At 44.1% G+C, this 121896-nt stretch overlaps 1 protein-coding gene and 1 pseudogene across 1 annotated transcript; one reads left to right on the top strand and one right to left on the bottom strand.

Moving 5' to 3' along the window:
* The first annotated feature begins 3323 nt into the window (after window positions 1-3323).
* On the top strand, window positions 3324-76362 carry SCAMP4 (secretory carrier membrane protein 4). Its single transcript, XM_088452981.1, has 7 exons — window positions 3324-3400; window positions 20003-20045; window positions 34725-34853; window positions 46669-46825; window positions 51909-52010; window positions 53663-53780; window positions 74648-76362. The coding sequence occupies exons 2-7, from the start codon at window positions 20039-20041 to the stop codon at window positions 74822-74824; spliced, it is 690 nt and encodes a 229-aa protein (XP_088309107.1). The 5' UTR covers window positions 3324-3400; window positions 20003-20038; the 3' UTR covers window positions 74825-76362.
* On the bottom strand, window positions 20611-20728 carry LOC148481802 (5S ribosomal RNA; annotated as a pseudogene).
* Window positions 76363-121896: the final 45534 nt, after the last annotated feature.

Here is a 121896-nt window from a genome sequence, read left to right as displayed (position 1 = left end):
CCGCAAGAACAGAAGGATGGTTGTTCCTATTGGAGAACGCACCACTTTCAAGGGTTATGAAGAAGACATGCCTGGAAAGGTGGTTCTGAAAGCTGTATAATCTTGGCTGTCGCAAAAGGAAAAGTGCGCTTCCCTAAGCTTGGAAAAGCGAAAGGGGGGGGGATATGTGGTGAGAGGGGTGGTCTCTCACCTGAATCGCCCACATTCTGGGGGGATCAGCTGCCTCCAAGGGAGAGGAAAACAAGATTGGCACATTGTGCACCTACAATAGAAGTTTGGAATTCCGGGTTTTTTGGGCTGCACAGCTCAAACTGGAAATATAGAATTCTGGGTTTTCCAGGTCGCCCAGAGCCAGCAGGAAGTCATCAGCACAAGAAGAGTTTAAAACTCTCACACACCTGTTGCTCATGACTCTTGATGCTGGACAAACCGGCCAGTCGTTAGGCTGGGGGTGGTGGTTAGCATTAGGGTGCCAGGACCTGGAGGCTCCAGGGGCTATGCTGGGAGAGCATGCTTAAATTGTGGCTGCAAGCCACTGCTGATTAGCACAAGGAGTGCTGAGACTTTTATGTTTGTTTGTTTAATTTATGTTATGTGCCTGTATGTGTGCAGGCCTAACCGTATGTTAAGGTGCAGTGTTTGCTGCTTGCTATTAAAAGGCCGCTGCTTTACCAAAATCTCCTGCCTGTCTGGAATCCTCATTTCTATACCCCGTGTTAATATATATATATATATACATATATATATATATATATTATCCCCCACCCCTTGCAAATCCAGAATTTGCTGCTGGGTTATATATACAATTCTTAGAAATCAGTATATATGTAGGCAGTATTTGCCGTTATACCTCTTATTGTTCCAGTTTTGATACCCAGAACCAGTTTGGCCTAGTCTAGCTCCAAAAAATTGTATGAAAAATACCTTTAGCCAGGGCCGGATTAAGAGACACATGGACCTAAGGCTGAAAGGTCTATTGTGAAAAGTGGAAGAGAGATGTGACAAGTCCTGTGTGGGTGTGGCTATGCCATTTCGGTGTGTACACCAACCTACACTATCAGCCCCAATTCACTTGCAGACTTTGATTCCGATTCAATTGTTTTGGGCGCCCAATGTAGCATTCAATTGTTTTGGGTGCCCATTAATTGTCACATCCACTTAGGCAGGGTTTAGCTGCGTATAGCACTAAACCCGTCTAAAGTCCTGGTTGGGGCACCCAAACAGCCAAACCATTGATTTTTCACACATGTCTGCTCATCTCCTCACGAGGGGGCGAGCAGAAAAGCAGGTGTCGGTGGCTGTTCGAGCTTGAATGGAGCAACAATTGAAATATTCCGTTGGGCGCCCAGCACTGACAGACACCAGCGCTAACAATTAAATCATCCCCTTTATGTTTCTCCTCTCCGGGAAAATCCCATAGAGGAGATGCAGCTAACCACTTTGGGTGCAGTGAAGGGCTCTTCATGTCATTTGACCCTGCCCCCATTGTGGCAAAATGCGGACCCACGATTTCCGGTATTATCTCCCAATTCTGCCTACTCCACTAGAAACAGGTGATCTGTCCACTTTTCCCGGAGGTCCGTGAACTACCCGAAAAATCAGGAGTCTCCCGCACCTTCCAGGAGAGTAGGTAAGTATGCCCCAATTGCTCCCTAGATATATAAAAGTAGAAGAATTGCATAATTCTGTGAGGAAAATAGAATTAACATTTTAATACTTATGATTTATTGCCAACCTTGGTGCCAACTACAATCATTGTGCTGTCGTAATTGAAGCCGTAGTCTCTTCCGCCTCATTGTTAATCTGGCCCTGCCTTTAGCTACAGTGCAGAATAAATTTTCCAAACAGCTTTTACACTGTACCTATTCAGAAATATGAAAATGGAACCAATTTCTAATGCTATGATCTCATCTAGATCTTATAGTCTCACTTTCACTGTTCCTGAACCTCTCATTAACTATGACGTAATGTCCTGGGCCAAAATATATTTTACATAAGATAAGTTTTATTTTAATGTTCCTTTTGAGTGCCTTCTTTTCTAAATACTATATATATGTACAGTGCTCAAACTGTGCCAGTATGAAACGGCACTTCACTGCGGCAACTGACTGGCGATGGGATTATTACTGTCCCATCTCCGGTCAACACGCTGCTAAAATTTGGCTCCGGCTGCGAGCCAATCACAGCTCGCGGGCCGTCAGATAATCAGGGGCAACCACGTAGCCGCCTCTAATTGGCTGGGCTGGAAGTCTGCGAGCTGTCATTGGCTCAAAGCCAGAGCCAAATTGAATATGCCGCCGAGGAGTGAGGGGAAGCAGGGTGCCTGGGCCCGCCGCGGTCACTGCCGGAGCAAAGTGCAGTACAGCCAGGTGTGGAATAGTTGTGTGCTGTGCTGTTACGTGGTGTGAGGTGTAGTATGCTGTGTGGTGTGCTGTGCTTTGAGGTTTGCTGTGAGGTGTGGTATATGTACTGCGAGGGGAGGAAGTGGGGATATGTAAATATCAGGGGAGCTAAGGATTTGGGCCTGCCTAGTAAATCCCCGATATTTCCATACCCCCACTTTAACATTTCCACATCAACCACTATGTTGTTGCATACCTCCCAACATAGTAGATCCTGGAAGAGGGACTACTCACACGCTGAAAAGGGGCTGTTGCCTAATTGGGAGGGTGTGTGGCCTTGCCGCACACCCGTTCCGTCGTCCTGGGTGTGTGCTCAGCAGTCCTAGAGATACTGGGTTGTCCCCAAAAACTCTCCCTGCACATTATACATGCTGCATCTACTGTACTTACCTGCTGCTCTGCTTACCCCAACACCGTGGGACACTGTGGCCCGCAGCTTGGACGGCGGGACAGTCCCAGAAAAACAGGACTGTCCTGCCCAAAGTGGGACAGTTGGAAGGTATGTCATGTTGTTATAAGTAAAGCAGTTTAACAAAAAAAATTTGAGTTTATACATTTTAAGCACGGTGTCCTACAATAATAATCTATTGACTTCTCCTAAGTGGTATGGACTGAAAAACTCCAGGCAGTTGGTCTAGTGCAGACTCAGAACAGCCCTGCTTTATTTATCCTCCACGAACAACAAAACACTTATTTGATTCTGCACTTATAATGACATCATAGCACAACCTCCCTGAGTACATCATTCTGCAGCAAGTAAATCATCTGCATCCTCCTCCCTGACAGTGTCACGTATCTAGGCAACCCCGGATGCTCCGGAGCCCAGCGCCTTACATGTCACGTAATGGCCGCCGCAGGGCTTGCCGGGACCTGTAGTTCTGTGTGCTGGGATCCCTGTTATGTCTGCTCTGCACTACAGATCCCACCATACATTGCCCGAAGGGCGGAGAAGAGTGGTCCTGCTGCTTGCTTGGGCTGTGCTGGAACTTGAGAAATCGGTGAGCTCAGCAATTATAGAAATGTTAATGACCATGGCACAGAAACGCTTTGCATTTCCGAAGTAGTGTACAAAGTGTGCAGTGTCATATTATTTTTTACCGTTGTCTCATTTACGATTAACCATTCACTTACATAGATATAAACGTACAGGGGCAGCGCAGCGATGGCGCTTCATGGGTAGATGATAATCGCCATATCCCTATTTACAATGGTTTAGGGAACATGCCAGATGTGTTTTACTTTACATCCGAGCACGTCCCTGGATACAGGCATGCAAGGTCCACATAGTGCTTAACTCCCACATGAGAAAATGCACATTGCTGAGACATCAGTCAGTCAGTGTTACTTGCTTCATGCAGGAGCTCAGCACTGGAGTTAACAACTTACTTCATGCCTCGTCTTAATCATTCATATACAACTGTCCTTTTACACCAGCTCATCAATTAGGTTTACGTTAGCCTAGCCAGGAGGCTAGTGCCAAATTCTTGAAGATATATATTCCTCCTGGTTAAATCAGGTAGTTTCTATTATTATTACTATTATGATCAGTGCTATATTTCAGCAGGAACCCAGTACCTGAACACACACATATATATATATATATATATATATATATATATATATATATATAATTTGTTTTCCTATAGCTCGAACACCAGTATCGCCACCCACAGTTACTGAACCTATTTTACCAGTGATGCTGTTTGGCATAAGGAAGGAAGTGGGGAGGTATTTATTTTTTACATTTTGATCAATTCAATGACATGCCTGGTGGATGCCAGTGTGCACGCGTGCATCAACACTCAGTGGGCTGAAGGTGAGGAAAGTGGCTTGTTTTAGGCAGTGTGTTACTGTATTAACAATGGTATAACCCAGTGGTTTCCAAACCTTTTTGAACCACTGCGCCCTAGAGTACCCTCATTGTTTTCACGGCACCACTAAGCCAAAAATTTGTTATTGAGAAATTCAGGAAAAAAATGTAAAGTGATGCAAATTGTGCTTACCTGTCATCCTTCTGTTCAGTTATGTGGTGGACATGTTTGTGCTTCTGGTTGTCCACATATTTACATAATTTGATTTGGTGCTGGACCACCAATCTGGGAACCAATGGTATAACGAGAGGGGGATATTTTTTTTTGTTTATTTAAATTCTGTGGGCATGTGCGTAAGACGTGCACGTTAGGCACAGCATGCACGCGTGTGTAAACATGTACTTTCTATCAGCGGTTAGTTTTATTATATGGATGTAATACTGAAAGCATTAAAAAAAAACAATAAGTTGGGAATAATAATAATAAATTATTATTAATAAGATGTTTGCTTCTATAATATTAAATGAACTCTGTCAGATCCATCTATGTATGTGCATGGTAAAATCCGTCATGATGCAGCAAACCAAAGATTAAGCCAGTTTAAGAGGAGTATAATTTGTATTTTGCTCCTAATAATTGTATGACGTAATAAATTCCCCTTCACAGGTTAACAGTTCAACTACAATTTAGTTAAGATCACAAAATGTAAATTATGGCCCATCTCCATTTAGATTTATTAATGAATACAACATTTTACGGGCTAATTACAAACTTTCATTACCAATTTAAGTACAGGTTGAGTCTCCATTATCCAAATATTCCAAAATACGGAATATGCCTAAATACGGAATTATTTTGGCATGACTGAGATAATGAAACCTTTGATTTTTGATGGTTCAATGTACATAAACTTTGTCTAAGGCACAAATTATTTAAAATATTGTATAAAATCACCTTCAGGCTGCGTGTATAAGGTGTAGGGGTGTGCATCGGACACTTTTCGTGTTTTGGATCTGGATCTTCGTGTTTTAGATCTGGATTGGTTTTGCTAAAACCACATTTCCGTGTTTTGGGTTCTAGGTTTTTGTGTTTTGGATCTGTATTTTTTTGAAAAAAAAGCATAAAAACAGCTAAAATCACAGAATTTGTGGGTTTTTTGCTCCTATGCTATTATTAACCTCAATAACATTAATTTCCACTCATTTCCAGTCTATTCTGAACACCTCACAATATTGTTTTTATGTCCAAAAGGTTGCACCGAGGTAGCTGGATGACTATGCTAAGCGCCACGAGTGGGCGGCACAAACACGTGGCCCATCTAGGAGTGACACTGCAGTGGCAGACAGGATGGCTGTTTGAAAAACTAGGCCCCAAACAGTACATAATGCAAAGAAAAAAAGAGGTGCAAGATGGAATTGTCCTTGGGCCCTCCCACCCACCCTTATGTTGTATAAACAGGACATGCACACTTTAACAAACCAATCATTTCAGCGCCAGGGTCTGCCACACGACTGTGGCTGAAATGATTGGTTCGTTTGGGCCCCCACAAAACAAGCTGGCAATTAATCTGTCCCTGCACAAACTTGCTCTACCGAGGCAAGATGTCGTCCTCATCCACCGATTCCTCACCCTCTTCAGTGTTGTGTACATCCTCATCCTCACAGAGTATTAATTCGTCCCCGCTGGAATCCACCACCACAGGTCCCTATGTACGTTCTGGAGGCTGGTCTCCCTGGAAGAGTTGATAATTCATTTTGATGAACATCATCTTCTCCACATTTTGTGGAAGCAACCTCCTACGCCTTTCGCTGACAAGGTTCCCAGCTGCACTAAACACTCTTTCGGAGTACACACTGGAGGGGGGGCAACTCAGGTAAAATAGAGCCAGTTTGTACAGGGGCCTCCAAATTGCCTCTTTTTCCTGCCAGTACAGGTATGAACTGTCTGACATGCCTACTTGGATGCTGTCACCGATGTAATCCTCCACCATTCTGTCATATGCAGTGACAGTAGACATGTCAGAAATTGTTGCCAGGTCCTTCAGTCTGGACCAGCTGTCCAAACTTGGTCCTGCCTGCTCTGCGTCACCGCCAGCGTGTTGCTTAGGATACCTAAGTTGTTTCCTGGCACCCCCAGTTGCGGGAGAAAATGAAGAAGGAGCTGTTGACGTGTTACGTTCCGCTTCAGCTGACAGTGTTTTCACCAGCAGGTATTTGCACCTCTACAGGCTTGTGTTGGCCGGAAAGAGAGACAGCACATAGGCTTTAAACCTAGGATCGAGCACGGTGGCCAAAATGTAGTGGTCTGATTTCAACAGATTGACAATCCTGGCAAAGCGAATGAAGGGCTTCATCCACAAGTCCCACCTGCCGAGCGGAATCGCTCCGTCTTAGCGCCTCCTTCACTTTCTCCAGCTGCTTCTGCAAAAGCCAGATGAGGGGAATGACTCAAGCTGGCAGTGTCTGAACTGACTTCACGTGTGGCAAGTTCGAAGTGCTGGAGAACCTTGCACAACACGGAAATCATTCTCCACTTCGCTTGAGTCAGGTGCATACCCCCTCCTTTGCCTATGTCATAGGTGGATGTATAGGCTTGAATGGCCTTTTGCTGCTCCTCCATCCTCTGAAGCATATAGAGGGTTGAGTTCCAACGCGTCACAACCTCTTGCTTCAGGTGATGGCAGGGCAGGTTCAAGAGTGTTTGCTGGCGCTCCAGTCTTCGGCACGCAGTCGCTGAATGGCGAAAGTGGGCAGAAGTTTTTCGGGCCACCCAAAGCGTCTCCTGCACGCCCCTGTCGTTTTTCAGAAAATTCTGCACCACCAAATTTATTGTGTGAGCAAAACATAGGACGTGCTGGAATTTGCCCAGATGTAATGCCCGCACAATATTGGTGGCTTTTTCAGATATCACAAATCCCCAGGAGAGTCTAAGTGGGGTAAGCCACTGGGCGATGATTTCCCTCAGTTTCTCTAAGAGGTTGTTGGCAGTGTGCCTCTTACTGAAACCGGTGATACACACCAGTGATGCCTGCCTTGGAACGAGCTGGCGTTTCTGAGATGCTGCTGGTGACGCTGCTGTTGTTGCTGCATAAGGTGATACATCTACCCAGTGGGCTGTCACAGTCATATAGTCCTTAGTCTGCCCTGTTCCACTTGTCCGTGTTTAAGTGGACATTGGGTACAACCGCATTTTTTAGGGCACTGAGGACACTTTTTCTGACGTTTCTGTACAGTCTCGGTATCGCCTGCCTAGTGAAGTGGAATCTAGACGGGATTTGGTACCGGGGACACACTACCTCCATCAATTGTCTAAATCCCACTGCACTAATGGCGGATACCGAACGCACGTCTAACACCAACATAGCAGTTAAGGCCTCAGTTATCCGTTTTGCTTCAGGATGACTGCTGTCGTACTTCATCCTCCTCGCTAAGTATTGTTGGAGGGTCAATTGTTTAGTAAAAGTAGTGGTGTTCCTACTTCCTCTCTGGGATGATGAACGACTCCCAGCAGCAGCAGCGGTAGCAGTAGGCGTAGCAATGCAGGATCCTCCGGGGGAATCCCGGATAGGAGAGTCAGTCATGCCAGTGACATGGCCTGCAGGACTACTTCCGATCCTGACTAAGGAGGAAATTGACGAGGAGGGAGTTGACGGTGTGGTTTGCAGGTGCTTGGATACAACAGGGCAAAGGGATTTAGGTGTCCCTGGACTGCTTACGGTCTTAGCCAAAGTTTCTGAACTTGACAGTAACTTTTTATGAATGCGCTGCAGGTGACGTATAAGGGAGGATGTTCCTAGGTGGTTAACGTCCCTACCCCTACTTATTTCACCTTTACATATGGTACATATGGCAAGACAGTTGTTGTCCGGATTTGGATAGAAATATTGCCAGAGGTGGAATGTTTGGTCTTCTGCCCAGGCATGACCGTGATGGGCTTTTTGATCCCACGGACAACAACTGTCTCCCCCGGAGCCTGATTTAAACAAACCACATCACCATGAGAATCCTGCTCGCCAGCTACACCAGTTTCTACTTCAGGGTCCATAGGGTATCCACAGGATACCTTGGGGTATAGGTGTGACGTCAGTCGCAGGGCACCAAAGAGTTAAGCTTTCAGCCTCCCAGGATGCACTAGGTCCCCCTCCTATACCCCGCCCCCGAGCCAAGGCACCTCAGTTTAGTTTGGTGCCCGGCCGGAGTCGGGTGCACCTGTTGGAGTGGGGGCTAGAAGAGCCCCTGAAGCTTATTCTTCATGCAGCTGTGGCTGCACAACTGGATGAACAGCATGGACAGTCAGTCCTGACGTCCATGCTGTCTTCCCTACACCCCGCCGGTACCAGAACGCCGGTACTGATCCGGGGATGCTGGTGGGCGTCTGGGGTCACAGCTAGCGGTGACCCCAGATGCTCCGGACCATGGCCGGATTCAAGGGGGACAGAGGTAAGCAGCGGGGTCCCGCGGTGGGTCCCCGCTGATCACATGGTCCTAAGTCCCCAGGCAGGGGGCTCCCTGGGGACTGGCTGCAGCGTGGAGCCAGGCGACCAACCTGCGCTTCCACTACCCCCTGGGACAGCGGACCGCAGCAGAGCGGTAGCGCTGCGGCGTCCCAGGGGTTAAATGCATGCCAGGGGAGCGCGCCTTCCCTGTCTCACAGCCGGCGCCTCCCCCGCTGCACACAGCCCTCTCTGCATGCTGCCGACTGGTCCTGTGGCAGCGCTCCTCCCCCAGGCCAGCCTCCTCTCTGCTCCTCGGCGGCCATCTTCTCCAGAACGCATGGTGAACGCTGCTGGAAGCGCTGGAAGGAAGCATCGTGGTCTGGGTCCCCCCGCATACCTCTCCTCCGCTGTGGTCAGGTCTGTGTATGCAGCGCTGTGTCCTACCAGGCCCTGTGTCTGTGTAGTTGAGTGATCAGCGCTGTTAGTGCAGGAATTGTTATTTTTCTGCATTGTATGTGACTGTGCTAGCGCTGCTGCCTGTAATCTTTTCTCTCTAAACTGTCAGCTTTATTACTGTCCCTGTTCTTTCTGCTAAAGCCCTTGCGGTGCGGTGCTGCAGGGTGGTCTCTCGCCTATTTAATACTTAATTGGTGAGAGAGGTCACATACGTGGTGCCATCATGTCTGAAAGTGATTTTCCCCTCCGGCTACAGTGTACCACGTGCAAAGTACCGTTAGCGGAGGGGGAGGGTAGCGCGGAGGGCCTTTGCCGGCAGTGTTTGTCCATGGCGCGGCCTATTACGGTTACAGCACCGGTACAGGAGCCGCCCTGGGCTTGTTTCGCTCAGGTGTTAACAGCTTTAGTGGGCCAGTTAGCTCCGCAGCCCGCGTTTACTCCGATGGGTTTGTCCCAGCAGTCTGTGGTGTCGTCACCCATGCAGGGGTTCCCACGACAATTGGTGGTACCCCACAGTCTCCCTATTTCCCCGCTCCCGGGTTCTCAGGAGCCAGCGTGGGTTAACTCCCTGACGAGTTCTGTACAGCACTTGTCGGATGTGTTGCAAGGGGAGTCTGTGATGCGGTCTCATAAAAGGCCGGTGGCGTCTCTGTCCGCTCCTTATGAGGATGACGAAGGGACGTCTGATGATGGGGAGATTCTAGATCCTTACGATCAGGAACCTCTCCATACTAAGGACGCTGATGCTAAGTCCAAAGTATATATTCCTGGACTTATTCGGGCGGTCCGCACAGCCTTGGTGATTGAGGACGAAGTTCCCCCAGCGGCTAAATCTAAGTATGCCTTTTTCAAAGATGTGAAGGGCGATGCCACAGTCTTTCCTCTTTCGGGTCAGTTGGTGGACCATTTAGAGGAGGCGTGGAAACAACCTGGCAAAAGATACCAGCCGCAGAGACGCCTGGCGGTGGCTTATCCGTTCGCGGATAATTATTTTGCGAAGTGGGAATCCCCTCCACAGGTGGATTCTCACGTGACCCGTCTTGTCCGTAGTGCCACATTGCCGATGCCATCCATGTCCTCCCTTAAGGATGCTACGGACCGCAAGGTAGAAATCTGCCTGAAGTCCGCTTATTCCCTTGCAGGGGGGGCAGCACGGCCGGCTATGGCCATTTGCTGGGTTGCCAGAGCGATGGAGCGCTGGGCGGATTCATTAGAGGCTTCTTTTGAATCCGACTGTCCGGCCGATCAGGCGGAGTTGATTGGCAATCTCCGTGATTCGGCCACCTACATCAACGAGGTGGCTCTAGACATTAGTACTCTGGTGTCTAGAATTTCTTCAGCAGCGGTAGCTGCTCGTCGCACCTTGTGGCTGCGATCCTGGAAGGCGGACGCAGATTCCAAGAAAGGTCTGGAAGCGTTGCCGTTTACCGGAGAAGTTCTCTTCGGTCCGGATCTGGATAAGATTGTGGCCACGCTGGCGGCAGCCAAATCTGCCTGTCTCCCGTCGGCCGCTGCTCCTTCTGGTTCGGGACCATCGTCCTTTCGGTCATCTAGGGCCCAGGGCAGGCCCAAACCACAGTCGTTTCCTCGACAGGCTGGCCCTAAGAAATCGGTCAAGCCCCGGAAGCAGGCATGGAGTACCAGACGTCCGGCCCCCAAGCCAGATGGCAAGCCTGCGGCCTGACGGTCTGGGCCTCCCTTTGGGGGATCCCAGGGTGGGAGGCCGCCTGCTACAGTTCGCCCAGTGTTGGTCGACTACTACGACAGACACTTGGGTTCTGGAGGTGGTTTCCCACGGATACGCCCTCTCCTTCCGGCACAGACCCCCGGCTCGCTTCTTCACCACGGGTCTCCCATCAGACCGGAACAAGGCTACGGAGCTGCGGAAGGTATTGCACACTATGCTCCAGGCTGGAGTTATAGTGGCGGTTCCATTCTCCCAGAGGGGCCAGGGTTTCTATTCAAATCTATTTTTGGTACAGAAACCCAATGGGTCATATCGTCCGATTCTCAACCTCAAAGCACTCAACAAGTCTTTGCGGGTCCCGAAGTTTCGGATGGAGACCCTACGGTCCATCATTCTGGCGCTGGAACCTGGGGACTACTTGGTGTCATTGGACATACAGGACGCTTACCTGCATGTCCCTATTCTTTGGCGCCATCAACAGTTCCTCAGGTTTGCAATCAGCAGCGACCACTTCCAGTTTCGGGCGTTACCTTTTGGCCTGGCAACAGCACCACGTGTTTTCACCAAGGTGATGGCGGTCATGGCGGCTTCTCTGCGGCTGCAGGGAGTCCGCATGTTGCCGTATTTGGACGACCTGTTATTGGTGGCAGGATCTCCAGAGCTCCTGTTACGCCACTTGGACCTGACCATTGCACTGCTGCAACGGCACGGCTGGCTAATCAACTGGCAGAAGTCCACTCTAATCCCGTCTCGGAGGATTCTGCATCTTGGAGCCTTATTGGACTCGGGACAGCAAAGGATCTTCGTGACGGAGGACAAGATCTCTGCTTTACAGTCAAGGGTGCGCAGTTGTCTGCACAGCAGCCGGGTGTCCTTACACTCGGCGATGAGGTTACTGGGCTCCATGGTGTCGGTGTTCGACATGGTGGAATACGCCCAGTTTCACTCCAGACCTCTGCAGCACCTGATCCTGTCCAAGTGGAACGGGCTGACTCAGTCTCTGAAGTCCCAGACGATTGTGCTCACCCAGGAGGTTCGCCTGTCCCTTACGTGGTGGTTACAGACGACCCACCTCAACAAGGGACGTCCGTTCTGGGTTCCAAATTGGGTCCTGTTGACAACGGACGCCAGTCTTCGGGGCTGGGGAGCAGTTTCGGGTCCACACTTGTTCCAGGGCAGGTGGACGCCGACAGAAGCGGAGCTTCCAATAAATATCTTGGAACTCCGTGCGGTCTTCAATGCTCTCCAGCAGGCACAGCGGTTTCTCCAGGGTCGCCCGGTGCAGGTCCAGTCGGACAACGCTACCACCGTGGCCTACATAAACAGGCAAGGAGGAACTCGCAGTCGGGCGGCTCTCGTAGAGGTCTCTCGGATCCTGGTTTGGGCGGAGCGCAATCTTCCGGCCATATCAGCGGTTTTCATCCCGGGAGTGCTCAATTGGGAGGCGGACTTTCTAAGTCGCCAGGACGTTCATCCGGGGGAATGGTCCCTGCACCCGGACGTTTTTCAACTACTGGTGGACAGGTGGGGTCTTCCAGAAATCGACCTCATGGCGTCCCGGCACAACAACAAGTTGCCGGTGTACGGGTCTCGCACAAGAGACGAAGGGGCGTCTCTGGTGGATGCTCTGTCCGTCCGGTGGACGTTCCGGTTCGCATACCTGTTCCCTCCGGTCTCCCTTCTTCCACGGGTAATCCGGAAATTCAAACAGGAAGGAGGGACGCTCCTGTTGATAGCTCCCGCGTGGCCCAGACGGCACTGGTTCTCAGACCTTCAGGGTCTGTCCGTGGACATTCCTCTGCGGTTGCCGCTACGACCGGACCTTCTGTCTCAGGGTCCTTGCCTTCACCCGGACCTAACTCGGCTGTCTTTGACGGCGTGGCTGTTGAGACGGCCATGCTGAGGTCCCGGGGGTTTTCCAGTTCTGTGGTGCGTACCATGTTACGAGCTCGGAAACCGTCTTCCGCGAGGATATACCATCGCGTGTGGCATACGTTCTTCCAGTGGTGTCGACCGAGAGGTTATGCACCGCGGGAGTTTCGTCTGTCTCGGATTCTCGCCTTCCTGCAAGCGGGACTAGATCATGGGCTTCGCCTTGCTTCTTTGAAGGTACAGGTTTCGGCCCTATCTGTCTGGTTTCACCGTAGGATTGCTACAATCCCGGATGTGCGCACCTTTATGCAGGGTGTTCTCCGCATTCAGCCGCCCTTTGTTCCACCTGTGGCGCCTTGGGATTTGGCTGTGGTCCTGAGGGCTCTCCAAGGACCGCCGTTTGAACCACTGGGCTCAGTGGATCTTAAATGGCTAACAGCTAAGACTGTTTTCCTTCTGGCCATTGCTTCGGCCAGACGTGTTTCTGAGTTAGGGGCTCTTTCTTGTAGACCCCCTTTCTTGGTTTTTTATGGGAACAGGGCAGTGCTCCGCACTCGGCCCGAGTTTCTTCCCAAAGTTGTTTCCCAGTTTCATATTAACGAGGAAATAGTTGTTCCGGCCTTTAACTCACCGGGTCTTTCCGTGGGTGAGGCCTCTTTGGATGTTGTGCGGGCCTTAAGGACTTATGTTGACCGCACTTCTTCGTTTAGGAAGTCGGACGCTTTGTTTGTCCTCTTTGGCTTCCGTAAAAAGGGTTGGCCTGCTTCAAAGCAAACTTTGGCAGCCTGGATCCGTATGGCTATTTCTGAAGCTTATCTTCATGAAGGCCTACCGGTCCCTCCTTCTCTGAAGGCTCATTCCACTAGGTCTGTGGGTCCTTCGTGGGCAGCTCGACGTGGTGCCTCGGCAGTTCAGATCTGCAAGGCTGCTACGTGGTCTTCTGTCCATACCTTCGTGAGGTATTACAGGTTTGACACCTTCGCCTCTCAGGATGCTTCCTTCGGGCGGCGGATTCTCCTTTCTGCACAGGAGCGTCCCCACCCTTAAAGGATACTGCTTTGGGACATCCCCAAGGTATCCTGTGGATACCCTATGGACCCTGAAGTAGAAAATATGAGATATGGTAAGAACTTACCCTTGTTATCTCTATTTCTACGAAGTCCATAGGGTTCCACAGGACTCCCGCCCTGTCGCACCTGTGCTGCAGATGGGCTTTGCTCTGGTCACCGGTTTTCCGTCTCCCTCTGGTGAGAATGTGATTCTTGTATGTGTCCAGATCTTTGTTCTCTCTCTTCCTTCTCCTCCTCCGGCCTATGGCTTGGTAACTAACTGAGGTGCCTTGGCTCGGGGGCGGGGTATAGGAGGGGGACCTAGTGCATCCTGGGAGGCTGAAAGCTTAACTCCTTGGTGCCATGCGACTGACGTCACACCTATACCCCAAGGTATCCTGTGGAACCCTATGGACTTCGTAGAAATAGAGATAACAAGGGTAAGTTCTTACCATATCTCATATTATCCTCATCCTGTTGTACTTCAACAGTGACATCTTCAATTTGCATATAAGCAAGTGGACTGTGGGTGCTCCTTCCAGCACTTGCAGAGGGCGTGCCAATGGTGGAAAGAGCCACCTCTTCCTGTCCAGTGTTGGGAAGGTCAGGCATCGCAACCGCCACCACACTTGGACTCTCCTTGGGGATTTGTGATATCTTCTTAGAACGCACAGTTCTTCGCTGTGCTTTGCCTGCTTAACCCGTTTGATTTTTGTAGCGGGAGGAGGGCTTCCATCGTCATGTGAAGCTGAACCACTAGTCATGAACATAGGGAAAGACCTTAGCCGTTCCTTGCCACTCCGTATCGTAAATGGCATATTGGCAAGTTTACGTTTCTCCTCAGATGATTTAAATGTTTTTTTTTAAGGTAATTTTCCTGAACTTTGTCATTTGGGATTTTATATGCCCTCTACTATGACATTGGGCATCGACCTTGGCAGACGACGTTGATGGCATTTTATCGTCTATGTCATGACTAGTGGCAGCAGCTTCAGCATAAGGAGGAAGTGGTTCTTGATCTTTCCCTATTTTATTTTTATCAGACAAAGGCCCTCATTCAGAGCCGTACGCTCTGAGCAGAGCGCACGCTCTGCATGAGGGCCGGGCTCCTTTTTCATGGAGCGTCCTCCTGGACGCTCGTATAGCTGTGGGTCACCACCCACAGGCTATACGAGCGTGCATTTTGATGGCCGCGATGGTCGTGACCATCGCGACCATCGAAATTGCGAGCCGGAGCCTGCGGTTGAGGTTTTCAACCGCAAGCTCCGGAGTGATTTTGGCTCTATCAGAGCCAAAATCACTCCCACTGACATCACTAGTGATGTCAGTGGGCCGGCTTCTGACGGGAGGCGTTCCCGTTGGAACGCCCCCGTCAGGGAGGCACGCCCCCGGCACGCCCACCAAAGGGGGCGTGCTGTCAATCAACATTGACAGCACGCCCCCTTTGATCGGACACAACGAGCGAAGGAAAGTCCTTCGCTCGTCGTGTCTGGCGCATGCGCACGACGGAGCTCCCTCCGTCGTGCGCATGCTCAGTGCAGACCATCGACCCACTTGCGAGCGTACAGCCGCTCGCGAGTGGGTCTGAATCAGGCCCAAAGTTTTGTCCTCCATTTATGTTATATTGATATATACGTGCGGCTAAGGCGCACACAAACACAGAAAAGAAGAATTTTTCTTTTTTTTTGGAGTGCACTTTGGGGGTTACACCACCCTTTAAGTGATGGGCCAGCCGGCCCTTTACTTATGACACAGATGCATGCTTGGCGCTTCTCCTTTGTTGATGCACGTGCAGCTACAGTGCACACAATTAACAAACACAGAAATAAATGTTTTTTTTGCACTGGGGTGGAGCATCCCTGATGGACAGATCACCCCCTGGACAACACTACAGCACCCCTTTAGGACTACAGCCTTTATGGAACACTGCACAACACAGCCCAGCCAGCCCCTATAGACTTTTGGAGTGGACACAGCCCCTATGGACAACTGACTGCACAACACAGCCCAGCCAGCCCCTATGGACAACAGCAGCACAACACAGCCCAGCCAGCCCCTATGGACTTTGGAGGAGTGGACAAAGGACCTCATTCAGAGCCGGACGCTATTTGCGCTCGCTCGTTCAGAAAAAGGGGCTGGCTATTTAAATTGAGCGCTCGCTCTTTGCGGTCTGTTGAAGCCTCTATGTCTGAGCGAGCGTCTGAAACGTGCTCGCTATTTTGTAAAGACGCCCCTTGGCCGCTCGCATCATACGTCATCTCCGCTATTTATTAGATTAATCGAGTACATCGAAAGGCGTATGAACTGCTCGCAATTCTTGTGGTAGGATTTTCAGGCTAAAAGACAACCAAGTGACGTGGTCGATGACGCTGCTTTGTTAATTATGCACACCCTTAAAACGCCCGTCATGACCGTTTGGCACGCCTGCGTTCGGATCTCCACTCCCCGTTTTCAAGCACCTTCCCCTGTTACCACCCACAAACGCCTCATTCTGTCACTCATATTACCAGCCCCTCGCTATTTTGCGAGCACACGATTTCCGACCGCACTGACTGGTTGGCGCATGCGCATTACGACTGACTGGTTGGCGCATGCGCATTACGACCCATACGCATGCGCAGATGTGCGAACATCGCTCGGAGCGAGCGGCCGCTTACGAGCGGCTCTGAATCAGGCCCACAGCCCCTATGGACAACAGCAGCACAAAAGTGAGAAATGGCGCAGACGCGGGGACCTTTTATGGAATCCAAAACCCGCAAGATCCGGAAGGTGGGATGATGACGTTTTGCCTCGATTTTAGTTTCGAGTCAGGTGGGTAAACCCGAGCCGGACATGGGGGGTTTGGATTTCAGAAATCTGAACCTGCTCATCCCTAATAAGGTGTTTATGAAACATAAATGAATTTCATGTATATACACAAACTTTGCTTGAGCCACAAAATTATTGAAAATATTGTATAAAATTACCTGCAGGATATGTTTATATAACACATAAATGCTTCCTGTGTGTATATTTGGGTCCCATTCCCAAGATATTTCATTATGATATGCAAATATTCCATAATACAGACTATTCCGTTATCCAAAATACCCCTGGTCCCAAGCATTTTGGATATGGGAGACTCATCTTGTATAGTCATGGCCTATCAGGGTTTCTGATGTGAACAATCATTGTAGTTGGGAAGAAAAACCTCTATAGCAGTGGTTCTCAATTCCAATGCTCACGTACCCTCAACAGGCCATGTTTTGTGGATTTCTTTATTCATGCACAGGTGAGTTAATCTAATTTGCTGGGTCGGTAATTATCCCACCTGCTTCCACAGACAGAAATCTCCAAAATATGACCTTTTGGGATGCTTTAGATGTGTGGTAGAGAACCACTGATTTATAGTGAATGTCTTGAAAACCTGAACATTAAGGTCACCGCTTCTATTACTGTTAAATCAAACTCTATTGTTAATTTAAGAGTTTTTAAAATTTCCACCAATATTCTACTGGTATTGCACTTAAGCGAAACGGTTGCCTTTATTTTCCGTAATAAGTTATTTTATCTCCTTATTGTGAAAGAAAAATTCTACCTAAAAAATACTTTAGCTAAGCTTTCAACTAGCGACTAACTTTGTGGAACTCGGGGGCCAATTCAGAACCGGACGCTAAGCCACGATTGCTCGCTATGGGCAATTGTCGTCAGTCTGCGTGTGCGTCGCAGTGCGCGTATGCGCAAGCCAGTCACTGCGATCGGGGATTGTACGCTACTTTGAGTGACAGTGCCATTTGTGGGTGGTAAAAGGGGAAGGTGCTTGTGAACGGGGGAGTAGTGGTGCGAACGCAGTAGTGTCTGGGCGTCAAAACAGTGTTTAATTGGCATCCATAATTAGCATGGAAGCGTCATTGTACACGTCACTTGGTTGTATTTCAACCTGCAGTGATCTCAGTGCTTGCGGCATGGTAGGGTCTACCTCAAGCGCTGCGTACTGCTCCGATGGCTCTCGATGTTACTGATTAATCAGACACTTCCTTGAGATGACGTGTACTAAGAGAGAAAATTGTGCATCTTTACACCAGCGTGCGCTCACTCTGCCGTCGCTCTCTAAGACATAGAGGGCGTCCTTACGCCAGACAGTGCGATCGCTGAATTTGCATGCCCGGCCCCTTTTGGATGCGAGCGATCGTGGCTTAGCGTCCGGGTCAGATAGGCTAACTATCTGGGATCAATTGTCCAGTCAGTGGTATGTTATACATCTTTTAAACCAAAGTTATGTGTCTGACCCGGTGTTGGAACAGGGTTCCAAACCGGATAAGACCCGGAACTTACCCCTTTCATACTGCGGCGCTGACCCAGGATATTCCCCAGTCGGCGCTGTTCACACTGGAGCCAGGTCTGCAGTAACCCGTCTCTTCCGGCGTTTACACTGCAGGGTGCCATGGGAACGACATGTGACCAACCCTGCTGTTTTCTGCCCTTAGCGCCGGGAAAACAGCATCGCGCAGGGAAATTTAGTCGGAGAATGCCCGTTCTCGCACCTAAACACCCTGTTTAAGGCGCGAGAATGAGCCTTCCCCGACCTAAAATCACGATGGATTGAATAGCTCCGGGAGCTCATTCATTCCCGGCGGTATTCACTTCACGTTTAATTGAATCGTGCCCATTGTTTGCATTTGAATTGTTCTTGGGGAGGCATTTAGTCCTTCTTTACTTATAGGTCCCTGGCAAGGAATCCCCGCAGGGACATCATAACTGTTTTTATCGTTTGGAGTATACCATAAATTGTTTGCGTTGCCAAAAGTTCCTTTGCAGGCATACGCAAAGTAATGTCATACACTTCATTCACAGTCCAAGTTTCCAATAGAAATATGAAGTCCTTCTACCAGGGACGGACATCAGTTTAGCTCTGACAGTCCGCCCTGTGCATGCGCCTTAGGTGCGCTCGCTTGCGAAGGGGCATGGTTGTTTCAAGGGGACGTGCTGTGAGTCACAGGGGCCTGGCCTCGCGACATGCCCCTCTCTTCCTGGCAGAGCACAGCGTACCTGCCCATCACTGCCACCCCCCGTTCCGTTTCCCTGAGATCATAGTGAATCTGGAGGTGGAGGACACTTCTGCCCTCCTTGAGCCCTTCTGGTATTTGTTAGAAGTGCCCGATGGCCAGTCTGGCCCTGCCACCTACCACAGTCATAATTAGTGCAGGACTGGCTCCTATTTGGATGGGTGATCTACAAAAACTGTGTGAACCACTCCAAGAGGCTGTTAGCTTTGGTGCTGTAGAGGCCAGGGTAATAACAAAAGATTGGAACCTCTGGAGTGGCAAATCTACCATCTCTGTGTTCTCTATATGTCTGCTTGCAAAAGGTGCATGCTCCGAAAATGGGCACTCTGAAGTACCAGTGACACAGATTTGTACGCATTTAAGTCACTTCTATACTTACAACCAAAGAAGCGGAACCCAGTTTAAAGTGGTATTTATATTTTTTTTCTTCATTCTCCCCTAACTTGTCTTAACTACGTCTAAAAGCAGTGAGTATAAGAGAGGATGTTCCTGGTATCCCATGCCATGCTACTCGGCATCCTCTTCAGACCTCTGGTATTGTAATGGTTGATCCTTATCTATCACGTGACCGTGAGGGGAAATTGGAACTGGCTTTATTCATTTGTTACTTTTATATGTTTGATGTTTTATTGTATTGGTTCAAGTAAACCTAGAAATGTGTTATTCCGCATTGGTGCAACTGAAAGATGCAAAAATGCATCCCAATAAAAGTATAGGATAAATCCTGATCTCTACAGTAGTACATTGAAAGTGTCTCAGCTGGGAGAAAGGGCTGTCTGTGCTCCCTTTCTGAAATGCTATGATCTCATCCTGCAAAATAATACTTTTATACTAACATAATAAAAACGTAAGTGTATTCAACAAGAAATACCCCTGATCTACCAAACTACTCCCAGTGTACAGTGGAAATGCTGGCATCCCCCACAGACACTGTCATCTTGGCACGCAAATACATGCAATTCCAACAAAAGCAGTGACAGTTGTGCTAAGATAGGCACATGATGTCACAAAAAAACTATTTAAGTTGCATTTTAGTACTTTTCCAGTGTGGAAATAACCATTTTGTGAGAGAATTATTTTCTAACCCCATGTTTGTGACTGTTCTCACTATTAGGTCTTTGTATATTAAAAAATAAGTACATTTAAAAAAAAAAAAAAAAAAAAAAAGAAAGAAATCGCCTTACCTGGATATAATTCCTAACTCCATTGATTAAGGTATAACTATCATTTTCTGTATGTTTGTAGGTGTTCCAGCTCTTCTTACACGGCATAGTCAGCAAAATGGCAGGTAAGATTCGTCCACTTCAAATGTACTATCTTTCACTATTATCTATATTAATATTACAAGAATGTTTTGTCTATCTGTTTCAAGATGGCGCAAAAACTATTGAATTGTTTTTCATGAAAATTACATAATTTGTAGTGAAAACTGCCAGAAATAACCTGCACTTTATTTTATCTCGATCCGTCAAGTTAAAGCTGAGCAAAAATAAGTTTATTGATATAGGTGTGGCAACATGCGTGCGGCCGGTAATGGGTAGGGACAGAGGTGCTTTGGGCCCGCATTCACTTGAGTAGTATAGAAGTAAATAGTAAGGTACTATCTGCGCCACAAGAGAGGGAAGATTCTGCACAGAGCGGGTTTTCTTGAATTCGATCAATAGTATCCACAAAGGACCAACCATACGTGATCATTGCTTTCAAATAAGATAATTCAGAAAATTGTTGGTGGTGCTCCCATAGCCCAAAAGACAATACATACAAAATGAAAGAGGAAAGTAGGGCTAGTTGCTGGGGCACATGGTTCGTGGTGCTCTGACTGACATCCTTGGGGTCCCCAAATATTCCTCTTTAATCTACGGCACCTGGTATTCCCTGGGGGTCTCCCTTCCAAGTACTAACCAGGCCTATCACCTTTTAGCTTCCAAGATCAGACGAGATTGGGCATTTTGGTGATGTATGGCTGTAGTAATAGTCATATGAGGAAGGGTAGAATGCCCCCACCTAGGTCAGAGCAGAGACACAACCAAATGATGGATGTAGGACTAGTACAGTGAGAAGTCCATTTTTATTATAAAAATCGTGTACCAAAAAAGTTTACGCATGAGCATAATTTCATTGTTACACTTATAATTTGTGCGTCAGCATTGTCGAAATAGACCGTACTGACAAAATAGGTATTTTCTTGATATATAATTAATGTAACAAGAAAGTGTAACAAATCGCCTTTTAATCCTAGTAGGATATCTGCAATAATTAGATGTAACGCATATGTACAAATGACATCTCCTATGTAGCTCACTCTGAGTAATAATAGAGTATCGCAAAATAAACACTCTCAGTTGGTCAAAGATGTCATAAAAATATCACAGTAATAAAGTTATTTGGTATGTATGGATCACAGATAATCTGTTATTAATCTTATCAATGAGCTGATAAATTAGGGTTCACAAACATTTGCACAAAAAGGCATAAAATTAGCTCCAGGGTAATTCCGAAGCACAAGTATCTTGGAGGGAACCTTTTAGTCTCAATGTTACAGTTTCCTCATGTACTTCTATGGCAGAATAATCCGCTGTTAGAATGTACAATGAGTTAATAGAATGGGATTCACATACAATACACAAAAAACATAGAACATAAAGTAAGCTCCAAAAGAAATTTCGGGAGCAGATATATATCTTGAAAAAATGAACCCTTTTATCTCAATGTTTCAGTTTCCTCATGTACATCCATACTATGTGGTCCATTCATTTAGTAAGGTACACAGGAGGGAGAGTGAGGTTACAAAGCAGCAATTAGTATACTACTCATTAAGGAAAATATGTATCATATGCGATCACAAATGTCATAATATTCATATAGATGTTATGCATACAGCTTAATCTGCAAGTAAGGGGAACGATTTGTGAGACTGCCAATCTCAGTACATATGCATAGTACTATGCCCCCCCTAAATAGAGTATAGCTCCTGCAGTGAAAAGACGTCCCAACAATTTGGAATGAAGATCTATGCAGCAGGAAATAGTTTACCTGCTCCAATATTAGAGCCCATGTAAAATTTGAAATAGATATAAAGCCTTCTTGGCTAATACAATACCATCCCCATCGTGGTGGGAGCCCAAAGTCCTAATCCATATGTCGGCTATGCCGCGGCTGTTGGGTTCCCCCACTATGCGGCATGTGAGGACGCGCGTTTCGCCCGACTGAGGGCTTGTTCACCTCGTGTGTACTGAGTCACACGTGGCCGCTACTTAAGTGCAGTGAATATTCATATGTCCCGTCTTCTGGGAGATATCATTGGATACTGAACGGTTGCCCGGGCAATAAGCCACGCCCACTGGTTACGTGCCTAAGTAATCATGTGGCTTATCCAGGCAGCCTATCTCATTAAGGTACACAGCAAAGCCTGCTGGTATCTGTAGTTTTGTGCCAGTAAGATGAAACCAAAGCATAAATCGCTGCTGAAATAAATCAGAACTGGTTAAGTGTAGAGTAAGACGTGTTTGGTTAGTCAAAACCTAGTATCGGGCATAACAAAGAATGGATCATGTTAATAAAGGATGAATACAGTCATTCCCAAGATTATTAATCAAAATATGGTATTAATTGTTAAAAGTATATCTATGTATATATAAAAACCCAGTTTTTAGCAGTTTTAACAGATTTTTAAAGCATTAGAGTGGTGGGATGATGTTCAATAAAATGAAGCATGCTGGTATTTGTAGTTTTTAACCCTATAATAAGTGATTCCAATAGTGTAATAAGGCATTAACGGCATAAATCATGCATAAAGTATGTAGGTATACAAGGGATGAATAAAATTATCTAATTGGCCAAAAGTATAGAAGTATATGATGCATTTAGTTGCAGACACCAACTGATTTTGATATAAATATACAAATACACATAACCCGGTCTGCCTTGTATGGGCAGATGATAACACAGTGTGTTTTAGCTTAGTGGCAAGTAACTCAGGTCTTATTTAGTTCTTATTAATTTTTGTTGGTCCTAATGTATCAGAGTCATGTCAAAGATACATTAATTAATCAGACAGACCATATATTGATAATAATGACACTAATGTGTAAAAAACCTATTCTCTTTCTTCAAGACATATTATGGTGTTGAGACATATTAGAGTGTACAATCCTCAAAAAGGTGTTATAGATACAGAGAAGTGTATGTGATAAAAAAATTATAATAGAATAATAGAGTATTATTAAGACATGTGACGAGTGAATATGTATAATTTTATATAATTAATTATGAAAAAGAAATTAACGGATAAGTGTGTGAAATAATTCATACAAAAGTGACGCTTAATAGGATATAAATGGATAAGTATATCCAAAAATTAAGGTGATGAACACACACACAAAAACACCACACAGTGAAACAAAGAAAAAAAGGGTGAAAGAGAAGCGGGAAAGGTTAAATAGTTATAAATATATATATATATAAATTATCCTAAATAAGTAATACATAATACAAGTGTGATCATTTTAATAATATAATTCACACTGTGATTTCATCAAGTGTGATCTATGTTTAATCAATTATTCACACAGTCCTTAATAATATTCTAGAGCATCTACCTATGTGTCTGGCCTCTAATAGGGTAAATCTCATATGACTCTTGTAGTCAGATGATCCTGAGAACCATATATGTAGCCATGTGTTTAAAAACTTATATCAAATATATGGCTCTAGGAGGTATTTTAAAAAATTGAGTATTAAGTCTAGCTGCTCGCCAATAGTATATTCAAACCCTAATAAAAAAATCTCATGTGGTTCTTATGTTCAAGAGGTCCTGGAGAATAATGGGATCATATATTTCCAGGGTGATTGCCGAGTATATAAGATTTATAGAAATACACTATAATTTATGTATTCATTCATCCCATATGGGTTGAGAGCTCCCAATTTAAAAGTCCACATGCTTTCTCGTTTAATTAATTCTTGTGTTAGGTCACCACCTCGAATGCCCATATTGATCTTCTCCAACCCGAATGCCTGAAGTTCTTTATAGTTATTATTATGGCATGCATAAAAGTGGTGTGCAACTGATGTAAGTTTCCTAAGTTTAGCTTTGTCTGAGACAGCGTTTCTTATTGTCCCTACGTGTTCAAGGATACGTAGTTTCAGATTTCTCGACGTCATTCCAACATACCTAAAATTACAGCTACAGGTCAGGCAGTATATCACGCCTGAAGTATTGCAATAGATAAAATCTCTGATTTTTATCTCAGTTCCATATTTGTCAATCACTTTTTCTTGTCTAATCATATGTGGACATGCCTTGCAGGTCCCACAGGCATAGGATCCTTGTGTTTTGTTGACACTCTTAGGGTGTTTCACATAGTGACTGCATACAAGTTGATCTCTAAGGTTTTTAGATCGTCGCCAGCCCATTGTTACCTTTTTGTCCAAGAGTGATGACAAATCCTTGTCTAAATGCAGGACTGACCAGTGTCGTTGGATAATGTCCTGAATAGTTCTCCATTCTTTGCAAAAATTGCCGATAAATCTTAGTCCATCCTTGTTCTTTTTGGGCTTTTGATTATGCAGATGTTGTTCACGGTCGTTGAATATTAGTTCTTCTCTTGGTTTTTCAGAGATGCATGCTTGTGCTCGTTTTATGCATCTCTTGCTGTATCCTCTTTCTCTCAGCCTATTCACAAGTTCCTGGCTTTTGGTTTTATATACATGTGCCTCAGAGCAATTACGTTTCAGTCTTAAAAATTCCCCCTTGGGGAGGTTTTCAACCGTGGGTGGAAAATGTGCACTGGTTTGGTATAATAGGCTGTTTGTTGCTGTTTCCTTCCTGTATAATTCCGTTTGTATGATTCCATCACTGGTTTTATAAATTTTCAAGTCCAAGAAAGTGACAGATTCTTGACTATAGAAATGGGTAAGTTTGATGTTGCTGTTGTTATTATTTAATTCTTGTATGAATTCGATGAGTTGATCTTCTTCTCCCTCCCATATCATGAGGATGTCATCTATATACTATTATGCATGCCATAATAATAACTATAAAGAACTTCAGGCATTCGGGTTGGAGAAGATCAATATGGGCATTCGAGGTGGTGACCTAACACAAGAATTAATTAAACGAGAAAGCATGTGGACTTTTAAATTGGGAGCTCTCAACCCATATGGGATGAATGAATACATAAATTATAGTGTATTTCTATAAATCTTATATACTCGGCAATCACCCTGGAAATATATGATCCCATTATTCTCCAGGACCTCTTGAACATAAGAACCACATGAGATTTTTTTATTAGGGTTTGAATATACTATTGGCGAGCAGCTAGACTTAATACTCAATTTTTTAAAATACCTCCTAGAGCCATATATTTGATATAAGTTTTTAAACACATGGCTACATATATGGTTCTCAGGATCATCTGACTACAAGAGTCATATGAGATTTACCCTATTAGAGGCCAGACACATAGGTAGATGCTCTAGAATATTATTAAGGACTGTGTGAATAATTGATTAAACATAGATCACACTTGATGAAATCACAGTATGAATTGCATTATTAAAATTATCACACTTGTATTATGTATTACTTATTTAGGATCATATATATATATATATATATATATATTTATAACTATTTAACCTTTCCCGCTTCTCTTTCACCCTTTTTTTCTTTGATTCACTGTGTGGTGTTTTTGTGTGTGTGTTTATCACCTTAATTTTTGGATATACTTATCCATTTATATCCTATTAAGCGTCACTTTTTGTATGAATAATTTCACACACTTATCCGTTAATTTCTTTTTCATAATTAATTATATAAAATTATACATATTCACTCGTCACATGTCTTAATAAAACTCTATTATTCTATTATAATTTTTTTATCACATACACTTCTCTGTATCTATAACACCTTTTTGAGGATTGTACACTCTAATATGTCTCAACACTGTTGTTCACCATAATATGTCTTGAAGAAAGAGAATAGGTTTTTTACACATTAGTGTCATTATTATCAATATATGGTCTGTCTGATTAATTAATGTATCTTTGACATGACTCTGATACATTAGGACCAACAAAAATTAATAAGAACTAAATAAGACCTGAGTTACTTGCCACTAAGCTAAAACACACTGTGTTATCATCTGCCCATACAAGGCAGACCGGGTTATGTGTATTTGTATATTTATATCAAAATCAGTTGGTGTCTGCAACTAAATGCATTATATACTTCTATACTTTTGGCCAATTAGATAATTTTATTCATCCCTTGTATACCTACATACTTTATGCATGATTTATGCCGTTAATGCCTTATTACACTATTGGAATCACTTATTATAGGGTTAAAAACTACAAATACCAGCATGCTTCATTTTATTGAACATCATCCCACCACTCTAATGCTTTAAAAATCTGTTAAAACTGCTAAAAACTGGGTTTTTATATATACATAGATATACTTTTAACAATTAATACCATATTTTGATTAATAATCTTGGGAATGACTGTATTCATCCTTTATTAACATGATCCATTCTTTGTTATGCCCGATACTAGGTTTTGACTAACCAAACACGTCTTACTCTACACTTAACCAGTTCTGATTTATTTCAGCAGCGATTTATGCTTTGGTTTCAGCTTACTGGCACAAAACTACAGATACCAGCAGGCTTTGCTGTGTACCTTAATGAGATAGGCTGCCTGGATAAGCCACATGATTACTTAGGCACGTAACCAGTGGGCGTGGCTTATTGCCCGGGCAACCGTTCAGTATCCAATGATATCTCCCAGAAGACGGGACATATGAATATTCACTGCACTTAAGTAGCGGCCACGTGTGACTTAGTACACACGAGGTGAACAAGCCCTCAGTCGGGCGAAACGCGCGTCCTCACATGCCGCATAGTGGGGGAACCCAACAGCCGCCGCATAGCCGACGTATGGATTAGGACTTTGGGCTCCCACCACGATGGGGATGGTATTGTATTAGCCAAGAAGGCTTTATATCTATTTCAAATTTTACATGGGCTCTAATATTGGAGCAGGTAAACTATTTCCTGCTGCATAGATCTTCATTCCCAAATTGTTGGGACGTCTTTTCACTGCAGGAGCTATACTCTATTTAGGGGGGGCATAGTACTATGCATATGTACTGAGATTGGCAGTCTCACAAATCGTTCCCCTTACTTGCAGATTAAGCTGTATGCATAACATCTATATGAATATTATGACATTTGTGATCGCATATGATACATATTTTCCTTAATGAGTAGTATACTAATTGCTGCTTTGTAACCTCACTCTCCCTCCTGTGTACCTTACTAAATGAATGGACCACATAGTATGGATGTACATGAGGAAACTGAAACATTGAGATAAAAGGGTTCATTTTTTCAAGATATATATCTGCTCCCGAAATTTCTTTTGGAGCTTACTTTATGTACTATGTTTTTTGTGTATTGTATGTGAATCCCATTCTATTAACTCATTGTACATTCTAACAGCGGATTATTCTGCCATAGAAGTACATGAGGAAACTGTAACATTGAGACTAAAAGGTTCCCTCCAAGATACTTGTGCTTCAGAATTACCCTGGAGCTAATTTTATGCCTTTTTGTGCAAATGTATGTGAACCCTAATTTATCAGCTCATTGATAAGATTAATAACAGATTATCTGTGATCCATACATACCAAATAACTTTATTACTGTGATATTTTTATGACATCTTTGACCAACTGAGAGTGTTTATTTTGCGATACTCTATTATTACTCAGAGTGAGCTACATAGGAGATGTCATTTGTACATATGCGTTACATCTAATTATTGCAGATATCCTACTAGGATTAAAAGGCGATTTGTTACACTTTCTTGTTACATTAATTATATATCAAGAAAATACCTATTTTGTCAGTACGGTCTATTTCGACAATGCTGACGCACAAATTATAAGTGTAACAATGAAATTATGCTCATGCGTAAACTTTTTTGGTACACGATTTTTATAATAAAAATGGACTTCTCACTGTACTAGTCCTACATCCATCATTTGGTTGTGTCTCTGCTCTGACCTAGGTGGGGGCATTCTACCCTTCCTCATATGACTATTACTACAGCCATACATCACCAAAATGCCCAATCTCGTCTGATTTTGGAAGCTAAAAGGTGATAGGCCTGGTTAGTACTTGGAAGGGAGACCCCCAGGGAATACCAGGTGCCGTAGATTAAAGAGGAATATTTGGGGACCCCAAGGATGTCAGTCAGAGCACCACGAACCATATTCTTATTCGTATATCCAATGTATGGTTAAACATCTTTACCTTTCTTGACCAAAAATATCATACCCATTGGAATGATTATTAATTGTTAAGTATTTCGCCAGAGGATCACCTCAGGATCTCATTAGATCCATTTATATTTTCATACTTGTGTTTTTTCTTGAGGGATTCTGGTACCTTATATTTTATCTATTTATATTTAATAAAAGTTACATTTTATTATATTTTTCTAAGTGTGCCCCAGCAACTAGCCCTACTTTCCTCTTACTATCTGCGCACCAATAAGAAAAAGTATTAAAAGATGTGGTAAATAACACAGGTTGCAGCCCCAAAACTGTCCAGCTTCCCCTGCTGGTAATGCCTTCTAAAAATAAATTATGTAGTTTCAGCGCAAACCTGGCTAGGATGGTCAGAAAAAAATTAGTTTAGAGAATAAATTGAGAGAAAAGAACAAAGGGTGTTTGTGAACCTTTGTGAACCATTGTACAACAATCTATCAGAGCCAAGGATCAGCTATATCTGGGACCTCTCAACTAGTGCAAGGTTATCCCTGACGAAGCCCCAAGGGGGAGAAACGCATTGGAGGAACCTTGCATTTGGAGTACGGTGTTACCCCAGGAGCCGGAAGTCGGCACACTGAGAACTAGAAGCTATGGCCGTACGTTCCGGACTACAGTCCAGTGGCCAGAATCAAGCAGCGAACTCCGGTAAGCTAAAAGATCCTAATACAGGAGAGCATTGTGCCACTCGGGAACCAGAACACGCTAAGTGGACAACGGGAGTGTGATGTGGATAAGCACCAGCAGAAACCCAAAGGATTGGGGTGAGTGCCACACTTACACACAAACAGAACGAGCACGGAGGACTTAAACCACATATAGCATACAGTGGATTACCATGTTAGGATCTCATTGGTAACCTACTTGAAGTAAAGACTGTTTTGCCTGTTTGTCCACATTGTAAATCATTGAGGGAAACGGACAACATACTTTCATTTTTACAAAAGGAATTAGGCTGCGACTTTTGAAAGCCATACGACACTTTTTGAGCCGTTTAGGTAGGATTCACAGGTTTCTGGGCTATTTATATACACCGATCAGGTGAAAGCTATTTTATAGAGTGTATACTCATTTGCCAATTTTTTATCTTTTATGAGATAACAGCATATGTTGTATTTATATATTGCTATCATCTTAATTGATAATTATATTAGAAAGGGGAATCTGGCCCTGATTCAGAGCCGGACGCTCTGACAGAGCGCTCGCTCTGAATCAGGGCCGTCCCTGCTCCTTTTTGGAGAGGCCTCCTGGCCGCTTGCATAGCTGTGAGTGACCACCCACAGCTATAGCGAGCGGCCAAAATAATGGTCGTGATGGTCAAGACCATCGCGACCATCGGGCTTGCGACGAGACCCTGCGCTAGGGTCTCGCTGCTGCAAGCCCAGGAGTGCTTTTGGCTCTATCAGAGCCAAAAGCACTCCCACTGATATCACTAGTGATGTCAGTGTGGCCGGACCCAGACGGTAGGCTTTCCCATGGGAACGCCTCCGTCTGGGCAGCCACGCCCACCAAAGGGGGCGTGCTGTCAATCACCATCGACAGCACGCCTCCTTTGGTGCAAGACCCTTAACGACGGCTTGGTCGTCGTTATTCGGGTCTCGCGCATGCGCACGACGGAGCCGCCTCCGTCGTGCACATGCGCACTTGGGCACCATCGACCCGCTTGCGAGCGGGTCTGAATCAGGCCCTCTCCCTTATTTTACATATAAGAAATAAAACAAATATTTTTTATTGCTGCAGCAGTGGATGATTCTACTTTAATTTTTTATTGTTCTTTTTCTTTCTCTTTATTCTCTACCATTTCTCTAAACTCATATTTTTTTTCTGACCGTCCTAGCCAGGTTTGCGCCGAAAACGACATAATTTATTACTTGAATAGTATAGGTTACATGGCAGTCTGTTCACAGGGCACACAGTGACATTGGGGTGAGTGATGGCGCTGCTGCCATTACTCTGTATAGTGCTGCTGGTCACATGGGCCACTCCTGCGACAGCACCCCTATGGAAAGCAATACTAGAACACCTCAAATGAAAAAATGTTGGTAGAAGCGATTTCAATGTGGGCAAAGAATCGGGCAACAGCTAGTATTTAATTAGCGCTAGCTCCAGTACATTAGCATAGCAGAATGAGCATGCCCTACAATGGGTTTGCAAACCATGGCACTCAAGCTGCTTTAGAACTACACATCCCAAAATGCTCTGCCATAGTTTGACCTAACAGCAAAACTGTGGCAGGGCATACTGGGAGGTGTAGTTCACAGTAGCTGGAGTGCTACAGGTTGCCTACCACTGTCCTTCGGACTTGTATATAGTGATCTTAATTTCATAAATATGTGGGTCCCAGGGACCCATCATTTAAAAATTGGGTTCCAGCCTCCACTATTTCTGGGTACTCTCAGAATTTACTCCCCACATGCCCCTTAAGTGCTCTTCAGGCCTCCCCCACATGTCCTTTATATGACCATCAGCCCAACCCACATGGACCCTGCCCCCAGTGGTTACCCTCTGCCCCCCATATTTCCATCAATTACTCAAGAGAAAGTCATGAAAAATGACTTCTCCTTCTCCCACACCCACCTGGGGTCCTTTGCCCCACAATAGAAAATGTTTAATACAGAATGTTTTAATCCAAGTTCATGATCTTTAGAATTGCTCATACAGCACCTGAAAGTATGTTATAGACCAGTGTTTCTCAAATCCAGCAGTTAGGACACACTAATACCTCTTTCACATCGCAATGCCGGGTTGCACCCGGGATTTTGTACACTGGTCCATCCCAGGTGTGACCTGGCTGAGACCCCTTTCAGACTGGCGGCCTGGCTTGGCTTATTGTCGGGTCGATGATGTGCTGAGCCGGCGCTTGGAGATAAGATCATATCCAAGTGCCAGCTCTTCCTATGCTGTGAACGGGACCCAGGTCACATCAACCCGGGTTACCCGTACACACTGCATCGTGAGCTGGGTTGAAATGCTGGCCCTTTCACACTGCACAGTAACTCAGGTTGTTGCACGTTCACATGCAATAACCCGGGGCATTGCTGGCAGTGTGAAAGGGGTATAACAGTGCATGGTTTCCAGGTCTCCTAATAGAATCACAATTTAAATAATTAGAATTGCCTGTGGATCTTTTGAAATGTTTATTTCAGTAATAAATACACCTGTGCTCCAGCAAGGAGATGTGGAAAACATGTACTGATAAGCAGGCCATACATGAAACAACAATAGCCAATTAGATTCCTGCAGCAGAGGAGTCCCCCCACCATAATTTAATTTGTATAGGCCTGATTTCCCTAGGAAAGCTAGCCCTGGTTCCAACTGGTCTGTGGCTGTCTTTATTATGATGAGGAGAACGCCTTCCATGATTCCAGTACTGAGCTGAATTATTTATTTATTTTTTCTCTATATTTAACAAGAAGAATTAGGCAGACCGTGTCTGTGTACTTCTGTGACATCACAAAATCGTTCAGTTGGATAGTAGGATGACTGGTCTGCTGAGAAAATTGGGTTCAGTATGTGGAGCACAATTTTAGTTGGACATACAAGTACGTTGGGTGAAAATCTTTCAGTGTATGGCCAATTTTAAGACATGTACACATATACAATGTATTGTCCCATATATCGCTCCGACCCGGATTGGAACGATATATCGTATAGTGGGCTCGCCCGATTCGCCGTTCTTCGCATCGTTCCATCTCCTGTTCCAGGGACTGACAATTTTTTAAAAAATCTAGAAGCCAGCTTAAAAGTTTAGGAGCCACACTGTTGTCTGCAACTAAAATATATAAGAATACTTCTATAGAACATCACTAGTGCCTTATCAATGCCCCTCAGGCTTCCCACATGCTATCAGCCCCTGATACATGCCTATCTTCAGTTTCCAATTCCTAGTATGTCCCGAGTTCATAGTATGCCACACCCCAGTGCCACCAATACATAGTATGTCACACAGTAGTGCCCCAATACATAGCATGTCACCCCGTAGTGCCCCCAATACATAGTATGTCACACCGTAGTGCCCCCAATACATAGTATGCCACGCCACAGTGCATCCAATACATGTGTCAATGTGTATAATTTAAATTAATGTGCACAGGGAGGCAGGGATGCTGTCCCTGCATCTCCTGTCTTTGCTGGCATCTGAGACACCAGCAGAATCACCTGGCTGGGTCTCATTGAGTCTTTACAGGTGGGCAAGTACCTGACTTACTTGTAGCTAGGCAGCTGCTGCAGGAGCACTGAGGAGTAGATGATGTGGAGCTCATCTTCGTGAAACTGGCATGGTCTATCAAGGAGTCCTGGGAGCTAGTCTCATTCAGCAGCCCTGGCTCGTTCTGCCCCCTCTGTTGCTGGCAAGTGTACATTTGCAGAGCTTCCTGACAAAAGGGCAGCAGCATTTGGTATGAGTGACAGTCACACAGCAGCCCTCCTCACCGCACAGCAGGTCTCCTTGGCTCCTGCCTGCCTGGGACTTTGCATGGCTGTGATAATCTCAGACCCTTCTAGGAAGCCCAGTGCCATCCTCTCCACTCAGCCACCCGGGAACTAGCTTGGCTTGCGGCGGCAGAATTGAGGGCGGAGGCAGCTGAAGGACAGCATCAAAGCGACGCTAAAACTTGGAAGAGAGGGGCTAGGGTCAGGCGCAATTACTCTTACCAACCCTGCAGTGTGTCCTGACTCCTGCAGGACCTGCGCAAATTTAAAACCGCGCCTTCAATCACAAAACGGGGTTGGGCCCTCATTTGCATGACTACCAGTGGATGCGATAGTCATGCATTGTTAAGTGGACGAAGCGGAGTTTAATTTCTAAACAAAAACTTGCTGTCATCACTGATGGGCTAGGGGTTTCTGCAAATCAAGACGTCAGGTGTAAAATTTTAGTCGCCATGGCAACCGGGCTCCCGGGATTTGTCGAGCACAGCAGATGGGGCAATGCACTGGATTGTGCAGTTGGTACGGCACGTGCAATATATCATCGCATTGTTCCATCGCTGGGTCGCACCGTGTATACCCAGCTTTAGTGTGTCCCAAGGATTGGATTTGAGAAGCACTGATATAGACTACATTGCAAAAAAAAAAAGTAAAGCATATTGTGTACAGTAATTTCCTGGAAGGAATATAGTTTGCAAATAAATGTTAAATGTATATTTTACTTTATCTTTTTTTCTGACATTAGTGATACTAGTATTTGTTCAATGTTTGTTTAATGTATGCATCTTTTGGATTATACAATGTTGTGTGATATATCCACTGTTTACTTTATAAATTGTCTGAGCCTAGAATAGTTATAGTTAATGAGGTTGTATTTTAATTGACTAACATTGATTATTCTAATGCTGGATTTTAGGATTTTGTTATCTAAAAGTATTATAGGCTCCATAGAATCTCTTATTTATATAAAATAGCCCATGTAGGTTTTTTGGACTGTTCTTTTATAAATGGCTCCCAACACATTAATTATGCCTTTTAACTTCTGCTGAATTACACCATTTATATCTCAAATGTCCTAATGTTGGGTGAAGTGGTATCTGTGTCACTACTGGCCTGGTAATGGTGATAGATCCTCTTTAGCCAAGACAATTGTTACAGCAACCAACAGTAGAATTGTAAATATAAACTGGAATGCCAGTATCCTCCCCTGGGGCCCCTTAATTATCATTCAAAATCTCCTGAACAAGGTGCCTTCAATGAATACCAAGGGGACCATATCTTATGATATTATGAGGATTATGATGGTGTAGAGTGTTTTTGCACATTTATTAATGAGTTCTATTTTCTATGTGCATGTGATGATTGCATCTTTGAAAAAGCACAATGTATTCGGATGACATGGTTGAATCGAGGTAGAATTTTTAAGTTTGATCAATAAGATTTCAGTGGGCACTCCTATTGCATATTTTCCACTTCTGCACACTCAACAGCAGTGCAAGTAACTATTACATTCCATTCTTACATATGTACACATACGCCCTATACTACCTTAGGCTAGGTACACACTAGACGATGTGTAGCCAACCCAACATCGGCAGCGACGGGACCCAGCTTCTGCAAGTGCATACACACTTACCGATGCGGGCAGCGACGGCGGGGGCCATGCTGCATGGCCCTAACTAAATGACATCCTCCGTCGGCCCTGCATGTAGGGCCGACAGAGGATGTTGTTGATGACCCGCGGGAGTGCGCATCGTCAGCGACATAGCGGGTACACACTAGACAATGTGCCTGATATGATGTCAATGTGCACACTAGACAATGTGCCTGATATGATGTCAATGTGCACACTAGACAATGTGCCTGATATGATGTGTGATTCGCCGGATTGGATGACATATTGTGTAGTGTGTACCCAGCATTACTCACCAGTTTTTTTTATGGTAGCAATAGATCCAAAATGAGTGTGAGTAGTACTAATAAAATGCTGTTTTAGAGCAGTAGGGGAAAGTTTATTGCACCCAAACTGCTTACACATAGGTTCTGAGCTTTTGTATTGGCTATTTTAAGATTTAGAAAACCTTAAAGAGTTAACAGGATGTATTTCAGTTTTCCAGGATTTCAGGAAAACAGCACATTGTTTCCCAAGATACACAGATATGTTTTGAGTGTTTTTCTTTTCATTACCCTTAGATAATGCCAATAATTTCCCTCCATTGCCAAAGTTCATCCCCCTGCGTCCCTGTTTCTATCAGAATTTTGAGGATGAGATCCCTGCAGAGCGCAGAACCTTGGTGCGGAGGATCTACCATCTGTGGTTATGTAAGTACTGCAAGTGGATAGTGGCATGAGGGAGACTTTTACGTTTAAATTCATTCCACTTTATTCTTTAGATTATTGTATGTGACATTTCCCTAGTTACACAGGTATAACTTTTTTAAATTTTGGAAAATACATTTTCAGAAATGTTTCTTTTTATATAACTATGTATACATGTGAGTTCTGTTCTACTATATTCAGTCTATTTTCTGCTTTCATCCAGAAGCACTAGAAAACTGCCATTTGTAAGTTATGTATTCGTGAACATGTCCTTTGGTAGTAAACTTTTTTTGTATACAAGGAGCGTTATTTACTAACATTTCTCAAAAGTACAAATAATATAAATAAAGTTGGACTTTTAGTACCCTCTGTAATCTCCCCTGTCATTCTCTGCCAAATTACTGACCCTCTACTCATTGGGATATCATTCTTGTTTTCTCCTGATGTTTGTTCAGCTTCTTTAACACTTTTTTTGTTATCTCTTGGGTCACCTCAAAATCAATCATCCATTTTAACCTCATTTACACTGTAATACATCTAAACCTCTTCATGCCCACAGAAATTGAAATGATAATTTTTAGCTACTTTACACATCTCCTACATTTTCTGTCCACAAATTCTACTTTGCCCTATCTTAATCTGGTAGTCCAAAGGGAAAAGTATGGTTGTGGAGTCTTCCAGTCAAAACCTCCCTTCAGAAGGGGCGGTGCACTTACATATCATATCTCCTCAAATCCAAGTATAATCTATTAATCCAGAAAAAAGTCAGGCTAAATGGCATTAGATTATTCAATCCAAGCATATTTATCAGAGCATTTATTTTATTGAAGCAGAACAGACTTACAGGGGGCATCTTAAAGAAGCCGATGTTTCAGGGCGAAAAAAAAAAGGATCTCCTTGTGCTCTTTTGCACTTGAAGGGTATGTTTTAGCCCTAAATCGCCTGTTTCTTTTAAGATGAGACCTTGTAAGTCTGCTCTACTTCAATAAAATAGCTCTAATGAACATGTTTAGGTTGAATAATTTTTGGCATGTAACCTTACTTTTTTTTCCAGATTTACACAATAATCTGATAGTACAGCATGTTAATTACCCTAACAAAAACCCCTGATCAAGTGGCTGGTACTGCTCTTTCTTCTCAGCACTGACCACAATCATCGCTGGCAAATGTCTTCTCATGGCTTTTCCAAATATGCTGCGATTTACTTACTAATACTTCGTAAATGCTCTGAATTTTGTCAAACATATATACTTTCACTTTTAATTTCCATTTAGGCTTCCAACTCCTAATGCTTCCTTATATTATAGAGACATTTTCTCTCAATCCTTTCACACCTTCAACCATCATCTTTCTTCCTACTTCAAGCTGAAGGTTGACAAGATTAAATATGAAATATTATCTTCTCCTTCTCAATTAATTTCTCTTACCCTCTGGCCCCTTCTCTTTATTGGACCCTACAAGTGAAGATGATGTTTCTACCCTCTTCATCCCTCTCTATAATGCCTGTTTAGTAGAATGTGTTACCTCACAGTTCTACAGATGTATCCGCATATATTTATCCTCCGCGTGCTACAAGTCGCGCCACACATAACGCGGGAGCTCAGTGTGACTCGCTGAGTGTATTGTCATGTGTCTCTTTACCTTCAAATACGTCTTATTCGCACAGTGATGTGAATAAATGGCACAAGCAGCTTCTGCTGATTAATATGATATGCAGCATGCCCATGTTCTGTGGGCGAGTGCGGGTGTATCTGCTTGCGAAATGCTACATTACAGTGTTACAGCCGCTGACACTGTAACATAGCATTTCGCATGCAGATACACCCGCACTCGCTCACAGAACATAGGCATGCTGCATACCATATTAATCAGCAGAAGCTGCTTGTGCTATCTCATCGCATTGTTGTGCTAATAAGATTCATTTGAAGGTATGGCGCAACTAGAAGGGCTGTTTAACGTGCAAGGAAGGTAGATGTATGTGGACTCATCTGTATAATTCATTGTCTCCTGTGCTCATGCCAGCTTCAATGAATATCCTCAATCTATTCATGCATGCAGTTAGATAGTAGATGTAATAAATCTTCTCTCAGCTTACAGTCCCATCCATCAACTGCTATGTTCCACCAAGCTTCTTGAGGAGCTTTCCTACATTGGCGTCACATGCTTTTCTAAACACTCTACACACATTCTAAACACAATTTATTAAGCACTATTCACTCAGGCTTTTGTTCCGAAACAAGAGAAACGTTGCACCAACTAAGGTGGTCAATACTAACCTGAAAACCTTTGTATGTACTGCTTCTCTTTGCAACAACTAAGGGATTGCCACCTCTAAAAATACACCATTACATAAGCTGGGAGACAGACCATGCTAGAAGCCTATAATACTGACAACCACTTGCTTCTCATGAAAAATCTGCATTGCGTAGGTCTTCAAGGCACTGTCATATACTTAGTCGAAATTTACATATCAAAATGCTTTTTCAGGGTTTCTCTGGACTCCTCATCATTCTGCTTTCAGTTGGAGCAAATAATTTGGTACTCCAACACCCTCTGCAAATATCAAGGACAATGCTGATCCTACATTTCATATTACACTATTATAGTATGACCATAGTAAACAAGCCAGTGCAGGGTACCAGTAATAGCTTATGTGGCAGAAGGCTCCCACACCAAGGCATATTGAGATCCTGCTAGAGGGATTAAATTCTATCAAATTTAAGGGGCATATCCAATAACCCCACGGCTAATTGATAGATCGGGCCTATTCAATTAGGTCCTGGATCCCCGTGCGTAACGCTAATTTTTCCTCACAACCTCAGCAGCTGTGAGGAAAAATCTGCATTAAATGCAGCCTCTGGGGTTTCATGTAATGGGAACCCATAGATGCCAGAATTTTGTGCAGAATCTATCAGTTAACAAGCATTACTCCAGAGTTTACCACTCAGGGAAAACAGATTAATTAATTGAATAGCTTAAGGCGTGAATTCCAGAGCTTAACTCGTAATTGAATACACCCCTAATTGTCCAATTTCCTTTAAGATACATACCCTTAATTGCCCCATTTCTTATAAGATAGATAAAATGTTAATGAGAGATTGTGGAATTGACAAAACAGTTATGAAAAGGAGGAGCGTAGGGAGCAATCCAACACAGAGCTATGCCAACTCATGACATCATCATGAGGTTACCAACATATAACTGTAAATATTGGTTAAGAGAATTTGTAAGGCCAAGACCAAATCTACAGATCCTAGACTCTCTGAAGGAGACACAAATCCCTGTTTCACCTATGCATCATGACACTTTGGACCAGAATGAGAAAAACATCTGGCAAGACCACAGCATATCCCAAAAATCAGCATCAGGGACCCCACATTTCAGACAGGAGGTAGAAGCCAACCGACCCAGCCTACTTAGACGTAATGGATTCCAGTATACAACAGTCTGTCAAACCTTAAGAGCCTGCACCAGAATAGGGGCACACTGCGGAAGTGGGGTCTCGGTAAGCCAAAATTGAAGTGGCGTAAACTGCAAACTGGCTTGTACAAGCAGAGTTCAGTGCTAGTCTCCATGCTCTGGTATACAGATCCAACCCTTAAGTGTGTAAGCTAAGCAGCCCCCACCAGTGCACCTACACAAAGTTTTCAAGGCAATGCAAGCACATTTATTATGCCAAATAAAGGAGCTTATACATCTGGCAATGGAGAAAAAGGGAACATAAATTGGAGAATGATACAGTACATAAAATAAATTGGGCTGTATAATCCTATTCACCATGTTCACCGAAAAATAACAGAAAGATGAAGATTCAGCAGAGCATGCAATTTAAGTTTACAATAATTCAGGTGGGGTTGCACATTAAGGGGGTGATTCAATTGTTTTTATTGCGTGATTTCTTTTGGGTGCTGGACGGAGCAATTGAATTGTTGTCCGTTCAGGTGTGAATAGCTGCGGCTGCACACAATTCTGCTCGCAGCCTCCCGAGGTGGTGAGCAGAAATGTACAATAAATTCGTCACTTTGGGCGTTCAAAGCAGTACTTTAGAAGGGTTTAGCCAATTTGCCCGGCTAAACTCGGTGATTCTGGGTACGCACACATGGCATTCGTGTGCAACCACAGCTATTCGCACCCACACTGAGCAACAATTAAATTGTTCCGTTGTGCGCACAAAAGTAATAGCAGCGGTAAAAACTATTAAATTGAGTAATATACATATGTGTCCTTATACACTTAGCCGCCATATGGTGCAAAACGCCTGGCACGACTGAGCTGCACCAAGCAGTGTAGTGTAGTCACTTATTCTTTAAATTTTGCATTTTATTGGCATCGCAGATGCAGCGAAACACCACTCAAAGTGCACTAGAAACGATGGACTGCGACTTTAACTGCACAGAATTAATTTTAAGGTCATACAGAGTCGCAAATGAAGCACAACAGAACTTATCGTGAGAAAAAGCAGCGGCCGAGGCATCGTTGCACTTCGTTTACAGACACACAGCTATACAAATGTTGCACATCAGATTGATCATTGCAGTCTAGCAAAGTAGTTTTGTTGCTTCCAGTCGTTTTTTTTAGCAAATAAGATGCACAGTTTGAGCAAATAACTCTTAGCCAGCTGAGCCATTCGGGACCTGGCACGTCCATAGGGGCTGTTTGGTGTGACTGAAGCCACAGTGTAAGAGGACACTTCTGTATTCTGACAACTTTTGCATGATCTGAATATCTAAATCAGTGTTTCCCATTCTCATTGACCCCTAACAGTGCATATTTTGCAGATCTCCTAACAGTGCATATTTTGCAGTATCACAAGTGAAATAATTAGCTCCACCTGTGGATCTTTTAAAATGTAACTAGTAGATCTGTAAAACATACACTGTTACGGCTCCCTGAGGACTGGTGTTGGGAAACACTGACCTAAAAATGTAAATAGAGTGGTCCACTTGCATGTACCGTATATACTCGAGTATAAGTCGACCCGAATATAAGCCGAGGTACCTAATTTTACCACAAAAAAACTGGGAAAACTTATTGACTCGAGTATAAGCCTAGGGTGGGAAATGCAGCAGCTACTGGTAGTAATCCCCCCTCTGGTACTGTCCCCAGTAGTAAACCCCCCCTGCTAGTGCCCCCAGTAGTAATCCCCCCTCTGGTACTGCCCCCAGTAGTAATATCCCCCCCTGGTAGTGCCCCCAGTAGTAATACCCCCCCTGGTAGTGCCTCCAGTAGCAATATCCCCCCCTGGTAGTGCCCCCAGTATTAATCCCCCCCCTGGTAGTGCCCCCAGTAGCAACATCCCCCCTGGTAGTGCCCCCAATATTAATCCCCCCCCTGGTAGTGCCCCCAGTAGCAATATCCCCCCCTGGTAGTGCCTCCAGTATTAACCCCCCTTGGTAGTGCCCCCAGTAGCAACATCCCCCCTGGTAGTGCCCCCAGTATTCCCCCCCACCCTGGTAGTGCCCCCAGTAGCAACATCCCCCCCTGGTAGTTCCCCCATTATTAATCCCCCCCCCCTCTGGTAGTGCCCCCAGTAGCGATATCCCCCCCTGGTAGTACCCCCCGGTAGTAGCCCCCCCCAGTAGAAAGAAATGTTAAAAAAAAAAACACTTACCTGTAACCCCGCTCCTGGTCCCGACGCTGCTACAGGCTCCTCCGCCGCTTTGCATAATGGGAGAGACGTCGTCATGACGACGTCTCTCCCATTACCCACTGCGGGAGCCGGAAGATGGCTCCCGCAGTGGGAGCAGCAGTAGCCGCTGAGAGTCTCAGCGGCTGCTGATTACACCAAACACATAGCTGCCGGCTCCGGCGACTGTGTGTTTGGCAGTGTGTAGCGCTGACTGAACTCCGTCCGGTCAGCGCTACACACGCGGTGCAGGCTGTGTCACAGTGACACAGTCTGCACCGCGGCCCGCATGGTACGCTACTCAGCAGCGTACCATGCGGGCATGACTCGAGTATAAGCCGAGGGGGTGCTTTTTCAGCACAAAAAATGTGCTGAAAAACTCGGCTTATACTCGAGTATATACGGTAATTTATGTTAGCACCAGCCTTAAATGTAGCCATGTGGGTTTGTTGGGCACTGTTATATTGCATATTTGTTTCTCCGAAAGTGTTACCTTTTCGTGGCCACACTGTGGTCCTTTGTTGACCAACAGTATACAGACTCTGTGCAATTAGCTTTTTATCCTAGCAGGCTCATTGCCTATGTGCTAGACATATTGGTGTTGGACTCTGTAATAAGATGGCACCAATGCAGATGAGGGTTGTTAACTAGCACCCACAGTTCTTCTAGCAACGCCATCGTGTGAAGCTGAGAGTTTTCATAAACTCAGTAAACTGTCATTAATCCTCAATGGATCTTTTATCATCTGTGTTGGCTGAATTTCTTTCAGCCATTCCATATTGGATGTCCTCTTGCCACCTCATCTCAATCCTTCAAAAATAGGCCTAATAATTCCACCAGTCAACCAAATCTACTTACAGACATCTCTGTTTCCATTGATCATAAACAATACTGGATCAAGTTCACGGAACCATCTGTAGAATCATCTCACACAAAACACTGCAAATTCATAATCTCTCAAATCCACTGTTTGCTGATGCTCTGCCCCTCCCTTGGTTGCCTTTATAGTAACCACCCCAATACAAAATACTTTTATTAACATAGAAAGGAATTAACAAAAGCATCATCATAAATCTCGTCTTTATCTCAAAAGATTTCCCACTATTACCACTCTGCTCTCTGTGCCTCTTATCTAGATTTATTTCTTGCACCATTTCTGGTTACAAGGCTATTTTCATGCTGCACCCATTCTGTGGACTTCCCTTCCTCTTATAACAATCCTTAATGCATTCTTTGAAAATTACCCTTGTTAGGAAAGCTTATGACATTCAATAACCACACTTTCAGCCTCCATGGGATTTAGAACTGATTACTACCGCACTGCATTGTTAATGTCAAAGTTACATTTTTTCTCCTTCTACTTTCACAACCAACTAATTCCCAAACCAGAATAGTTATGTGACTGGACTAAGCTCTTTTTCACATTGCAATTTGGCTAGACTAATATGCAGTCTGTAACACTTAGCCTCATTTAGCAAACCTCCTATTTTCCCACAGGTTGTAAACTTGTGTACAAGGCCCATTTAAACCCAAAATTGTTTTTTCTTCTTCAGGGTCCATAGGCTCCACAGGCAGACCTTGGGGTGTAGGTGGTGGATCAGGAATCCGGGCACCATGCAGTTAAAGCTTTAGCTCACCGGATGCATTGTTCCATCCCCCCTATACCCCGCCCCCGAGTTAGAGGCACCTTCTGTACCCCCACCATGGGTAGACGTACTCTCTAACTCTGTGCAGAGTCTAATGGCTACAGGTAATGGATTTCAAACCATGTTGTAAGGTGAGAAGCCCTTACCCAGTAAGCTCTCTAAGCGTCCTGTGTTATTGTCACAGTCCACGCAGCTCTCAGATTCTGAATGACCATCTGAGGAGGCAGTAGATGCTGATCTCTCTAACACTAACTCCTCTCTGGAGGAGGATGAGAGTTGGTCAAAAATTAATCTTCCTGCCTTGGTATGAGCTGTAAAATCCATCTTATTAATAGAAGATGAAGAGCCAGCCCCTAAATCCAAGCACCCTCTGTTTAAATGGCAGAAAGTGGCTTCAGCAGAATTCCATCTATCGGATCAACTAACTGAACACATGGCTGCAGCCTGGCAATTGCCTGGTATGAGGTTTCAACCACAAAAACGTCTGACCTCATGTGGCTCATTGTGCAAAATGGGAAACTCCCCCTGCAGTGGATTCACATGTTACGCGTTTAATTAAAAGCGCTACGTTGCCTATTCCTTGAAGGATCCTACGGGTAGGAAAATGGAAGCTTGCCTGAAATCGATATACTCTCTTTCCGGGGATGTTGCCATCCAACCATGGGTGGCTAAAGCTATAGAGTGCTGGGCTGACGCACTTGAAGACTCTTTTACCTTAGATGCTTCTAGGGATCAGATGTCTTTTGTTGCTCACATTCGAGATGTAGCTTCCTATATTGTAGAAGCGACAATGGATGCCAATCTCCTAACCTCCAGACTCTCAGCTGTGTCTGCTCGCCGTACCCTGTGGCTATTCTCATGGAAGGAAGATTCGGATTGCGAGAAAGGCCTAGAAGGGTTACCCTACAATGGGGGGATCTTGTTTGGCCCAGACCTTGACAAGTTTGTAAACACATTGGCAGCATCAAAAACTGCATTTCTGCCTTCAGCAACTACTACTAGGCCTAAGGGAAAGCCTAAAGATCAGTCCTTTCCGAGGCAGTCGGCTTCCACTAGGGCCGCCAAACCCAGGACCAAGCAGATCTGGAACACCAGATGTCCTGCTTCAAAACCCGAGTATAAACCCTCAGCGTGACGGGACGAACCTCCCTTTGGGACATGCCAGAGTGGGAGGCTGACTTCTTCAGTTCGCCAAGTGCTGGTATCAAACCACCACGACTAATGCTTGGGTAAGAGAAGTGGTCTCTCACCGGAACGCCCTCTCATTTCTAAGACGGCCTCCCCACCATTTTTTTACACAGGCCCTCCTTCAGACCTATACAAGGCCTTACAATACAGTCTTTGCTGCAAGCAGGGGGAATTGTGCCAGTCCCACTATCTCAGCAAGGGACTGGTTATTATTCTACTCTTTCTAGTTCAAAAGCCGAATAGGTCTCATCGGCCTATCCTCAAATCCTTGAACAAATTCTTCAGGGTACCCAGGTTCAGGATGGAAACCCTACGCTCCATCATCTTAACTATGGAGTATGGGGACTTCATGGTATCTATGGATATTCAGGACGCATACCTACAGGTACCTATAGCACCCTCACATCAGCGATATCTCCGGTTTGCTATACAGCAACACTTCCAATTTCAGGCTCTGCCCTTTTGGACTATCCACAGCTCCATGGGTGTTTACCAATATTATGGCTATCATGGCAGCCCACCTACGTGGTCAGGGTGTCCGGGATGACCTCCTGCTCCTAGCAGGATCCCCAGAAGTTCTTCACTGCCATCTGCAGTCAAACATTGCTTTCCTGCAAAGCACGGATGGTTAATCAACGGGAAAAAGTCCTCCCTGAATCCCTCACAGAGCGGGATTCATCTGGGAGCCCTGCTGGATTCTCAGGATCAGAGAATCTTTCTGACATAAGACAAGATCTCCACAGTTCAACTACGAGTGCGCAGATGTCTCCACAGTCGCCGAGTGTTGATCCACTCAGCACTGCAGGTTCTGGGATCCATGGTGTCCACCTTCGACATGGTGGAATATGCTCAGTTCCATTCCAGGCCTCTTGCAAAGGCTGATCCTCTCCAGGTGGAACGGGTTACCCCATTGGATCAAAGCTCAGACGATGGTGCTCTTTCCAGTGGTGCGTCTGTTCCTATCTTGGTGGCTACAGACATCTCATCTAACCAAGGGTCGCCCCTTTTGGATCCCGAACTGGGTAAACCTAACAACGGACGCCAGTCTCCGGGGCTGGGGCGCAGTGACCTGTCCGCACTCCTTTTAGGACCGTTGGACATCGTTCAAATCAACCCTGCCAATCAACATATTGGAACCTCGAGCTGTCTACAGGGTCCTCAACCTGGCCCAGCACATACTTCACGGAAAACCTGTACAGGTTCAGTCCAACAATGCCACAACAGTGGCTTACATCAACTATCAAGGAGGTACTCTAAGTCAGGCAGCAATGACGGGTGTCCCACATTCTGACATTGGCCGAGGGTCACATCCCGGCCATTTCGGCAGCATTCATACCGGGAGGTCTCAATTGGGAAGCAGACTTCCTCAGCCGTCACGACGTGCATCCCGGGAAATTGTCGCTTCACCAAGAGGTGTTTCAACTCCTAGTGTACAGATGGGGTCTCCCAGAGGTGGACCTCATGGCCTACCGACACAATCACAAACTGCCGGTGTTCGGGTCTAGAACAAGAGATACAGAGGCAACCTTTGAAGACGCATTTTCAGTGAAGTGGACCTTCCAGTTTGCGTACCTCTTCCCTCCAGTCTTCCTTCTTCCTCGAGTTCTTCGGAAGTTCAAATAAGACGGAGGCACTGTCCTGCTGGTGGCACCAGCTTGGCCCAGACGTCATTGGTACTCAGATCTTCGGAGTCTCTCCATCGACACTCCGTTCCAGCTGCCTCAATGACTGGACCTGTTGTCTCAGGGTCCTTGCCTTTACCCGGTTCTGGGTTGTCTGTCCTTGACGGCATGGCTCTTGAGACATCCCTCCTGAGGTCCAAAGGTTTCTCTAGCGCTGTAGGCAAAACTATGCTCAGAGCGCATAAGCCAGCCTCTGCTCTGATCTACCACAGTGTGTGGGATACATTTCTCCAATGGTGTAGTACCAGAAGCTACAACCAACAGGTGTTTAGGATTTCCAGAGTCCTGGCCTTCTTTCAAGCTGGATTGGACCTAGGACTCCGCTTGGCCTCACTGAAAGTGCATGTCTCTGCGCTGTCCATTTGGTTCCAGCGTAGACTTGCTCCAACGGATATCCACACCTTCCTCCAGGGTGTCCTCCGGATTCAACCTCCCTTTGTCCATCCAGTGGCTCCTTGGGATTTGTCAGTAGTTCTTCGCGCCCTCCATTTGAACCCCTGAATTCTGTGGAAGTCAAGTGGTTAACAGCGAAGACTTTTTCTTCTGGCTATACGTCAGCCAGAAGAGTGTCAGATTTAGAGGCACTCTCCTGTCGCTCCCCATTTCTACTTTTCCACCAGGACAGGGCAGTACTTAGGACTCGCCCTGGGTTTCTTCCAAAAGTTGTTACTAGTTTCCACATTAATGAGGAAACTGTAGTCCCGGCCTTTCAATCACCAGACCTCTCGGCAGGTGAGGCCTCCTTGGATGTGGTCCGTGCCCTCAGGATATATGTGGTACATACCAGTTCCCTTCGGAAATCAGATTCCTTATTTGTGCGCTATGGATTTCAAGAAGGGATGGCCAGCTAACAAACAAACGTGGGCTAGGTGGCTTTGTATGACTATCTCACAGGCCTTCCTGTACCGGCTACTGTTGCTGCTCATTCTACTTGTTCTGTGGGTCCTTCGTGGACAGCTCGCCATGGCGCCTCAGCTAAGCAGCTTTGTAACCAGCCATGTGGTCCTCTGTCCATACCTTTCTGAGGTTCTAGGCCTTTGATACCTTCACCTCTCAGGATGATTCCTTTGGGTGCCGTATTCTTCTCTCAGCGCAGGAGCGTCCTCACCTTTTAAAAGGACTGCTTTGGGACATCCCCAAGGTTTCCCTGTGGAGCCTATTGACCCTGAAGAAGAAAATGTGTTATGGTAATAACTTACCTTTGTTAACTCTTTCTTCGAAGTCCATAGGGTCCACAGGGCACCCACCCTGACGCATCTGGCTTCATATGGGCAATGTTTCTGGTCACCGGTTTCCCGTCTCCTTCTCCGTGAGAGTGTGATTCTTGTGTGTATCAGTCTTCCTTCTCTCTTCTCCTCACGAACTGAGGTGCCTCTGGCTCGGGGGTGGGGTATAGGGGGAAGGACCAATGCATTCTGGGTGCTAAAGCTTTAACTGTGTGGTGCCCGGATTCCTGATCCACCATCTACACCCGAAGGTCTTCCTGTGGACCCTATGGACTTCAAAGAAAGAGAGTTAGCAAAGGTAAGTTCTTACCATAACTCTCTTTATTACTTTGGATGATCCAATATATAAAGTGCTGGGGATTATAAATGTAAGGTTCCCCATAAGTATATAATAATTCATATGGTCACCTATGGTTTATTTCAATTAATCTGATTTTTTTCTTTCCTTAGTTTATTGCCTGACACTTGCTGTGAATCTGGTTGCATGCCTTGCTTGGTGGATTGCTGGAGGCTCTGGGGTAAATTTTGGATTGGCTATATTGTGGCTGGTTATGTTCAGCCCATGTGGGTATGTATGCTGGTTCCGTCCAGTGTACAAAGCTTTCAGGTGAGCTCTAGTTGTCAATTTAGGGGCAATTGAGGAATGCAGGTCATTTAATACAGATGTTTCCTCATACATCTAGCTTCAATACGCCACGCAGCGTGACTTGCCTGGCACGAATGAGCCACCAGGTCCCGTGCTGCTCTGCTAGCTTTGGGCATTTTTATTTTTTTGCAACAGCAGACTGTTCTGATTGATTTAATATGTGACACTTGTATATCTGTGTGCACCTGAGTCTGTATATGAAGCACAACAGAACTTGGAATGAGAGCTGCTGCTGCTACATTGAACACTTCGTATATAGATCCAGAGACTCAGTCGCACACAGATATACAAGTGTCGCATATGAAATTAATTAGCACAGACTGCTGGTGCATCCTAGTTGCAGCACATTGTGACTGAGACACATTTTGGGGCAAAAAAGACATCAGGCGCTAGCAGAGTCTCACAGGACCTGGCGCGCCGAGGGGCTTTTTACCGCATCTGCAGCAAAGATATATAAGGACACATCAGTATTTCCTATATGTGTAGTGATTAGAAATTGTATTATTATATTTTACACTTAGCTATTCATTTTTTCTATTTTGTAAATTTTTATCATTTGCATGTTTTTCTAACCCTGTCTATTCTTCGCTGTATACCTTATTATTTTATTGCTTCTCTTCTCTACAGTATCTATAGATAATGATAAAAACTGTACTTCTTTTCTCCAAATGGACAGAATTCAATACATGGTGTGACGAAATGAGGGGCTTACCACTGCTCCATATTTCAAACCTTGTGTCTCCCAGGGCTATAAAAGTATTTGAATATGTCGGACGCTGCCATTTTGGCTTATAGTAAACTGTTCTCTGCTTCCTGACGATTTCTCACCATGGCTGTTTACATCGGGCGTCCCGGTCATAGGTTTTAAACTTTTCTGTCTCTAATTCCTCTACATAGGACACAACATCGTCCTCATCGTCATAAAGATACTCTTGCTCCAAGCAAATTGGTTGCTGGGGCGGTATCTTCTTGGGGTCTTTGCGGCCAAATACAACTCCCTGGTTGTGACACAATGTCCCTTGATCCATTCTGAATAACAGCATACTATTCATTTTACTCCACTGACTCCATCCTGTCTGTCTCAGTGGACTGCTCACATAGCAGTGCCTTATATGGACCTTAAGATACCTGGCTACTGTGTCTCAGCTTGGCTTATTGACGATGCCACCAAAAGTGATGGCACAGGGCTCCTTAGATCCCTTAAGGGGGTATCCACTACGCGACCTGAAAGTCTGAACGTCTAGCGTTCAGACCTTCGGGTGGTCGAGCTGCGGTGCCCGCACTGAACGGCGTTCACTGAACGTCATTCGGTGAAGGGGCCCGACCTCCTATGCCAGAACATGCCGAACCTGACGAGCGTCATCAGGTTGACGGGCATGTTCAGTAGACAGTCGGGGACGGCAAGGACCCAGCATGCACACACATCGCTGGTCCTTGCGGGCTATCCATTACCCGACTTTGTGAACAATGCTTTTGGTCGGATTGTTCACAAAGTCGGATAATGGGTAGGCCCCTTTAGATTGACACCAGGAAGATACTGTCACGTTTGGGGGTTTTGAGATCCGAATTGGGACCTGTGGACTAGGCTGATGAGTCATAGTGGTGGTTGAATCGGGTGAGACCCATGTGGTAAATGCCTGTTACCTTCAGAGAGGTCAGTGACACCTGGAAGGCTCCCAGTCTATCCCTGGAACCAATTGAGTGGAACTAAACTTACCTTGAATAAAGGAATAAGGGGCCAGAACCAGTGTTTGAGAACTCGGGGAACAGAGCAGTGAATAATACAGGTAATCGGTAGCCCGTCTGGAATCTGCTAACAGATGCTGAAAACCAATAACCAGAGCCGGGTCACTGGAGCCAAAACTAAAAGAGGGATCCAGATCCTGTACCCAGTCCCCAGCAAATGGAGTGAACAGTGGAGCAGAGACTCAACACTCTAAGAAAGGACCTTCAGGGCAACAACCAACATCGATAGTGGTACCGATAGTATAGTGAGTAGAGGGACTCCAAGTATGTCAGGAGCTGCGAAGCTGAGAGTAAGTGATATAACTGCAGAGCAGAAAGGTAATCTGAAGTACAGCAATGTACGGTCCACTTTAATCAGCAATGAACAGGAGAGTTGTACTCAGGGGACTTGCTTGTAGTCCGGATCACTGTAGACAGAAGACTTGGCACTTAGGAGCACTAGGAAAGTCTGTATGATGCCCAGGAGACTTCAGACTACAATGCAGACTGGAAACAGGGATAAGTCACAGGGTTGGACCTTACTTGACCCGGATTGGGACCAGAGGTAGCAGACTTAATACCAGACTTGAACCAGACTGGGACCAGAGACTTAAACTGGAGGTAACAGCCGCAGAGCCATAGTGGAACTGGAGGCTTGAACTGGAATGGGCCAGAGAGAACAGCAGCTTAGCTGGAGTGTAACCGCATGCTTGAACCGGAGAGAGCGGAAGCCCGCCAGAGTGGATCAGAGGTTGTACTCACTCACTAGTGAGTGAGATCACAGAGAAGTAAAAAAAAAAAAAACACATTGTCCAACAATGTACTAAATAGAATGCTCTTGTCAGGGATAGGAGCAGCTGGTCATGAGAGTGAAGGTGACCAGTAAATACTGGATAATAGTGCTCACCTGATCAGAGCCAACATGACTGCGCCCACCACCCCCCAGGAATGAAGTGACAGTGTTCTGGGACAGAGTGACCCACCTTAATAAAGCCCCTCCAGGCAGGGTAAGCATGACTAAGTCACGGTTTTATGCCGATGCAGTGCAGTTTTATTTAGTATAGCCAGAATACTTCAGTGATATGAAATCTCAGCACCATAACAGACACAATAAACAGTCATCAAGTGGACACACAGTCCAGCAAATGGCAGGTCCAGTGGACCTCATTCAGAGCCACTCGCAAAATGCGGGCGCTCGCTCTGAATGAGGGCAGCCGCTTCTTTAAAAGCCGGCCTCCTGGCCGCTCGCTAAGCTGTGGGTGACCACCCACAGCTTTAGCAAGTGACCAGGTGATGGTCGAGATCATCGCGACCATCGGGGCTTGCGACGAGACCCTTGGGGTCGGGTCTCGTCTCCCGCAACCCCCAGGAAAACAAAACCTGTTTGGGGTCCTGAGAACAGAGTTTGAGAACCTGTGCTTTAGATCAATCTCTCTCTCACTCTCTCACTCCCTCCAACAAAGTCGTGCATTTGAGATGCAAGTGTTTACTATAAGCCAAAATGGCGAAGATTGTAAAAAGAACGAGGCTGTGAATTTGTGACAGGGGGTGCGGGGTATAGGGTGGTGGTTAGCCCTGTGTTTCGTCACACATGGCAACACAGTGATTTTATGCAGACATTAGAAAATGTATTGCTATTCAGTGTTCTCCCCAGAAATTTTTTCCAGCCGGGTGGCATCCAAAAGTAGCCGGGTGGGGGCCTTCGCAATTATGTGCATGCTGGGAAAAGGGGTATCTCTCTTACCAATCCAGCCCGACAGGTCTCAGGCTGCTCCCCTACTGGCTCTCAGTACAAAGTGCCCATAATGCAGTGCCCCCCTGTATTTGTGCCCTTTATACAGTGCCCCCTGTAGTTTTCCCCTTTATGCATTGCCCCCTGTAGTTTAGCTATGCCCTTATGCAGTGCCCTCTGGCTGAAGTAGTGTCCCTATGTAGTGCCCCCAGACTGGTCCCTTATGTAGTGCCCCCAGGCTTAAACAGTGCCCCCAGACTGGCCCCTTATGTAGTGCCCCCAGGCTTAAATAGTGTCCGATATCTATATAATAGATAACGACATCTGATGTGTTTGCAGTCAGATTTTGACGATTTCATTCATTTTAATACAGTCTGAAATCGTTCAAATCGTTGGTAAAATCGTTCATCTGAAAGTTCTGATCGTGTGTATGCACCATTAGTATTTGCTTTCAGTTACATCAATTCTGAAGATGTTGACCTATCATAGAGCCTCTTGTGTTATACATGTGGGATGGGTATGGGATGCCAGCGTTCGGGATCCTGGCGTTCAAAATCCCGACGCCGGGCGTGCCTAACCTTAAACCTCCCCTAACCCCGCTACTTACCTTCGGGATTCCGGCGTTTGAATCACACATGATAGTTCCATCTACTGAAATCTTTAATACATACATGAGAATCCACAAAATCCACATAAATTAAATATTAACAGCAATAACGTGCATTACAGTATATAACATAGCTAATATATACTCACACAGACTTAAATCTGTATGTCACAAGCACTACCTCTAAAATACTGTATATACAAAATTACATTTAAAATGACTCACCCTGCTCTTGGCATCCTCCCTTTCCCCTGTGATTAGGTTGTTTCTTAATACAGTGACTGTAAGAGGAGACATCTGTTGATTATGGGGTTTATATATCAAGCAGTTAAAAGCATGGAGAAGCGGACCAGTGGAGAAGTTGCCCATAGCAACCAATCAGACTGTACTTGATAAATGCTACTTCAAAGCTGGTTGCTATGGGCAACTTCTCAACTGGTCCACTTCTCCACACTTTTTACTGCTTGATACATAGACCCCTTAGTCTGTGTGTATGATATAACCAAACAGCAGTGATTTATTTTATTTCAGTTGTTTGAAACTGGATAATGGGGTTTAGAATTTAGTATTGTAGTTACTGAATTTCCTATTGACTAAATGTTTGTTTGGCTAGTTAAGACATTGCCTAAATTACTTATCATAACTTAGTCAAGTTTAAATGTACCGTCCATCGGGAATGGGGATGTCCTCTCTACTGTCCCAATTTCATGTATTTTAAAAGGAGTCGAAAATTACCTAATTATATATGAGAACAGGATAAAAGGTTCCACGATTAAATAGAAAACTGTTTTTATTTGATTTTTCTTGGGTATGACCCCAAATATGAAAAATAAGATGACTGTATGTGCCACACTTATTAACATTTCTGACAGTGCCAGTCCCACGCCATCTTGATGATGATGTGCAAATTACAATACTTCATGCCATAATTCTTATCTTCCTCCTTAATGCCACACACATTGTTTCACAATTCCCGTCAGGTCTGACAGCTCCTTCAACTTTATGGCCTTCTTCTTTGTGTGTGGGGCGCAGTTTATCCTGTCCGTTATCCAGGCCATTGGGATTTCAGGATGGGGCGCTTGGTGAGTCTACTGGTTGAAAATGACCTCTGTGTTCAACCTTAATAACTTAAATGCATTTCCTGTATACATTTCATATATTTGTCTATTTTAAAACACTGGATCAATTCACATGAGAGGAGCAATGTAACAATCTAGTCAGTTCTGACTTTTGATAATCCATGGATAAAAATTAGCTTTACAGTTGCACTTACATCATTATTTTTTTATCAATATAAAGTTATTAACAATTTGTGGGGGAGGAATTGATTAAGAAGGGATCATCTAAAAATAGGCAAAACCTTTAAGGGTAGTGTCACACTGATGAGTTTTCTACAGTAATTACGTTGGTAGGAATCACAGCGGACAATCTCTGTAAATGTAGACTTCTAGGTATCCATTAAATGTGAGTGAAGTACACAGCCCCAGCCAATTTCCTCTTGTGATCTACTGGCCATTACTACTGACAACGATTTCTCTACTGAATAAAGCCACACTATGAAACCAGTTGTTTGTGACAGTTGTCTAATTACTGTTTTTAAACAGTGATTTGTGCTTTTTGTATATTGGGCCTGATTCAGAGTTGTATTCTACGCCGATTTTTCGCAGCTGGGCGATCATTGGCCGTCTACTCATGTGTCTGAGTTGTACTGCGCGTGCGTCTAGGTACATTACTGTAGTCGCTCGCAGCGAGTACTTATTCGCAGTGTAATTGACAATCCGGGATCATTTGGGGATTGGTAATGGGTAGTGTCGGCTAAAAATGCAGGCGTATCGCAACCGTTTTGCGGGACTTGTTACATCCTGTATCTGCGATCCCGTAAGCAAGAAAATGGCTCCGGCTTCTCAGTTCCCGTGACCACTCTGCGAGATCATAGAGTTACTGTTAACATCGAATGATCTGCCACAATGCTGCGTCTTTGTACGCAGATGCTTGGATTTGCAAAGACACATGTCAATAGATATCCCGGGAGCATATTTTCGCACAGCAGCTGCATACGGGATCGCAGCCATAGGGGCAATAGCGTACTCTGAATCGGGCCCATTAAGCCTTACAACTGGCAACAAAAAGCTAAATATATAGATTATCTATTTTCAGCATTAGAAAATTAGTGCAGAAAAATAATTTAGATTTTTTTTTTTTATTATATATATATATATTTTAAATGCGTTTGTCGCTTTCCCAAATGGTGCTGGCCCTGTCACATCCATCCCTGCACTCCCTTACATGGGGCCTTATTCAGATTTATATGCAAAACCGATGATTTACATACAAACCTGATGTTTTGGCATCTGCGCATGTGTAGGGCCTAGTCTGCATATGTGTAGAATTGGTCCTACGTAATCGCTTGCAGTCCATGCTGCGGTGTTTGGTGGGTGGAGACCAGGATCATTTTGTAGAAATTGCATGTCGAACCCAGGATCTGTGTCATCAGATGCAGACCTCCTGGACCCGGCTGATCAGTTGCGACGGCCAGTAAGCTTCGGCTTGTGCAGACTAGCCGAAGGGCTGCGTCCATTGCAATTGATCGCGCTGCAGATGCATGCAGAAAGCATCTATTTCCTACAGACTCCTCCTGCTGTATTTGCATTTTAGTTGTATGTTATTGCACAACCAGTTTCTTTGTGTCTGTGATATCTCTTGTCTGACTTCTCTCTTCTTGTTAACATTGCAGTGGCTGGCTGGCTGCGGTGACCTTTTTCAACATTAATGTTGGGGCTGCAATAGTGATGTTATTCCCTGCTGTGATGTTTACAGTTAGTGCTGTGGTAACTGCTCTAGCATTGATTCGAGTAAGTACTTGTTTGTGTTTTTTATTTAAAAAAAAAAGTTAATGTATAAAGTAGCACAAGAGAAAAAGTATTCATATTTGTAAATGGTATAGGAAGATCAGAGAAAAAAACGGTAGTAGTTGCACATGTTGGTAACTTTCATTAATAGGGCCGTATTCAATTAGAAGCGGTACCGAAATTTTCGCCGATTCCACTTTTCCCCGTGTTCAATTAGTCTGACTTCTCGCCGGTGAAAAAAGTTTGCCCCTTGTAACCAGCGGAAAAGACCCGGCGGAAAAAAGTGCAGAATCGGGGTTTTGGGGTGCAATGTTGCCGGAACCATCCTGCACCCTTTGGAGACCTCCCCTGACGCTAACTGCCTCAGAAAACACAAAAAAGCACTTTGAAAAAATGGGCGAAAAAAATCAAAGTGGGGGTACAAATTCAAAAACTAGCGAAATAGACTCTGGGGGGGATCCCCAAGTATTCCCCAGGGTTTTTTTTTTTTGCTTTAGCTGATTGCTGAAGGTGAGTTTTTAGCGCTTTTTAACACTTCACGTTAGCCAGATAAAAACATGCTTGCACCCATTTTTCATGTACCCCAAATTTGATGGGAGTTATTTTCACCAAAAAAACCCTTCAAAATGCTATTCTTCACCAATTATGTAAATACGCTACTTAGCACCTATTGAGCCCGTTTAAAAACCCCAAATACCTTCAGCAGGGCAAATCGGGGGTACCCATAGTGATCCCCCATGTCAGAGCATCTTTTGGGGGGTGTCAGGCTGGTTTCCCCAAAAATAACAGCACGTTTCCCTCATTTACTGTTCACCGGGTCCCGTTTTCACCGATTTGGAATTGAATACGGGGATACGAGGTGGCGAGCACAGGAAAGCGGTGAAGACGGCGAAAAGTCCGGCAACGGACTTTCGCTTCTAATTGAATACGGCTCATAAAAGTAATTTATCACTAAACCAAATTTGCTTAATGATATCCTAATTTCAGTACTTTTAATGTAATGGGAAAACATGCAAACCCATGTGTAGCCCAGGGAGGGTTTGGCACATCCGCTTCCTCCAGTGAAGCTGTTGAGGGTAGTGGCTCTTGGAGTTCACTGTGCCCCAGCTGCAGACAGCACTGGAGCAGTGCCACCCCCCAATCTGCAGACATAGTTTAGGTAAATGGTGCACCAAGAGGACATCAGCCCGGAGTGCCCAGCAGCATCACCAGAGGATGATGGTGGAAGTAGCTCTGTGCACTGGTGACTGACTTTTTTTTTTTTTTTGCAGCCTGCAATTAATCCCTTTTAACTGTAAGAACTGCCACCTCGGTGGGGGTGGAAGGGTGTACAGTGTCCAACGAGCCCTACGCTTGACTGACACAGTATAGGATTAAATAATAGGTACTATAGACTACCATATATGTCAGTGGTTCCCAAACTTGGTCCTCAAGGCACCCTAACAGTACAGGTTTTAACGATATCCATGATTAACAACAGGTTACTTAATTAGTACCTCAGTTATTAGTATGATTATACCATCTGTGCGCAAGCATGGATATCCTTAAAACCTGGACTGTTAGGGTTCCTTGAGGACCGAGTTTGGGAAACCCTGCTATATGTAAAGATTCACTTGAAAAAGACCATGGAGCTCCATATCCTAATTAGTTTAGAAATTGTATTTGTGTCTTTCAATAAGAATTTATATTCCTACAGTTAATGATATATATGTATGGATCCCTTATGGAATAAGCAGTTTTAATTAGTTTGCAATATTAGAGAGGTACAGAAACAGAATGAGGTTTGGAACTTATAATGTAGTGTCCATTACTCATAAAAGCAGTAATCAGCCAATCGATAAAAGGGATGTTACAGTAGTTACAATCAAGAGCGGTACATATAAAGAGACAAACAAACATACTTACTGTAGGAAAAGAATAGAGCGTTGTGTAGCGGGATGTAGTCAGCATCCCGCTATACGGGATGCCGACTGTCTAATTACCGGCGCCGGAAGCCCAGCTCCAGTGTACCGACCGCTGACATCCCGAAGGTATTGGAGGTTAGGGGAGGGTTAGGTTTAGAGTTAGGGCTAGGCACTAACGAGGAAGGGTTAGGTTTAGGGTGCTGGAAGGTTAGAGATAGGCACTAGGGATGGAGGTTAGGGTTAGGCACCAGCGAGGGAAGGTTAGGGGTTAGCAGTAGCAAACTTACCTTTTAGTGTCGGGATTCTGGCAGCTGGCATCCTTACAGCTGGGATCCCATACCCAACCCTGTGTAATATGTCCTAAATAGTTACCATAACTCCTGAAAGCATCAGCCTGTACCCACTTTGTGTAAATATAGCCGTCAACTACTGAATTGGGGCACAAGAGGAAAATCGTTACAGCCCCAGGATACATTTTTTTTTTCTGAACATAAAAAGTTGTGGTGAGAAAAAAAAGGCGTAAAATAATAAATTAGGGTGAAAAAAATTGTTAAAAGCACCAAACCTAAGTACGGTAAGTTGATTATGAAAAGCATGATCTCCAGTAACAGATGTATGAGAGTGTTTCAACAGATGTCTGCAGAAATATTTACAAGGCTATAAACGTTATAAACTATAAACAATCTTTAAAAAAAAAAAAAAAACATTCTGTTTACATTCTGGCTTAATAAATTGTTACTTTTTTGTGGCACCAAAATGAGTTAATGCCAAAGAAAAAGAATAATAATACAGGTTGAGTCTCCCATATCCAAAATTCTTGGGACCAGGGGTATTTTGGATATCGGAATATTCCGTGTTTTGGATTATTTGCATACTATAATGAGACCCAAATCTGAACACAGAATGCATTTATGTATTATATACACCTTATACACCTAGCCTGCAGGTAATTTTATACAATATTTTCAATAAGTTTGTGGCTCAAACAAAGTATGTGTACACCTTATACACAAAGCCTGAAGGTAAATTTATATAATTATTGTAGTAATTTTGTGCTTTAAATTAAGTTTGTGTACATTGAACCATCAAAAAGCAAAGGTTTAACTATCTCAGTCATGCTAAAAAAAAAAAAAATCCGTATTTCGAAATATTCTGTATTTCGGAATATTTGGATATGGCAGACTCAACCTGTAATAATAATATTATTATTATTGTTATTTATATAGCACTTTTCTCCTAAAGGGGTCAATCCTATTAGGTGCGAATTGCGAGGTATGAGTTGATATTTTGTCTACGGATTTGCACAGCGAGACTGAATTCGCATTTTTCCATTCGCAACTCCCTGACGGTGAGAAATGGAAAATCTTTATTTAAGATTACAGTGTCGAGACTCTGTGCTGAACCCCTTGGACACCCCCCTCATCACTAATTAGGCAATTGGAAGTTTCCAATTCGCTTAATTAGTCCAAAAATTACACGTCATTTTTGGGGGATAAATAAAGTTTCCTCAAATCAACTTTTTTGTTAGTTTACACACCCCAAATTTAAATTCAATATTTTTTTTATTGAAAATAATTGTTTATAATTTTTTTTACAATTTTTCAAGGTGCCCTCAATCACATTTCAGCCATTTGACACCATTTAAAAACCTACAGTACCTTCCTGATGCTCACAAACAGCCTTCTATACAATCCTGCTAACAAAATTATAAATTTTGGGAAATCCAGGATGGTGTCTCCACCTTTTTATGCACTTCTCTCATCTCATTTGCACCCCTCCGCTTCGAGTACCGCAAATAGGCATTTTTTATTTGATTGGAGAGTTCTCGGGTGCGCACATTCATGCGAAGTCTGCAAGTTTCAAGAAACAAACTCACAATTCGCACCTAAAGTGCTTTACATTTGCCTTTACAGCACAAAATAAAAACAAGCTTTACAAGGGACATTGGTGAATAGGTGAGTCTTGAGTCTATTTTTGAAGGACTCTAGAGTGGAGGCCTCTTGAACTGTGCAGGGAAACAAGTTCCATAGAGTCGGAGCCACAAAGCTGAAAGCTCGACCCCCAGATGAATTCCAGGAGATTCTAGGTACTGTTAATAGTCCTTCGTAAACAGATCTCAGTAATCGAGTGGGACAGTAAGGGATCAGAAGCTGCTTCAGGTACCTTGAGCCCTGGTCATGTAGGGCTTTGAAAGTCAGTAAGCCAGTGAAGGGAGTATGGGTGTTATTTGGCTGGAATGGGGCTGGTTGGTTAATAGCCTGGCAGCTGCATTTTGTGCCATCTGCAAGCGGTGCAAGATACCAAGGTAGAGGGCGTTGCAGTAGTCTAGACGTGATGATAAAAATGCATGTATGACTTTAGGCAGATCTTCTGAGGTAATTAAGTGCTTGATTCTGGCTATGTTCTTCAGATGAAAGACTGAGGATTTGATTGTGGCTGATACAGGATGTTTAAGTGTCAAGCCACTATCCAGGACAACACCAAGTTTCTGCACATGTTCAGTGTTTTATAGTTCTGAACCCACCAAGCATAAGTCCTGTTGATTGGCTTTGCTGCAGTCTTGTCCTGTGACCCATCATAAGGACGTCTGTTTTATCAGGGTTCAGTCGCAGTCAACTGGCACTCATCCATTCCTGAAACTCAGCTAGGCAGCCATATAGGGTTGTTATTGAGTTCTCTGGGTCTCATTCAGACCTGCTCGCAAGCGGGTCGATGTTTCCTAAATGCACATGTGCACGACGGAGGCGCCTCCATCGTGCGCATGCGCGAGACCCGAATAACGAGGGGGGGGCCGCCGTCATGGGTCTCGCACCAAAGGGGGCGTGCTGTCGATGGTGATTGACGGCACGCCCCCTTTGGTGGGTGTGCCGGGGGCGCGGCTGCCCAGACTGAGGGAACGCCTACCGTCTGGGTCCGGCCCCACTGACATCACTAGTGATGTCAGTGGGAGTGATTTTGGCTCTGATAGAGCCAAAATCACTCCAGGGCTTGCGGCAGACGCTACCGCAAGGGTCTCGTCGCAAGCCCGATGGTCGCGATGGTCTTGACCGTCACGACCATCATCATGGACGCTCGCATAAGCTGTGGGTGGTAACTCACAGCTATGCGAGCGTCCACGAGGCCGCCTCGCAAAAAAAAAACCACGCCCTGATTCAGAGCGGGCGCTCGTTCAGAGCGTCCGGCTCTGAATCAGGCCCTCAGTACCTGGAGCAAAGGACAGGTACAGTTGTGTATCATCTGCATAGCATTGGTAGACCAGGCCAGCATGTCTGGTTATTTCACCCAGTGGTAGCATGTATACTGCAAAAAGCATGGGAGATAATATAGAACCCTGTGGGGCACCGCATGGAAGTGGCACTGGTGGTGAAGTGTTTACTCTAGAAGAAACTCTGTGTCCTGCCGGTGAGAAATTATTTGAACCAGCTAAGGACCGTGCCATTCAGTCTACAGACAATTTTAGGCTCTCAATTAGAATACCGTGGTTTACGACCCCTTTTCTTGAGTTCACTAACACTATTAAAGGCATTGGATTATTTTTCATAAATCTGGTCACCAGATGACCAATCTCAGCTGTTTTGGAATGCCCCTCCTGTTCTGTCTACTGTAAAATCTTCCGCCTCTGCCTTTACATAACATGAAGAGTGCTGTGAGCTTATGTTTATGTAAGTGGCAGTCATACTTTGCAACCTCCAGAGAGATTTTGAAAAGAAGATAGTGATTTTTCTTAGCTGTCCTTCTACAAATCCATTATCAGATGCATGTTTAAAATATGCTCATCTTCTTAAAGAAGAATAAAATGTTGGTGGGACTACATTTTGCAGTCCCACCAACAGCAAAATGTCTACTGGCTGCCTTCTGTCCTCAATCAATAATGTAAAACCTATATAACTAGACAGACAGACAGACACACACACACACACACACGCTGATTGAAAAGTAATGAGACTGATTATTTTTATTCACAGGATCTGAACATTTTTCTTTATCAAAGTAGCATCCTTCACATTCAATACATTTTTTGCAGCATTTCAACAACGATTCAAAGACGTGCAATACACTGTTTCATGACATCACTTTTAGTGTTGCAGCTGTGGCATTTTTCACTTCATCATCTGAGAACTTCTTTCCGCGCAGTTGTTTTTTCAGGGTTGGGAATGCCCAGAAATCAAAGGGTGCTATGTCCAGGCTATAATGGAAGGTGTTCCAGTGCTGTCCCATTAATTCCAGTCAGTGCTGCCAATGCAACAGCAGCAACATGTGCTCTGGCATTGTCTTGGAGAAAAAAAACACTGTATCTTCAGCAAATGTGGTCTTTTCTCCCTCATGGCTCAACGCAAATGGGTTTTCAGGACGTTTGCATAGTAGCCACCATTAATTGTCTGTCTACGGGGATCCTACTGCTGTAGGATCATATCGTGCACATCAAAGAACAGCAGAAGCATGACTTTACACACCGAAGGAATTACAGAATTTTTTGGACGGAGGCGAATTTGCGTGTTTTTATACACTGGATTGACGTTTGGATTCCAGATCATAATGACAAACCCACTATTCGTTGCAATCAATCTCAGGAAATCGGGTAACCTCATTCCAACAGTTTTCTTGCAAAATTCAACTCGTTGTTGCATCTGCTTTTCTCTGAGATTTCTGGGTCACTGGCATATTACCCTCCTTGAAGAGCTTCCACCATCGAAAAACTTGCAGCACGGCTAACTGTTTCTTCGTCACATTTCATGAGTTTCATTTCCGCTTTTTCCAAGTTTAACACAAAATTCAATCACACATCTCTGACGTAATCTCATAGTCATGTCTTCCTCATCCGCCATGACAAAACATACGAAGGTCTCCACTCGCTGTGACCAAATAAAGAAGACTATGACAGTCCAACCGCAGGTTCAGACACATCGATGTATGAACTTCACAATAACCAGCATTGCGTTGCCACTTCTACCTATGGGACAGTAAAACAGAGGCTGTCTCAGTGCTTTTCAATCAGCCTTGGTGTGTGTATATATTGTCACAGGGTCGGGGAACCGGCACCATAACCTGGGGTAGATGGCACTGCGCAACAGCTGAGAGATCACACAAATCTGTTGATTTGGTGCAACAGGCCTCAGCCAGTCTTATTATGCAGCAAAAACAAAATAACAAAAATAAGCACCTTGCCCTCTGGCACTAACTAAACAGAGTGATCCTAGCTCACAAACAAAAATGCAAGACTGTTACCATGCACAATTCACTTGGTTTCAACAGCATGTTTCTCACAGGGACACTATAGACTCTCCTTTTCCCCAGGCAGTATGTCTCCCAATGATCAGCCTGGCAGCATTTAAAACACACACACACCTCTGAAAGCTCTGATTAGCCTCCTGTGAGGCCAAAAACCCGAACTGGGCCTAATGGATGGAGCCCGCTCTCTCTCTCCATCCATAAACCCCAGGAACCCTTTTCCAGCTTTTTCAAAAAGCCCACAAAGATGTTAACAATGACACAAACATTTTCCTGAGGTTCTTAAATACACAGGTTAAGAACAAACTTATCTGCCTTCTACCACTATGCCAGTGATCTTGTCACTAATTAATAAATATATATATGGTCCTACACACTCATACATCATGTATATTCAGGGTGCTTGGTCATATATCATGTATAGCCAAAGGGGAACCAGAACACAACTGGTGAACCAGCACACCAAATTTATAAGCAAAAAAAAGTTTTTATGACTCTATTTCAAAAAGATGTGTTGTTCACAGATAGATTGAAATTATATCACTTCACATAAAGTGCAATAGTGCATAAGTGCAAATGAGAAAAATACTTATCAGTGACCAGCAGTGTGAACCGACATAGCAGGATAACAGTGTGAAAATATAAGGCCCAACAGCTGTTTCGGTGTCCTCCGGCACGTTCTTCCTGGAGCATAACCAGAAAACTGAGCTCACATCATGCTTATACCATTGTTAACGAGCCTCACCTGGACAATCAAACAATCATAAACACCTGTGCAACTCACCTCAACTCCAATTAAATCTATATTAATTTTCATTCCATGGCCGTTCAGTCCGACGGTGCTGGTCAGTAGCCGGAAGTGATGTTCCGGCTATATGATCACAGCCTGAGAAATCTTTTTAAAGAACACTTCATAAAAACATAGTAGAAGAGTTTCAGATGTGCGTAATTGGTGACTCCAGGCTCAGCAATATTACCTGGTATATAAAAACAAACAACATATATTGGGAAAGATAAAGTAAAAGGAAAAATCAGGATAAGGAATAGCTTTGTTAGAGAAAACAATTAAAGTTCAGTTCTTCATTCAAAGGTGATAAAGTTTGTAAATTATATATCCAGCGGCTTTCACACTGTAATAGTCGTTTATTTCTGTCTCCGCCTCTCAATAATGGAGGTATGTGGTCAATCCAGAGGATTATGATTACTTTCAAAAAAATGTCTAGCTACCGGAGGAGTATTTCCATCAATGATTTGAAACTCTTTACGTGTAGAGGACCTATGTAACGCAATGCGTTCTTTCAGCATTCTTACTGTTTTGCCCACATATAGGTGGTTGCATGGGCATTTGATAATGTATATTATGAATTTACTTTCAAAATTGAGACATAGGCCCTCATTCAGAGCCGTACGCTCTGAGCAGAGCGCACGCTCTGAATGAGGGCCGCCCTCCATGAAAATGGAGCGTCCTCCTGGACGCTCGTATAGCTGTGGGTCACCACCCACAGCCTATACGAGCGTGCATTTTTATGGCCGCGATGGTCGTGACCATCGCGACCATCGAAACTGCGAGCCGGAGCCTGCGGTAGTGATGTCAGTGGGCCGGCTTCTGACGGGAGGCGTTCCCGTGGGAACGCCCCCGTCAGGGAGGCACGCCCACCAAAGGGGGCGTGCTGTCAATCAACATCGACAGCACGCCCCCTTTGATCAGACACAACGAGCGAAGGACTTTCCTTCGCTCATCGCGTCTGGCGCATGCGCACGACGGAGCTCCCTCCGTCGTGCGCATGCTCAGTGCATAACATCGACCCACTTGCGAGCGGACAGCCGCTCGCGAGTGGGTTTGAATCAGGCCCATAGTTTCTCAGATTTAGGGTCTTCAAAATGGTCACCTGTAAGTAGAAATCTGCAGTTAATTCATCCTGAACACCGGAATACACCTTTCTTTAAGGATAGCCAAGTTCTAGGGCTCTTAGTGCTGATATCGGACCGAGTAATGATATATTTTATATTATTGCTTCTTCTATAGCTGAAGAGTGGTGGATTTTTACAACATTCAGATAAAAAAGGGTCAGTTTGTACTATATACTAATGGAGTAGCCCTGCACTTTTAACAATTGGTGAACTGATTGAAAAAATAGTATTAAAAACCATTCTCTCAGATTTTTTATTCTCATTGTCAGCTGTTTTGCTGCTGCCGAGTAAAGTTGTTCTGTCAAGCTGTATGCATTTCTGTATAGCCTCTTGGATTTCATTTGGATCATAGCCCCGGTTGGTAAATTTCTTGCCCATCTGATTTAGAGCATCTGATAATTGATTTCTATTAGAAGTTATGCGGACCACATGGAGAAGTTGTGAATAAGGTAAACCTCTTTTAAGAGGTGAAGGATGAAAGCTATCTGCTGATAAGAGTATTCTTGTCAGTTTTCTTCGAATAGACAGACTTCTGTCGAATAGACAGAAGTCTCAAATACACCAGTTGATACATCTATATTTACATCTAGATAGCTGTTGATCTGTGAGCTGAAACTTGTGGTAAATCTAATAGTACTCTCAATCATATTCAATTCATCCACAAATTTAAGGAGATTTTGTTCACCACCAGGCCACACCATGAAAATATCATCTATGTACCGTACATAAAATGGAATATATTTGTCATTTTTCATAAATGTGCATAAATAAATTCGCATATGCCGGGGCCGTATCAGAACCGATCGCGGCGCTGTAGGTAGAACGTATTATCAAATAAATAATTCTTATGAAGAATTATATCAATAAGTAAAATAACAAAGTCAACCGGTGGGCCTTCATAGTGTGGACTGGTGGCGATCACATCTCTGATGGCCTGCATGCCATCTTCATGTGGAATATTGGTGTATAGATTTACAATATCCATTGTAACAAGTAGCACATCATTTGATGGTAGTATGTATTGCTTCAACTTATTTTAAAAATGTGTGGTGTCGGTGGCCACGGCGTCTATGGAGTAGCACTCCAGTGAAACAATCCTGCACCACCTCCTGTTTCCAGCGCCCTGGGGATAGAGTGCACTAGGCAGACGTCGGAGGTCCTGGAGCACCTGCTGCGCTGGGTTTGGGAGCAATCCGCAGCCTCCTGAGCCTACTTAGAGGCAAACTTCCCGGCGGGTGTAATAGCCGCGGCGGGTCACGTGGGACGCCGGCGGGCTCCGTGTCTCCGTGCGGTGCTGCTATACACGCTGTCACATACAGCCTCGCTGGACTCTCCCTACTGGCTGGCTTTGACACCCTGCCTTACCTGCTACTGGGTGCCCCTGCCTGCTGTCTTGATCTCCTGCATGGGTGCCTTTCTCTCCTGGGGGCTGGAAGTGCTGCTGGTCGCCATTTTGTTTGCTGGGCTGTGTACTGAGTCTGTGGCTTCTCCTAATACAGATATAGTGCTTGGTGCTGCTGATACTGATATTTATCTATTTTACACTAATATACTGCCTCACCTATTTATTATGGGGAAAACTCATCATGCTGCTGGAGCGTTATTCTCGCTCATCAACGCCGCAGCCCCCGCTCCGAGATGAACGGGATGTCTGTTCTCCTCCTGCGTCTCCTCTTGCCGATACTGTACCGGAGGACTCCTCTGTAGCTACCTTGCAGAGTGTGCTAGATGCAGTCACGGCCAGTGAGAAAAGGCTCGCTGACCAGATTGGCAAAGTGCAGTCTGACCTATCTATAATCCATCATGATCTGCAGCGAGTTCGGGAGAGAGTGGGAGAGGTGGAAACACGAACTTCAACACTTGAGGTTACAGTATCCCCGTTAAAAGAGAAAGTGGCTGCTTTGGATTCTCAGATGGCTACGGTGCATAAGAAGCTGTCGGATATGGAGGGGCGCCTTCGGTGTAACAACGTCAGATTTGTGGGGCTACAGGAAAAAGAGGAGGGCTCGAATCCGGAGGCATTTCTGGAAAAATGGCTGCTGGAAACATATGGCCAGGAGGTTTTTACTTCACACTTTGCAGTAGAACGGGCTCACAGTGTACCGACCAGAGCGTTGCCTCCTGGAGTCCCTCCGCGTACTTTTATTGCCAGATTCCTTCACTATCAGGATCGTGATGCTGTAATAAGGCTGACTCGCACTAAAGGTCCAATGAAACGTAATGGCTCCCGGATTTCGGTGTTCCCTGATTTTTCTGTTGAAGTTCAAAAGGAGAGGGCACAGTTTCTCCCAGTCAAGCGTCGCCTGCGGGATCTCAACCTCCCGTACGCCATGCTGTTCCCATCTAAATTACGTGTGGTAGCGGATGGTGAAACAAAATTCTTTTTCACCCTGAGGGAGGCTGCTGTGTGGCTGGATCGTCGTGCCCCGGCCAGGAGGCCGCTAGTTAATGACTGATCAAGTTCGGTGATCCTGATTTACGTAACACGTAACTATGCTAAATATGTGACTGTCAACATGGTCAAATGTTCCTCTTTCTTTTTTTTAGGTCTTACGAAAATTGATCTAGAAATGTTATTTCAGATGTTCTGTACATTTTGTCAATATATTGCCATATTTTATTTCTGTGATTAAGTATATGGTCATCTTGGTGGCTGTGGGATGGTGCGGATTAGCATCACAACTATTTTTTTAAAATATTTGTACAGTTTTTTATGCTTCCTAACCTATTAGTATTCTATTTTGGGTCAGGACAGTATTTTGTTCTTATTTCTCTATTCCCGGGGTGTGCAACACTGGGGGGTTCCCTGTGTTTAGAGGTCATTATATATTTTGCCTCACCCTTTGTACGGGATAAATTGTTATATGTTCACCTGGTGAGCTTATTTTTCTGTTTTTTATCTGTGAGGGAGGGGTATGGGAATAGGTATGCCGCAGTTGGGGTTGGGTATACAGGGAGGGGGAACGGAAGGGGTAAGGGTTGTAGTTTTATTATTTTATTACTTTTTTTTTTTCCTTTTTTTTTTTTTTTAAACTTTGTGTGGTCTCAAATTATTATCTATTGCAATATTATATGTTTAGATTCCAATGTCTAGATAGCGCAGGGTGTGCTTCTATTTGTAGGTTTATACAGTGCTGCCCTTTGGATGTATATTTTGGGAGGAGATGATATCTTGGCTGGAACGTTATGACGCAAGCTAATATTAATGTTCTCACTTGGAACGCACGAGGTCTTAATAATACAATAAAACGTTCCCTAGTGTTACGACAGCTTAAACAATATGGAGCAGATATAGTCTGTCTTATGGAGACACACCTGGTAGGCGGGAAACTGTTGTCCCTTAAAAAGCCATGGGTGGGTTGGGCTTATCACGCATCACACACTTCTGCCTCCAGGGGGGACTCCATTCTTGTCCGCAAATCGGTCCCTTTTGTATTGGAGATGGTGCAGACTGACCCAGGGGGTCGTTATATCTTTTTGAAATGTAGGATAAATAATCTATTACTTTTATTGTTGGCATTATACATACCGCCTCCTTACTCCTCGGCAGTTTTAAAAAAAAGTAGCTTAGTTTATGGCCTTGTCCCCGGGAACATCTACAATATGTGTTGGGGATTTCAATAATGTTTTGGACCAGGCTTTGGATAGAAGGGGTATGACTCAGAAAAGTCCTTCACCACAAGGCAACAGGTTTTCGTCATTTGTGGCTGGGCTTGGTCGATGCGTGGAGGACGAAATACCCTACTGTAAAACAGTTTTCCTGTTTTTTGCACTCTCATCTCACGTTCTCCCGGATTGACCTGGCACTCCTCACGCGGGATATGCTGCCTAGGATTAAATCTGTGCGCTATGAGACCAGGGGAATCTCGGACCATTCTCCATTGACACTTAGCCTAGATCTAGGATGTCAAAGGGGCCAATCATTTTGGAAACTTAATTCATTTTGGTTGACCCGTATGGGGGCGGGCTCTGATTTGGAAGGAATATTTTGAAATTAATTGTGGTATGGCCCCAGTTCAGGTAGTATGGGATACTTTTAAGTCTTTCCTTAGGGGGACTTTGATTAAACGTGTTGCTGATTTAAGGTCTTTTTACAAAAAAAAGGAATTGGAGTTGGAGGCTTCCTGCAAATCATTGGAGCTCACTTACCTAGCTGATGGATTAGAATCATCCAAGGATGCATGGCTGTCTGCACAGAGAGCATGGAACGATTGTTTGACAGATAAGGCTCGATATAAATTTTTATTCAACTCACATTCTAGGTATGCAACAGGTGATAGACCTGGTAGTTATTTGGCCAATTTAGCAAGATTAGAACATCCTTCTATAACTGTAGTAGAGATTGTGGGTCCAGGGGGCATAACTTATGATCAAACACCAGATATTACACAGGAGTTTGTTAGGTACTATCAGCGGCTATACAGTTCGGGCATGTCATATAGTAATGAGGAAATGCAACATTATTTTGCAGATGTAGTTTTACCTCAACTGTCCCCTGAGGCAAAAGTTTTCCTGGATTCCCCTTTGACTGCGGAGGAAATTGGCATAGCTATAAGATCCTTCCCAATCGGCAAGGCCCCGGGGTTAGACGGGATTCCTTTGGAATTATATACAAAACATAACCAGTTTTATGTACCTCGCCTACTCGAGCTATTTAATCAATTGTATGAATGTAATTCTCTCCCTCAATCCATGTCAGAAGCCCTTTATAATAGTGTTACCAAAGCCGGGTAAAGACCCTAAACAGACGGAGTCATACCGGCCTATTTCTCTCCTCCCTACAGACATTAAAATCCTTGCTAAAGTCCTGGCCATTAGGTTAAATCAAGTGATTGCCCAGTTGATACATCCAGATCAGACTGGATTTATGCCCGAAAAATCAACTTCGCTTAATCTTCGACGCCTTTTTACACAACTGCAGATTTCACACGAGGATCCCTTTTCTAAAATAATTGTCATTAGATGCCGCTAAGGTGTTTGACTCTGTGGAGTGGCCTTTCTTATGGGAGACAATAAGGGGCTTTGGGATAGGCTCTGGCTTCATTAAATGGGTTAAATTGCTATACTCGGCGCCTGTGGCTAGGGTATCGGTCAATGGTTTTGTCTCATCCTCTTTCGAGGTGTACACGGCAGGGCTGCCCCTTGTCACCCATTCTATTTACCATGGCCATTGAGCCTTTGGCCTGTTTGAATAGGGCTAGTCCTGCTGTTCAGGGATTTTCCATGGGAAACAGATCAGATAACATAGCATTATATGCTGACGATATCCTGCTCTTTATCTCAGAATACGACACTTCCATGCCTAATGCCCTTGCAATTATTAACTCCTTTGGAAAGTATTCGGGTCTGTCGATAAATTGGGACAAATCATGTATACTTCCCATTAGAGGAGTGTGCCCTGTTGTTCCGCTTATATCCCTCCCATTAAGATGGGTAGACTCGTTCAAATATCTAGGTATATGGATAACGAACGATCCGCATAGTTATATGCCATTAAATATTAAGCCGCAAATAGAATATTTAAGATCCCGGGTGGCTACATGGGGAAAACTGCCATTAACACTCACTGGCAGAGTAAACCTTGTAAAAATGGCTTTACAACCAAAACTCCTTTATGCGTTGCAACACTCCCCAATATACCTCCCTCAGAGTGTGTTCAGACAAATAGATGGATTGTTATCCTCTTTGATTTGGGTTAACCATAGAGCCAGTATTCAGTTGAATACACTTACTAGGTCACGGGATGCTGGGGGACTGGCATTACCCCATTTTAAGTTTTATTATTATGCGACGCAATTGTGGATATGGATACAGGGTCTGGAGGCGGATGGATTACCGACTCTTCTGGTGGGACAGGAATCCCGGGGACATACTCCACTCCAAATACTACTTAGTGGCAACTTGAGGGTTGTTAGAGCTCCATTAGTTAGGCAAGCGGTCTTGATTTGGAGGCAGGTCACGCAGATTTTCCAGGGCCAGGGATGGGATCCTGATACTCCCTTACTCAATACTAAGGGGCTTGAGGAGCTTGAGGAGCTGCAGGTAGACAGGGTCTGGGGGAAATGGCGGGTGAACACACTTGGACAACTATATGCGTCTGGGGTGTTTAAGATGTTTGAACAGCTGCAATGTGAGTTTACTGTTACAAAACAATATTTTTACAGATATCTCCAGCTTCATCATGCTATAGATGCACAATTTGTGGATGCCCCCTCAATGATCCGGGATTCCCCTGTAAAAATGTTACTAATGGGTGCTGGACCAAGGCACTTAGTGTCTGTTATGTATGCAGCTTTAATGCGAGAGCATCACGTTATGGATTTACCATCCATTAGGCAAAAATGGGAGGCTGACCTTGGACTGTTGCCAGACGATGTGTGGAAATCAGCCCTGGGTAGTCCAAGAGTAGCTACTACAACAGTTCGGTTTCAGCAAATTCAACTGTTCCTGCTACATAGAGTATATCTAACGCCAGATCGCTTATTTAAACTCGGTGGTAGATCTGATTCAAAATGCCCAAAATGTAACTCCCCTAATGGTAATTTTTGGCACCTAATATGGTCATGTTCTATTATAAGTTCTTTTTGGGAAGAGGTTAATTGTATATTGACGTCCACTGGTGTTCCTAGGGATATGCTAACACCTATGGTATGTACACTAGCTGTTATGGACGAGGATACATTAGATAAACATTTTGTACAATATGTTGTTAATTTATGTATGCTCGCAAAGGTTTGCATAGCTAGAACATGGTTGGCCCCTGAGAGTCCAACGATAGGACAATGGGTAGCACTGGTAAATGAGACCTTGGCACACGAGAAATTTGTGTATTTAGCCAGGAAGGCTGAGAAGAAATTTGATCTTGTTTGGGGTAGATGGCTGGATTCACCATATGGGAAGAGACAGGAAGAGAATAGATTTGATCAGGCGCGGATAACCAATGGGGATAGAGATGTGCATAGTACTTAGTTTCTTTGTAATAATTGTAATGCAGCCGAAGGGATGTGTATGTGTACAGGTTGAGTCTCCCATATCCAAAATGCTTGGGACCAGGTGTATTTTGGATATCGGAATATTCCGTATTTTGGAATAATTGCATATTATAATGAAATGTCTTGGAAATGGGACCCAGACATACACACAGAATGCATTTATGTGTTATATACACCTTATACACACAGCCTGCAGGTCATTTTAGACAATATTTTTTATAATTTTGTGCATCAAAAAAAGTTTGTGTACATACATGAAATTCATTTATGTTTCATATACACCTTATGCACACAGCCTGAAGGTTATTTTATACAATCTTTTTAATAATTTGTGCCTTAGACAAAGTTTATGTACATTAAACCATCAAAAATCAAAGGTTTCATTATCTCAGTCATGCTGAAAATATTCTGTATTTCGGAATATTCCGTATTTCGGAATATTTGGATATTGGAGACTCAACCTGTATTGTGTTACATGCTCGTATGAGGACGTTGTAGAAGTGCTTTGATTTAGGTATGTAATGTATAGACGAGATGTATGCCATAATTGTGAATCCGTGGTGTAATATGCCCTGTATGCTTTATATTATGTTATTGGATGTGATTTATATAAGAGACCACACAGAGATTGTTTAATGTGATGTACTTTATTATTGTACTTATTTTGTTTTCTGTTTTATGTTCGTCTTTTGTTTTTTCTTGAAAATAAATAAAAACTATTAAATAAAAAAAAAATAAAAAAAAAAATGTGTGGTGTCTTGTATATAATATTCAGTATTGTGTACCAGTGGCTGCAGTAGAAAATCAACGTACAGGGAAAGAGGTTGGCATAGAGAATCTTGAGAGGAAATTATCGGCCTGCCCGGTGGATTAACTAAGGACTTGTGTATCTTGGGTAAGATATATAGCAGGGGAATAACAGGATGTTCTTGAATTTGGAATGTGGAAGTGCTTTCATCAAGCCAGAAATTAGATAAACCCATCTTAATGATATTATCAATCTCTCTCTCTTATTATTTCTTTATTATTTTGTAAAGAGTTTATTGCTGCAATTTCTTCAATAGTAAGCTTATTGTATCACATTTTTTGTCTATGAATTGCAGGTATTACATCTCTTTTCACTAATTTAATGAAAGTATCAATGAATGGGCTTTGTACTATCGGGTCAAACGTGCTTTTTGGTCTAAATGTTTTCTTAGATTCTGTTTGTGGTCCTTTCTTCCCAAAAAAATGTTTTTGTTTTAATTGTCGTTGAACTTAAAAAGATCTATCTCAAAATCAAAAGGTTTCTGTTTAAAGGTTTTAACAAAAGAAAGGCCTTTAGAGAGCACTTCCAATTCACATTTAGTAGGAACATATTTCGATAAATTAAATATAACCATTTCTTTTTGGTTCTGTTCTTGCCTCTGCCGGATCTTTCTTTGTTTAGACTTACACTTGACCCCTCCCCTTCTGCAGGGTTTGAATTTTCGGGCCTCTGTTTGTTTTGTATAAAAATATTCCCTTTTAAAACATTTGTTTTGGAATGACTACTGTCAGAGTCACTCAAAAATGTACATGACTCCAAATAAGTATATGATCTATTATCCCGTTGTTTTCTATAGCCAGAGCCAGTATTCCATGTGCGTCTCTGTTCTCTACCATACAACCACTGGTACACCCTATTATCTTTGTAATATTCACGAACAATCCTATATTTATTTTCCTTAAACATCAATAAATCACTTCTGAAAGTAGACCCCATATTTTCTCAACGTGACAACCAATCCGTTTCAGTATCAAAACTTTTTACGCCAGTAGTTTCACACAAAGCAATTTCTTTTTCCTAAGCAACGATCTCTGTATAACTTGTTGAATCACTAAAATCATGAGATCTTTAACAATGGTATAAGCATGATGTGAGCTTAGTGTTCTGGTTATGCCCCAGGAGGAAGGTGCCGGAGGGCACCGAAACAGCTGTTGTGCCTTATACTTTCAAACTGTTTTGCTGCTGTGTCGGTTCACTCTGCTGGTCACGGATTAAGTATTTTTATCTTTTGCTGATATGCACTATTTAGCACTATTGCACTTTGTGATATAATGTCAATCTATCTGTGAAAACATCTTTTTGAAATTAAGTCATAAAAACTTTTTTTTGCTTATAAATCTGGTGTGCTGGTTCCCCTTGGCGCTATATATGTGTGTGTGTGTGTGTGTGTGTATATATGTGTATGTATATATATATATATATATATATATATATATATACACACACACACACATACAGTCAGGTGCATAAATATTGGGACATTGACAGAATTTTCATATTTTGGCCTCTATTCACCACCACAATGGCTTTGAAATGAAACAAACAAGATGTGCTTTAACTGCAGACTTTCAGATTTAATTTGAGGGTAATTACATCCAAATCAGGTGAACGGTGTAGGAATTACAATGGTTTCTATATGTGCCTCCCACTTTTTAAGGGGCCAAAAGTAATGGGACAAACTAAACAATCCTAAATCTAACTTTCACTTTTTAATACTTTGTTGCAAATCCAGGAAATTACAGCCTGAAGTTGGGAACGCATAGACATCACCAGACGCTGGGTTTCATCCCTGTGATGCTTTGCCAGGCCTCTACTGCAAATGTCTTCAGTTCCTGGTTGTTCTTGGGGCATTTTCCCTTCAGTTTTGTCTTCATCAAGTGAAATGCATGCTCAATCGGATTCAGGTCAGGGGATTGACTTGGCCATTGCATAACATTCCACTTTTTAGCCTTAAAAAACTCTTTGGTTGCTTTTGCAGTATGCTTCGGGTCATTGTCCATCCGCACTGTGAAGCGCCATTCACTGAATTCTGAAGCATTTGACTGAATATGAGCATATAATATTGCCCGAAACACTTCAGAAATCATTCTGCTGCTTTTGTCAGCAGTCACATCATCAATAAATACAAGGGAACCAGTTCCATTGGTAGCCATACATGCCCACACCATGACACTACCACCAGCATGCTTCACTGATCTTCCCATCACTCTGGTACAAGTTGATATTTGTCTCGTCTGTCCATAGGATGTTGTTCCAGAACTGTAATGGGTTTTTTAGATGTTGTTTGGCAAACTGTAATCTGGTCTTCCTGTTTTTGTGGCTCAACAATGGTTTACATCTTGTGGTGAACCCTCTATATTCACTCTTGTGAAGTCTTCTCTTGATTGTTGACTTTGACACATATACACCTACCTCCTGGAGAGTGTTCTTGATTTGGCCAACTGTTGTGAAGGGGGTTTTCTTCACTGGGGAAATAATTCTCCTGTCATCCACCACAGTTGTTTTCCGTGGTCTTCCGGGTCTTTTGGTGTTGCTAAGCTCTCCGGTGCGTTCTTATTTCTAAGAATGTTGCAAACAGTTGATTTGGCCACGCCTAATGTTTTTGCTATCTCTCTGATGGGTTTGTTTTGATTTTTCAGCCTAATGATGGCTTGCTTCACTGATAGTGACAGCTCTTTGGATCTCATATTGAGAGTCGACAGCAACTGATTCCAAATGCAAATGTCACACCTAGAATCAACTCCAGACCTTTTACCTGCTTAATTGATAATTAAATAACAAGGGAATAGCCCACACCTGTCCATGCAATAGCTTTTGAGTTGATAGTCCCATTACTTTTGGCCCCTTAAAAAGTGGGAGGCACATATAGAAACCGTTGTAATTCCTACACCGTTCACCTGATTTGGATGTAATTACCCTCAAATTAAATCTGAAAGTCTGCAGTTAAAGCACATCTTGTTTGTTTCATTTCCAAGCCATTGTGGTGGTGAATAGAGGCCAAAATATGAAAATTCTGTCAATGTCCCAATATTTATGCACCTGACTGTATATATCTTTGCAAGTTAAGATGAAAATAAATGGTGCTTTACTGTCAGCATTTCTGGAACAAAATAATAAACAACCTAGCCCCCATGCAGGGCACTACCTTAATACTTTTACCCTGACTATAATGGGCACCTAGTCTGTAAATGTAACCCGGTCTAATGAAAGTCTCAGTCCTGTCTCTCACAAGTATAAACCGTGGCCTCCTGGCCTTACTTCCACAAAGTCACAGTCTCTTTAGTGGTCCTCCCTTCCTGGGTTGCAGGTATGGACACTGGCCTGACTTCCACAAACAATCTATTAAGAGATGTATAGTTCTCTCTGCCTGACTGCCTCCCCACTGGCCTCCTGGCACACTGGGCTCTTTAGCTGCCACAGCCCCACTTGGACTGCCTCCTCTTGCAGCCTGACTGGTCTGCCTCATTAGCCCTCATCTGAGCTCTGTCCAGAAGGCAGCCTCTAGGTGTCAAACTTCCTTTTTCTACCCAGTGTGGGCGGATCCCTCCAACCCCACACAGAACGGTATTGGCACAAAATATATATATATTGTACGCTAGACCATTGGCATTCATCACATTTGGGGGCATGCCCAGCAATTATGGAGGTGCAGGGATCTCCCCAAACATGCCATAGGCATGGCATGTATTCACTTGGGGGAGATCATTCACTGCAACTTTTCCCTGCACAGGTCAGGCTGTTTTAGAGGGTCGCCACTAAAAAGGCAGGGTGTATTTTGCCCCTTTAAAATGGGGCAGGGCACAGCGCCCAGCTAAAACAGCCTAGCAGGAACACTAGGGTTCTTTGACACCCCACCTGGACTTAATTGCAAAAGAGAAATTAATTGAAATATAGATGTGGCTAAGTATATAGAGTAGGCCATGGCGATCGAGAGATTTGATGTAGAAACTCTTACTAAAATGTACTGCATCGCAGAGCAGTGCATAATAAAAAAATTACCTTTTTAATACTTTTTTTTTCTTACAGGTGCACAGACTGTACAGAGGGGGCGGTGGAAGCTTTCAGAAAGCCCAAGACGAGTGGCATAGCGGAACATGGAAGAGTCCACCCAGCCGTGAAGAGCAGTATTCTAATTTTGCTGGGCCCGCCCTGCCCCAGTACCCCACAGTGCCAAGCTATCCTGCAGGTGGACAGTGGCCTTGAACTTTTTGTTTCCTGTCTTTTTGTTTGTTTTTTTACAGTTACAAGCTCATCACGGCAGACCTAAAACACCTTTGATAATCTGATATTCTCAACCAGCAGACATTTATATGTTACATTTTCAGGACCATGGACATTAATTTTTAACATGTGATGGGTCGTTATCACATTTCATGAAAATGGTTTTCTTACCCTGGGCCAGAAGTTGAACTCGAGATTAGAGTATGGAACAAGAGCGAAAATATTGTGATTCAAGTGATGTCTTGGGTAGGTGCTTAAATTTAGCAAAATATCTATGCCTATAGTAATGGCATACAATATAAAGAAAAGAATAGACAAAATATCTTATTGTCTTAAAACATTCCAACTTTTATTTTTCTAAACATTCCAAACACACATTCTTCTCTGCAATTTCAATACAGAACCCCCAACTACAATAAATATATGTCTAATTTTCTATATATATATATATATATATATATATATATATATATATATATATATATATATATATATATATATATATATATATACACACACACATATGATTTGCTACGCCGTGTCATCATATATTTAACATTCCTTTTGATCTCGGTAAATTTTGAGCAAATGTATATCATGACTACAGTTATATACCGAGACATTGTAATGAAGAGATTTGTGACACCTACAAGAGTGCCTTAATACAGATGGACAATGCTGTGTGTACGGAGAACCGGAATCCTTTGTAAAACATCTCATATTCTTATTGCAGAATAATATAGGATCAACTTTGTGTCTCTGAGAATAATTTCTTCTCGATTTGAAATGATACAAAAGTAAAATCATATAACAAATGCATATTGAACATCTTTACATCTAATGTAGAGAATTAAATAATGTTACTGACATGGTAATGGATATGTAACAAAGTGGATATAAAAAGTGTAAACAGTCTTATTGAAATATCAGGTTTTTGTGATGTACAAGCTGAAAACAAGATAAGTCCACAAAAGTTGAGAGACAATTAATGAACCACATTTAAGATAAGGCCTACAAAAAGTATCGATGATTGGTGTTGTGTGTGTCAGGTCATCACAATTGGCACAAAAGTGCTGTATCCAAATATTGATGAAGTAAGGTGAAATATATGAGAGGTATACACAAAGACAAAATTTATTAATTTAACATGAAATTAATTTAACATGAGTTTGTTCCAACATTGGAATATGTACTTGAGAAAAATAAAGGGAGTACTGGTCTTCCTCGTATCACTTATATACAGGGCTATTACTAGGGGTTGGCCAGGATGGCACTAGCTGGAGGCTCTGCTTGAGGAGGTGGCACCACCTGGCTAAGCCTGCCAACCCCCAGGGGGCCAGTCAGCTACCCAGATGACCCATTCTTAACCTTTTTCTATTATCCATTAGAATTCAGCTTCAGAGGGAGGAAATAGAGTATCTCATGTCTAGGAAGAAAACAAATGGATACTAGCGCACCAAGATTTCTAGAGGGCATAGGATGCAAGCGAGCTGCTGTATAGGATATCTGACTAGATCCTTAAGTATTGACAGAGAAAAAGATATACTGCGCTCAGCTAGCAAATATTACTAACGTGCGGTATCTATGAACCAAGTATGAAGTTAATCTATGTTTAGCACGTATGGTATGATAAGACAATATGTAACAAATACTTAGTAGACAAAGTGGATATTATGTAATAAAATCACACCTTGGCCTGCTATTCACTATCCATTTACTATATCCTGACACATATATTCTATGGTCCTTGATTAGTCAATGCTGATTTGATTTCATTCCTAACTGATCTGGTAGGATATTGTTTGTTTGTGTGCATGTGCAGGTTTTCCACTCTACATGGTTTAGCCACTTTGAGAATAAATCATTTTTTATTACATAATATCCACATTGTCTACTAAGTATTTGTTACATATTGTCTCATCATACCATACGTGCTAAACATAGATTAACTTCATACTTGGTTCATAGATACCGCACGTTAGTAATATTTGCTAGCTGAGCGCAGTATATCTTTTTCTCTATCTCATGTCTAGTGCCGGATTGCAGCCTCTGCATCTTAGTGGGCAGGTTTGGCGGCTATAATCGAACAGCACATCGCATGGAGGTAGGGCTATGTCGATGATGAAAGTGACATCGGCACTAAAGATTTAGACGTGAGGAGCCCGCAGTTTGCTATCTGGGACCCTTGTTTGCGCTAGAACTGGACAGTGAATACCAGGAGCTGCACCCTGTCACCACAGTGGGGGTGAGCTACCTTACTGACCTTTTTGCACTGGGATTGTTTGTATAGAGATATTTTGCCCCATATGGACATATATCCTATAAGTCCTCGCATCTTCCATCTTCCCCCTTAGTTTCCCCCTAACCTACTACACCTCGCCTGTCCCTCCTCTTTCTCATCATTTCTTCCCCATACACCTGCCCTCCTGCCACTGTTGCTACACAGTCTCATCCTCAGTTTCCTCTAAGAACAACTATGTCCATTGTCCCACCTTCCCTTAATGTATCTTGCCCCTCATTATACATTTTAAGCTTTTACAGTCAGGATCTTCAATAATATGTGCTATGCCGTACAGATGGACAAGTTATAAGCAAAAACTATATGGATGATGGAGGGGTGGCATCAATGGCCTGATTCAGCACGGATCGCATGCCTGCGTTCGCTTGCACCCGGCCGGTGTTTGCATTCTGCATATGCAACGCAGTGTGCGAACAGGCCGCTGCGATCGTAGTGAGCAGGGGCACCAAGAGGGGGACCCGGACCCGGGCTTGCTGCAGGCATCCCCTTCCCTCTTAAGTCACAGCAGCCCAGCACACGCTGCTGTATGCTGGGCTGCACTTGAAGACTGCTCATGGCTGCTAAAGCAGCAGCCGGAGCAGTCTCCTATACCTATGGGGGGAACGATCACGCCCCCAATTGGCTGTGTGCCGGGCTGAGGGGCACACAGCGCCCCCCTCCCCAGTGCACAGTGTCGTGAAGTTATTTTTTTCTAAGGGTGTGTGGCCGCCCCTCCCGCAATTAGGTCATGCCCCCTGTCACCTTGGCTGACAGGAAGTGTCCGTTTGGGGGTTGTCAGAGAAATGCAGGCGTACCTGTTCGTTTGAACGCCCTTACAGGGGCGTGAATTAAGCCCCTGCGTCGGAGTACTCACTGCGTGCAGGAAGCTTAGCAGTTTGTGAGTGAAGGTTAGGTCAACCACAACTCTGCTGGTCCGATGGTTCTCGATGTTACCTATGTTTTCGCTGTCTTGCTAACTAATGCGGATGTAAGTAAAGGTAAGGAGGCGGCTTTATGTAGTGCTGGGTGTCTGCATCTTGTCGTGTGATTGCAGTCATTTGCATAATTTCGCATCGGCCGGGTGTGTGCGAATGCAGGCTTGTGATCCGTGCTGAATCAGGACCCTAGTTCTTCACTTTTTGCCAGGGGCTACTTTTGGTACGTCCCTGTCTGAATAATAAGTATCAAATATGGTAAATTGATTTCATCTCTACAAAGATAGCTGACTTGTGATCAAGACTTCCGGCGACACACACGTTTTGTATAATTAAACGGGTCTCTATTGTGCACCTACAAGACCTTCCCTGCTCCTTGGTCCACCCTAGAACTTAGAATAGTAAGGGTAGTACCTTAAATTCTCAATCACTTGCTATTTTTTAGCACTCTCTTGAACTTTGTTGCTCAGTGACCTCCAGCGCTGATGCAAAGGCTTAACTTGTAGACACTTTTCTACAGTAGATGCTACTTTGTTCTTATTTCTACCTATTCACATGCATAGTGCTCTCTCATCTGTTGTTCACTGCATTTGGGTCATGTGTGCTTTGGATACTTATTCCACTTCTCCTTTATTACAAACCCTGTCAGGTTTGTGCCATAGTATATTGTTATTTGGAGCTTTTCAATATGCCCTGACCAGAGGCCCTGTTCCAGCTTAAGAGAAGAAGCCCCAAATCCTGATACTGCCATCACAATGCTTCACAGTAGTTGTGTTTTTAGGGTGATGAGCTGTGTTGTATTCTGCCATAAATATCTTCTAGAAATAAGGCCATAAGACATTTTCCCACATGGGTTGAGGAGTTTGAATGTATTTTATTTGCAACATCTACATGGTGTTGGATTTTTTTTTACTCTATCAGAAATGTCTTCCATCTTGCCACACTGTCCCAGACATGTATAATATGGGAGATTATTGTCCCATGGACCGCGTGACCAGTTTCTGCTAGAAATTCCTGCAGCTCCTCTTGGTAGCATCTTTGGTGAGCTTCCTCCTTGTCCTATCATCTACTTTAGATGGACGTCCTGATCTTTGCAATATCCACATATTCTCCACTTATTGATTACAGTGATCGCACTAAACAAAAAAAATATGTTGGTCCAAGGATCCCGTCGCTTTAAAATACTGTTTCTGGGTCCCATTGAAATTACGGTTTTCTGTGATAATCTAATAGAAATAATAAAAAAAAAATGTTTTGTAAAACATTATTTTGCTTTATTACAGGAAGTACATACATACAGTAAATGTTGATCCAAGCAACATACATTTTCTAAGTGCACATTGTTCCATAATGGTGATATGCCACATTGCAAGCTGGTCACATAGTTATAAATTAAAACTTCAATTCTGTTTAAAACATACTGTATTATGCCCGTATGTTAACACGCTAGCTGCTTTAAAAATACGGGCATACCTGTACTTGCATGCATTCCCCCAGCGGTGCCAGCTCGCAGTCTATTACATGTAGTAGTGTAGTTTGTGAATCCGGTGGTCCCATCAATAATATCAGCAGCAAATGTTTTAATTCAGTATCAGTCTATTGCGAGAAGCAGATTTTATATCTTGCATATATGGAAAGCCACGTTCTGCATCAGCAGAGCTGGTCGGAATTGCCTCAGCAATATTGGATAACATTACCATGCTGGGGAATTTCTGTTTCTATATGGATATCACAATTTTTGTAAAATCTTCAATAGTCGGTACAGATGAGCTTAAATTGCAAGAAGCTGCTACACAAATCTACCTCCTCAAATATAGGAGTTGCACCAGAAGCAAAGTGATGAATTAAGTTCTACATTTCCATAGTTTTTTTTTTTTTTTATATATATAAATCTGCATTTAAAGTTGGATAATGTTTGGGGCTTATAACCACATCAAAACAGGTCAGTAGACCCAGGGTTTCCTCTGGGAAATGTCTCTTTAGGTTTCCAATGACTGCATCATCAAACTGAGTCCCAGTCATAGTGATAGTCTTCATGATATTTTAATTCATGTTGCCCCTGACAGGTTTCTGAATTCTATATTGCATATATACAACTGTGATTGATTGGTTTGATGTTTGAAAACAAAACATTTCTATACTAAAACATTTTATTAAGTTACTTTATGGATTCCAAAATGATGGAGAGAAGAGCAGAAAAATTAGGTACTTTATTTTTATTTTTTTGGCTTTACCTCCATTTACATCTCTGTTTATCTCAACAATGTGTTCTAACGCTTCAATCAGTGCTGGATAACATATTAGTGATAAAAAAGATACAACTGTGACAGTGTCAGTCCTATGTGTTTAGCCTCTGCAGTGTTTGTGGCTGCCTGAGAGAGGGCTAAAGACACTGGGCCTGATTCAGAGCCGGACGCTATTTGCGGACGCTCGTTCTGAAAAAGGGGCCGGATATTTAAATAGAGCGCTCGCTCTTTGCGGTCTGTTGACGTCTCTATGTCTGAACGAGCGAACGAAACATGCGCTCGCTATTTTGTAAAGACGCCCCCTGGCCGCTCGCATCATAAGTCATCTCCGCTATTTATTAGCACACGATTTCCGACCGCACTGACTGGTTCACGCATGCGCATTACAACCCATGCGCAGATGTGCGAACATCGCTCGGAGCGAACGAGCGGCCGCTTACGAGTGGCTCTGAATCAGGCCCACTGTGCAGCACAGTGTATTTGAATGAAATGTCTTGCACCTTCCTACATCGTAACAGAAGCTCTGTAAGTGGCTAGACCAACCACTTAATTCAGGTCAATCATCTAATTCAGGTCAATGTCAAGTTTTTTTTTTTTTTTTATCATTAAATATGGTAACAACAATCGTATTAGCTTTGCCATCCTAAATAGTAGCAATATCCGCTAGTGTTTTCCCAAGGCCCTCGCTGGTAGCATAAGTAATTAGCTTTTTTTTGTTTACTATATTACAGGATTCCACATAGGATAGCAAAGACTGCAGGTTTTCAAAGTTCTTCTTTCAGATTTTCTCCAACTGTTTCTGTCATTTGTGAGTCACAGGCATGGTGTGGCTCCCCTATTTGAATTTTGGACTGCACGGCAGCCCTACCTCTGGAGCTGCCACTGCACCCAACTATTACACACAAGTTTTAAAATGGAAATAAATAGGTGACGGCATTAATAGCATATCATGCACTGCTATAATCATTTCACACTTCAATTTATAAGTATTAACTGTAACCTCGCCTATCTATCATTGCAGCCCTCTGCCTTACCAGTGCCAAAATAACTGGGCCATCAGTGTCACGTGACACAGTATGTTGCTGTAATATAAATTATTTTGTGACTGGCAGAACTACAGTAAGTAAAAAAAAAAAAAAAAAAAGTTATTTTTTTAATGCAGCCCCACAGTCTAACAAGTCTATAGGGGGAGGGGGGTTGTAGGTAATTTTGTTTTAATTGCAGGGCCCGGGTGGGTCATATATGATTACTTTTTAGTTTGCATGCTGTGATCTCTACCCCTCACAAATATTCTCAGTTGCCACACAACTGACTTGTGAAGCAGCTAATGCCATCGGATTGATTGACACCTATCTGGTAATGTTGGCCTGCTGATTGGGATGCTGACGTCTCTCTGCTTGACTGCTCTGTTAGGGAGGCCCCACAGTGAACGCTAATGTGGCCTCTTCGCTGCGTAACTGACTGGTCTGCATCTCTGTGTTCGGGATTCCCTGGACGGCTGACACCTCCGCACCATGGCCTGCTGATCAGGATACCTGGATACGCTGACGCCTCTCTCCACTGTGCACTGCGGCCTTCTGATTGGGATATCTGTTCCCCTGGACTCTGACACAGATCTTATAGCTGCAAATTGAAGGACGCAGCGCTGACTTTATACTTTGCCATTTGACCTGTGCCGCGGAGCTATTAGATGGGAGACTCAGAGACTTCTTAATAGCTGCTACGAGTCAGAGTGTAAAACCTTTGGCCACCACACATCACCCCACCGTTTGTGTAATCCTGTTGGCCGGGCAGCAGCATATCATCCCTTGCATTAAAGAAACTGTATTGGCCTGGCTACCGCGCTTCACCTGCCACTTCAGTAGTTCTTATTAGCCGGATACATTAGCCCATCCCCTGGGACCCACTTAGTGGGTCTTAGGCAGCCAAACTGGGGTAAGTGTGATCACTGGAAAATGTTTCTACTTCAGGGTCCATAGGGGTCCACAGGGTGACCTTGGGGTATAGCTGGATCCTGGATCCTCGGGCACCACGGTGTTAAAGCTTTCAGCTGCTCCCAGGATGCACTTGGGTCCAACCTCCCCTATACCCCGCCCCCGAGCCACAGGCACCTCAGTTTTAGATGGTGCCCGGCCGGAGTCGGGTCACCCTGCGGGGTGGGCTGCTGGAGCAGCCCCCTAAAGCTTTTAATTTTTTATTTAACTTAGTTAAATTTATTTATTTATTTTTTACTATAGTTTTTCTACAGAGCGGCAGCGCTGGGCTGTCTGTACAGACGCCCACGCTGCCGCTCCTTCTCCCTGCTGGCGCCGCGACGCCAGCACTGAACTGGGGATCGCGGCGGGGGAAGCCAGAGTCTGTACTAGCCGGACTCTGGTTTCCCCCGGGACTGCTGCCGGAAGACGCCGGGGAGATCAGGTAAGCCGCGCACCGCTGATTAGCGGCGGTGCGCGGGTTCCTTTCAAATGCAGTCCCATGCCCCCGGTCTAGGGGACAGACCGGGGGCGCTAGCGGTGGCGGCGGGCCCCCCCTCCAGCGGAGGCATACCCCGCCAGACCACTAGACCACCAGGGTAAATTAAGCGGCAAGCGGGATGCCGGCAACCCGGGGGTTAAATATGCTAGCCAGGGGAGGAAGCCTTCCCTGTCTAGCGGCTCCTCCCCTCAGCTCAGCGCGCCTTTCAGCTCGTAGTCTGGCGTCGCTGAGCTGCAGCTACACGGCCACTCCTCCTCTGAGGTCTCCAGCGGCCATTTTCTCTGTGGCAGCGTGGATACTCTCAGGGAGCACGCGGACCGGTCCCCCTGTGTACCTCTCCCCTGCAAAAGGACAGTGTACACAGCACTATAGCCCTCCCAGACACTGAATCTGGGCAGGTTGATTGTAGTGGAAAGGTGCAGTGAGTATATCTTCCTGCATGGTATGTGACTTTTGCTAGTGCTGCCTGTCTGTGTCTTTTTTCTACTTACTGTCAGCCTGTACCTATCCCTTTCCTTCTCCTACAAGCCCTACAGGTGTGCGGGGGAAGGGTGTTTCTACTGACCTCACCTATATAGATCACGTATTTGTGAGGTCCGTCACATACAGTTGTGTGCTACACAGTGCCATATTGTGGGCTGTTGTTCAGCACACTGGTGAGTGCGCACGTTTTCTTCCTAAGTCATGTCTGAGGAGGAGATTGAGCACTCCGGGGCTCCAGCATTGTTCTCCTGCAGGCGCTGTTCTGCAGGAGTGGATGGGGAGGATTTGTCACAGGACGGACGGTGCCAGGCGGTCCCTGGTACGTCTAAACCTCCCATTTCGCAGGAGCCACCATGGGCGATGTTTTCCCAGGTGCTGGTGTCCATCGCGGACCGTCTGTCGGTCCCGACTGCCGCCCCTACTAGGGCGTTGCCCCAGCCTGCCATCCCCCATTCCCCGGGTGTCCCACAATTATTGCAGACTCCCCCGGGGTCTCAGCCTGTTGGTCCCTATGCGGGGTTGCCAATGTATATTCAGTCCACCCCTGTGGCACAGCCGGCTGTGGTGCCGTTTCAGGCTCCTGTGACAGCTCCTCCACCCTGGGTGGATGCGCTTTCCCACACTGTCCAAGATTTGGCGGCAGCATCTTCGGCTTTTCAGTCGATGTTGCGCAGTGACGTGCCCTCCAGGGCGTCTAAACGCTCAGTCATGGCACAGGCTGCGCATCTTTCGGATTCTGAGGGGTTCTCGGATGATGGTGAGGTACAGGATGACTCAGCCTCAGATGCCTCGGTCCAGGAGGTAGACACTAAGTCTTCCATCAATGTGCGGGCTCTGGTTAAGGCGGTGCGGGCTATTCTTCTGATTGAGGATGAGGCACCTGCTCCCAAGTCAAGGTATCCTAGTTTTAAAAAAGGTAAGGTTACTTCTACAGCGTTCCCCTTGTCTGATCAGTTGACTGATCACATGGCGGTGGCCTGGCAGACGCCCAGTAAGCGTTTCCTGCCACAGAAACGCTTGGCGTCCAATTATCCATTCCCGGAAGCGCATTGTAAGAAATGGGAAACTCCGCCTGCAGTCGATTCCCATGTAACACGCCTCATCAGGAGTGCTACTTTGCCATTGCCGTCTATATCCTCGCTGAAGGATCCTACGGACAGGAAGGTGGAGACTTGTCTAAAGTCTATTTATTCTCTCTCAGGGGCTGTAGCCCGGCCGTCCATGGCCATCTCCTGGGTGGCCAAGGCCATTGAGGGGTGGGCCAACGCCTTGGAGGACACGTTTACGGATGAATCTCCGGACGTCCAGAGGGCGTTGTTAGGACAGATGAGAGATGCCGCCTCCTACATTGGAGAAGCATCTTTGGATGCTAGCCTGTTGACCTCTAGGGTTTCGGCGGCAGCAGTGTCTGCTCGTAGATCCTTGTGGTTGCGGTCTTGGAGAGCAGACGCGGATTCAAAGAAAGGCTTGGAGGCCTTACCTTTTAATGGGGAATTACTATTTGGTCCGGACCTGGACAAAATAGTAGATACCCTGGCAAAATCCAAGTCAGCCTTCCTCCCTTCAGCTACTACACCTGCTAAGGTCCGGAGCTCGGCGTTTCGTTCCTTTCGGGTTCAGGGCAAGGCAAAGGGTCAGTCCTTCCCGAGGCAGTCCGCACCCAAGACCGCCTCAAAGCCAAAGAAGCAAGCCTGGAGTGCTAGGCGCCCTTCTTCCAAGCCAGAAGATAAGCCTTCTGCGTGATGGGACGGGCCTCCCTCTGGGGGACCCCAGAGTGGGAGGCCGACTTCTTCAATTCGCCCAGTGCTGGCACAATACCACCACGGATGCCTGGGTGCGAGAAGTGGTCTCCCAGGGGTACGCCCTGTCTTTTCGGCACAGGCCGCCTTGCCAGTTTTTTTGCACAAGTCCTTCTCAGGACAAAACCAAGGCCTTGCAGGTTCAGGAAGCCATAGAGGCCTTGCTGACGGCGGGGGTCATTATACCCGTACCACAGTCTCAACGTGGGATGGGGTATTACTCTACGCTGTTTCTGGTGCAGAAACCCAATGGCTCTCATCGCCCCATCCTCAATTTGAAGTCCCTGAACAGGTTTCTCAGGGTTCCCAAATTCAGGATGGAAACTTTGCGTTCCATCATACTGGCGATGGAACCGGGGGATTATATGGTCTCCCTGGATATCCAGGACGCCTACCTCCATGTGCCTATAGCAACATCGCACCAACGGTTTCTGCGGTTTGCTATTCTCCACAACCACTACCAATTCAGGGCTCTAACCTTTGGTCTCTCCACGGCACCAAGGGTATTTACCAAGGTGATGGCGGTCATGGCGGCTCACCTTCGGAGCCAGGGGATACGGTTGCTACCGTATCTAGACGACCTCCTCTTGCTGGCAAGCTCCCCGGAGGTACTGATCCAGCATCTCCACCTGACGGTCGCTTGTCTACAGGCGCACGGCTGGTTGATCAACTGGAAGAAATCCTCCCTCATCCCATCACAACGGATGGTTCATTTGGGGGCCCTGCTGGACTCTCGTCAGCAACGGACTTTTCTGACGCCAGAGAAGGTCTCCTCCTTACAGCTGCGGATTCACAGTTGTCTGAGCAGTGGCAGAGTGTCGGTGCACTCAGCGATGAGAGTTTTGGGGTCCATGGTGTCGGCATTCGACATGGTGGAGTTTGCCCAGTTCCATTCCAGGCCCCTGCAGGGGCTGATTCTTTCAGAATGGAACGGATTGCCACACAGGATCCGCTCTCAGATGCTGGTGTTGTCCTCGGAGGTGCGTCTGTCCCTAGCCTGGTGGCTGCAGACAGCGCATCTCCTGGAGGGGCGCCCCTTTTGGATCCCGGAATGGGTTCTGCTCACAACAGATGCCAGTCTCCGGGGTTGGGGGGCGGTGACAGGCTCCTTGTCACTTCAGGGTCGTTGGTCGGCGGAGGAAGCGATTCTTCCCATCAACATCCTGGAACTGCGGGCAGTATACAGAGCCCTGCAGTCGTCCGGCACCGCTCTTCACGGAAGGGCCGTTCAGGTGCAGTCGGACAACGCCACCACGGTGGCGTACATCAATCACCAGGGAGGGACTCGCAGTCGAGCTGCGATGTCGGAGGTGTCCCGCGTCCTGGCTTGGGCGGAGCGCTATCTTCCAGCTCTCTCGGCAGTTTTCATCCCAGGAGTCCTCAATTGGGAGGCAGACTTCCTCAGCCGTTACGATGTGCATCCCGGGGAATGGTCGCTTCATCCAGAGGTATTCCAACTACTCGTGGACAAGTGGGGGCTGCCAGAGCTGGACCTGATGGCGTCCCGTTACAATCACAAGCTGCCTGTGTACGGGTCAAGGACAAGGGACGCAGTCGCAAGTCTGATAGACGCGCTGTCGGTGAAATGGCTGTTTCAACTGGCTTACTTGTTCCCTCCGATATCTCTGCTGCCTCGGGTCCTGCGCAAGTTCAAACAGGACGGAGGCACACTGATCCTGGTGGCCCCAGCGTGGCCCAGAAGGCCGTGGTACTCCGATCTGCGGAGCCTGTCCATCGACGCTCCGTACCTCCTACCTCAACGGCGGGACCTGTTGTCTCAGGGGCCCTGTCTTCACCCGGATCTGGGTCGACTATCTTTGACGGCGTGGCTCTTGAGACAGCCGTCCTGAGGTCTCGGGGCTTTTCTAGCTCCGTTATTACCACCATGCTGAGGGCCACAGAGTGTGGCACACTTACTTTCAGTGGTGCGAGGCCAGAAACTATGATCCCCAGGTGTTCCGAGTTTCGCGTATTCTGGCTTTCCTTCAGTCCGGTTTGGACTTAGGATTACGTCTTTCTTCACTGAAGGTACACGTGTCTGGTCTGTCGGTGTGGTTCCAGCGCAGGATCGCTGCTATGCCGGACGTACACACCTTTTTCCAGGGTGTTTTGAGAATCCAGCCTCCCTTTGTGCCACCTGTGGCCCCGTGGGATTTGGCGGTGGTTCTTAGGGCCTTACAGGGTCCTCCTTTTGAGCCCTTGGAGTCAGTGGAGCTCAAGTGGCTAACTTTTATAACTGTTTTCCTCTTGGCAATTGCTTCTGCCAGGAGGGTTTCAGATTTGGGGGCGCTTTCTTGTCGTCCCCCTTTTCTGATTTTTCATCAGGACAGAGCGGTGCTTCGCACTCGTCCTGATTTCCTGCCTAAGGTGGTTTCCAGGTTCCACATTAATCAGGAAATTGTTGTACCAGCCTTTCAGTCACCTGATCTTTCGGCTGGGGAGACTTCCTTAGACGTTGTAAGGGCACTCCAGGTTTATGTGGACCGGACTAGTTCTGTGAGGAAGTCGGATTCTTTGTTTATCCTCTTTGGTTTTCACAAGAGGGGTTGGCCTGCCAACAAACAGACTCTAGCCCGTTGGCTTCGTTCTGTTATTATTGAGGCTTATATGCAGGAGGGTTTACCTGTTCCAGCCTCTGTTAAGGCTCATTCCACTCGGTCCGTGGGCCCTTCTTGGGCTGCTAGCCGTGGCGCCTCTGCTGTTCAGCTCTGTAAGGCGGCCACCTGGTCTTCCATTCAGACCTTTTTGAGGTTCTATGCGTTTGACACCTTTGCCTCTCAGGATGCATCCTTTGGGCGCCGGGTTCTCCTATCAGCACAGGAGCGTCCCCGCCCTTAGTTGGACTGCTTTGGGACATCCCCAAGGTCACCCTGTGGACTCCTATGGACCCTGAAGTAGAAAACAAGAGATATGGTAAGAACTTACCTTTGTTATCTCTGTTTCTACGAAGTCCATAGGGTCCACAGGGCACCCGCCCTGACGCACCTGGCTTCATATGGGCTCTGTGACTGGTCACCGGTTTTCCGTCTCCCATTTCTGTGAGTATGGTTCTTGTGTGTTCCAGTCTTCCTTCTCTCTGTTTCGTCTCCTCCTCCGGCCTGGGCTGCTTACCAACTGAGGTGCCTGTGGCTCGGGGGCGGGGTATAGGGGAGGTTGGACCCAAGTGCATCCTGGGAGCAGCTGAAAGCTTTAACTCCGTGGTGCCCGAGGATCCAGGATCCAGCTATACCCCAAGGTCACCCTGTGGACCCTATGGACTTCGTAGAAACAGAGATAACAAAGGTAAGTTCTTACCATATCTCTTGTTTTTTCACACTGCTCCATGGTAAATGTAATGCTTTGAAATGTATACCCCTCTCCTGCATATAACCTTTCAACAGTGAGATCCTGTAGATGTTATGAAAGCTCCCTGTGGACCATGGATTTCTCAGTAGGATGGGAAAACTAGAATTGAAGGAATATCTTCTAGGAACAGCTGATTTTTATATGGTGATCATAATCACTTTGATTGTTGTCAGGTGCATGGTAATTTCCTTTCAACATAACTACTTTTTTCCAAAAAGTTACTTTAAAAGTTCTTTTACTCAAAGTCCGATTAGAGTTGGATAAAGGTCTGACATGATTTATCTTTATTTCAGGCTTTACAGCTCAGAAACCTATTTCAATTAGTGGCGGAACTTTCGAGTGGTGGGCCCAGGTGCAAAAATATTCTTTAAGCCCTCTCCTTTCTAGGCCCTACACTAAATTCATAATATGTTACATGGTAGTGCGCTACATTACCGCCAACCAATATAGACAATGTCTAATAATAATCTATTCCCTTTTTAAAAAAAAAAAAATAATCTGCCCCATGTTAGCATCGCTGCTCAGAGACTCCGCAAATTGGTCTGCTGGCAGAGGGTGACAGGGAAAGGCAGAGGGTGATGGAGAGAGGCAGTTTCAGAAGGTGACTGGCAAAGGGTGATGGGGAGAGGCAGACATTGACTTAGAGAGGCAGAGGGTAGAGGATGACAGGGTGTGGCAGAGGGTGACTGGGAGTGGCAGAGGGTGACGAGCAGTACATGTGGTGTTGGGTCACTAATCAGGACTTCAAGAGACCCCTTCTCCTGCCTGTGGCATTCGCAAGATCACCCCAATTCCCCAGCAGGCAGTGCATGTGCAGCAGCCCATCCAGACTGTCCAAGGCAATCCCAGATGGGTTGCAGCCGCCGACAGTTGGCAGTGTGACAGCTGCCGGCACTGTGGATCATCAGTGATGTGATAAGCAGGGGAGCCTGGCAGGCTCCTGGACCCAACACACCAGCTGAACTGGCAGTAGTTCCACCCCTGATTTCAAGAATATGTAGACTTTTTTTTTTATAATCACTAACATTTAAAAAAAGGTGTTTTAGGACAGGGCTCCACAAAGCCAGGTTGCCATGGCAACTAAGGGCTTGATTCAGAGATGTACGCAATGCCAATATTTACTCAGATCGAGTGGCCATTGCACATGCGTGTAAGCTGCAATACACTCGCAGCGATTGTTTTTCGATTACGTTCGCACAGAGAAGGCAATGAGTGACAGGTAGTAAGCTTTTGGGGGACGTAACGGGGCGGTGGTTAGGCAAACAGGTGTGTCTGACAGTTTAAACGTCATTCCACGGGGGTGCATAAATTAGCCATTGTAATCTCCTTCATATTGGTGCGCAACGTCTAACGGATATGAGAAGGCAGTAGTGGGCGTCCCTATGTTTGGGTAACCTTTGGAAACAGCATATTATTGCTATTGTGAACCGTGTGAAATCGCAGCTGCGATTGCATCAGCGTACATCTCTAAATCAGACCCTAAGATTTTACACCTACTTGCAGAGACCCCAGCGCATCAGCGATGAAAGGGAGTTTTCATTTAGAAACAAAACTCTGGTCTGTACACTCCACGCTGCATGACTATTGCATTCAGTGGTAGTGATGCAAAATGAGGACCCACACCCTTTGTGATTGGAGGCACTATAGGCTGGTACTGTCTCAAAATGTGTGTTTATCCAAGTGTACCTGCACCTTGGCATGGCTCTCCTCACAGCTTTAGCACTGCTTTGATTATGTCCTCAGCCGCCTCCTCCCTTCCTTCATCATAAGCAAGACTAGCTCCCGGGTCCCTTAGCAGAGAGGATGGTGCTAGGCTTCCTGGAAGGGTCCCTGATGATCACAGGAGGGTAGATTCCAGCCCAGGCAGGAGATGCAGGGACAGCAGCCCTGCATTCCTGTACACATTCATTTAAATTATACACATGTATTGGAGGCATTACATTGTGCCATACTATGTTTTGGAGGCATTGTGATGTGGCATACTATGAATTGGGCCCTGGAGACGGGCACTTATAAGGGTCTGATAGCATGTGGGGAGCCTGAGGGCCATGGAATGGGCATGCAAAGTTTTATTATATATTGGTTACAGACAAAACTATTAAGCTGGCTCCTAGAATTTTAACTTTTATGTCAAGCCCTCCTCTTGACTGCATAATGGCTTGTGTGACATGTTTTGTGAACAGTATAAAGCTGTAAATGAATTACTTTTAATTTCAAAAGTTTACATGGCCTCTTTACAAAGTGGTGAACTCTATGCTGCAACACATGCGCACAAGCAATGTCATTAGGCTTGGACTTGTATATTGGGGGTCTTTTAAGTGGCAATTGATTCTCAAAGAACACCTGACCTCTAGCCCTAATGGGTCCTAGCTGCAGCGGGCTACACAAACTAAATAATGCCAATTAAATATCCAACATACTGTAACTGTTTACGGAAGGTACAGGTGGAGTGCGTTTTTGTGTAAATACCATCAGGCAGATGTCGGTTTTCAGTAGCTTACATAAATGTTCCTAAAGGGAAAATTATGATAATGGGTCTTATAGGTGAGCTACATGAGTTAATATTGTTTGCTTATCTATTTTTGTTTTAGTGACACAGAAGGTGGTGAAGTTATTGTGCTGGTAAGAATTAAAATAAACAGGGCACAAATAATTTTATCTATGTTAAACAGCAAATAACACACAATTGCATGAGTATGCATATGCAAACTGTAAAAAAATATGTTTTTACATCACAGATTCAGCTTTTTAAAATAACATTGACGTGGTCACTTTTTGTAGTTTGCACAATAACAATATGATGGCATAAAAGTAAACTAATAATACATTTGCCTATAGGGCAAAATAATCCATTCCACGAAATACCAGCACACTATGGAGAGATGCACAGTACAAAATGCAATATATAAATGACATGAAACGAATCAGCAACTGCCCAGTTGGAGGATCAGACAAGCTGAATACACACCAGGCGACAGTGTGACTCAAAGATGTGATGTAACGATACATCACACTCGCTGTACACACTGCAAGAACTGGTATACGATGGTGCGATGTATCGTTACATGCTACATGTAACAGCACCATGTCAATCATTGCATCATTCTATCTGCCATTCAGAACAGCAGATGGGATGATGCGGCGTACACCCTAAACAATGTGTACGATCTAGTGTTCCGATACGTGTTGGGATGATATATATAGTGTAGTGTGTACCCAGCTTTCCACTCACTGGCGGATTGATCTGTCTGTTTTCATGAAATGGGCATTTTTGGATGGTAACTGGGTGGTGACCATGTGAATGCAAAGAAAAGCCCATTTTTGTGGGAGTGTCGTGAGCAGGTAATTCAGCTTGAATGCATGATCATTGCGTTCGGATGGAGATAGGAGATTGGCTTCTGACCTAGAATGGGGCTAGTGCAAGTACAGGCACTACTGATAATGGTTGTCTGCAGACGGATACCCACTGGGTGGGATAGGCTTCCACTTTCAGTCAAACATTTTCTGCACCCTTCAGCAGATTCTCACATTAGCATATGAAAGTAAATGCATCAAAAGTGGGCGTATGGAAATGCGTTTTGTTCATCCTATGAAAGTACCTGGTGAGGTAGCCAACTAGGGTGTACTGTATAGGTTACAATAGGTGGGATAAGCAATTCCTGGCGATATGATAGACAGTGGGGGACTACAAATACTAAATAACATGCCCTCAAAATCAGACCTGGGGATTGCCATCCCATCCACTAGCAGGGTAGTTATCTTGGGTGCACTACATACAGAGGGTAGGATAAGCAATACCTGTAGATGGGATATACATACAAAGTACAAAAAGTGAGATATTAAAAAAAAAAAAAATGCACGGAATCAACATGGGTTATAGGTGCAAATACTAATTATCCTGTTCTCAGGATGAAGACCTGCAGACCCGAAATGGACCTAATGGATTGAGCCCGCCCTCACTCTCCATCCATAACCCCAGGAACCCTAAACTGGCTTTTACTAAATCCAAAACCTATATTAAGTCTGTTTTGTAATCGCAGACTTCCTGGTGTTTAAACCTGGGACAAACATATCTCCCATGTATAACCTTACCAGTGCTTGTGTCACAATTATATATAATTACACGATCTACACACACACACATACTGTGTATATATAATGACAGGAGGCCATTGTAATGTAAATTATACTTGTATTTTATCATATAAATTATTTTTGTATATGTTTTGTAATATAAATGATTTATGTAATATAAAACAAATCACTATGATGTCTCCCCTTTGAATCAATGTGTCCTTTCTCCTTCTCTAACCTTTTCTATAACTGTCTCCCCACCTCCCCTCCCAAAAAACTTTAATATCCCTTCAACCAGGGCCAGCCCTGGCAATAGGCAACCTAGGCACTTGCCTAGGACGACTTAGCTCCTGATAGGGCGTTACCCTTCTTCGGCTGTGTACTGCTGGGGACACATTTGTGGCCGGTGCTGGGACTGGGTATCAGATCCCAGCGCTAACAGGAGCCGCTTTTCAAATTTGGTGCCTGCCATGAGCCAATTATGGCTCGCGGACCATCAACCAGTCATGGTGAGCCAATTGCTGTGAGCCGCGTTATCTGCACACTTGCTCTGGCTTGTATTAGCCACCACGAGTGGTGCAAAGCCAGTACGACGGCGAAGAGAGAGCATAGAAGAGTGCAGATAGTGCCGCTCTCGAAGACCAGAAAAGGCAGCATAAGGAAGATGCCAGAAGACTAGGATGTCTAAACCCTGGTGGCAAGGGGACTTTTGCAAAAGAGCTTATATTGGCCCATCTTGCTGTCAGTGCCAAGAGGCAAGAGATGATCCCACACTATGCAAGCTGAGAAGTGGTGTTGACTTCTGCGGGGAAGGGCTTGTGCAGATGGTACCCCTCTATGCCAGCCAAGGTTGGCACGGAGCAGGTAAGGTCTCAGACCTCCAGGCCCATGGGAATTGGGGGCACCAAATTAGTCAGGGCTGGCCCTGCCACCAACCCTCCCAGTGCAGTGCACTCAGCAGCAACTGTGACATACGTTGTGTAATGGACTAATAGCCTGTGCAATGTGCATGAAGGCACAGGCAGCATGACCATCATGCCAAATGACACCTGCCCACCCCCCACTGAGGAGAGATAGTATGTCTCTGTTTAAGTGACCGGAGGAGAGATCGGTGTATCCCCCCCTCTCTTGCCCGTTTCCCACATCATGTCCAGGAGATCAGTGCCACAGGGACCTCCCCCTGCATCAAGGTAACAACTGTGCTGTCTCACTACCCATTGGCAGTCAGCCAACAATTACAATAATTATATATTAGTAAAAAAAAAGGATTCATAAAAAACACCAGTGGCAGGTTACAGACAGGCCCCCTAAAAGTTGACCAAACTTTCCTCCAACCATCCAACTAGTTAGTTGGTTGGAATGAAAATCCGGTAATGCATGGGAGCAAATGACAATCAGCCATTTGCTCCCAAACTCTGGAAAATGGATGAAAGCTGTTGAGAATTGATTAGCTGTGGTTATTGGTAAGAACCGATGAGCTGTGGATATGGTCTCGGACCGATGGACTGAACATCAGCTGTAACTTGATTGACTGAGTATTGGCAGCGCAGATGGAGCCAGAGCTGCTAGGTGAAGGAAGCACAGGAATCCCTCTGAGGAATAACACAGGAGCACTCTCCTCATGCAGAAAGGGCTGTGAGTACAGTGGCACTGGCAACTTGAGACTTCATGGGCTGCTCCTTTTATCCGAGAGGCTTCAGCAGGGAGATATAAAAGGAGTTAGGTATCCGGAGTGCAGGAGGAAGCTTTAATTTATACGCTATTGGATTGATTATCTCTTCAATAGGAAAAGGACCAATGAAACGTGGTGCCCATTTCATGGATGGCACATGAAATTTGTGGTCCTGAGTGGACAGCCAGACCCGTTCTCCAACTTTAAGTTTTGGAACAACTCTTTTTTGATCGGCGAGCTTCTTGTACCGAACTGAGGGCCTGATTCAGACCCGCTCGCGAGCGCTGAGCGCTCGCAAGCTGGTCGACGTTGCCCAAGTGCGCATGCGCACGACGAAGGCGGCTCCGTCGTGCGCATGCGGAAGACCCGAGTAACGACGGCCAAGCCGTCGTTATGGGTCTCGCACCAAAGGGGGCGTGCTGTCGATGGTGATTGACAGCACGCCCCCTTTGGTGGGCGTGCCGGGGGTGTAGCTGCCCAGACGGAGTGATGTCACTAGTGATGTCAGTGGGAGTGCTTTTGGCTCTGATAGAGCCAAAAGCACTCCAGGGCTTGCGGCAGCGAGACCCTACCGCAGGGTCTCGTCGCAAGCCCGATGGTCGCGATGGTCTTGACCATCGCGACCATCATTTTGGCCGCTCGCTATAGCTGTGGGTGGTCACCCACAGCTATGCGAGTGGCCAGGAGGCCGCTCCAAAAGGGAGCAGGGACGGCCCTGATTCAGAGCGAGCGCTCTGTCAGAGCGTCCGGCTCTGAATCAGTTGTCCTGAGATGAGGAAAGGTAGAGGCGCAAACAGGTCTCCAGATCTTGATTGACCCTTTCCGTCTGCTCATTTGTTTGCAGATGATAGGCGGTGGAGAATTTTAAATCCACTTGAAACACTGATAATGCTCTCCAAAACTTTGCTACGAACTGTACCCCACAATCTGAAATAATTTCTTGGGGAACTCCATGGAGCCTGAAGATTTGTGAAAGGAACAATTGGGCAAGAGTGGGAGCAGAGGGTAATCCTTTGAGCGGAATGAAATGAGCCGTCTTCGAAAAACGGTCAACGACAACCCAGACAGTATTGGGACCACTGGAGGATGGAAGATCAGTAACAAAATCCATGGAAATATGGGTCCAGGGTTGCTTAGGAATGTAAATCTAAAATATCTAGGCGCTATTTAAAAAGCAGTTTAGATTATTATTGCTTAAAACATTGACCACTTAAAATAAACAAATCAAACCAATAATTAAAAATGTAAAAATCAAACCAATAAATAAAAAATGTTGCCAATCGTGGAGTAGCAGCAGTATATACAAAAAATGTAATATAGAAATGTTTAAACACTTTTGCGGGTAATTGGGTACTCGTTGCTGTGGTGCAATGCTGCTGGTGTCTTTCCCTGTCTTACCCTGATCCTCGTTGAAAGTTTTCAATTTCCCAGTGTCACACACATATATATTTATAACTTGACCACTATTATTTTCTTTTATATATTTTATTATCATTTTAAATCTTTTTTCTTTTTTATATTTTTTAACTTACATTTTTCGATTTTTTACATTGCCACATACATACATTTTTATTTTTTTTGTTTAAATCTGTTTATTAGTATTTATGAAGAGTCAAGTTACATACAATGTAAAGAGTTTTGTAAAACATATCGCATACAGGTGTAAGTATATAACCAAAAGATTATATAAAGAGATATCGTTATGGCAACAAATTAAGTAAAGTGTGAGTCGTTAAAGAGTCAACATAGACCAACTGGTTGCTTACCAACTATACAAATTTCAAAATTGTGGTAGGCTTGGACTTTACAATGTATGATACATTATAAAATGTATTAAATAGTAATAATATTGATATACAGACAAATAGATATACTAGGAAGATACACTGGTATACATGAAATGCCGGGTGTCTAGATGTAGACGCCTGACATTTCCCGGAAGCCGGGAGACCGGCGCTTGGCATCCCGATCGAAGGGATGCCGGGCGCCGCGAACGGACTGCCGTAGGGGGGGAGGGTTAGGTTTAGGGCACCCGGGGGGGGACTTAGGGTTAGGCACCCCCCCGGGAGGGTTAGGCTAGGGGGAGGGAGGGTTAGGGTTAGGCACCCCCGGGGGGGACAGGGTTAGGCACCCCCCCGGGGGACTTGGGTTTAGCCAGCGGGGAAGGGGGGGTTAGGGTTAGGCACCCCTAAGGAGGGTTAGGGGGTTAGGTTAGTACTTACCTATCCACGATTGGGATTTCCAGCGCTGTTGGGCTTCTGCTGCCGGGAACTCTGCAGTTGTCGAATCGAACTGCCGGCCGGCGGTATTTCATACCGATTGCGACACACTGGGTGAGGAAGAAATATAGCAATTTAATCTTACATCTCATTGTATGCTAGGTGAGCAGATCAATTCCAACTTATTGTTGTGGATTGTCTTTAATTATCCTCCAGTAATAATCGGTGGTGTAGGTCCCATTCTGTCTTCTCAAAGAGTTTAAAGATTTGCGATTGGACAACAGTATCCAATTTATCTATAAATAAACCCCATTTCCTATGGAACCTTATTACTCCATTTTCTATATCTAGAAGAGTGCTCCTGTCAAAATACATAATCTGCAACATTTTTTGTTTTAGTTCACAAAGGGAAGGGGAGGAGGGAGATATCCAATGTCGCAAAATATGTTTTTTTGCCACTGGGACCAATATAGTCAATAATGGGATTATCTGACTTTTATTAGGACCTAGGTCCCAGTTTGTAAATACAGCACAAATACAAGCCAATGGATCGGGGGGCAGGTGAAGTGAGAACATATCCCTGATGTATAGTAATACTTTATTCCAATACTTAATTTTTCTGCAGTCCCAAAAGCGGTGCATAAACGTAGCATCATGGTAGTGACATTTGGGAAAAGAACCTGATTCTGTAGGTGTCATGTATTTTCGTAGACTGGAAGAGATATGCTCTATGAAAAGTGCGTAAGTACTTGTACGTAAGCCGACTGTAGAATTTTCACTGTAATGCTTGTTTATAACTGAGATGGTTGATATATCAGGGATGTCTTTATTCCAGGAACTGACTACCTTATCCTATTGTTTAGTTGGAGTTGCGGCCAGGATAGTGGGGTTAAGAAATCGTGTTTTGTAGTGACAGTGAGACGTGATAGTAAAGAGGGTTTGTAAAGGGTCTGGGAAGCTCGAAGGGGGTGTTACTGGAGGTAACGAGTTAATATAATGGCGAATTTTCAAGTACATGTAGAAATTATTATTACTGTAGGTACTTTATATTGGTTCTGAAGTGCTGAGAATTGAAGAACAATTCCTCCAGGATCGAATACCTTTGATGTTAATTGGAGACCTTTAGCACGCCACAGCAAAAAATTGGAATTAGATAGGGATGGCGGGAAGGAAGGGTTTCCCCATATAGTGATAAAAGGGGTGTTATATGGTGATCTGCCTAGTTTATTGTTAATCATTAGCCAAGTATAATACGTGTCTTTAAAAAAATATGTTGCTATGAATGATAGGAGGTATGTCAGATCATTTTGCGTGGAGTAGAGCACTGGGAGAGTATGGTGAAAACAGTGCCAAGTCTTGATTATAATCTGTATATATGCTTGTTGACTTGAACCAGTCTATATATATATATATATATATATATATATATATTCTATAGAAAACTGATAAAGAATAGGAGCGGAAGTCAGGTATACCCATGCCACCTAATTTGCGAGTAAAGGTAAGCTTAGATAAAGCGATTTTCGGTCTTTTGCCTTGCCATAAGATACGGGAAATTGCGTTGGAGAGGAATCATTTGCATGAAGTAAAATACTTTTCGGGAATATAATAGTTTTTACTACTGCTGCGTGTCCCATTACAGATAGGGGGAGGATATTTCAATTATTCATCAAAGAATTGACTTTGGTAATGATTGTTTTAAAGTTTAAGAGATACAATTTAGAGAGATCTGAAGGGATTTGTATACCTAAAATATTTGAAGTGGGATGTTGATTCTTTGAATACATTTAATGCAGAACATGTTTGTGGTCTATCAGATTGTGATCCCCGCCACATAAACTCTGATTTGTCGTAGTTTATTTTATAGCCGGATATTAAACTAAATGAAGATATTAATCTAAGAATTTCAGGTAAGGAAAATGAAGGGTCAGTCAGGAATAGCAGCATATCGTCTGCGAAAAATGCCAATTTGAGATTTACGTTTCCTATACTTATACCTTGAAAAGCGGGCGATGTCCTAAGAGCTATCGCCAACAGCTCTAGGGCTATAGCGAAGAGAAGGGGGGAAAGGGGGCAGCCCTGTCTAGTGCCTCTTTGAATTGTAAAAGAAGAGGAGAGGAATCCGATACATCATATCTGACTCATAGGGGATGTATAAAGAGATTTGAGCACCTCAATGAACGGTCTCCGGAATCCAAAGGCTAGCATGGTGGAGAATAAATGTTCCCAAGAGATGAGGTCGAATGCTTTTTCTGCATCGAGTGAAATAATCATGCCAGATAATCATGCCAGCCCCAGGATCGCCACCGAGTGAATTGCAGCCAAAACACGTCGTACATTAACCATATAAAGCCAGTCTGGTCTTCATGAATGATATGAGGAAGAATTACTTTTAACCTATCAGCTAAGATTTTTGTCAATAATTTGTAGTCAGAGTTCAGTAAGGATATTGGTCTACAAGAGCTGTGTAGGGATAGGTCTTTGCCCGGTTTCGGAAGGACTTTTAGCAGGGCTGAATTAAAGTATAGTGGAAGTGTTTTTGTGGAGATTCTATTAAACACTAGGGTCAGAGTTTCTACAATTCTGGGTGATAATATTTTGTAGAAGTCGCTATTTAATCCATCAGGGCCAGGTGCTTTATTTGTTTTAAGGTTTTGAATTGCTGCTATTACTTCCTCTGGTGTGATGGGATTAGTTAGTGTGGAGAGTGAGTCTGAGGGAATGTTTGGATAAGGTAAGTAGTTCCACATTTGGTCTGTGGATGAGTTTGCATGTGTCTCAGTTGAAGATGGATTGGAGGGGGCTGAGTATAAACTTATAAAATGAGCTCTTAACATCGGCTATTTGAGCATTAGAATTAGTGAGGGAACCGTTGGGTAATTTAAGTGGATGTATCACCATGGGAGGATTAGAACCTTTGAGAAGGTTGGTCAGTAATCTTCCTGGTTTATTACCGAATTTATGAAAGTGATAATTTATTGCAAATAAATAATCGATCACCTGTAGTTTGAAGTAATTCATCAAAATGAGATTTCGCTTGTAGGTAATTCTGTTTAGTTGAGGTATTTGGGAGTGTTTTAAAATTTTGGTATGCGTCTGTGAGAGTGGTTTGGAGCTGAGCATATGACTGGGCATATTATCTCTCCTTTGAGAACTGTCTTGGCTGCTTGCCAGAATAGCATCGGGTTAGTGTCGAAATAAGTACAATTATTATTATTATAGTCTTCCCAAACCGCTTCCAATCTGTTACGAAACGTAGGAGATTGAGCTAGGCGTGAGGGAAATCTCCAATGTTTATATGATCCTCTGTCAGAGTATACATGTATAGAGACAGTGATGAGTGCATGGTCTGAAATGCTTATTGCAGCAAGCAATATTTGCAGAGGAGGCCTGGGGAAATAAGATATAGACAATGCTGGATAATGTGTTATGCACTGCGGATATGCATGTATAGTCCTTCTCGGTGGGATGCAAATCCCTCCAAGCATCTATTAATTGAAGCCTCTATGTCAATGTTGGAATTCCTAGTTTAGGAAGTGTTATTTTAGTAGATGTATTGGATCTGTCTCGGTACGGGGATGAAACTAGGTTGAAGTCAGCTCCTAGAATAGTTGGGATGTCCATGTGTAGGGTGAGGTCAGCAATGAGTTTTTGAAAGAAGGGTTTGGAGTAGACATTAGGAGCATAATAAATAAGACCTATCAAATAAAGATGCAACCGCTATTACAAATTGACCTTGAGGATCTTGGCTTAATGATTTAACCTCGATATTTAAAGATTTTTTTGCCAAAATTGCTACACCTCTAGCTTTTGAGTTATAAGAGGCAGCTGCTAGTAGCGACCATTGCATATTCTGGAGTTTAATGACTTCAGAAGGGATAAGGTGCGTCTCTTGGAGAAAGACCATATCAACTTTCTGTTTTTGTAAATATAGTAAGATTTTACGTCTTTTGGCTGGAGAATTTATTCCTCCTATATTCCACGAGCCTACTGTAATATCGATCATATCTCATACCTTATCTGGGGGAAAACATAAAACAAATCTAGAGATCCAGCAATGAGATGTCGAAAACATTCTAACGACAGTTATCTTCTTGACGGGGGGGAAACACATGAGGAATGAGCAGCAAAAGAAAACAATGAAAGGATGGAGGAAAAGAAAGGGGACATATATACTAAGTAATGCAATTTAGTCAGAGTGTCAAGCCACAAATGAATGTGATGACACAGCTTCCGTATACGGAACAACATATAAGGAATAGGCAATATAACATGTACTAGAAACCGGGAGAGGAAATAGGAGCTTCCCACTTCTTCCGGAATCAGCTTATTACAAATATAACAATACAACGCACAGAAGGGTATATTTAAGTTTATACGAACAAAGGTAGAGTCCCATCAAGTAGCGAGGACTTCAGCTGGTCAGGACATACATTTTTCAGATCAAGGTGAATTTAAGGAAATGAGGCTCTGTAAATATATGTTGCATAAATGAACATTAACATCTTTGGAAAGTCATTTTTCCAATGGTGGGAGGTCAGAGATATCAGCAGGCTCAGAAGCAGATTCTTCATGTAGGAATGCTAATGCATCATCCTGAGTTAGGAAATCTTTGTAGGAGGAGCCATCGTAAATCCGAAGTCGGGCCGAGTAAAGTAGGCCGAATTTGCGAACCTTCTTAATAAGTACAAACGGGAGAATCCTTTCCTTGCCCTTGTAAATTCGACAGATTAGTCCTGGAAGATGAATAATCTGTGATTTTCCCACATGATGGATTTTATTTTCCTGGATGCTGACCAAAAGATGTTCTTATGAAGGAAGTTGAGACATTTAAATAAAATCACTCTGGGGCGGGTAGATGAGGAGGTGGGAGCAGGACTAACTCTGTGTACTCTCTCAGTAACGAGATCTCTGCCTTCTTCTTCAATACCTAAAATGGTAGGAAGCGTGTTGCGTACAAAATGAGCCAGTCCTGACCCTTTCATTGATTCAGGCAATCCAACTAAACGGATATTATTTCTGCGTGACCTGTTCTCGATGTCATTGAGTTTATTCCATATCTTGCAGTTTTCAGTGCGCATCTCTCTGACAGTGGATTTAAGAATGTCCATATTATGTAAGGCGGCTTCAGCTTTGTTTTCAGCAATAGCAACTCTTTGGTTCAGTTGTATAACTGTGTAGTGATTTCTGACACAGCCTGCGTTAGCAATGGGCTGATTGTGGCATTTATTGCCTCTACTACATCAGTGTAGATGACCGGGGCATCCTTTGAGCAAGGAGCTTTTTTGCTTCTGCCTGCTTCCCCGCCGCCATATTGGGACACCCGTGTCTTCTCATGGCGCGGCTGCTGTGGCGCGCCCTGGGCATTAGGTCCGTAATAGCGCTCCATCATTGTCACCAGAGAGGTGATTGGGTGTGGAGCCACAAGTTAGGCTGTCAGTCGAGGCTGTATACAGCCATTAAAAGGTGTGCCGACCGGGACAGGTGCGGAGCTCTGTCTCAGAGCGTCTCACTCCATGCAACCCGGAACCTGGAAGTCTGCCACATACATTTTTATTTTGTTTTTATTTTTGTATAATTCATGCAGCAGCCACTAAAATTTAGTGTTTTTAAAGGTATACTTTTAACAATAAAGTGATTCATGCACCTAATTATTTAGAGACCAGCTGTGTAATTGACCCTGTGAACCAATTAGAACAGATCTAAGGCTATAATACAGGAAGAGCTGAAAACAATCTGGTTTCCTTGACAAATTCCAGCACATGGATGAAACACGTTGGTCCGATCACATAACCAAGCTGCTACCGACGAATCTCAGTTCATAGTGCTATATGCAAAGAGACCACCGGAGTTAAAGCCCAGCTAATCAGGAGCCTGCCGCAACCCCCGCACAGAAGATGGAACACAGCGCTACGCTGTCCATCTACTGCAGCACACTAACGTCAGCAAGAGAGTCTTAACAACCACCAGCGTTGGGTTGAGGTCCAGGCAAACGACTCCAGGTTTAAAACTTTCAACGAGGATCAGGGTAAGACAGGAAAAGACACCTGCAACATTGCACCACAGCAGCGGGCACCCAACTCCCTGCAAAAGAGCTTAAACATTTCTATATTACCACATTTTTTTGTATATACTGCTGCTACCCCACGATTAGCAACATTTTTTATTTATTGGTTTTATTTTTACATTTTTAATTATTGGTTGATTTTATTTTATTTGTTTATTTCAACTGGTCAATGTTTTAATTCTTATTTTCATTTCTCATTTACACATATATCTTTATTCAAATACATTTTTATTCTTTATTACAAATATTGTATTACCCATCACAACATTCACAAACCACTGTAGTTTATGCACAATCTACAAAATCTATACACGAAGTGCTTCCCTGACATTAAACATTTTCTACTTCCTATTTAAAATAAGAATCACGGAAGCAGCTCAAAAACATAAAAAGTGCGCTTTTGTTATTACTATTTTTTATTTGCATTATCTATTTATTACCAGTTATTTATATAGCACACACATTCCGCAGCGCTTTACAAAGAACCACTTGCATTGGGGGTAAGCTATGTACATTTTCCCATAAAACCACTTTCATTTCCCCCAGGTTAGCCAGGTATGTGTTTTATTTAACCACTTGGAATTTGCACCAAGTATACTGTGTAGGTAAGTGTGCCTTGTAAGCGTATTCAGGGCAGATAAGTATGCCACCTGTGCCATGGCAGGGCAGGAGGCGCGGTTTGGACCTGTCAATTTTCCTGTTTATTATCATTTTCACTTGTAGCATCCTCTTTTATCCCCAGCATCTCCTGGCCTCCCCTATCTCCTCCCTGGCCCTTCCCCATGAGGCCATGGCCCTTTTTCAGGTGCACGTCTTCTATCCCTATTTGAAAAATAGGAGGGCACCAATGCTCTTTCTGGCATAGGGCACCAAAAAGTCTAGTTATGGCTCTGCAGTTCTGTAAGTGTGCTATGTAACCCCTTGCATTGGGGTTCAGTATGCTAGGAAGGGAAGTGTGTTCTGAAACCACTAGCATTAGTGTTCTTTATGTCAGGTAGGTAAGTGTGCCCTGTAAGCACCTGCAAGTCAAGTAAATGTGACATGTCACCATTGCATTAAGGGTAAGTATGCAAGATGGGCAAGTGTACAATGTAGGTATACAGTCAGGTCAATAAATATTGGGACATTGACAGAATATTCATATTTTGGCCTCTATTCATCACCACAATGGCTTTGAAATGAAACAAACAAGATGTGCTTTAACGGCAGACTTTCAGATTTAATTTGAGGGTAATTACATCCAAATCAGGTGAACGGTGTAGGAATTACAATGGTTTCTATATGTACCTCCCACTTTTTAAGGGGCCAAAAGTAATGGGACTATCAACTCAAAAGCTATTTCATGGACAGGTGTGGGCTATTCCCTCGTTATCTCATCAATTAAGCAGATAAAAGGTCTGGAGTTGATTCTAGGTGTGACATTTGCATTTGGAATCAGTTGCTGTCGACTCTCAATATGAGATCCAAAGAGCTGTCACTATCGGTGAAGCAAGCCATCATTAGGCTGAAAAATCAAAACAAACCCATCAGAGAGATAGCAAAAACATTTGGTGTGGCCAAATCAACTGTTTGGAACATTCTTAAAAAGAAAGAACGCACTGGAGAGCTCAGCAACACCAAAAGACCCGGATGACAGAAGAATTATTTCCCTGGTGAAGAAAAACCCCTTCACAACAGTTGGCCAAATCAAGAACACTCTCCAGGAGGTAGGTGTATATGTGTCAAAGTCAACAATCAAGAGAAGACTTCACAAGAGTGGATATAGAGGGTTCACCACAAGATGTAAACCATTGGTGAGCCACAAAAACAGGAAGACCAGATTACAGTTTGCCAAACAACATCTAAAAAACCCATTACAGTTCTGGAACAACATCCTATGGACAGACGAGACAAATATCAACTTGTACCAGAGTGATGGGAAGATCAGTGAAGCATGCTGGTGGTAGTGTCATGGTGTGGGCATGTATGGCTACCAATGGAACTGGTTCCCTTGTATTTATTGATGATGTGACTGCTGACAAAAGCAGCAGAATGATTTCTGAAGTGTTTTGGGCAATATTATATGCTCATATTCAGTCAAATGCTTCAGAACTCATTGGATGGCGCTTCACGGTGCAGATGGACAATGACCCGAAGCATACTGCAAAAGCAACCAAAGAGTTTTTTAAGGCTAAAAAGTGGAATGTTATGCAATGGCCAAGTCAATCCCCTGACCTGAATCCGATTGAGCATGCATTTCACTTGATGAAGACAAAACTGAAGGGAAAATGCCCCAAGAACAAGCAGGAACTGAAGACATTTGCAGTAGAGGCCTGGCAGAGCATCACCAGGGATGAAACCCAGCGCCTGGTGATATCTATGCATTCGACTTCAGGCTGTAATTGCCTGCAAAGGATTTGCAACAAAGTATTAAAAAGTGAAAGTTAGATTTAGGATTGTTTAGTTTGTCCCATTACTTTTGGCCCCTTAAAAAGTGGAGGCACATATAGAAACCGTTATAATTCCTACACCGTTCACCTGATTTGGAAGTAATTACCCTCAAATTAAATCTGAAAGTCTGCAGTTAAAGCACATCTTGTTTGTTTCATTTCAAAGGCATTGTGGTGGTGAATAGAGGCCAAAACATGAAAATTCTGTCAATGTCCCAATATTTATGCACCCGACTGTATGCTTGCGTTATCCATGCTCCTATTGGTCATGTAACCTTTAGGGAAGTTTTCCTATTGTCCGCTGGCCTAATGGGGCCCACCCCAGTCTCTGGAAGGTTGGCACATCCCCAAGGACTAGCCATCTATTTTTATTTTTGCCCTCGATCACGATTTGGCTAATCCCTGCCATCTGTTGTGTATAAACTTGGTCTTGGACAGGCAATTTATTGCTAGACCAACACATCCAAAGCTTAATACAAAAAAAAAAATGTAAAGGCAACCAGCGCCCCCACAAACCACTGCTTAGTCCACTCTTAGGGGCACAACGCCTCCAAGTCAAATGCACAAAGAAAAATAGAGTGATCCAGAAGTGAGATCTTCTGTTAATTGATTCTGTCGAAGTGGAAAGAGAGATACACAAGAAATTAAACCCAAAGTACATGGACCCCTTTTAGGGCTTCAAAATCCTCCATCTCTGACTCACCTCCAAATGGAGAAATATGTTCACATAAAGGTATCTGTCTTGCGTCTGCTTATAGTGGAAATACAGGTATTCATATGTTCCCAATTGGACCTCCCCTATGTAAAAACACTCACCTGGGACCAGGTATAAACGTTCCCATCAGGGTTTCTTTAGGTCCAACAGAGCACTCCTCATTCCAAAAGCTAGAAGCACTCCTTTCAATACAATGATCCAAGAATCATATAAAAGTCAAAAGTTTATTGGTACAGTACAGGAACAAATAAAAAATAAAAAATAAAATCCAAGCATAGAGTCCTCTTTCCTTATTACAGGTAAGAAATAGAAATTCTCTCCTAAAACCCAAAATGAATGGGTATGGAAAACCAACCAGTAAAAGAATACAAAAATAGCAACAAGGAAACTTGCCACAGTAACACCAACGCGTTTCTGACCATAGGTCCTTCCTCAGGGTGTAAATTCTAACTGAACAACCAGGGTATATATACCCTAATTCACATTAATTGATTAACCTCAATATTGAGTAATCCACAAATTCCGGATAAGTAATAAAAATGGCATCAATCCTTAAAAAACCCTTAATAAATGACACATTACATTAATATGAATTCATGTACATCCACAATATATATATATATATATATATAAAAATAAATCAACTGAATCATACATAAGAACATAATAAAAACAATAATTAATTTTTGGCATCCAGTCCACATTTTGGATCTCTCCTTAAACTTATAATGTTCATTTGCGCGCCAAACAGCAGACCAACGTGACAAGACTTGATCCGGTCACCTGAGCGGAAACAGCCTATTCGTCATTCGCTTTCCCGGAAATGGTCATCACGCGGCGACATGAAGTCGTCATCGCGGCTCAACCGGATTTTGTCATTCCGGCAGTGCGCTCCTTATGTAGTCCGACCTGCCACCAGGGTAGAGAGGATGGTTCCCTCTAAGGCACGCACGGACAACACATTGCTATGATGCATCAGGGTGATCCTCCCATTTTGGAACGCACCATAGTGGAACACAAAACGATATAGATGCCAAACGGAAGTCCCATTATAATGAAGAGGCTTTCAATATTAAGAATTTGATGATAAAATTCAGCAATATTCCTCAAAGCGATACAGATGTACATGTAAAAAATAAAAAGACAATAATTAAAATAGAGAACGATGCATAATAATGTAGCCAGAAAAAATGCTAAAAATGTGTTATAAAAACCACTTCATCTCAAAATCCACGTTGAGACCTTTTGGAGTTAAAGATCTCAACAAATAAATAGTTTTCATCTCCATTTTAGCCAAAACATTATCCCTATTGTTTGTTCTCCAATCTGATTTGGCCACCTGAATCCCACAGAGAGACACTAGATGTTTGATATCACAATGATGTTTCATTTTAAAATGTAATGACACATTGTGTGATTCCAAGCCTTTTTTTAACATTTCTCACATGTTCAACCAAGCGATCTTTCAGACTTCTAGTGGTCTTGCCTACATATTGGCTCCCACAAGAGCACTCAAGTAAGTAGATGCAATACATTGAAGTCAATAGTAACCATCATTATAATTGGCTTAAAAGCATACCAGGTAGCCAATTTTATCGTATACGGAGAAATTGTACTGAGGTGGATGTATATGAAGAACAAGCCAACATTTTGATGAATCAATTTAAACAGAAGGGTTATGATAATAAAGTTGTGGAAAAAGCTAAAGAAAATGGTTTACAATTAGATAGACTAGAAGCTATACGTAAAACGAAGAAAAGAGATGATAAATGTAGAGATGGGGAAATCACATTTCTAACTCAATATAATAGTCAGTATAGAGAAGTAGAGAAAATAATAGGAAAACACTGGGACATCCTTAATCATCGTTTATTAGCAATAAACCTAGATTTGTGTACAGAAAGGCCCGGAATATAAAAGATAGTTTGGTAAGGAGTGTGATTGCTGCCCCAGTTCCTTCATCTATAAATAAATCAAAAGGTTTTTATAGGTGTGGATCATGCAGTATGTGTAAGGCATGTAAAAGTTCCACTTCCAAAATCACACAATATAAATCATCGCAGACAAATAGATGATTTTATTACGTGTCATACCAAGTATTGCATCTACTTACTTGAGTGCTCTTGTGGGAGCCAATATGTAGGCAAGACCACTAGAAGTCTGAAAGATCGCTTGGTTGAACATGTGAGAAATGTTAAAAAAAGGCTTGGAATCACACAATGTGTCATTACATTTTAAAATGAAACATCATTGTGATATCAAACATCTAGTGTCTCTCTGTGGGATTCAGGTGGCCAAATCAGATTGGAGAACAAACAATAGGGATAATGTTTTGGTTAAAATGGAGATGAAAACTATTTATTTGTTGAGATCTTTAACTCCAAAAGGTCTCAACGTGGATTTTGAGATGAAGTGGTTTTTATAACACATTTTTAGCATTTTTTCTGACTACATTATTATGCATCATTCTCTATTTTAATTAATGTCTTTTTATTTTTTACAAGTACATCTGTATCGCTTTGAGGAATATTGCTGAATTTTATCATCAAATTCTTAATATTGGAAGCCTCTTCATTATAATGGGACTTCCGTTTGGCATCTATATCGTTTTGCGTTCCACTATGGTGCGTTCCAAAATGGGAGGATCACCCTGATGCATCATGGCAATGTGTTGTCCGTGCGTGCCTTAGAGGGAACCATCCTCTCTACCCTGGTGGCAGGTCGGACTATATAAGGAGTGCACTGCCGGAATGACAACATCCGGTTGAGCCGCGATGACGACTTCATGTCACCGCGTGATGACCATTTCCGGGAAAGCGGATGACGAATAGGCTGTTTCCGCTCAGGTGACCAGATCAAGTCTTGTCACGTTGGTCTGCTGTTTGGCGCGCAAATGAACATTATAAGTTTAAGGAGAGATCCAAAATGTGGACTGGATGCCAAAAATTAATTATTGTTTTTATTATGTTCTTATGTATGATTTAGTTGATTTATATATATATATTGTGGATGTACATGAATTTATATTAATGTAATGTGTCATTTATTAAGGGTTTTTTAAGGATTGATGCCATTTTTATTACTTATCCGGAGTTTGTGGATTACTCAATATCGAGGTTAATCAATTAATGTGAGTTAGGGTGTAAATTCTAACTGAACAGCCAGGGTATATATACCCTGAGGAAGGACCTATGGTCAGAAACGCGTTGGTGTTACTGTGGCAAGTTTCCTTGTTGCTGCTATTTTTTTATTCTTTTACTGGTTGGTTTTCCATACCCATTCATTTTGGGTTTTAGGAGAGAATTTCTATTACTTACATGTAATAAGGAAAGAGGACTCTATGCTTGGATTTTATTTTTTATTTTTCGTTTTTTTATTTGTTCCTGTACTGTACCAATAAACTTTTGACTTTTATATGATTCTTGGATCATTGTATTGAAAGGAGTGCTTCTAGCTTTTGGAATGAGGAGTGCTCTGTTGGACCAATTGGGAACATATGAATACCTGTATTTCCACTGTAAGCAGATGCAAGACGGATACCTTTATGTGAACATATTTCTCCATTTGGAGGTGAGTCGGAGACAGAGGATTTTGAAGCCCTAAAAGGGGTCCATGTACTTTGGGTTTAATTTCTTGTGTATCTCTCTTTCCACTTCAACAGAATCAATTAACAGAAGATCACGCTTTTGGATCACATCCAATGCTTAGTCTGGGCACTACATGCATAGTACTGCACTTAATATAAATTGTGTGTTGGGGGTGTGTGGCTTGGTGGCTGTGTGGCTGTGTGGATCAGATGTGGGGCAGTGTAGCTCCTGCTTCCACACAACTTTTCTATTTATTATAAGAGACTTTCTCCTCACTAACTGGCCCCGGTGACCCATATGATCTGACCGGGGGTACCTGCCGCAGCTCCCGGCACTGCTGCATTCTAAGGCCTACATCCCTAGTGGACCCGCTGTCTCGATTTCCGGATCAGAGTATCGCGGGTGCCACATACTGTACGGTGGTGGCTGGGACTAGCGGTGGATGTCCTTAGCACTGCCAGAGTGCTCGGTAGGCTCCCCAACATTTTCCTGCCCCTTCTCTCTGCACTTCAGGAGCTGATTTAGCAGTGGGAACTTCAGGAGAGGGACACCATTTTGGAGCAGCTACTTCAGAGTTGAGAGCCTCTGTGCTTCCTACTGTTGCATAAAAAGTTGGCCAGCACCTACACACACCACTGTAGTGTGCAACTACACTACTTTCACCACGGCATTCTCTATGCACCCTGGCGTGACGTCCGCAGTAAAGGGAGTGTAAGGAGCTAAAACTACCCTATTCACTGGGCTTGCACGAGCTGCATTGACACAAGAAGTGGCACAGGACACAGGCCTCATTTCAGACCTGCTCGTTAGATGCGTACGCTCGTTCCCAGCGTATACATATTTGGAAAACCCAGCAAGGCAGGCAATCGCACGGCAAGACATAAGCACTCCCACTATGTCTTGGCGCGCGTTCACTTTGTGTATGTAGATGCCCACGTAATTTCCAGGAAGTGTATGCACCCATCAGGTACCATCGAACGCAGCGCTTGAGGTATACTATACCCTACCGCAAGCACTGCGAGCACTTCAGTTTAAAAACCAGCCAGGTGACGTGTACAATGACGCTGCCTGTTAATTATGCACTCCTCTGGACCGGCATTAAGATGCTCAAGCACACTTGCGTTCGCACCTCCACTCCCCCATTTCTAGTGGCCTGCCCCTGTTACCACCCACAAACGGCTTCTCCTGTCACTCACTCTGCTGGGCTGTCTATGCTCGGGGAGCGAACGCTTCCCGATCTTTCGCAGTGGTTCGCACACTGCGATGCATGCGCACAATGCGAACCATTGGCAGCTACAAGCGAACGCTTCTTAGCGTCCGGGAATTGGGCCCACAGTGCCCTACGTGTACTGCCCAGTGGGACACACTAAAGTGCTTTCAAACACAGCCTGTGAGATGACAGTTGGGAGCTGATTGGCTGGCACCTTATCACTTTTCACTCTGTGTCTTAACACTGCTTAGTAATTAGACCCCTAAAGTTCTGAATTCCTGCACCACAGATGTGATCCTTATTTTTGTTCTCCATCCATGTCTTCACACAGGGACGTTTCTAGAGAGGAGGGGGTCCGTGTGCAGTCTCCGACACGGGCCCCGTCCTCTCTGCCCGGCGGCCGGCAGTGCACTAAGCTGTGCGCTGCCGGAGTTATAGACTCTGGGCACTAGAGTGTGCCCAGAGTCTATAATGTATGCACAGATCACCAGGAAAATGGCCACGGCGCCCATTTAACCTGTACTGTGCAGGCGAAAATGACAGGAAAATGGCCGCCACTGCCATTTTCCAGTCGTTTTACAGCGCCGGACCCCGCGCCGATGTGGGACTCTGGAGAGGTAAGTAATATTATGGGTGCAGGGTGTGCGGGGCCCCCCTGGACCCAGGGGCCTGTGTTCCCCGCACACCCTGCACCCATCATAGATACGCCCCTGTCTTCACAGTAAGTTACCTAATCATCTAATGCTTCTCTAATATAACAAAGGTGTATCCCTATCTCTCTTAATACGAGATGACTGTATTTTTTAGCCCTGCCTTCTTATTGGTGTGTCCTACGTATCCATTTCAATATGCCTCCCAAAAGAGTCAAAGTTGCTCTCCCTCTCCCCTAGTGTCTTTTACTAACCAAAAGGGGGCCCGTTCATCCGGGTCTCCAAAAGATGCTCCGTCACAATCTCCAGCTGGTTCTGATCTGCAAAGGCTATTCCACTTTATTGTTGAGTTCTGGCAGCTTTTAAAACTGAGCTCACCCATAACCTTACGTCAGATATCCGGAAAGTAAAATCATAACTCTCGGCTATCCGATCCCGTCCAGATCAGCTGGAGCGTAAAATGGAGGAATTGGTGGCGTCTTATAATGATCTTATTAACATTCATCAGCATCAATCTGAACTAGAGTCATTTAAGAATAATGTGGCAGATATGGAGGATCACTCCAGATGGAATAATATTAAAATCAGAGGCATCCCGAACTATGGGCCTGATTCAGACCCGCTCCCAAGCGGGTCGATGTTGGCCCAGTGCGCATGCGCACGACGGAGGCGGCTCCATCATGCGCATGCGCGAGACCCGGATAGCGTCACTCCGGGTCTCTCTACAAAGGGGGCGTGCTGTCGATGGTGAGTGACAGCACGCCCCCTTTGGTGTGCGTGTTGGGGGCATGGCTGGCCAGACAGAGGCGTTCCCATGGGAACGCCTACCGTCTGGGGCCGACCCCACTGACATCACAAGTGATGTCTGATAAAGCCAAAAGCACTCCGGGGCTTGCGGCAACGAGACCCTACCACAAGGGTCTCGTCGCAAGCCCAGTGGTCGCGATGGTCTGGACCATCGCGACCATCTTTTTGGCCGCTCGCTATAGCTGTGGGTGGTCACCCACAGCTATGTGAGCGGCCAGGAGGCCGCTCTGAAAAAAGAGAAGGACGACCCTGATTCAGAGCGTCCGGCTCTGAATCAGGGCCTATGTTTCTAATTCTGAACTGGAGGACTATGCCATGTCACTTTTTCTTAAGCTCCTCCCTAATGTGGATGATAAAGATCTTCTGATTGATTGCATACACTGTCTCCCTAGACCCCGGTCGGTTTCCTGATCATTGCCCAGGGATACTTTTCTACAACGTTAATTTCTTTCCGATAAGAGAACGTATTCTTCAAGCAGCTAGATCAGCGGTGGATTCTGATGTTCTGGGCAGCTTACAACTATTTCCAGATTTCTCAGCAGTAACTATCTCGAAATACAGACACTTGGCCTCTATTATCTCTGCTCTACGTTCTCAAGAGATCCAATATCGCTGATTAGCACTTTTGAAGGATCGTCTTATGTGATATCTGACTTGGAGGACAGGGCCAAACTTCTTACAGAGTGGGACAACCCGGTCAAACTACCCAGAGCTTCTCAAAAAACCCCACTTCAACCTGACTGGTCTTCAACTTGAAAGTTCCTGCATTTCTACTTTGCATTCCAACTATGAATGTTAGTCTTATGTCATTTCGGATCTAGAGGCTGGGGCCAAGTTTACTTCAGAATGGGACATTTCCATCAAATTACCAAGTACCCCACAGAAGTAATCTCAGCCTGACTCAACGTCTACCTGAAGTTTCAACGTTTATTCTTGATATTTCATTTTTTTCTGGTGGCCCTGACAATTTACTCTTGCTGACATTCTCTCTGGACTGGCATATTTAGACCGTAAGAAGTGCACCGTGGGTTATGTGAGTTACCAAATTGTTTTTTTTTTTTTTACACTATTGCAACTGTAATTGCTATTATTATGTTCTCCTTTCCTTGCCTTTTTGTATACACAAGTACTTTCTCTTAGTGTTTTATACATATTGTAATTTTAGGTATATTTTTTCAATTTCTTTAGACATTAGGACATGGGTGGTGGCACTAAGACCTACCCCCTTACTTTGTTGTTACTGCTTTTTTTTTCCCCTGAAGTAACTATGTTGACTCAACATACTGGGTCATTGTGGTTTTTTCTATCCCTTCCTTTACCTTTGTTCTTTTTTTTGCATGAATGTACAATGTTATTCAACAATTATTTGTTCTATAATGTTAATATTTCTGTCCTTTCTAATCTAATGCAATGGTTAATTTTTTTCTTTACATGTTAAAGGTCTAAACTCTCCAAGTAAATGCAGGCTTGCGTTGTCGACCTTTCACAAATGCAAAGCGGATATTGTGGCCTTACAGGAAACATATTTTAATGCTAAGAATCTGCCTATTCTAAGAGACCACAGAGACCCAACTGGTTATTTTGACAATGGCCCTCTTAAATGCAATGGGGTCGCTATTTTATTTAATAATTCCACTCCGTTTGTTTTACATACATCAGTGTCTGATATGAGTGGGTGGTACCCTATCCTGGTAGGCCAATTAGATGACAAATGGGTGACTTTGGTATCAGTTTATGCTCCTAATTCCAATCAGGTCCCATTTCTTAGGAAAATGTGTCTAGCTGTTCAAAAAATTTAATTGGGCTCTTATTGCTGGGAGATTTGTTTAGACTCTAAATTGGATAAATCACACCATCTCTCTACTGCTTCCTCTTCGCTTGGCCCCCACCTCGCATTTTGTTCTTTGTTAGCAGAGGTTGATTTATAGGATGATTTGAGGGTTGCGAATCTGCTGGGTGGGATTATACTTATTTTCTCCTGTACAGAATTCTTATTCCCACATAGACCTTTTATTGACAGATAAAAGGACATTTACAGCACTCTCGTTCCATAGATATTTTACCCATACATGGTCTGATCATGCTCCGTTATTGTGGAAATGGAACTTGCTCAGTCAATATTTACCCCCTTGTCCTGGGAGACTCTATCCCCATCTTCTTTTAGACCCTGTCCCTAAACAACACATAACAGTTAAAAAAAACATAACAAATATTGAACAACATCTAAGACCAGGTAATTACAACATCATTTTTCAAAGTAGTTTGTTTTTTACAAAGCGTTTAAAAAACACAATGTACAGTATCAAAAACTTCTTTTTATAATCTCACTCCATGGAATCATCTCTAAAGGCATCCTTTACTCTCCCTGCAGCTCATCCTTCTGTACATATTGCCGCCTTACTAATCTATCCTCCTCTTATGAACACACATGAGCTTTTAACTTATTTATCTATATACATTGACAATAACATCCACAACCTGTCGCCATAAAAATCTTTTATACAAATCCCACAATTATATTTATATCGCTCTCCTGCTGCTTCTATTAGCTGGTGACATATCACCAAATCCAGGCCCGACCCAAATGCCCTACTCACAACGGAATATAAATCCAGCAAACCTCAGACATATCACATGCCTCCCATCACCCTCCAAAACACTAAAATGTGCTTTATGGAATGCACGCTCTGTCTGCAACAAACATCCATCCATCTATGACCTCTTTATTTCAACTAACCTCAACCTTCTGACGATAACAGAAACATGGCTCACACAATCAGACACTGTCTCCCCTGCTGCACTTTTACACGGTGACCTACACTTCACACCCACCTCCAAGCCTGGTAATAGTAAAGGAGGTGGGGAAGGAATATTACTGTCCCAATCTTTCATATACACAGTTCTCCCACAGGTACAGTCACTCACATTTACATCATTTGAAGCACATTCTATCAGGACTTTCACCTCTTTCTCTCTGCAAGTTGCTGTTATCTATCATCACACATGGGCCATCCCAACAGTTTCTGGAACATTTTTCTGCCTGGCTCCCTCACTTTCTATCCTCAGACATCATTATGGGTGATTTCAATATCCCCATTGACAGTCCACAATCTCCTCATGCCTCCAAACTACTCTTTAACCTCCTCTCTTGACCTCTCTCAATGGACTAAGGGGGTCATTCAGAGTCGGTCGCAAGCGCTGAGCGCTTGCAACAGAATCGATGTTGCCCCACTGGGCATGCGCACGACGGAGCCGGCTCCGTCTTGCGCATGCGCGAGACCCGGCTAGCAACGGACGCTCCATCGCTAGGGGTCTCGGCGGGCTGACTGGGCGAGCTGTCGATGGTGAGTGACAGCTCGCCCCATTTGGGAGGCAGGCAGGGGGTGTGCCTGCCCAAACTGAGGCATTCCCACCGGAACGCTTGCCGTTTGGGGGCGGCCCCACTGACATCATTGCTGATGTCAGTGGGGAGCTTCCTGCTCGATCAGAGCAGGAAGCTCCCTGGGGCTTACGAGTGCCCAGACCTAACCTTAGGGTCTAGTCATAAGCCCTGGTGGTCGCGATGGTCTTGACCATCGCGACCATCACCCATGTCGGTCACTAGAGCTGTGGGTGTTAACCCACAGCTTAGTGATCGACAAGGAGGTGGTCGTTCACGATGCAAGCGGCCGCCCTGATTCAGTGCGACCACTTGCAACTAATAACCACCTCTGAATGAGGTCCTAACTCCTCTACTCATCAGGATGGCCACTGCCTTCACTACCTCATCTCCACTTGGTGTTAGCTGCCTACAGTGCCATTTCATACTATAAGGTGAATACAACTAAAACTGATGCTTTACTTATTATTTATGGGACCTCTGTAGTTACCTCCCTCCGTTCTACTTTTTAATATAACTGGCATACATCTTCTATTCCTTATCTTGGCATACATATTCCTCTATTCTCTAAATCGGTTTTCGATATAGATGTGCCCGTCCTAATTGACTGTATGTCCACCTTTACTAGATCATGGCTTTCTTATGCAATATCTTGGTTGGGTCGTTTGGCTGCTTTTAAGATGTCTTTATTACCAAAATTAATGTACTTATTTCCTACGATCCCTTTTTTATGTTTCCTAACAAATATGTATATAAGTGTCATTCTTTACTATCTCGATTTGGATGTTGAATCGTGCAACTGAACCTTTAGTACATTCCTGCCTATAAACCTCTAAGATTCACCTGCCTAGAACCTCTAAGACAAAACCTGCCTATACCTCCTAAAACCATAAGGTGTCGCTAATTAGCGCTGTGTTTTAAATATACCATTAATAAGACTCTAAGACAGTGGAATAGCGGTCCAACGCGCTAAAGATTATTATTCAGGTAAAAGTACAGATGTTACCACGCTATGATCTAACAATGAGCGCAAACTAAATTGTACAAACATTTAGGTCATAAGGTACAGTCAATACATACGCGTGCGCTCTGGGACCAGATACCGGCATCAGTAATGAAACCTTCGTCGAAACAGCATAACAGGACCACCGCAGACTGGCATCTCATTTCAGAGCACTCACATATATACCCGTACTGGGATAAGCAATACAATAGAATACGTTGGCAGGTTCTCATTGGTTCCTCTTCTTGCTTCTTCCGTTACGGTACAATTCATAGGTCAGTGCAAAGACTCAAACCAGCCTCTAACAGCCTGATTGTGTCCACTTTCCCGCTGCATAATAAATCTAGTCTAAACTATGGCATACAACATTTCAAGAAGTTATTCTCTCTATCATTCATATTTCATAGCCGCATGTTCTGATCTCCTCACCGATGCCACCGGAACGCTGTGGGAAAAGAGTAGATCAGTACGGCACCAATCACGGTCCATTTGCCATTTACTAAACCATAGTTACAGAAAACATTCATTTCTTCATATGCTGACATTGCGATTAAACCAAATAATAATCATTCCTTTCGTGCTGCGGGACCATTGCTTTTAAATGTGTATGCGGGGAGAAATGACATTAAATTGTGTTGTGCGTTTGAGGGTCTGTGGGGCACTTAGCGACCAGCACTAAGTTGGAAAGGCTTCTGTGTATGTGTGTGAGCATGCCAGTATGGGTTTGGGAAAGATCACTAAAAAGCTGGCTGTGCGTCTAAATAGCTATTTTGCGTTGTCCTATGTTTAACATGAAGTGCAGGGAAAACACCACTAATTTGCTACTTTTTGCTACATCGCGTATGTGTTAATGTGAATGCAGGGGAAAACACCACTACTTTGCTACTGCTCAAATATGTTTGTGGTGATTTTAATGTGTTGCAAAGTTATTTTATGTCTGCTAAACACCGTCGGTAGGTGTTTGGGGAAGATTGTGAAAAAGCTGTTCGTGCTACTTTTTAGCAACTTTGCGTTGTGAGTAGCAAAATTGCTACTTTTAGCAATTTTGCACTGTGGATTGTGTACTATGTATTTTTGACAAAATGGCGCTTGTGTAAGCTTTCTTTTCTAAAATGGAGTCTTGCTGCCATTCACAAGATGGTGTCTTGAGGCCAGTCGCAAAAAGGCGTCGTCGCGATTAAATTTTAAACTGAACTTGTCTCAGCCAATTATTCAGCTTCGACATGGAAGAACCATCCACCAAAATTGGCGCTATCTGGAATGATTTTCCCAAAAGAATGTTGTGGTTTAGCCATGCCAGATTTAGTCATACACCAGGAAGCATGCTTAATGGTTTCCCTTCAGGAATGGTTTAATCATTCTTCTGTTGCTAGTTATGTATCCTTAGAGCAAAACAGTTACCCAAGATTTCCTTTAACAGATTTACTCTGGACTAAATTGATTATTAACCTTAATGTTTCTGGTCGGTATGGCAAGGGTATACTGTCGAAGCTGATTTAGTGGCTGAGACAGAATCAGTGTAAAATTAGCTTGGAGCGACGCCATCTTGCGAATGGCAACCAGACTCTTAAAAATAAGAATCTGCACGACGCCATTTTGCGAATGGCCGTCCAGCGCCATTTTAGAGAAACTCACATTTAAGTACATACGGGGATGCTATTATTAGCATCATGCGACCGCATATCTCCCCATATTCCATATGCACATTAAATACGCACATTAGTGAATGGATAATATCCTGCATGCGAACGCTGTTTATTAGCTGCATGCGTACACATCTGCCCCAAGTTAAAAGTCCTCACCACATAAATCTACCTAGCGTCTTTTTCCAAACCCCTAATACTTACACACTGCACACTCAAGTAAAAGGTTCCATAGCTTCAAAGTGTATTTTTAAAGCTTATTCAGTTATTACTAATGTTGTGAAATAAAGATTATTTGATATCTAAGGTTTAGTACATGATAAGCCAACCATGTTTGGTAGCGTACTGATGTACTCTGTCTCAACTGATTTCCGGTGTCATCGGTCAGAAGATCGCAACATGCATTCTCAACTTATGGACTGTAGAGAGTTAAAAAACTAAAATGTACTTTGTAATATTAGCAGCTTAGATTTGCATGCGGCGGGAAAAAGGAGACAAAAGGCTGTCGGAGGCTGATCTGTGTCCATTTGAATCAACCTGTTAAATATCCTGTAACAGATGCACGTGTACTGGGTACCAAGTCACACTCTTCTATTGTGTTGCTTATCACTGTAAGGGTATAAATGTGTGTACCGACTCCAATCTGGAGTCTTCTTGCTGATGCTGTTGATGGAGGTTTCTAGTTCATGCCGGTAACTGGTCCCAGTGCACGTGCGTATGTATAACTGTACCTTGTGTCTGTATGATTTCATTGCGCTAAATTGTGTTTAGATCACAGTGTGTAACCTACTGTTTTTATGTTGAATAATAACCTTTGTGCATTGGAAACACATTTCTCAAAGTCTGAAGGCATTTATTTACTGTATGACTGCGTACGCAAATAGCCTCAATTCTAGGAGGTATAGGCAGGTTTTAGAAGGTATATAGGCAGGAGCATATAGAGGTTTAAATCCAGTATCCTTAATACGTAAATTGGGGAACCCTATGGAAAGCAGTACGTTCTCTTTTACAGTCCCATTATTCTTTGTCTGTGACAGACTTATTACCATATATGCAAATCTGTCATTGGTTTCACAAACTGTCAGGCTCGAGTGGTGTAATCAGTCCACCTTCTCATGTATTGGGCTATGTTCTTCTGATAGATCCGCAGCTTGGCTAAGATGGGAGTCAGATTTGGGCCACAACATTTCTCATTGGCAATTAATTTACTCCACCCTTTGCCGAATGTCATGATGTTTAAATCACACAGAGATGTAGGTCAAATTATTAAATAGACTTTATCTCACCCCTGATAAACTACACTCTTATTGGCATTCATGCTCTAAGTTTTGTTGGCATAATTGTGGTGAGGTGGGGCATGTTTATCATATCTTTTGGTCTTGCCCCTCCTTTTTTATCTTTAGTGCATAAGGTTCTAGGGTTATCTTTCTCTCCATCTTTGGCCTAGCTACATCTATATCCTGCCTCAGTACCAATACATCAGCGTTATATGCTTGGGCACATTTATGTGCATTGATAACTATGGGCTTGATTCAGTAAGGATCGCTGTTGCGATCACAATAGCAATTACGCGCGCCGTCTTACTGCGAAGATATGCATATGATTGCAATCGCAGTGCCGTTGCAGCCTAACATAAGGGTGCCCCCATTAGCTTACACACATCCGAAATACTTAGCAAGACTGTGAAACCATTGGTAACATTGAGTACATTCGCAGCCTCACGCACACTTGCACAAGGTCTGACCTTACTCAGGAATTGGTAACCTCATCGCACGCAGTAAAAGCCCAAGCTACGTATGGCATCACAGTGGCTAATTTATGCACGCCCCTGTAACGGCATTCAAACGCACTGGCACACCTGCGTTTCGCTGAAACACTGGCAATAGCAGTGGAAGTCGCCCCCCTCGCAGTCCAAACTCGCCGCCATACTCTGATTTTTTTTCGCATCAAAGTGGGCCTGCTAACAACCCCGCTCCGGATTCTAGTTACACCGCAGGGCTCAACCCTGTTCTGCAACCACACCGCTTCACAGGGCTCAACTCTGCTTCAACTTCATCGCATCACAGGGCTCAACCCTGCTCCGATCTCACTGCATCACAGGGCTCAACCCTGCTCCGATCTCACCGCATCACAGGGCTCAACCCTGCTCCGACCTCACCGCATCACAGGGCTCAACCCTGCTCCGACCTCACCGCATCACAGGGCTCAACCCTGCTCCGACCTCATTGCATCACAGGGCTCAACCCTACTCCGTCTTTCACCGCATCACAGGGCTCACTCTGCTCCGGATCTCCATCGCTACAGGGTTCCACCCAGGTGAAGCTCCTCTATACCATCCTGAGGTGTTAGCCTCATACTGGACTCGGGGTTTCCTACCATATTAACTTTTCTTAGACTATATGGGGGGTTTTCTCCTATACCCATTATTGTTTATTTGAACCTCAGTGTTGTTGAGACTTTATGTGAGACGTTGCTATTATATTTCTCCTGTGAATAAATTCTATTTACTTTTATTCCGTGCTATCGAGATTTCATGAAAAGGTAATTCCTAAAGCCACCCCAGTTTATTGTGCCTAGTAGGCCTGCCTCCTCCCAGGAGTCTCAAGTGTCGGCAGCCGTGACACTTGGGTTGAACCATCATTTTAAATGCTGCCAATCTACCCAACTAGGAGACCTCAAAGCTCATCCAACTTTTTAAAAGATCAGCCACATGCATTATAATAGGAGAAAAATTGGAGTAACTATTTGTAATATGTATACCCAGATATAAAAGGGAATCTTTCTTCCAATGATATTTATAAATATTTTGAAGATGGGATAGTGTCTTCTGGGACATGTGGAAGGGTAATGTCTCAGTCTTGGTGGTATTTAATTTATAGAATGAGGCACTACTATATTTATCTATAACTTCATGAAGGGTGGGCAAAGAGGACTTTGGGGACGGTAACAAATAATAAAACGTCTTCAGCAAATAAACATAACTTGTGAGAAGAAGAGGCTACAGTAATTCCTGGGAAAAGTATCAGATTTCGCAAAAGGGCTCAAAGACTAAGACTTACATCAAAGGCGAAAGGGGCAACCTTATTTGAAATAACAAATGGGGACGATAAAAAACCATTGCTCAATACTTTAGCAGTTGGGTTGCTATATAAATCATACATAGAAGAGAGTATTTCTCCCTGAAAACCAAAATTAGTCAAAGTAGAAGCAAGAAATTTCCAGTGAAGACGGTCGAACGCCTTTTTAGCATCTAAGGAGAGCAAAAGAGATTCTTACTTTTTAATAAAAAATTCAGCAGAATCAAAAACTCTATTATTGTATTGTCCGAGGCTTGACGTCCCTGGACAAAACCCACCTGGTCAGGATGTATGAGTTGAGGAACTAATGGAGAGACACGCTTAGCTATTGATTTAGAAAAAAATCTTCTGACCTAAAGAAGTGTCTTTTCCAGGTTTAGGTATGGTGATAATCTGAGCTTCCAACATTTCAACAGAAAGAGAGCCATGTCTAGTGGCAGAATTAAAAAGTATAGTAAGAGCATGGGCAACTTCGAGTGAAAAATGTTAATAGAAATAATTGGTAAATCCATCTGGGCCAGGTGCCTTCCCTATGGGGAGGGCTTTAATAACATCCAGAAACTCCCTTTCAGACCACGGGGCATTGAGGGACTCATCAGCCTTCAATTTAGTGTGATGTAATTTTTTTTTTTTTTTTGAAATAAAGAGATAAGATTATCCGTGGGTTGAGAGGTGTTAGGATCTTTGTTCAAATTATAAAATTTTTCATATTAGCTGGCAAATGTGTCTGCAATGGACGAGGGATTAAGCAACTTCTGTCCATCTGGGGTAACAATGGCTTCTATTCTATTTCTTGTTTGGAATAAACTGAGCTTACGAGCTAAGAATTTACCCGATTTGTTGCCTAAGGTATAAAATTTCTGCTGCAATTTAGACAGGGCACTTCTCAAACGAGTCATAAATAATTTTTGAAGTTGGTTTCAAATGGATAACGAGACAGGATGGTCGAGCACAATTCAAA

Source organism: Taudactylus pleione, unplaced genomic scaffold (genome assembly GCF_031769625.1).
Source record: "Taudactylus pleione unplaced genomic scaffold, aTauple2 ptg000560l, whole genome shotgun sequence".
NCBI lineage: Eukaryota > Metazoa > Chordata > Amphibia > Anura > Myobatrachidae > Taudactylus > Taudactylus pleione.
The sequence above is the reverse complement of the archived record's forward strand: the minus strand, read 5'-3'. Positions and strand labels throughout refer to the sequence as shown.

Coding starts and splice junctions, on each gene's coding strand:
- SCAMP4 (XM_088452981.1), top strand. Junction 52,011..53,662: donor ATTTCAGGATGGGGCGCTTG/GTGAGTCTACTG, acceptor TTAACATTGCAG/TGGCTGGCTGGCTGCGGTGA. Junction 53,781..74,647: donor CTGCTCTAGCATTGATTCGA/GTAAGTACTTGT, acceptor TTTTTCTTACAG/GTGCACAGACTGTACAGAGG.